At 37.2% G+C, this 141575-nt stretch overlaps 10 protein-coding genes and 1 long non-coding RNA gene across 21 annotated transcripts; 4 read left to right on the forward strand and 7 right to left on the reverse strand.

Annotated features, from left to right (window-relative positions):
* Window positions 1–5600: 5600 nt before the first annotated feature.
* Window positions 5601–9957, reverse strand: LOC132205291 (ribosomal protein S6 kinase delta-1). Its single transcript, XM_059634258.1, has 14 exons — window positions 9670–9957; window positions 9362–9519; window positions 9162–9273; window positions 8962–9107; window positions 8657–8903; window positions 8404–8566; window positions 7855–7973; window positions 7672–7800; window positions 7490–7617; window positions 6897–7437; window positions 6678–6841; window positions 6416–6626; window positions 6260–6355; window positions 5601–6195 (listed from the first exon to the last, which is right to left on the reverse strand). Exons 1-14 carry the CDS (start codon window positions 9763–9765, stop codon window positions 6055–6057), a joined length of 2451 nt encoding a protein of 816 aa, XP_059490241.1. The 5' UTR covers window positions 9766–9957; the 3' UTR covers window positions 5601–6054.
* Window positions 9958–10485: 528 nt separating this feature from the next.
* On the reverse strand, window positions 10486–24831 carry LOC132199603 (RNA-binding protein Pasilla). 5 transcript variants are annotated; one of them, XM_059624461.1, is made up of 5 exons: window positions 24633–24831; window positions 17074–17220; window positions 16640–16948; window positions 16177–16422; window positions 10486–15874 (listed from the first exon to the last, which is right to left on the reverse strand). In XM_059624461.1, exons 1-5 carry the CDS (start codon window positions 24769–24771, stop codon window positions 14991–14993), a joined length of 1725 nt encoding a protein of 574 aa, XP_059480444.1. In that variant the 5' UTR covers window positions 24772–24831; the 3' UTR covers window positions 10486–14990. The 5 variants fall into 5 exon arrangements, with proteins under 5 accessions (XP_059480444.1, XP_059480436.1, XP_059480453.1 ...); XM_059624453.1 differs by having other exon boundaries at window positions 16637–16948; window positions 24633–24829; XM_059624470.1 differs by having other exon boundaries at window positions 16183–16422; window positions 16637–16948; window positions 24633–24828.
* On the forward strand, window positions 24314–30375 carry LOC132199636 (uncharacterized). Its single transcript, XR_009442116.1, has 3 exons — window positions 24314–24853; window positions 24983–25035; window positions 29227–30375. It is a non-coding gene; the product is annotated as an uncharacterized LOC132199636 (long non-coding RNA).
* LOC132199630 (glutamate-gated chloride channel-like) lies at window positions 29854–32521 on the reverse strand. The gene is made up of 8 exons (XM_059624502.1): window positions 32297–32521; window positions 32122–32234; window positions 31964–32067; window positions 31584–31653; window positions 31133–31286; window positions 30982–31064; window positions 30444–30892; window positions 29854–30340 (listed from the first exon to the last, which is right to left on the reverse strand). The coding sequence occupies exons 1-8, from the start codon at window positions 32353–32355 to the stop codon at window positions 30143–30145; spliced, it is 1230 nt and encodes a 409-aa protein (XP_059480485.1). The 5' UTR covers window positions 32356–32521; the 3' UTR covers window positions 29854–30142.
* Window positions 32522–33801: 1280 nt separating this feature from the next.
* LOC132193174 (protein SCAI) lies at window positions 33802–38237 on the forward strand. The gene is made up of 12 exons (XM_059613639.1): window positions 33802–33945; window positions 34627–34809; window positions 34867–34965; window positions 35057–35153; window positions 35439–35596; window positions 35653–35884; window positions 35943–36177; window positions 36236–36326; window positions 36388–36542; window positions 36661–36831; window positions 36886–36986; window positions 37048–38237. Exons 1-12 carry the CDS (start codon window positions 33848–33850, stop codon window positions 37195–37197), a joined length of 1770 nt encoding a protein of 589 aa, XP_059469622.1. The 5' UTR covers window positions 33802–33847; the 3' UTR covers window positions 37198–38237.
* Window positions 38238–39069: 832 nt separating this feature from the next.
* On the reverse strand, window positions 39070–41544 carry LOC132193182 (zinc finger protein 239-like). Of its 2 annotated transcripts, none has more exons than XM_059613662.1 (5): window positions 41388–41544; window positions 40523–40665; window positions 40271–40464; window positions 39733–40213; window positions 39070–39676 (listed from the first exon to the last, which is right to left on the reverse strand). In XM_059613662.1, the coding sequence occupies exons 2-5, from the start codon at window positions 40661–40663 to the stop codon at window positions 39332–39334; spliced, it is 1161 nt and encodes a 386-aa protein (XP_059469645.1). In that variant the 5' UTR covers window positions 40664–40665; window positions 41388–41544; the 3' UTR covers window positions 39070–39331. The 2 variants fall into 2 exon arrangements, with proteins under 2 accessions (XP_059469645.1, XP_059469634.1); XM_059613651.1 differs by having other exon boundaries at window positions 41325–41507.
* A 97-nt stretch (window positions 41545–41641) lies between these two features.
* On the forward strand, window positions 41642–88292 carry LOC132198709 (ring canal kelch homolog). 4 transcript variants are annotated; one of them, XM_059622899.1, is made up of 14 exons: window positions 41642–41794; window positions 42006–42121; window positions 83475–83800; window positions 84318–84467; window positions 84725–84950; window positions 85033–85208; window positions 85264–85360; window positions 85408–85564; window positions 85618–85727; window positions 85786–85898; window positions 85958–86276; window positions 86330–86444; window positions 86586–86726; window positions 87759–88292. In XM_059622899.1, exons 3-14 carry the CDS (start codon window positions 83724–83726, stop codon window positions 87929–87931), a joined length of 1854 nt encoding a protein of 617 aa, XP_059478882.1. In that variant the 5' UTR covers window positions 41642–41794; window positions 42006–42121; window positions 83475–83723; the 3' UTR covers window positions 87932–88292. The 4 variants fall into 4 exon arrangements, with proteins under 4 accessions (XP_059478882.1, XP_059478888.1, XP_059478875.1 ...); XM_059622905.1 differs by lacking the exons at window positions 41642–41794; window positions 42006–42121 and adding an exon at window positions 81349–81495; XM_059622892.1 differs by lacking the exons at window positions 41642–41794; window positions 42006–42121; window positions 83475–83800 and adding an exon at window positions 83946–84106.
* On the reverse strand, window positions 42222–45220 carry LOC132198729 (apyrase-like). 2 transcript variants are annotated; one of them, XM_059622927.1, is made up of 10 exons: window positions 44845–45220; window positions 44562–44737; window positions 44303–44500; window positions 44041–44242; window positions 43786–43983; window positions 43219–43376; window positions 43066–43159; window positions 42835–43005; window positions 42590–42787; window positions 42222–42521 (listed from the first exon to the last, which is right to left on the reverse strand). In XM_059622927.1, exons 1-10 carry the CDS (start codon window positions 45050–45052, stop codon window positions 42433–42435), a joined length of 1692 nt encoding a protein of 563 aa, XP_059478910.1. In that variant the 5' UTR covers window positions 45053–45220; the 3' UTR covers window positions 42222–42432. The 2 variants fall into 2 exon arrangements, with proteins under 2 accessions (XP_059478910.1, XP_059478918.1); XM_059622935.1 differs by having other exon boundaries at window positions 44581–44737; window positions 44845–44985.
* LOC132198742 (apyrase-like) lies at window positions 45472–48140 on the reverse strand. Its single transcript, XM_059622948.1, has 10 exons — window positions 47845–48140; window positions 47308–47483; window positions 47049–47246; window positions 46794–46995; window positions 46532–46729; window positions 46306–46463; window positions 46160–46253; window positions 45921–46094; window positions 45672–45869; window positions 45472–45613 (listed from the first exon to the last, which is right to left on the reverse strand). The coding sequence occupies exons 1-10, from the start codon at window positions 47999–48001 to the stop codon at window positions 45525–45527; spliced, it is 1644 nt and encodes a 547-aa protein (XP_059478931.1). The 5' UTR covers window positions 48002–48140; the 3' UTR covers window positions 45472–45524.
* Window positions 49902–63067, reverse strand: LOC132198700 (dual 3',5'-cyclic-AMP and -GMP phosphodiesterase 11-like). The gene is made up of 20 exons (XM_059622879.1): window positions 62692–63067; window positions 57724–57943; window positions 56429–57089; window positions 54334–54441; window positions 53721–53858; window positions 52594–52704; window positions 52429–52529; window positions 52311–52374; window positions 52123–52257; window positions 51965–52065; window positions 51814–51913; window positions 51669–51755; window positions 51419–51586; window positions 51256–51365; window positions 51115–51202; window positions 50961–51061; window positions 50748–50889; window positions 50562–50636; window positions 50412–50495; window positions 49902–50327 (listed from the first exon to the last, which is right to left on the reverse strand). The coding sequence occupies exons 1-20, from the start codon at window positions 63050–63052 to the stop codon at window positions 50190–50192; spliced, it is 3093 nt and encodes a 1030-aa protein (XP_059478862.1). The 5' UTR covers window positions 63053–63067; the 3' UTR covers window positions 49902–50189.
* A 9712-nt stretch (window positions 88293–98004) lies between the features above and the next one.
* LOC132198751 (runt-related transcription factor 3-like) lies at window positions 98005–113308 on the forward strand. 2 transcript variants are annotated; one of them, XM_059622960.1, is made up of 5 exons: window positions 98005–98457; window positions 107034–107147; window positions 108134–108253; window positions 111298–111576; window positions 112254–113308. In XM_059622960.1, exons 1-5 carry the CDS (start codon window positions 98049–98051, stop codon window positions 112847–112849), a joined length of 1518 nt encoding a protein of 505 aa, XP_059478943.1. In that variant the 5' UTR covers window positions 98005–98048; the 3' UTR covers window positions 112850–113308. The 2 variants fall into 2 exon arrangements, with proteins under 2 accessions (XP_059478943.1, XP_059478952.1); XM_059622969.1 differs by having other exon boundaries at window positions 107034–107138.
* Window positions 113309–141575: the final 28267 nt, after the last annotated feature.

Genomic DNA, 141575 nt, shown 5'->3' on the forward strand with positions numbered 1-141575 from the left:
TAAATTAATTTGCTTCAAGTAACTTCAAGTAAGAATTGATATCCCCTGGCGGGCTTTGGTTTATCCTGATTTTAATTAAAAGATATTTTTGTCCGAAACAGTTGTAGGATATTTTTTTGAAGGTCAGCATAACTGTGTGCAATATCAATATGTGAAACGAATTTAATAATCAATGTAAAGAAAATTAAATACTGACTGCCGTTCAATTATACTAGATTCCGATACCAAAGTAAAATCGAATCAAGAGCGAATATTATTATTACATTTTTATTTTTATATATCTCATTCCATTCCTTTTTATTATTTCCTCAAAAGAGTTTTCCAAAGTTGTTGTAAACTTTGCAGAAGTAGAGAGGACAAATATACCAACGGCACACTGGCAGCTTGGTGCTGTATATATATAGAAATATTTTATTTTGAGACAAACCAACAGGAGCGGCGACGGCAGCAGCTATACAAAAGGCTGAGTTCATTCGAGTTATACTTCTTGGGTTTCAAACTTTGTTACATTTCCCCACAGACGAAGTGGTGGGCCTGAGCTGCACGCAGCACTCCCCATAGTCAACGAACGCGCTTCGCCAATTTCACTCCTTGGCGACAAATTATTGTTTCTAGACCTATATGTGATGTAAAAACTAATCCTTTCGAAATGCAATTCCCATCACGCTCGTGGATAAAATAATATTTTGAATTCAGCGGCAGGCAATTCTATTTGAAACGTATCTCGAACTCAAGTGGAGGCCATAAACACAATGCGCGATTGCAGAACCATTGCAATAAATCTTTTGAGCACAAGAAAAGGAATTCTTGATAGCGTCATGCAAGTCACAAAGCATCCCTACAGGCGTCAGAAAACAAGGACAGCTAGCACATAAAGTGCCGACGGCTATAGGATGGCCCGTTCTCGCATTCTTGCATGATGCTTTAATGCGTGTCTCGCAATAAGTGACAGGTGTAATATATCAGCAGATGTGTATAGTTGTTGCCTGCTTGGTTCGCCTGCCTCTGGCGCTGCATACAACACTGAGCCCTAATGCATATTTTGTGTAAAACCAAAAATGTGGCCTAAGGCCATCACATAAAAATTATGATGGAAAAAATAAGTGGTGGAACTTTTCATATTTTTATTTGAGGAAGCAAAAAAGTGAAAAAAATTATCAAGTTTAATTTGCATGAAACCTTAGATAGATATTTCAGTGTTTGCTGACCATGATGGAATGCACATCATTGCAATGGTTCAAAGCTTTTCAGCAAAGATGGAGAGCAGGATTATTGTGTGTTTGGGTGCGCATTTCTTGGGCGCATTTCACGATTCATCATTGTCATCCTGTCTTGCAGTGGGATGAGGGTTGGCAAACACATAAAGAAAACGTTTCAATTTAAACACATAGTTACTTGAATGAGTCGTGAGTCGTGACATATATTAACTTTTTTTGTAGCCCACGCCATGAGCCTACGCTTTAAGTTCCTTCTTTATGTGGTGAATGACGATTTACCTTCTACTTGAATGGTGCAGCACCTTTTAAATATAAATAGTGCTCTTTTCCAGGAAAACGTGGAGGATGTCATGTAGAAAGCGTGTTTTTTAAAATTCAATAGTATATTGAAAAGTTGGAAAAGTGGGATGGTTGAAGAAACTTTCGATTTATTTAGGGGTTATTGAAAGTTTAAGCCTATTCGTTGTAAGGTGTAAGTGGGTTAGAAAATGACGCTGTGAGTTTGAGAAGTTCGTCAGACAAAAGTAAACGTGTACATGCCTTCCAAAGCTCTGAGTGCGTTCCTGGCCGCGGGCTTGTAATTGATCTGACTCTCAACAACTCCCTCGCTTGCAGGAGAGAGTCGGAAAGGATTAGTTAACAAATAGGATTGGGCGAACGAGCCGACGAGGAAAGCTCGGCAACGGGCGAGTGGAGAGAGGGAATCCGCGAAATTCATCTTACGCATCTGCACCGTGGATTGAATTATTTAAAATGCGGTGAGGCGGAAACTTTGCGGGCCGTGCGACTCCTACTTAAAAAGTTGGCCGGTTGGTTTTCGTAGGTAGCTTAAAGCCAGTCGGGGAGGAAAGTGCTCGGTGCACTTTAAAAAACGCATTATTCTTAAGTAGGAAAAGACATTATGCAGACAGTCATATTATTATGCGTCATGCAAAATATATAAAGTGAACGTGTGTGCGTCTCTCGTGCAGCAGTTGTTTAAACACGGAGAGAAAGAGCGCCGCTCTTCATAATCTTGGCATTTTACGACTCTCGTCCCCGCGCGTTCAAGACGTCTCTTCTGCTGGGTTTGCAACTCACAATTTGCGCAAAACTATTTCAGCAGCTGGAGCAATTGCAGCAGTGGAAAAGCAGGCAGGCGTCGTTGCAAATTGCAACCGGCCATTATACTTTTCTGCACAGTTTCCGATTTTTGTTTAGCTCTGCAGAATGCGCAACTCTTGCATGAGTCGCATCTGAGACGGAAGGTTTTCCAGAAGTTTGGTTTGCTCGGCATTTAAGCGAGTCCATTCCAAGTAAATATGTATACGAAAGAGGAGCGATGAAACTTCAAGAAAGTCAGACTCAGCGCTTTAGTCTCAACGTAAATCATTTTCAAAGCGTGAAAGATATGAATGGAGGCTGGGCAGTATGCAAGCAGATCGTGAATTAGAATAGTTTATTTATAATGATCAATGTCAATTTTGGGAATGTTAGAAAAATTTTAATTGTGAAGCAATATAAGAAATTTAACTTACAACTTGAAAGTGATTAAATTGTAATATTTACACTTTTTGGATTACAAAACACAATCCCATTAAGTTAATAATAAGATCATTACATTGTAATGAATTATCTCCAAAATTAATTGATTAAAAATATTTTTTAGTTAATCCCGGACTTTTATTTTAATGTCTAATTAATCCGTTTCACAATATATGTGAATTCACGCTCAGACTTTTTGATTATTACACATTCGATTCACATTCGTCATTATTAATTTTGATCCTCTGCGCTGAAAATCAAACCCAACAAGTGATGTCTGGCTATGTGTTAAGCGGGCTCTTCAATCAAAGCGAGCCGCGTGAGTTATAGAGAGTCTTCTATTCTTCACCATGTATGCAGCGTGTACATACGTATGTGGAGAAGTGAACCAGCCCAGCTGGATTAATCTCACTTTTGCCACAAGCCGCAACCTGCTCCGCACAGAAGCTTGGCACATTGCATAACCACTGATCGAGGCGCAAACTAATTTCGCAATCTCGCCTATCGCAGTTCGTCTTAACAACGGCATTTGAGTTGTATCGGCAAGAGCTCGGATAATTGGAAAACGGCACCCGCATTGCTCCGAGTCTCTTCATTTGGTATACATTAAATTGAATTAACAATCAATTTCGCTGTCAGAGATCAACGAATGAAGCAGTAAGTAAAGTAATAAACTTAATTAGCAGACATTAGAAGGCTGTAAATCGTACTGGAAAGTAATATAAATTGTACGATATTTTTACTTTTATAAATAAACCAAAAGAGCCTTGGTTGGGGGAGAAAGCACGATCGAGTGCAATTCGCGATTATTAGTGCAAGGCAGGGGAACCAAAATATAAAAAAGCGTTTAATCTACCATAAAGTTGATATAAAAGATATTTCATTTATATATATAACCTGGCCTGCAAGTTCCCCTCGTTGTTGATATTGGTGCAGTACATCACCGTGAGAGGTTCTTTTTGATCATCAGTAAGCCCTAGATTGCTTGGTGCAATCTCGAGGGGAGCAATGATCGACTTAAAGCGGCAGGCAGTCCACCGTCATTCAAGTGAAGTGAGTCATTTCGCGGCAACCAGCGATAAGTCATGAGGGGTGCATGACAAATTTGGCAGAAAAAGCGAGAGAATTACATGGATGGTGCTGATAATTCAACTCTCTGGCTGCTTCATTATTTATTTCCGGAGCAATCAGCATTTTTTATGCCACTTGCTTGTAAAAAAAAAACTTGCCAGGAAATTACATGCTGCTGGTGCGTTGTTACAAAGAAAAACGGGACCAGAATTATTGTTTTCGAAATGGAATAAAAGCCATCATATGACAGCACTAATTATGGCTCGTCGACATATCAACATGGAACGCCGCACACTCATTACCCGCTGACGGGACTTGCTCGTGACAATTTTTCTGCCTCCAAAAAGCACGCGGCTTCACACAAAGCGCGCACAAAAATGTCAAAACATGTTATTTTGTAGTTTGGTTGAGCGATGCGCCATTTGAAGTTGTCGACTGCCGCAGACAGGACGCTGCACATTTACATGCGAATTGAATTATATTTCACATTTTTCGCATTGTGCGTGTGTGTACGCAAAAGAGGCAAAGGGGAATGAAACACGCGGTTCTGTGGCTTTTTGCTGCCGCGCAATTATTGCAATTGCAATATGGAAGTTTAAACATGTTCAACTTTTTACAGCCCACAATGATAAAAATCATTGCAATTATAATAATAAAAATTTATGAAAAATATATACCATATATTCTACTGCTGTATAAAGTTAATTAAAAAACTTCTTTTAACATTATGATAATATTATTCAAAATTATGCATGCGTCATATTTATTTATTATAAATAATTGCGTTCAAAACGGGAAAGTTATTTTGTTGTTGCGTATTGTAAGTACAAAGAAAATTACAAGTTCCGAGACAACGAGTCACGAGGCCTCCTTTTCTTTTCTATATTCCCTGAACAGTGTTACAAACACAACATTTCGCTTCTCTGCCTCTCTCCCAGATGAAGTGAAAACTGAAAGATGAATTATGTGAAAAGCAGTGCGTGCTCCTTTCGCACCTCGTTTTCGTTGCTCCGCCGCCGAAACTTGGGTGAGTTGGGTTTCTTAGTTACAAGCTTGTGTGGCTTGTCTTTAATCATTCTTCTCACCGTGTATATTTTGTTGTTTTTGACCTGCAAAGTAAGCAACGATGAAGAAGAAAATTCTCTCTGCTTCTCCCGGGCTCTTTGCAAGAGAGAGAGAGAAAGAGCTGAGTGTGAGCTCGCTCTTACGACCACGAAAGAACTTGCGCCATACACGTAGCAACAGATGTTGGGATTTGAAATTTTTCACAGCATATTAAAATGAGCTACAAAAGCACAAAAACAGAAACTGAGCTTCCAAATGTTGAAGGAGAATGTGTCGTAATGAGAGCTCCAGGCACCCAAAATGCGGCCTCTCGGGCCGTTCTCTCTGCTTCTCTTGGAAACTCTTGCTACAGCTACTGATTGTCTACAACGACGGAGTTTTCCTTCCCACAAAATATCAATTCTTATTTAAGCTTATGTTTCTCTGACAAATTCCATCGACCAAGTAAAGATAGTTGCCCTAAATTCGAACCCAATAAATATTTTCTTGAAACTAAAGATTGTATTTTGTACCAAAAATTATTCCCTTATTTTGCAAAGAATTTGATTAACATTTATCTATTTACTTACAATGAGATAGTCAAATAATTTTATTTCGTGAGCATTTCAATATTTATGAAAACAAAATCATATTGAAGAATTATAAAAACTAAGCTTAATTAAACTGATAAGAGATTAACACTAAAATTGATGAAACAGGGCGAGTGAAAGTAAAAAACTTCGATTGTTTTTTTCATGAAAACAAAGACAATTTTATTATTACAGTGACACTGCTCGTGACTAGACCATTCGTGATAAAAAATATATCTATAGAAGGAAATTAATAAATTATATCAAAACTCGGGAATGATCGCTAGACCTAATTGGAAGATGCTATTTGCGTTGCTATTTGGCAAATGACGTTAAAAAATTATGATGCTACAACATGCATCGCATGATCAAAGTCATGTTGATATAGATATGGAAGGATTTTCAGTATTTGACCATTAATTTAAAAAAAAAAAAAAAAAAAAAAAAATTTATCATTGAATATATATAAGGTTGACATTGACTAGGCTATACTTGTAAAACATGGAATAATATAAATAAATATAATAATACATGGAATGGTATTTATGAATGGATTTCATCAATGGCGCTTTTCAAATAAATGCTACTTGATTTAAACTCGGATTTGACTAGCGTTTAAAACTTAATTTACGCACCCCGTATTGCATCACGGCATCCCAGTCTATGTTGTTGAAGAATAGATGAGCTTTTATATTGTCGATGCCGTGACTTCCGCAACCAAGTCTTTCAAATTGGTCTGCCTTCAAAAGCTGAAATTTGATATGCCATTGAAAAAATAGGAAGTCAGTTAAAATTTATGTCACTTTCTCTAACCTCCGTGAGAAGCGATTTAGCATCTGCAGAGATCCAGTCAGGGAAATTCAAAATAGTATGACTGTGTATTCCTCCAGGGTGGCTAGCAACTAAAGTCTGTATAAGAAATGTGAAAAATTAGAAATTAAAAAATGAATAAAGACTACATTTCCTTACTTTTCCAGTAAGAAGCTCAAAAATGATTGCACCGAGACTCCACCAATCCGAAACACTAGTCACATTTTGAATGCTGCCGATTTCGGGCGCTGCGTACATGTTTTCAACAGCTTTCCAGTCAACACGCTGTTCAACGCAAGGCCATTTTCCAATGAAAGTGAGTATAATGTTGCCTTCATTATCCAGAAGTAAGTTGTCAGGATTGAGATCACTACGAGAATGAGAAAAATTTTAAGAAAACCTTAAAAAAAGTTAAATTTACCCGTAAAAAATCCCTTGCTCATGTAGAGCTTCTAAAGCAAGAACTAATTGCGAGGCAAGAACTCGTACAGAATCTTCAGATAGCCTTTGTTTTATTAGCATATCAAGTGCCTTAGAACTTCGCCTCCCACTTGTGTCCAAACTGCTTCTGCCATCCAGTAAATCCTAATTTTCAAAACGTTACTATGAACAATTCAAATTATATTAAAGAGCATATTACGTCATAACTGAATCGTCTTTCAATCACCCTCCCTGACTTTGGCAAGTGAGTAGTCGATGATCGGCTTCTGCTCGAGGATCTTCGAAGTCGTTCCCTTGACCTTTCTTCGGCTTCCTTTTTCAGCTCAATGGAATTTTCTAGCTTGGGAAAATATTGGACCACAGTTGGCTTTTCTGATCTAGCTGTGCTTTCCTCGCCCTCTACGTCACTTTTCTGCAGTGTGGCGCTGACAGAGTGAAGGAGTTTCTGGGCATTTTGGACCAGTGAGGAAGTATCCATATCAAGCCAAGGAAATTTGATCGAATTTCGAGAAACCCCACTTGCCTCCGTGTTGTTGCAGTTTTCGTCATTCTGCTCGGTGAGGTCACAAGCCATAGGAGGAAGACCCTCACTGTTGTCAGGAGAAAGTGGAGAAAGAGGATTTTGTTGAATTTCTTGAGTGTTTGAAGAGTTTTGTTGGGTGCTATAGTTTGTTTTAAAAAACGCTTGCTGATTGGGGCACACGTTTGAGTCACCAAGCTGGTCCCACAATTTAATATAGCTGCAAAACAATGATTATGCAACAATGCAAAAAAATTTTGTGCAAAAAATACCTGACAAATTCCAGAACTGTAAAAATTGTTGATTCAGTCTCAAAATAATTTAGGCACTGCACAAAATACGGAACCTCCTGAGGTATGATGACTGCAGTCTTCGTAAGAAGAGGAGACTTCCAAAATGTCTAAAAAAGCACTTCCTCAATTATACAAAAAAAAAGTCAAATAGCATTACATACTTTGATAACAGAAGTATTATCTGAAGAAAGTGTCTCATCTCTGACCAGCATGCACTTCCCTATAACTCCAATAACTTTAAATTTATTCAGCTCTGCTATAGGTCTCAATAGTTTGTAGGTAGTCTGCGCCTGTACAAAAAATAATTTCTAAATCTTAATTAATAATGGATGGGAGTTCCTTACTATTCGGCGTGCTTTGTCTTCTTTGTTCAAAAGGTAAGAGTTGTATATCTTCTCAGCCCGAATTAAATATTTGGCCGTTTTTTCTCGAACTACTTGACGGCGTACAGAATCACTGTCAGCTGTTCAAAAAGATGAACATCAAGCAGTTATAAATAACAATTACAGGTACATTTTTCAGCAAAATTACTCCACAGTCAATCAGCTAACTATTCACAATAACACATGAAATAGCAGGTAAATATAGCAAGATCGAAGGTGGATAAATGGAATTAAGCAATCATTATTTTTACAATTTTTCTTTGATCCATGCACCTTCTGGTGGCCCTAAAGGTGGTTCAGATTCCATTGGAAACGGTCGGGCTTGATTCAAAATTGGAGATTTTTTGCAAATAATATAAGCCATATAAATTTTGAGGATTTAAAACATACAAAATATGCATTCCTCCACATTATGCTTATAGGAATAGTTAGCCAATCGGCTATGGAACAATTTATCGAGGAACAATGTAGGGTACGCTGTAATTAACATAAATCTTATAATCAACAAACCTTGAACTCCACTCAAAAGAATGCCAATTCCAAGTTTATAAGACTCGAAAGCTCCGTCAAAATGACCATTCGCTTCATGTTGCTGAGCTTGGCTCACTTGACAAGCTGCTTCAAAAATATAGCCAGCTCCATGGCAAGAGCCATCATCAACTGGCGTTTGTTGCTGCAAGCATATTAAATGAAGCAATGCATACATTTAAACATGGTTGATTAAAGCATAATATAAAAAATTTAATCTTAGCTTAAATAGTACCTCATTGATTTGTAAGGATGAGAGCAGCTGCTGGTTGTTTTCATTCCTGCCAGTAAACTTAGCAGCAACCGCTTGTTTTAATGGGTCAAAAAACGACAAGAGATCTTTTGAACTTTCACTTCTCCCTGGTGAACTCACAGTGCTGGGTGATTCGGTGTCCGAAGTCTTTCCGCCCTCATCAGAGCTAAAAGAGCTACTGATGCTAGCATTGTCATCGAGTTGTCCAGTCCAGACGGTGGTTTCATTTCTAAATATTAAACCAAATATTATTATTAGACTTTCTGATTTTTCATTAATTTTTTTACCGCGATTCCGCTGAATCAAAAGATGACATTCTTGGAAGGGGCTTTGCAATTGAATCTGGTAAAATAGGGTCACTTAAAATCTCCGCTTCGTCCATGAAAGATGGCGAGCCTTTATGATGTACTCTGCTATTCATTGAGTAGCCAGACTAAAGGAGAATTATGATTAACAGATGAAAACAATTGTATGTAAGACAAATTACCTCAAAAAATTTTACAAATACTTGACTGGTAAAGAGAGCAACATGTTCTGCTGCAAATTCCAAAATGCTTAAAGCAGCAAGCCGTCGCTCATCGACCACTTCCTCTTCAAAACTGTTGAAAATTTTAAATTTAATTTACGCACTTATTGTTTAGCAAGTTATGTAACTATAGTTATGTAAACTATGTAATATAAACTCACCGTCCAAAGAGACTGGGCTTCGAGAACGGAGGGAAGGTGCCTTTGAGGTAGAGTTTTTCGTGTCTGCTCTGCAATTCTCTGTGTAGTTTTTTAAAATCATTGTACCTCTTCCAAACAACAACTTTTGTGACCGCTTCAGGTGACGATACAGGATAAACCTGTGGCAAAAAGATAGGAAAGCACAATGACGTAATGTAATTAATGACAATTTTATTACAAATACATATAGTGTTCCTAAAACATTGATTAAAATTTAAACGAGTGCCTGAAACAGGAACGTAAATCCAGTTATGTATTAATCAACTTACGACAGATGTGACTTTATAAACTGTGAAACCACGACGATGCCTCTGCGGGTCAGTGACCAAAAACCTCCTGACCCAGCCGTCGTTGTTCTGAGCCATTTGTGAAAATCGGGTGGAAAAGTGAATTTTTATCGATTCATGGTAAATATAATTACGCCTTATTCATAGAGGTATCTGAGGCCGAAACCGCATCATACATGTATTCAACGGTGACGTTATTTGCCTGTAATTTAATTGAATTACTGAAACGATTGATGATTCTCATCTGTCCAATTTTTATCACTGGTTGTGGGCGCGGCCGTATTGACTTCTTGAATTAAAGTGACGCCCCCTTTTTGTACAAACAAAACCGCGAAAACCTGGTACGGCCAGGAGTCGAAGAACCCCCTGTAAAATGCGTAAACATTGATTTATCCTAATAAATCATTAATGGGCGTGATTGGGTGTAAACGCGTAAAAGATTCGAAAATTATGTGTGGCCAAAATGAGGTTTTATTAAAAGTTCTGCAATCGTGAGCAAATTGCGACAAAATTCTTATAATGCACAATTCATTGACCCATATCTGACCAACATTTTGAAATTTTTTTTAATTTTTGTAAATTTTGATTTTTATAAATTATATATTATTTCACAGAAAAAAAACTAGATAGATTAACTCTTTTTACCATCCCAAAATTTTATGAACAATGAAATAGTATTACGTTTTCACAAAAGAAATATAAAATCATTTAAATAATGGTTTAAGTTATTTTGACAAGATTAAGAGCTTATTTTTTTCAATAAGGAGGCATTTTTAAAAGGAAAAAAAAACACATCAATTATGCATTTTAATGTTTATTAAGTGAGATTTATGTCATCGTACATACACATAAAATTTACCTAATAAAAGTAACAAGTTTCTTGTCAAGTCAAAACACTTCAATTTCTCATCATTAGCACTTCTCAATCTGCTTATCATGAATCTTATTGTGTCTTGTGTATATGCATTACTTAAACAGAGATTATAGAATTATAGTAACAGCTAAATAATGAAAATATTACGGTACAATCCGATTAGGCGGCTCATGCAGTTACAAAAAGTCTAGAAATCAAAACTGAAAACCAACTCCCACTCAAAATCTTAAATGTGATGTTTGTGTATAACTTCGCAATAATAACTTTTGTGTGCCTAATTACATTTTTTGTTATCAGTGTAATTATCTCATTAAGGGTTTTGCCTGCTAGCAAACCATCTTTGCTTCCCAAGTCCTGTTGAAATTTGGCTGAACCATTGAATTTTTACAACAATTCAGGCGGTCACTGCTACAGCTACATTATGTAATTAATGTAATTAATCATGCGCGACTGGTTACAATCAATAAATGAGTGGCTGATATTCTCATTTAAAGGAGAGAATTTTTATAATTACAGTACAAATTGAATTACACAATTGAAGAGGATTGAATTCATATCATACACATTTCACTTATTCATTTGATTACTATGCAATGTAATTATGTTATACACATTGTTGTTATGCAATCACGATTTTTAATGACTCCAGTCTTTTTCTTTAAAGGTGCATTTTTTTATTATAATTACGTAAGAGAAGATGCTTTTCTTTAGTAACGCTTTTTAGGCCTAAATTTATTATTGAGAAGAGAAATTATGTGCATTGCATTCAGTATTGTTTTACTAAATCTCTGTTGTGTTATCTAAAGGGACGATTGACAAAAAAAAACATCAACAATCATAGCATGAACCCAACGAAGTTTGTGTAAAAAGTTGTTTGTTGCTTAATAATTATGGCTCACAGACTCCTTCTAGGAGCTTTTGATGCAGCAAATGTAACAGAGCTACATTTTTTATTTTACATTTTTTCGTGGATTTGGAAGGATCCTTTCTAATAATTAACAATGTCAGGGTTCAAAGTCCAAGGCTACTTCTCATGCTTTTAATGGTAAGTCGCTGCTAACATTTTATTTTTTGTCCATAAGTAACAATTAAACTAATTTTCATCAGATTATGCACACAAATTATTATTAGTCCAGTGTGTCAGCTATACTCAAAAACAGTAAGAGTGTTGCAAGTTTGTGTTTTTATCTCATTCATAGGAACAGCTACAGGATCAACTAATTTTGAGAAAAGATTTTATTGTGTAAGTGTAAGTTATGTGATGACGCGATTGGGGATCATGTTACAAAATTTGTTGTTCTATAAATGACGGAACAGGCAGTACAAGTGGCGTGTAATTTTCGTGTATTACAACAATTTTTCATCGCAACACTTAAGTCGACTGTACAAAACACCTTAAGACAAAGTCAACAAACAATAAATCTATGCAAAAAAATCAAAATTCATTAAGTCAGACCTATTTCGCAACATTGGTAAAGATAAAATCTACACAGAACTGCTACCAGTGCTATTCCAACATTTTGTGGAAAATTTGCTAATTATTTCCAACTTTCTCCTAATATGTATTTTACGGTGGATGGTGGAAAACAAACAAACAAAATTCAATTTGGCTTGACTAATTTCTCTTTGCGTCAGTAATTATGTAGCAACTGATACAACCAAGGATGACTGGTGTGTTCTCAAAGCTATGCATGAACAAATATTATATATTCTACAAAAATTGGAGATGAAGACGTGGATCAATTTTAGCTATATAAGTCAAAGGTGACAATTGGGAAGTATACTATTTTTTGTAACTTTAATCTACACTGCCTTCAATCCTTTTCAATGTCTAATAAAAAAAAAAAAAAAAAATGACGGCCTTCTTGCAAGCCTGGAAAGTTGAAAAAAAAAACAATGCCCATACACCAACCTCACAACGTAGAATTCAGTTACATGCATTGCTTTTATTTTATGCGTAGTATGTTGGATATGCCCATATATAGCAAATTTGCTATGGTCAGCAGCGTCAATGGTAACATTTTTCGATTCGCTTTTGCTCAACAGCAAAACGCGTAGATCAAAACTTTAAAAAATTGGGTCATTAGCTGGATGCAATAAATTGAATAAACAAAGCGACACAACTAAATAAAAATACCAAGCTTTATATAGAGATGAATGAAATATCACATGTCACTGATGGGAAAAAAAGAGAAAAATAATATATATGTCACACTAATTGTAATTTAACAGTTGTAAATATATATTTAGATGCATCTATTCATATTCATATATGAAAAATCTTACCTATAACTCTATCATGAATGGACGTTATTAAAATGTAATTAGTTGATTTTGAAAAAGTTTACCTACCGGTTAATTATTCAATTGAATAAAATTTTAATTCCAATTTTACGTAAGAAGCATGATTTATATTAGTAAGATAATTATAATGCAAAAATTTAAATAATCAATAATGATTAGATGCAATTCAAAGCCTAGTAGAATGTAGTAATTAAAATTTGCTATATAACAAGATAGCCGTCTTGTCTGTAATAGTCAGCAGAGGACCGTCACCAAAAGGAAAACGCGATTTGAAGCTCGTGAAAAGCCTTCAGAGTTGCGCAGAGCACACATCTCTGGTAGACCCATCGCAGTGGCTCATTTTTCTATTTCAACAACATATTAACAAACATCTCGCTTCACTGGATAAATTTCTGCCGGTTTTATACGCTATTACTATTTCTTACTTTTCCTTTTAATGAGTGAATTGATGGATATTACTTTCGATTTGCCTCAATTATCACACACTGTGCATGCTGTTTTTATTGAAAGACTAGTTCCTCTTTTTTTACAAGTATTATATGATTTTCATGAAAAACCACCATTCCCCCACGCACATGCAGTGTTGTCTAAAAATGTCTAATAATTTTCAAAATTGAATATGGGAATTTAACTATCTTTCTATCAATCAGAGCATTAAGCAATTCCAACTTCGCATTTTTCCTCCATTCATGGTTGGTAAAAACTAACATCAACAAAAAAATATGTTTCTCCAGAGTGTCAACAAGCATAGAATTGTGCTTCAGCTTTAAAAAATAATCAAACACAAAAATCACACAAGTTTGTGTTTCGCTACATTATCTCATCACTTATCACAGTGCTAATCAATTAACAATGAGGTCAAAATCATTGCAATTTATACTCAAAAAACACTTGTGATCTGCAGAAAATATTAATAACACATTATCTTTTTTGAAATCCATAATCAATTGTGCTTTGCTGTTCCTCTGCTCACAAACATTACTCAATGAAAATTTAGTGCACCGCAAGTGATGCTTTTCGCCAATCCGACCCAATGCCCAAGTGATGATTCCTTCATTGGAAAATTAGAAACTCGCAAAATGGAATGACAATTTTAAGGCAAAAACCTGTTACCCTAATTACAGGTATAAAACCAGTCTGCTAATTTCCTGCTGAGATTTTAGGCCGGGCAATCCTGAACGCTATTTCAGGGTAGGTGAAAAGGAACAGAATAAGTCCGGGAGGGCCCTGACAACTCTAGCAGGTTTCGTGAGTCCGTCTTAAACCTAACCACCATGTTAATCAGTCGTTACAAGATTGTTTATCAAGAAGTCCTTTGCCCCATTTTGTTACATATTAAAAACCTACGAATTATTGGCTGGACAATTCAATGTCTCACTCTCCAGAATTATTTATAAAACGTCAAGGACTGGAGGCGAATTTGTCAAAACTTTGAAAATCCAAACCGAAATTAACTTTAGAATCAATATTTGTTTTGCTTTTGCTTCAACTAATCAAATTTCATTATACGCAGGAGTACACTTTTCTAAAAAATAAATTGGATATTTTACAACTAAATAAAAAATGGAATACCAATATTAGTGGCCACACAGCCAAAAGCAAGTTTCCAGTCCTTGCCATCATGGGGAGGGTTCTTGTCTTCTGTTGTCAGATGTGATCACATTATCATTGGAAAATGAATCGCTCACGAGTTAAGCAGGCTTTTTGAAAAATGCGACTTCGGGGGAATATGGCCGGTGTTCTATATACATATGCGCGCGTAATTGGTTGATAATGGCTGGTATATAATAATGTTTATGTGAGTGTCTATGTCATATGTAATGTATAAATATTCATGCAAAGTTACCTTGATCTTTTTGATTAATTAGCGTGTCCCAAGTACCTAAAATTCGCAGTGGCAACATAGTAAATATATATAGAATAGAAGATAATGTAACAAAAGACTTTGCTATAAGGTAAATAAGGAATCTACACACAAGAGCAGTTTCCTTCAGAGTAAGGGATAAAAAAATGAAGAGCAGGCGATACGTCACACGGTAAATATGACAAGGAATTCAACAAAATTGATTCATTCTATCACTGTGACAGCGAGAAGGGCTGTTGTTTCCCGAGGGCGCCCCCTTCATTATTGCAGCACGCCGAGTACATTGTTACGGGCTCGTTTAGTTTCTTCCTCATTGATTCGTTGCTCTATAAGATACTGAGCCGTGGCAATCGCGTTCGGGATTCCCGATATTGACACTATGCGGTTTCTCGTGCCAGGTGCGAATGTGCCCTTCTTCGATATCTGAATGTTAGCACCACTGAGATGTTGAATCTCCACTAACGACCTGCCCCCGGGCCCCAAAATAGCACCTACAATATTCTCGCCTACTTCCAAGTCTACCTTTTTAATATCCTTGAGCTCACCCGGCGTGGGACTCTTGCACATGGCATTGATTGCCTGCTGAGTGCCCAGGCCAAATGAATTATTATTGAGCGATAGAGTGGCATTGATGGGAGAGCCCATGCTTGTTGGGCTTGGCTGGTGCCTGAACGGATCAAATGTCTGGCCTTCGGCCGCTGCTAACTGGCCAAAGTTCTCTCGCTGCTGAGTTGGAGACATTTTTCCGAGTCCAGCGCCAATTGTGCCGATCGGGCCAAAGACTCCGTTGTTGCCAACACCGTTGGTTGGCTGTGAGGGAGCTGCGTCCATGGGGGTCACTCCTGGTGGTAGAAAGGCAGTAGCTTGTGGCGCGCCGGTCAACCCGGACGGGCCGGCCAGGCCCAGCCCCATGCCCAAGATGCCGTAGGTGGCCAGGGTACTCATGGCCGAAGTAATCTCCATGGTGGCCTGGTCAGAGTAGCCACTGGATCGCAGAGTAACCTTGATGTGCTCCAGCAATTGGGCAGTGAGGGAAGGGTTGCTGGCAGCTGCTGGGGCATTCAGGTTAAGGCTGAGGTTGAGACTGGGACCGCCGTTGAGCGGATTAGATCCCGTGTGACTGACTATGCCACTCATTGCATTGACTGTGGAAAAGAAACGAAATTAAAATTTAAAAATTATATAATTTATGTTATAGAAAAACTTTCAAGCTTCCCCTTCCACTTTCCCATGAGAAACAATGTGAACGATTGGTACGACCCCTTCATAAATTGGAAAATTCAAAATTCCCGTAATACAGACAATGTGGAAAAATTATACCTGATGCTACTTTTTATCAATTTCTATTAAGTATTTCTTTTTTTACAAAATATAAATTATAACTCAAAGAACAGTAAATTTATTTTCATTAAAAAAATTAATAGAATATCCAGACAATTTAACTCACACACACCTGAGGTTATAGCAGAATTGAGACTGCAAGTTGAGCTGAAAGTGGCACTGTTGTGCATAGTTGGTTGACCGGTAGTGCTTCCAGCCACTATGTTAGCATATGGAGACCCAGTTGGGTTGAAATTTGCAACTGGCCCGGTGACATCAGCGTAGCTAACATTAAGACAGCTTCCACTCTGAGGATCTTCCACCACTTTTTGCAAGATTAAATGACAAGCTACCTTGTTGCTCTCTATATCTCCTGCAAAAAATTTAATAATCAATGAGATGCATTTTCTGAATAAAATGTTTAGCGGAAAAATTAATTAGAAAAATAAAAGTATTCAGCAATGCAAAATGAAAGTAAAACAATATTGATTAATGACATGCTGATACAAATCTTTATTGTAATGGAATTATGACGTTTTTCCGCTAGATTGAAAAGTAAGTAAAATACGCAAGTGGTTGAAACTTACTACCTATCACAGTAATGCAACGCTCCTGCAGGGACTGGTCCTTGGCCTTCTGCGAGATCTGTACATAAGATCCACTCTCTTCTTTAATTTGCTTGATGAAGTTGCCGCCTTTGCCGATCACCATTCCTGCAGTGCTGTTGGGCACCAAGATCTTGACCTGCTTCTCTCTTTCTGCTGCCGTTTTATTGTCAAAATCAATTGCTGGCTTCGCATTTGGGTCTGGTTTTTCTTTTATTTTCTCCATAATAAAAATAAGCACAGCCATTATGGCGTCAATACTACCAGAAATTAGGCACACACGTTCAGACGTTCCTGCAACAATAGAAGTAATCAGAATATTGGAAAATACCTCATGATAGCCGGAGTGTAATTTCGTGTACGGAGAACATTAAAGAGTGATTTAAATACATTCTTATTTTTATTACTGGGTCACTTACCAGGGTAAAAGTCATTGGCTTTAGACATTTTGACTCTGGCTCCCGCATCTTTCTGCAGATGAGCTATTGTTTCGCCTCCCTTGCCTATGATGGCACCCGCTGCTATACTAGGAACCAGCACTTTAAAATGGAATGTGCCTTCAGTACCTGAAACAAGGAGAAAATTTTTTGGTTAAGTTTAATATATGACTTTGAAAAAATCTCATTCTATAGCAAAGAATATTCTTTGGGCCATCAATAACTGCCACGGCTCGTAAAAAAGAAAGAAAAAATATGCCTAGCCCATGACGCCAGGCAAAGCGGCTCGCCGGCATGTCATCATCTCCCTATCGACTGCTGCTGGCGCTTTAGCATAATGCACCATTGACATTGAGCGCGACACGGACCCACCGCTAGAATCTCTAGGGGAGCAGCCAAGAAAAATTAATTTCACACCCTCCAATGAGGCATGCTTGGTTGAGTGATAAAATTTCAAATGTCAAATAGCACAGTGCCGTGTGCAGGTGACGTTGATATCGCTGTCCTCTTTTATCTTGCATTTAATTTATTGTTTGCTTTTAAATGTCACTATAGGCGCGACTTCCAGGAGAGATGGAGCTTAGCGTATGAGATTATTTTGGCAAAGGCAGTTTATGGAGTATCAAATCACTTTAAACTGTATAAAAAAAACATTTTTGTTTTAAAATTGCTCATTTGAATATAAAAATAAATAAAAAGATACCTCCAATGCCTGTAAACTATTCAGTATCAAACTTATTCTTACAATTAAATAATGCATTTAAATTCTTATTTTCAAGCAATAAATTTAAAAAATAAATAATAAAGTAAATTTTTAATTTGTAAAATTACACAGCATAAAGGTGCGGTAGGATTCCACAGAATTTACATATTGGCGCAAATAAGACAATGTTGATTTTTTACATTTATTTATCCAAGAAAAATTTAATTAAAATTTCCATTTTTTTTCCATTTGAATGTTAATTTGTATTAAGATACAAAAACTTGATTGAGAATGCGTATGTACATCGTACATCAAGCGTCAAGTTTAAATTTAGCATGGAGCAATCATGGGCTTTGGCAAGAGTTGGGCAATCGGATTGCACAAAATGCTCATTGTTTACCACACAGAACAAAGAGCAGCGTTGTGTCGGAAGTGCTAACTAACAAAACCAAGCGCCGCGCTCCTCACAACACTGCACGGCGCTCTTCCCATTACCATGCGTAACGGTATAACGCGTCTCTAAATATTTGAACTTGGGATTCATTGACTGGTCGACCTTCACCCACCGACGGCACTTTATCTCGCCAGCGCGGAGAGATAGTCAAACAGCCGCGCAACTCTCCATATACCACAATAATAAATAATGAGTAATGCATTCGTTTCAAAAACTCTCAATTGCAAAGTCGGCAACCAGAGGCGCGACCTTTGACCCCGATCGACCGGCGCGTAGTTTTTGGCAGCTGCGGGACTTCTTGGCAGCGGTCGCGTGTGCAGGCAGGTCGCGGCAATGCAGTCCGCCTGCGGATGTCAGGGCTTAAATGTAGCACAGGCTGCGTGAAAACGCACTTCGGCCGCAGCCAGCTGAGCCACGCGCCTTGGAAAATAATATACACTCAGCGCGTGGGTGCATTTCCATGAAAAGCCGACAGGGAAATTTGCGAGCTGAAATAGAAGCGAACGACGTCGTTTTTTAGGGGGCGCCAGATCTCGCGCGCGGAAAGAATGAAAAAAAGAAAAGGCTTTTTGTTGCGACAAAATCACCCAGTGACGTAGAAAATAAAATTTTATGTTTTTCTTTGCAGTTGCTTATAAAAGAAGTGAATTTTCAAAATAAGTCTTTCAGTGAAAAGGCGATGTAGCTTTCCTTGTAGAAAAACAAGTTCACTCTTTTTTTTTGCCAATTCTGCTAATTACAAGTTGAAGTGCCGAGGTCTTTAGAAATGATAATTATGTACTTAATATGCAAATTAAAAAAGAAATCTATATTGTGACGACTGCTGACTACGAGAGAGCGCGAGTCTTGTTATCATCTTGACGTGACTCGCCATAGTTAGGAGGTTGTGAGCGCAGCTATAACTCTTGTAAAGAATTTTATAATTATTTTAAATGGCGACTATTAAGAAAATCAAAGCTTTGAACTTTCGATCATTGTGTTTGAATTTCATTTTTTTCAATGTTAATATGTCGTCTCGTCAAGTTTTCAAAAATCTGAAGAAGTACAAAATCAATGATTAAAAATGGTCATTTAATATTATACTTTTAATAGTAAATCATTATAATCCTTTGATTAAATTAACTATTTTAAAAATAAATTATTAAATTGTATTAATTTTCCAAATTTACTTTCATTGGTACTAAACTTTACATAATTTTTTTTTAAACCTCAGAATTTTTTTAAATTAATAGATTTTCTTGAAACTTGATCAGTTAAGACCAAAACCGAAATAAAAAGCAAATAAATTTGAGAAATAAATTTGATTACCTCTCGTTCGTCATCAAGTAAAAACAAAATCAAAATATAAACTCTGTTAATTAATTTCTTGATTTGAATACGCTTGACGATATTCAGATGAAGAGTTTCACTGAATGGTTAAGCGTTGAGGAGTTTCGCGCATATATTATTATCAGCCTGGCGGCGTTCAACTCGGTGTTCTTTATGCATTTGCAAAACATTGAGACAAATGGCAGGCGAACCGGTTCAGTTCCTTCCCTGCAAAAGCAGGAAAATCTCAACGAAAGCGAGCACTGCAGAAATGGAGCGTTGAATGTAAAAGCAGTGCAAAAAGTCCTTGGTTCTAGAGAGTGGTTGAGCTGATCTTGTGCGCCTTTTCTCCCCCAAAAGTTAAATTTGATGACAAGCCACGCCATTTATGTTCCCGTCCCTACCAATCCCCTGGCTAAGCAGTGAAATAAGCACAAACAAAGCCACGATAATTTCATCGTAAAAAAAGTGTTTCTGCCGTTGTGCGGCAAAAGCAAAAGGCCAACCAACCAACCCACTCATGTCACGTTAAAGAGTTTTGGCAGTGCAGGTGCGGATCAAATGCACACCGAAATTGCTCCGACGCGATGCCTTTTATTGGATTATACTAATTATCGTTCGCTCGATGGTCGGACCGACTCCTCGCGCCGAGCCATTCTTTCTTTCTTTAAAAACTTCAAGCCGGCCAGAGTGGCAGCCAGAAAACGCTTTTTATTTTCTTTCTCTCCGCGAGAGCCAATCAATAACATCAGTCAAAACACATGCACGACTCCAACAGTCTCTGCTGCAAAATCAACGATAAAAAATTCATGCTCGCAGCCAATTGTCTATTGCAGAAAAAAGTTTTTGCGGCACTAAAAAAAGCACAACAAAGCACACGACGCATGTGCGCCGCCGTTGTTTGGTTTACGCATATACGAGACCAAAACGAGAATTTTCGGCGACAGGCCACGCGAATTAATGGCGCGACCGTTTTTGCGTTAATTACTCCATTTACGGCGGCGCTCGCCGTTTTCTTTCGCCAGCGAGACATTAATTTATGCGCAGAGTTGCAACTCTTGTGTCTCAATGTCAACTGCTTATATGTAGATATTCAATTTATTATGGTCGTCGCCTTGCGCGTTGATTTCTCAATCAATTTATTTATAATGCATTTATGACGTTTACCAAGTAAAAAAAAACTTGCATAGAAAAACAAGAAGGCTTCGTTATCGCGCGAGAAAAGCGCGCGCGCGTGCGTGTCTTTATTGCGGATAAATAGTCTGCGAGGAAAATCGCATTGCTGCTGACTGTGCGTGCATAGTGGTGGCACAAAAGCGATAATTTATGCGTTCTTCGTGTGCTAATGCACGCGTCAATTGAAGTTTTCTGCCTAATTAAACTCATTTGATGCGGTAATTTCTTGTGGGATATATGAAGCGGCACAAATCTGTGTGTACACGTAAATGCGGCGCGACGTGTTTATATAATTTTGTAATTTTTGGCTTGCAAAAGTTTTCAAGGCGAACTTGCGCTCAAGCAGTGGTGTTTCTTGTTTGGAAAACTTGACGGACTGAGCGTCTCCAGCCTTTGTGATTTATTATACCGTTGTTTGAATTTGCATGCAAATATATTATGAGAGACAAGCAGCGTATAAAAATGCACAATTCCGAGTATCTCCAGAGTTTAAACTGCAAATCTCCAGCTCTTTAAAGTTCTGATAATTTCTCGGAAAAGTTTCTATTGAATAAGTTTCCTTATTCCCAAAATTTAATCAATCACAAAGATTTATTTTTTTTATTTATAAATTGAAATTTGTCATTTCTATTCAGATATCATATATAGGGGATGTCTGATAATTAATTGTAGCACAAATATTAAATAAAATTGGTCGCATAAAAAAAATCATCATTAAAATTTCATGTTATAGGAAAAGTTATTAATCATCAATTTTTGGGCGAACAAATTTATCAATTTATTTATTTAGAGTTTCTGAGATGTGTAATAAAAAGCTTGAATAAATGAAATTTTTAATCACGGAAATTAAAATATTTTCATTTTATATTAATACTAAACAAAAATTAATAAAATAGCGAAAATAAGCCCCATTTTAAACGGTTTTTTATGTACAAATTCAGTAAACTTTGTCGAAAAACTGTCTGGATCGATCATAATAGAATGACACGATAGTTATAAAAACTTGAGAAGTTCAATCTAAAAATATCACGCGAATGTGAATCGAAAACGATTTCCAAAGGGCATTGCCAAACTGGTTCTTGATTTTCCAACAATAAAAGGGCTCAAGTGTTACAGACCAGACAGGCTGTGCGGTGAAATAAAAATTATATTCATTGATAAACGATCAATCAAGTGCCACCTCAATCACAGCAGCCTCACGCGAAGCCTCACGCGAAAAACCAAATTTGATAAAATCAATAAAACGAGGAGCAAACGGCGCGCACTATTATAAAGTATCTAGGTGAAGCTCAATTGCGAGAGAGGCCGTCTGCATAATGAAATAAAGTGAAAATATGCAATGGCGAGTGAATTTGAACAGAAACTGACAGCGTTTTCATAGAAAAAGGTTTCCCCAAATCGAGTTATAAAAAACCCGAATGGTGCTGAACTTGCAGAAAAAGAAACTCAAGGAGAACGCGCGTGCTAACAAAGGGGGAATTTATATGTTTAGTTATTCAGTTTTTGTGCACCAAAAAATTTATGATCATTTTTCCCCAGTGGTAATTCGAGGGCTGATATCAATCTGCCTGGCACCGCGCCTCGCACAAACGACCTAGCAAACCAACATCCCTCGAACCAAAAATCTTTTCTAATAAAAAAAGAAAGAAGAAAAATACAATTGGGCTTTGCAGAGGGATGGCTGTGTTTAGTAATAAATGATAAGCAAGCTGTCATCGATTTCCTTTCAGAGGGAAGAATAAATATAGAATATTTAAGCAGTACACAAACGCTCGCCGGCCAGATTGTTATTTTAGTTGGAGTTGAACGATTTATCGCGTTGTGCCCACGCACAAATGCGGACAAAAATAAATCTTGGTCTCTAATACGACCGGGGAGAGGTCAATTATCGTTAATGGTGAAATGTGGAAGTGCCGCTGGTGAAATAATATTGGAATAGGAGGCTCGCTTGTGACACCTCACTTGTCAGGGTGGAATTTCACCGAAAGAATGTTTCATGTGCTTGGACGCTCAGCTGGGAGGACGTGTCAGAAAATTCCTTTGCCCAGCTTTACAAGCCATTAAAAAAAAAAAAAACATTTGAGCGGAAAAGGCTAATTGCATGAAAAGGGCTCTTCAAACTGTGCTTTCCTCATAGACGTCACATTTTGTCCAGGCTCAGAAAGATTGTTCATCCTAAATTAGTATGGTATTGCCCAGTATTGCCTTTGTTTACTGTTATTATTTTTAGAAAGTAAAATTAATATTTTTATTCTTAATGAACTTAATAATAACTCTGCAATTTCTACCACATTATACTGGTTTTTAATAATATTCATTTCATCATGCCGTAAAATTTTAATTTAAAAAATTTTTCCGTTCATTATAAAAATCTTAAAATTTTATTTTTTTTTCTGTATCTCTGGCTCGGATAAATTGTATAAACTTTGACAACGGTTTTTCCGTTTTTTTCCAGGATTTTTCTCCAACATACATACGACTTTTATCCAACTTGATCTATCGAAAGTAAGTAATTATTAAATAATTGAAAAGTAAAAATATAAACAAAGTTAAATGCATCAGTCTAACAATAAGTTATAAATGATAAAAATATTCAGACTAAAATATAATTCAGAATGGAATTAATAAAAAATTTAAAAATTCATAATAACTCGTTTCCACCCTTTCTTTTCTAGCGCCAATCGATCTGCCCTCAGTCAGCACTCCTTGCCGATTCGAGCGGGAGCGCATCTCGGTTAAATTGGCACAAAGGGACGCGTGGCCCGAACCATTTGCAACCCTCCACCGACCGCAATACAAAATTTATCATCGTCATCACCCTAGCAAGTGCAAAGGGCTTTCAACCTTCGGAGCGGTCCCCCCATTCATTGACCTATAAAATAAAACACAAAATTACTGCCAGATAAATACACAATGGTGACTAACCGGCTCATCATCGATTACTCTAGAGCAAGAGCGAGCGAGCGGCCGAATGCCTGAGCATGCATTGAGATAGACAGAAACACACGACAGCAGGCACGGCGACCCATTTTTATCTCTGCCACACTCGGAACGGCATGCAAATTTTTCCGTTTTAGTTCCAGCTCAAGTGGCCAACGAATCCAATTCGGCTCGGCTTAATTTGATTACCGAAAGAAATGCTGGAGATAATCAAATTTTGATTTAAATTAAAAAATAAGTACAACAATAAATTTATTATTAATTATTTTTTAAATATTTCTATAAAATTTAGGTTTCTAGAATATTTTTAATTTTTTTTTCGATACAGCCGGGTGGAAAATTCGGCCACCGAGCGAGCGATTAAGAGCGTGAGCCTCGATTAATAAGGTCATTAAGGCAGTCTCGGGTGGCGCGAAACAAAAAGAAGTGTCGCAATGTACTTAGGCTATGCATGCATCGCCACTGTGCCCTCCCTCCGCCTCCCCTATCCTTCTTCTTCTTTTTGCCGCACTGGCCTGCATGTCATTGATCATTTCAACCCTCAACTTGCGGCCCCGAAATCCCGAAAAAACCGCATGACGTCCCGAGGGCCGGCCGCCGCCGCCGAGCCGGCACTGCCAGCGCAAATTGAGCAAATAAACGTTCCGCAATTAGGCACCGAGAGTCGGTGGTTTACTTAAACACACTGATCAGCTGACGAGTTGGACCTACCTCTCTAAACTATATTTCGCAACTCTCGGGCCCGAAAGTCAACGCCCGTGGTGGGCCCTCCGGCGGCCGCGGCCGCGAGTCGGCAGCGGCCGCCGACCGGTCGGGCCCGGTGACAAAGTCCAGGTACCCGGGGGCGGCCCCGAGGGCCGATCGCTCCGAGCCGAGACACCGATTCGTGGCACCAATACGTATGTGATTGTGAGATCGGCGCCCAGGGCGCCGATTTCAGCCGTTCGGCCGGGTATTTACCTCCTCCGTAGTGTGACCTCTTCGTGGTGCCATTTTCCGTTTCACTGTCCAGCGGCCTCTTTCTGGAATCGGGCATTTCTGGGGACGGACACGTCTCCATACCCGAGTCAGCCGCCATCTTTGACTGCTGCCACTGCATTCCAGTCGGGCGGAGTGCGGCGCGGTAGACGGGGAGAGCACATTGCCTACTTTACAGGCGGCACCGACTCTGCTTATTATAAGTACGTATATCGCGCGCGCGGGCATTACTACACACCAACTACTGCTCCACCACCACCCCACTTATACTGTGCTATTTTTCATTCCAATACATATTTATTTATTTTATTTTTCCCATTATTTTGTTTCAGACCTTGAGCCACGCAACTTGGAAATTAAGAAAGTTGTGTTATCTTTATAACAGGTCGGGATAAAAATCACTTTGCAATTAATCGCCGAAAAAAAACAGCAAAAATTGCCAGAGATTTTTTTTTATTATTTTGATCAATCTCCGTTTTAAAAATGAAATACGAATTTAGCATTACTTCATAAATATTATTTTTTACTACCTTTATTAATATATCCTTTGGTGATTAATAATTGTTGCTTCATCGTATTGAATGGATGAATGAACGATTTTTACATAGTTGTGCGCTAAACAGGTTATTTTAAAACAAAAAAGAGCATCTTGTGACTTTTTATTTATTAGTCTAAAGCAATTTTATATGATTTGAAATCTAATTTTTTTCATCATTCAGGCATAGCAAATTCTGCGTAATCGACAGAAATTTGTATTTAATTGCTACAAAATAAAAATACATAATATATAATATATTTTTTTTGACACAGGACAAAAAATGTTGTTTGTTTAGGTCAGCCAGATATTTTAGCAAGCAATGTTTCATTAATGTTGTGGCCAGCCGTGAACTTGTCCTGATAATAGCTTTTAGGTTATTGAGTGTCACAGCCCTCTGCGAGAGAATGTATAGGCGCGATCGGGAGTGTGAGTAAGAGGACTTAAGATTTTGCGAAAAGCGGCACGCTGGCAGGCCAGAGCGCCGAAAAACTAGTTGAGTACGGTCATTGCGAAATGGCATTTGAATATATTTAGCCGCGCGCGCGTCGGGTGTGTTTCCTAACTTTGAAATGAACTACGCGTGTGTATGTTTGGTTTGTGCGCTGCGGTCCCTTCACGGGCGAGGCACATGCAGCTTTACACATATAAACATTATTCACTTATAGTATCCTGCGTGCCCGAGCGTTCGGGCCTCGCTTTGTGCTAATTGCTTTTCGCGCGCGGTGCTTTTTCCACGATGAGTTGCGCTTCTGGCTGTATGTACGAAAAGGTCATTGTCAGTGTTTATAATACAAAGAATTACTTATGTGGCTTATTTTTAGTTTGCTCTCGAGCGCAGATTGCGTCAAAGAGAATTTAGAACGGGATGCAAAAAAGTTCAATAGAGTGAGAGCGAGGTAAAATAATAATACCTGAATGAATTTACCTGATTTCTTTGAAAATATTTTATAAATAAATAAATTTAATACAGAATTTAACCTCCACACGTGCGTCCAACTAAGTATTTTCAGCTCGTTGACGTATTTTTAGAATTTCGATGAAATATAATCCACAGCAAAGTCAGCAGCTTTTGCATTCACACTCGAAACAACGCTACAAGTGCAATATTTGCGTCGCCGCACGGTAACTACTGCTGTCAGAGAAAATAATCCGATTAATTTTTGCCTGGCTTTGTGAATAGCCAAAGACTTTTACGTGTCTCGCAACTGCTTTCGTTGAATGGCAATACTGCTAATGTGTTAAATAAAAAAGAAGCTACTTTATTTTGTTACAGTATTTTTGCCTTTTGTGCACGGCGGGTTGCTAACCTCGGGCAGTAGCAGCGCTCGCCGAATAGTTAAAGGGAAGCAAACCAAGTGCCGCATGCTGCTGCCTTTGACTGCGGAAATGCTATTAAAGTATGGATAATGATGTGCTAAAAAAGTTGCACACATGCCACATTTCAAAATAAAAATATCTTTTTTGGACAAAAGTTAAGCATATTTAAAATAATTATATTTTACTCAAATTTCTTCAAAAGATTGTTTGAAAAGAAAATGGCATAATTACTGGAAAAATATTAAAAACAAAAAGCAAATTAACCTTGATATTTTGTAATAAAATGCTAAAGATACTGTAATCGCGGAACGATTGATTCTAAATTTCACAAGGAATTAAAATCAGTAGGTAAAGAGTTAAGTTTAAAAATTACAGCTTGCACTGATTTCTGACATTGCCTCAAATTAAATTTTGCAATGCTTGTCCGTACATCTGCTGGCGAAACCCAAATCCATCATCTCCGCTCTGCAGCAATGATATCACAACTTATTTTAGCCGGCCAACTTTTATGAACTGCGCCAGAAAATAGCAATGACTGGCAAAATCTGTTTTTGTTGTTCGGACTCGCCTTGCGGTTTTGCGCCACTATTTTTTTCGCCCATTAAAGAGTTAGCGTTGTTTAATCAATGTTGTTTCTATTTCAATTTGTTTATATTTCAAAGACAAGTCAGAACAATCAATTGTGGAAAAAATTGTTGTGGAATTAATGATTTTGGATTGAATAGTGTTTCTCGTATACAAAATATGCAAAATAATTTTTTTTTAAGCGCATGCTTTATAAATGAAGAAAGAATCAATATACTTTCAACCAGAAAAGCATGCATGGCGGACGTGAGTTTTTAAAATAATGCAGAACACTTTGAATATGTATCGCGAAATTGCAGAGACGTGTAGAATGTAGTGTTCTGACGACAAGCATGATGCAGATGAGTTATGAATTGTGGCGAGAGAGAGCGAAAAAACGAGAGAGACGGAGATGAGTCCGCCCGCCGCGTCCCTGAAGGAGCACATGACACATTCTTTGAAGATATGCCTGGTGCATGTTATGACGATGGTAACAATGTGCATGCTGACTTGCAGTAGCTTAAAATCAACAAAGCACAAGCAGCAACCCAGAAAAAATATGCACCGCATGATCAAAGGAGAAAAATGAGCCCATTTTCAAAGAGCGAGTGAGAGGAGCGCGCGCGCGTCTGCTGAACGCCACATGAAAAAGACGCAGTGATTCGAGCTCGATGGGTCATTCAGTGATCTTGAAAGTCTCTATGCAAAACAATGCTTTTTTTATCCTCAGAATCCAATGACCAGACAACGGAGACTGCAGTTAAAAAAGGTCTGGAGAAATTTTAGTTTGCAATAAATATTTTAGATTAAAAAAATGTTTAAAAAATACATGTTATGGAAACACTCGCTTTTAAAGAAACTTGATTATCAGAGGTCTTGCCGCGTAATTCTACACAGTTACACACAAATAATTTATATTCAAATAATCCTATGACTCCCATATTTAATTTGTATGCGGAGATTAAGCAACAATATTTAATTTTTGGATATTTTAGAGCACAAGCACATAATACTTTTTGCCTGATTTTCAATCAGGTTTTTAATACTTTTCAATCTTTGATGGCAGCACAGCAGCGCACACGTGTCTCAAGAGAGGCTCTTCGCTTGATTCAAGTTTTTTCATAAAGGGCGAGGACCCTTTTTCAACGAGACACCGCCCTTCAATGATAGCTCGAATGATATCACTTTGCGGTGGCATACATAATTAAACGCAAGCACACACCTCATAGACGAGATATTGATATTCTCTTATTTCACAAGCGGCTAGAAAATGTCACCCGAGCGGGCACCGAAGCGTCAGTGCGTACTATGGGTAAGCATAAAAGTGTCGCTGTGCCCGTGATTCTTTTTCTTCCTGGATGAAATACTATCGCTCGTCACAGAGAGAGTAGGAAAAAAGTGTGCTGCTCACACGTAGTCACACGAGGCGCATCCAGTTCAATAAGGCGATCGAGCGCAAGTGATGTAATTACAAATGAGATCAATCCCTGAGATTGCAATGCCAGCCAGCAAGCCGAGTGTATTTATGCATTTATATTGCAGTAACTAGCACTGCTCGCCGCAATAACAATTACAAGGCCGCGAGTAGTGTGATGAGATGGAGAAGTCGCGGCCTGAGAAAAACTATTTGAAATAGCATGTAGTGCATCCAGACGGGAACAACCTGCGCTTATTGTTTCCCACACGCTATTAATAGTTTAACTCTTTCGAAGCAAAAAGTGTTTTACAACATCAATTAAGGCTCTAAAGAGAATTAGATAAGAGATACGTTTAATCAAATGAAAGCTGCCTCAAAGCTCAAACTCAATTAATGCTTAATCGATTGAAAATTTTATTTTAGAAAGTGCAGACAGTGTATGCAGTGAAGATAATTATATTTAATATAAAGTAATTTCTATATTTGCTATTTAAGCTATCGATAAAGATTAAAATTTTTGATATCAAAAACAATTACACTGTTTAAAAGGATAGAGAGTTGTTTGCATTAATATTTTGCGTCATTAAGATACATAATCCTAGCTGAAAGCTGAAATTAAATTAAAGTTCGTTAATTAAATTGTCATTGAAAAGCTGAGATAGTAAAAACATTTATTGATGGGAAATCATAGTTTTTCTTATCCGTTTTATATTCTTCTCATCAAAAAATTTAAATTGCAGTTAAACCGCACAACATCCCCGGCATCATTGACGTTGGCGTGTCGCCTTGTTTTGCTTGCGACAAGAAGTCCTTTCTCCTCTGGGCAAGTTTTGCGCAATACAGGCACGTATGCGCGCTTCAGTAATGGCGCGCTTGGCCCAGCTTGGCGCCTGTCGCTAGCTCTCTGCGAAATCATCGCTGCGCTCAAAGAGTTTTCTGCAGAGGCAGCACTGATCAACCAGAAGCTGGGCGCATAGGCCGCAGCACACAGTTGTCCACACCTCGTGCGACGCCTGCGGATTTGCTCTGCCGCAACCACACGCGCTATACTGACGAGGCAAATTAATTTTAACTCTCATTATGCTCCATAATGCAGATAAAATGCGTTCGGTGCAATTTAAAACGGTTTCTTCCTAAAGCATCTAATGCTTTTGCGTTTTTTTTTTTGTTACAATGAAATTAATTATATACATTTTAATGAAAATATTTAAAGCCTTAGAATTTATAAATATTGTAATTATAATAAATTGAAAATAATAATTTCTTTTGGATAAAAAATAAAAGAAAAGTTTGAAAATATATTATATTATTAAGTTATTTTTTGTTTCGATAAAATAAAATTGTAAGTTGAATAGGAAAACTGCAAATTATGTTTTCGCCTTTACATTGAATTTATTGATTATGGATGTAGGTACATTACCCTATGACATAAAGTGTTTTTAATTTTTGTATTTTAACGTCTAGATAGACTTTTCATTAATTAAGGAGTGCAACTTTTACAAGATTCACCTAGACACCTATGTGAGTTTTAACTTTGAAGAAATAAATAAACTTAAGGGAACTCAAAAGCGTGCGTAATTAAAAGGTGCTTGCCTTAATAGAATGGTACATTTTTTTAAGGTGCGTTTAAATTTGATTATTTAGAGGATTGTAATTTCAATCCAAACCGAAATCAAATTTCTTTTCAGTGCTAAGACCATCAATGCCCTGGTTACTGTAGTAATAGAACCAGTAGACTAGGTTAAACACAATGTAGAAGATCGGCAAAAAGACGACAAAAGCAGACTCGAAGAGAGAGTTGGCTGGAAAATTCATGAAACCAACTACCTTGGCAGCATCGTCGTCAATGTCCATCTAAAATTTTATACAGAAATATTTAAATAAATTAAATTTTTTAAGTCCTATATTTTCATTTCAAAATATTTAAAACATTTATGAAAATACATTTATTTTGTACCTGGCCACATCCAGTGACTAAAATGGCGAGGATCGGAATGAATGCGAATAGCACAGACCACTTGGACCAACAGTCGAGTGCAGTGGCGTCGCTGGTAGTAGGGTCCAAGGTAGTGACCAATGCAGCGGTAAGAGCGGTCACGGCGAAAGCCGACAGGGCGCAAATAAGGCGAGGACCCCTTCGTTCAGGTACCCACAGCGTCAGGTAGGAAACGATTACGAGAGCAGCAACTGGAAGATATGCCTGCACGAGGAATTGCTCCAAAGCGGATCTGGCAAAGCTCAACTCGATTTCCAAGCAGCTGTACTCTCCGCTGGTGGTGTTAGATATGCAGTGGTCGTAGCCGTAGGCCTGAAGTTCAAAAGGCTCCAGGGTTAGCTTGTTGTTAATAAGCACCGGTTCAATGTCTTCATTCCAAATAAAGACCAACTCGTCAGTTTTGTGGGCATCTAAAAATTTTTAATTATATAAAACTCAGTTTAATGAATACATTTTAGTTATTAAAAATCTTCTATCTACAGATAAATTTGTCACTCACAGCTTTCCATACTGATTTTGCAAATTTGCTCATCCATGGGGAATTCTGAATGGTCCATGGGACATGAAAGAGCAACAGTCAATCTAATAAAGAACAAAACGGCCTAACTCTCAATGGCCTTTGATGGTAAGTTATAAAATATTTGCCAAACCTGGTGCTATAAAAGACCTCTCCATGCTTTTGAATGCGGATGAAAGCATTCCCCTTGGTAATGTCGTGAATGCGACCCTCTTTTTCATTGAGAAAGATCAAATCAGGGATCCAAATTTTGCTAGGATCGGTGATCAACAAACTTGTCAATTTAGCTGCAAATTTGAAAATATAAATCCTTATTAAACTGTGTTTCATTTAATCTTGCTAGCGTTTGAGGCATTGAGTAAAAAATACAACGAGGCCATGCTCTTCTCTCTGAAGAACAAGCCTCGACTTTATTTATGCTACTTGAAACGCTGGTGAGGATGCGAGCGGTCTCGTGAATTTTGAGAGGCTTGAGCTAGCGCCCCTTGCGTTCCGAGGCCGGCGACCCGCTCGACAGGCGAGAGTGGCAAAATGCCTAACTCCGTAAGAGCAGGGGCACTACAATAGGTGGCTCTGCGACTTACCGTCTTGGTTGCTGTATGCAAGACGGGGATCCCTCCATTGCTGGCGGAGGTACATGGTCACGCTAAAGTCCTGGAAACGGTCCAAATTAGCATTTTAAAAACCACGCTGTCCATTGTTTGCCAATTAGTGTGGCAAAAATAAATCCTTGTTCTCCGAGAGCAGCAGTATTTAGTTAACTTGGCTCTTGTTTGCGTTTCATTTAACAACAAAGGAACTATACTTTTATAGACTTTATTCAAATCATTGATAACAAATATAATTTGAAATTAATGTGGAAAGTAAAAAAAAATAAATTAAAATTGCATTGAAATATTTTTTGTAATTGAAATGACATTCTTGGGATTTTTAATCAAATTAGTTTTACTTATATTGCACTTACTTGCTTGTCGTCGTCGACGTGTGTGATATCCAAAATCTGGATGTGTACGGTCACTACGACCGGCTCCCCGCTAATATTAGCCAGGGTGTCAAAAAATTTAATTTCTGCAATATATTAAAAATTAGTGATAAATAATAAAATAAATTAGAAAATCTTACTTCCATTTTTGATTCCTGGAGGACGGATTTCAACGTTCTGGTGGATGTTGGGGTCCTGCAGAAGGGCCTTTGTCAGTTTATCGGCAGTTGCTTTGGTATCAGCAAAGGAAGTGCTACAGATCACGAAGCATGAATGAAATTATTGATGTGATGGGAAAATAGTAATAACACGTACCTGACGCAGAAATGCATCAAAACTGCCAATAGGGCAAGAAAACGCGGAGGTTTGCCCATTTCGTGATGCAGGTGAGGCGAGCGCTTATATAATTTTGCCTGCGAGTTGAAAATTTTGCGCAGAGAGGAGGCGAAAACTAACCGGTACTGCTGCTGCTGCTCTGTATGTGTGCTGCTGACCCCCTGAGATTTTTGCTTCCTAAAGGAAAGGATACAATTAGATCGCCCTCCCTTCTGCCTCCGATGTCAAGAGGCTGTTTTTCGTTAAAGCGCGCTTGGACCGGCGCCAAGTTTATTTGAATCTGAGTGAGCGAGCCGAGCGCGAATCGAGTGAGTGCGCGGCTGTAGAGAGCCGAGTTAATAATCTACATGTCTGTCTGCTTATTCGCGATAAAACCATCTCTTGGAATGCTACTAATTTGCATTAAAAAAGAAAAAAAAAATCGCCGCGCGCGTCGCATCCGCTCTTTTGCTGACAATAAGACTTTTATGACCGTGCGCTCTTGGGCTACATAATATACTTCAAGTCTTCTCAAAACATATATATGCTGCTGCTCATTTTTTTTCCTGCTCTCATCTCTTTTATGTGGCGAGCACAAGGGAGACTCTGTTCTTTGTTCCTTATAAAGTTCATATACCACAAAATAAATTTACTTTGAAAATTACTTACATATAAAATTAGCTAAAAAAGAAAAACGGATATCTTTAATTAAATTTTTATGAACTTGGACCATGCGCGAGGCTTTGATTATTTTTTTTAAAAGATCATATATTCCGAATCATGACTTTCGGAGAAATGATCCTCTGAACCCTGTCCGTGTAGCTGTCTAAAAATATTTTATGGCTCACATGTGTGTTTACATTTACGTAGGTTTGGTAGAATTGGTAGATAAAACACAACATGCTTGGTAGCGTGTGAGAGAGAACATTCCTCTCGCCGACATTATAGAGGACAAGATTAAGTTTTAAATGTTAAGTAAAATATTACTCAAAAAGAATTATTACCCATGGCCAAAATTTTCAACAAAATTTTTTTTTCAATTTGTAATATTACTATTTAGTTAAATTTTTCTTTTTATCCCTTTAAAAACGGTAAAAAAAATATATTATGGAGCTTGAAATACCCATATTTTGCATTAATACAGATACGTGAATAAAGTTAGTTCTTTTTTTAAACGCTTTTGCCTTATGCGTACATAACAAGGTGATTTTGCGAGCTTTTGCGTTTGGCGGGGGTTTGTACGTGTTCAATGAGCGAGAGCTTTAAATGCCCATTCATTTGTCCCTTTAAACACGTTACAAACCTTTAAGAATAAAAGTAAAATAAGCAATTATAGTTAAAATAGTTTTATATTTTTGAACTTCATATTTTCAATAATATTTTTATAAAATTTTTGTATAAGATAATATTTCAAATTTCAAAATGAAATTCCGTGAGCAGATTGGGCATTCCAAGTTTTGCTAAAACTTTGGACGGTTGGTAGAGAAAAGCGAAATGCAGACGCCTACTTTTTATGCTGATTGCAGTAAAGGCAAAGATCTCCCAGAAGAAATGGTCATCACAGCAAGCATGGATGAACATGAGAGGAAGATAGTGATCGAATTTTGTCATTTGCTCGAAAAATCCAAGCAATTATTCAATGGCTTGAGGTGAGCTTCCGTTTGCGCGGTGCAATGGGGCGCGCACCCGAGGGGTTGGCCCAGAAAATGGGGCTCGGAAATCGGTACTTCGAGTGGGCAGGGCCGTTTTCGTTCGCAAATTGCAATGTTTTGTTTGAATTCCGTATAAATTGATAATAATCTGCTCGTCGTTCGCGTCTTTGTGCTGTGGAATGATGGATTTTTAAGCGAGTTTCACTTTTTAGGCGCTCTTACATCAACCCCAATGGTTTATTGCTTCAAAACATTGCCTCCCCGTATGTTGTGTTTTTAAACTTTTCAATTTAATTGCTTACACGTAGTGCTAACTTTGTGACAGTTACATAAATTTGCGATCGTTATACTTGCTTTATGTTTTTTACAAAATTAGATTAAAACTAGGCTGCTTAGTTTGAATGATTGTGAGCGACACATTTTTTATAGCCAATTATAATTGGTATCAACTAAATAATTATACAAAGGAAATTTAAATTTTTGAACAATTGTGAGGAAAACTGGTTTAATTATCATTTACTTGAATCAATGATAACAATGTAAACATTGATTTAATTAATAGATTATTCAGTTCAATACAAAATTGGTTTAATACTTCATTAAAGATTTAAAGTATCCATATTTAAAGGTTCTGTCTCTGTTGTATGTACTATTTGAGTGCTCATTTTAATTTTCCAGAGATTTACCTCAGTACGGTCACAAACAGTGGCAAGCATACTTTGGTCGGACGTTTGATATTTACACGAAACTTTGGAAATTTCAACAGCAGCACAGGCAAGTCCTTGATTCAAAATATGGACTAAAGAGGTGGCAAATAGGAGAAATTGCGTCGAAGATTGGCCAGCTGTATTACCATTACTAGTGAGTTTCATTAAACTAAAAAATATGTAAGTTACTAATTAATTTGTTCAAAAACAGCTTACGAACGAGCGAAACCAATTACTTGAATGAAGCGTATTCTTTTTACGCTGCCATTAGGGGCAGAGCTTATTACTCTAGAGCAGCTAAAGAGGACAGGTGATTTTTTTTTATTTTTTATTTTTATTTTTCAATGGGCTTCATGTTCTAACTCAAAACTTTGGTCTTGTTCGCAAACTAAAATACACAGGTCTGATCTTATGGTGAAAAAGCTGCGCTACTATGCCCGTTTCATAGTGGTGTGTCTTCTATTAAAAAAGATGAAACTTGTTCGGGAATTGGTGGTGGTGAGTCTTTCTTGGTCAAGCATGAGGAATATTTACATATTTATAATTCCATACTATTTTTCCTTTTTTGTTTCCAAGTAAACAATATATGCTTTTCACGGTGGTGTGAATCAGTTTATTGGCTTCTGCTTGCACTTCAGTATGCGCTTGTTGGAGTTAATTTGCTCTGATTTGCTGAATTCAATTTGCTTTTCAGCTTTACAGGCTTTACATTTTGTTGTGTGTTGACTTTTGAATTTAGCAAAAAAAGCATGAATTTAAAACTAAATCATATTTTTTTTTCAGGAATTGGACAAACAGATAGTTGACTACACCAGTACTTATGAGCCGGATGATCAATTAGAATGGTCTTTAGTCCTTGAGGAAATCAAATCCTTCATCAAGTCGGACAGCGTTATCAGCGTCCTTCATGCAGACAGCAGTCCCATAATACTCTCTCACAGGTAAAATTTAATTCTAATATTTTTATTTAATCATTAAATGATCTGTGCTCCCTTAGGCTAAGTCCACTGACCACGCCTCCAGTTGAAAAAGCACCCATCATGAACTTGTCCCTGCAAGAAATTCTCATCATCGGAAACTGCAGCGACCAAGTCAAGTTTAGCGAGCTGACCATGGACATGTTCAGGATGCTGCAAACCTTGGAGCGTGAGCCTCAGGAGGACTTTAACCACATTTACGATGCATCGCCTGCACCTGGAAGGCCTCCCTTTTCTTCATTAACTGTTTCAGTATGTGAAATTTGTTTTGAATTTTTGTATTAAGAAAGTTAATTTAAAAAATTTTTAGTTTAAGGACAAACCGAGTTTTAAAGGCGGCTACCCAATGGTTTCTGGTTGCCAAGAGAATGGTGATAGACCATTGAAAAGAGAGAATCCTCACAAGTACTTGCTCTACAAGCCAACCCTGAGTCAAGTCCTTGTGTTCCTTGCGTCTGGTTTTAAAGAACTTCCACCAAATGGGGCACTAATGCTCTACATCTCTGCTGACGGATGTTTCTGCAACTCAAAGCACCCCGAAGACAGTATGATAAATTTATTTCAAAATGAAGTAAATGTTTAAAATATGCTAAATACTTTCAGTGGGCTATGATTTGGGTGGAGTTCACACGAGCAGCAAGAGGGAATTAGACGCACCAAACAAAAAGTCCACCCAATTGAAAGAAATGCACTGGTAATATTTTAAAACTATGCCTTTCTTTGCTTGTCGGACTCAATAAATTTTGGGTTTTCAGTTTGTACCCTGGTGACTTGTACCCTTTTACAAGACGGCCACTCTTCCTCGTCATTGATTCTGATAACTCATTTGTTTTCCAACATATGCCTAGATATTTTGGGCAACCTCTAGTAATCCTCATGTCTCCTCAAGATATTCCAGCATCATTCATTGGTAATATATGTATTTTTTTTTAACTTTTTTTTTTTTTTTTGGTCAGGCCAAGACAAAGTGTCTTACGGTCTGTGCCCTTATATTATCTTTTTTTCATCTTGAATATTTAAAATTTCAGACCACCAACACAACGGAAACTTGTTTACACTATTCCTGCACAGCCCTCTTACCGCTTTCTGCTATATTTGCAACATAATGACTGTACCTATTCATCTCTGGGAAAGATGTCAAACTTTTATTGATAGATTTGTGACGGAAGCAAGTCGTCTCTTCACAAGATGCAGAATTGGTTATTAAGAGTCTTTAAAATTTCTTAATGGAACTAAATGTCCACCTTTTCCAGATCCTGCATACTTGCAGTTCTTTGGAGACGATTTTCTGCGCCTGTTGTTGCTACGCTACGTCTTTTGCGATGTTGTGCTTAATCTGCACAGGTCTTTTAAGGCAAGTTTTTACAGAGTTTAATTAAAACCATTTAAAATTGTTTTTTTTTTCACAACTTTAGGGCCGTCACTTCCGACCACGCAGTCAACCTCCACTCCCGGAGATGGAATTGCTGGAGCACCCAGCTCTGAAACACTTGGTGTTTGACCTGGCTGCCCATCTGGAGGTGCGAACGCACTTCTCTGATCCGGCGGTAGAGCTGATGGACTGATGTGACAGAGGGAATAGTAGACTCACAATGCAGCAGTGTCCTCCCGGCAGCTAACAGTTTCCAGGTGCGTGTGGCACATGGGACGCACACCACCATGAGTTGACGTATGTGAAACTCTTAAATGTACAGCACTTGTGATATCATCTAATTACTATGTATGTACTGTGCTAAAATCACTGCAAAATTGTTTCATGTTCAGTGTCAAAATTTATGGTTTAACCATTTTGAAATTTTTTCCCTTTTTGAAGCCACGAGCAAACTGTCAAAAGTATAGACAACATCTATGCTATATATGAATATAAAGAATGCGTGGGTGTAAATCTATATCACTGCAGCTAATTTAATAATCTGAAACTTTTATCGGTCCAAACCATGCAACCAATAATAAAATAAACAAATTGTCTGCATTTTACAATTATCTCAAATAATATAATGCGTAATATACCTTGCGAATACCTTATACATTTCATCTTCAAGAAGCTAAAAATGATAAAATTATTGTTTCATTCCCATAAATTTATGTGAATTCTGTCTACAAAGTCAAATATAAATACATATTATAATTATTATCATCAAATTGGTGTGTTAAGTGATATCATGAGACTTTATTCTTGCCACAAATGAAAATTAAGTTTAGTACTCCATCAGTTAAGATAAATTTAACTATGATTTAGAAATTTATCATCAAGTTAGCGTATTATACCAAACTAAATCTGCATTCTATTTAAGTGGTACAAAACGGATGCAACATAATATCAAGGATTTTAATTTGAAAATATCTGTATAAACAATGTAAATGACGATGCAGATTATTCACATAACTAACTTGGTGGATATGTAAAAAATATATTTCAATCGCTTTATATTAGCTGTGCAAATTAAGAATAAATCTTGCAACTCACTTTGATTGGATTTTTGACATTCATTCATGGATCTCATTTTATGTGCTGTTTCTTCTGTGGGTAATGCATTGTGAATTACACTCCTTTCTGTATAATTATCATGTATAAATAAAACTATTTATTGAAATTATTCCCGAGCATATGATTGCAATTATAAACATATATAAATGGTTTTAAAAAATTACGTTATCAGAGATGTTATTCATACACTTGATCATTGCACCATAGTCTTTCGCACTTGCCATTGCAGTCACTTGCTAAGTTAGCAGCATCAGATATTTAAAGAACTTCAGCGAGGTTATCACAAGACCGAGGCAATTCTCATTGGACACAAAGCTGCTGCGGACTTTTAATTATTTTAGATACAATGCTAGAATAAATTCTACTCCTTTTTCGGAAAAGACTATATTTGGATTTCATTGCAAAATACAGGAGTTATAGTTAATGTTTTTCCACAAAGTTATGTTGAAATTTGATTTTAAAGCCATTATTAACTGATAAGTTGGAGGAAGCTTTTGCCAAGGGTAATATGTAATATTATTAGATTATTTTTTACAACTCGCATGCAAAGTCAGAGGGGCTAATTTTAGTACCCTGCTTGAAATACACTTATATTGAGGGGTAATGCGCTTTACTTCAATAGTATTAACTTGTTGACAGCTGTGGAAGGAAGCTTGAAAGCTGACTTGATATGTTGCACACAATGCACAAGCTTTGTTTAATTCAAAATCAGTTGATTTCAAACAAACTTTGCAAAGCAACCAGTTGATGAAAGACAACTTCTTAAATTAAATATTGAATTGAACACCTTATGATTCACTTTTCTCACAGAGAAACTAAATAATACTTTACACTGCAACACGAACTAAATCTTAGTTCAAAGTCTTTTAGTATCAAAATGGCTGTCAACCACCAAATGAAACAAGGCATTGGGGATGAAGTAATTTGCGCAGTACAATATCAAAGTAAATTTAAAGTAGACCAATTGTAATAAGGCTTAAATTAAAATGACAACAAACAAAGAAAAAAGCCACATTGTCACATAGTAAAATTGCAAAAACAGATGGATAAAACGAGACTCTAGGAACAACGTGAAAATCCAATCCTCGTCGATGAACTCACAGCCAAACTAAGCAGAATAAAAGAAATCTCAATACAAAAGAAGCGTCCTTTAAATTTCAGCAGATAATGGTTCAGCAGCCAAATTTGGCACAAGGATTGGCTCAGATGGACTACTCAAAGTGGCTCTTCATATGAACAGTAAGATGGCCCTTGAGCTTGTAACTTTTGCCACAGGTAGTGCACTGGAAGGGCCGGTCATCTCTGTGCAGCTGCTTGTGCTTGTAAAGTGTGCCTGTGTGCGAAAAGGTTTTGCCACACACACTGCACATGTACGGCTTTTCGCCGGTGTGGCATCTGAGATGTTCCCGTAGGATTTTGGCATCTTTGAAGCCTTTGCCGCACTCGCTGCAGGCAAACGGCTTTTCATCGGTGTGCGTCAACTTGTGATTGCGGAGGCTGCTATCAAAACCATAACTTTTCCCACAAATATCACAAAGGTAACGCTTTTCAGGAACCTAAATGAGTTAAGATTTTTTTAATAAAATACATCATTCTCTAGATAAAAATTTACCTCTCCAGTGTGTATCCGCATGTGATTTCGGAGTGACCGGTTGCAGCTAAAACCCCGTCCGCACTGCATGCAAATATAGGGTCTTTCACCGGTATGGCACCTCATGTGACAGACCAGACCCATTTTCTGCCTAAACTTGCGAAAGCAGATGTCGCATGAGTAAGGCATTTCCCCGCTGTGGATGGTTTTGTGCAAGTAGAGACCGGAGTGTTGTCGGAAACACTTTCCACAATGGTTGCACTGGAAAGGTGACTCTTTGGTGTGCTTCCGTTGGTGGATCTTTAGCTCGTGTTGTGAGTAAAAAGATTTGTCACACATTTCACACTTGTGGTTGCGATCACCAACATGCCGCTGCAAATGCTTGTTCAGGTACTTGATCTTGGCGAATTCCTTTCCGCAAAACTCGCATTTGCAAGGTTTCCGTAGGCCCGATTTCTCACCAACAAACTTAGTGCCATCTAATAGTTTCTTATCGTTTTGCCTGTAAACAAATTTATTTATTAAAAATAATAATCACTCTCGATCTTGAAAATTTTACGTTTTAATCTGATCCATTTTGCCGTTCAGCAAGGTTTTTTCATCTTCATTGCTGGTAGTAGGCTGTGACAAAAGGACATTGCTGTGGCTGTTGGCCATCCCTCCAAAAAGTTGCTCAGTCAACGTCGGGTGATCCCCAACACTCTCGTCTCCAACGTACATTGAAATGTCCTCAGCGTCAACAAAGTCCACTTCCTATTAATGAGAAAAATATTTTTAAGGTTCAATTTAAACGTAGATTTATGGCATGTACTTTAAGGAGAATGTCATCGTCATCCTCTTCCGATCCCATTGAACTGCTGCAGCTCGACAGGGCCTGTTGTAAAGAGACTGGCGAAGCCGAGTTTGCCAACTCTGTGGTGATGCCCATCACAGCCATCTCATTAGCATTCATTTCTGGAAAAAAAATTATAATTAAAAATAAAATTTTGAAAGGGTGAAAACTGCAATTTATTTAAAGAATAATTAAATTATCATAATTTAATCAAACACAATCTGAACCTTCTTTTTATAATAATTTGTGCGAATTTATGTATTAATTTTCTAGCGATTTTATTTATAAGGATTTATATATTTATTTTAAAGTTTATATTATTGAAGTCAAATATTAAATCAAAGTGTTTCTAATTAAATGTTTTATTTTAAGACAGATTTTTAATAATAATTACATACAAACATGGATCAAACTAATTTAATATGACACTTTGCTCCATCAAAGTTTTTGACACTCACTTAAAATTAAATAAAAAGACTTAAATTGTGGTTATTAAATTTTTTGCTGTGCGTGCTTCCTGACACGCTGAGGTATGTGAGCCAAAATGGTCATCCTTGCTTTCAAACGAAATCGAGAGTGTGACCTCCAGTACGAGCAAAGAAACTTGATACCTTTGCAAAATCTACTGTCGCAGCCTCAAGTCATACTGATAAACGGATGCAACGAGAATTGCAGAATCTGATTTCAGGGTAAAAATTAAAAACCACGGTCGCAAGAACGAGAAAATCTCTGAAAAGGGTGCAACGAAAGAGAAAGGGCTCTTGGACTAGGGTGAATGCACCTCTCCGAAAAGCGGTTCCAGCGTCGACAGAGCGGCTCTCCCGCATCGCAGGGGCTAACTTACTGATTAAGTGCACGACTAATGGGCCGATGATGCATGGAATCAGTTCGCCGATCAAATTAAGGTCCGATAAATAAAAAATGTGATCATTTTGAATGAGCGAAGGCTGTAGTTTCTAATTTTAACTTCAGCCTTTTGCTGTCGCTGCGGAGCCAAAGGCAGAGCGAGAAACCGAGCAGTTGAGCATTGCGATCATAGATGGCACCCCGTCGCCCGCGAAAAACCACCACCCATGTGTTTTGTCAACCTGCTGATGCTGATCAAAACAAAAAAGTTTTGGTGTTTGGTCAGTTTGGTGTCGCAAAATAGTTTTGTTTGGTCTCCTCCTGGGGTGTGTGTGTGCATCGGGGTATTATACAATTTTGATGTGATGATCCATTGTCGTCCAATACATTTCTGGATATAAACAGGTTTGTCACATGAAAAATCTATTATTTGTATTGATCCGATTTTCGATAAAATTAATAAAGATTTTTTATCATACTCGGTGATACAAAGAAAATGTGCAACATTTATGTATTACGGAGTATGTAATAATAATTTATTAATAATGTCTTAAACTGGCCTTAAAATGATAACATCCACTTTGCTGTGTATTTAAATATGTGCCCGTCTTTGCAGCTTGCCTACGGTCACTTGAAGAGGACATTCGGCAATCGGGTTGGTGTCATGACACCAACCCGACCCTGACACCTGGCGTGATTTTCGAGTTCTTGAAACGATCTACTGAATTTTATGTGAGTACCTTTTCATTTATTTTTTCCATGGTTAAAGTTCAAAGCCTGAATTTGAAGCTTCAAATGAAAAATAGTTACGAAAAAGTGGTAACTAGATAAATGAATAATTAAAACTATTTTATTGTTTTTAAGGGATCCATAGTTTAGTAATGTTATTGAAAAAACAAGGCAAATATGTACTCAGTGGAATCGCACACGCCTATACACACATTCAAGTTTACATTCATAATTATTCAGGACAGCTCAGGACCATAGTGAGTGCGTTTTTTACTGACTTAAATTAAACAACAAAAGTTGAATGGTAACAAAAACTACAAAACTGTGATTCGGTGCTCAATTCCTGTCATAATAGGATTTTTCGTCTTAATGTAATCTACGTAAACATCCGTGTCAAGGCGACCTGTTTTTGGAAAATTATTATTTTAGAAATGAATATTATCGAGAAATATTCATTTGCAAAAAACTCACCTATTGTTCGATTCCGACCCCTTTCGGTTATAAGGGGAAAACTGTTTCCAGAGGCGAGGAAAGACGGCATTGCTACCGTGTACCATTCTTCTGAGTTTACTGGCAGGAACTCTGGCGTGACACATTTTGAGCATTTCAACGCAATGTCCACCAACCTAGACCCCTCGGCTTGGCTCATGTCATATTTGGCTCTAATGCCTGAATAAACGTAAAGTTTTTAATTGCTTTAAATTAGACTAACAAACCTGACACTTGGAAGCACCCTGCACCATCTGCAAAGTCCTTTGCCCTTATTTTGTTTAAAGGAGGACTGGCCGCCAGTTCCATTAATTCAACAATGTCCTTGCCCTGAAGCTCAACAGTGTCGATGGTGTTTTGAAATGGTTGAGCCGTAATCAGGTCATTAAATGTTACATCTAAAGATAAATAATTTTCCATCAGGAACAGAAATTATAATTTAATTTAAATTATCTCACTTGCTGACTCTCCCATCGGTGCTCGGATGCCTCCAGGATTCATTATTGCAATTGCTACGGTAGTCCAAGCATCATCGTTTATTAGTTCAGTGTACTGAATTTTTAATTTGCAGGGATGAATTTATAAAAAAGTATAAGAAATTTGCCAAAAACCTCGTGTACTATTGCGTCAGTCAGGAAGTTGCCCAAATTACATTCTTTGCTGTAACAGGTGCTCGAGTCCAAGAGCACAGCACTTGTGCCCAAAGTTTGTCCACCGATCACGTCTGCTTCCTCCCTATATGGTGAGAGCAGCTCCGTGGTCGACTCGTCTACGTTTTATTGGAATTAAATTTCTTGCTCATCTCTGGCATAATTTAACTAAACTTTATTTCTTTGTCATAAAAGTAAATTAAATGATAAGATAAGAATTAAGCTAATGAAGCAATAAAAAAGTTTGTATTACTTTATTTAAATTTCAGAAAAAAAGTCTCTAAAATTTTTGGTAGAAAATTAACAGTAATTATCTCCCAAAATCTCTGTGATTAGATTTTCTAGCGTTTAATCAAGGAAAAAAAATCAAATTAGTTTATAGAAATGATGAAAGCATTCAAATTATTTTGTCAAATTTACACCACAATTATTACGAAGTAGCCACTATTGAAGGAGGAAAATCGTTGCTTAGCTTGTCGGGAATTGTAATTTTTTTATAAAAAAAAATAACTTTAAAAAATTTATTACCTTCAGGGACGCTGCTGTCAAGCAAAATTGGGTTCCCGGACCAAGATTCCACCTCACCAGCCTTGTCAAATTTCAACTCCAGGATTCCCAAATATTTACCAAAAGCCATTGCCTGAACAATCAATGTTTTTCCTCCATTTCTGTGCGTCACTACCTTTGGGTATTCATCTACAGGTTCATCAGTTGTAGGTGGTGTCCCTATTTATTTATGCACTTTTATAAGTTTGAGTTGAAATTAAAAAATTTAAAAAATACCAGAGTAAAGGAATGTATGTGAGTGGCCACCGACAATCACATCTAATTCTGGAATTTGTTCAGCTATAATGAGATCAACGTCGTACCCACTGTGACTTAGCAAAATAATAATTTTCACTCCGTCAGCCTTAAGCTTTTTAACCTCGGCACTCACAGATTCAATTTCGTCATTGAATATCAGGTTCTCTGGGCTTGACAATGCCTAGAAATTTAAATTGAGAAACAAGCACTAAAAAAAATTGAATCGAGAATTTAAACTTACTGGTGTTTCCTTACTAATGCATCCTATTATTCCAATTTTTGTTTTGTCCCTGTAAATTGTGACAGAGGGTACGAATTTTCCATCCAGTGTCGGTTCGAGGGATGCGTCCATGTTGGCCGCCACCATTGGACTTTTAAGGCCGTCCACGAAAGGCACAATTCCAGCCACTTTGTCGTCAAACTCGTGGTTTCCAAATGCCTAGTTCCAATTTTTAAATAAGACAAAATGAAAGAATCGACAAATAAGAGCTTTTTATTACAGTTGCATCAAAATTTAACCTTTGCATGAATTCCAAGGTAATATTCCATTTGAACAGAGAATACATGAGAGTGCCTTGGTAATTGTCTCCTGCATTCAAAACTACTGGATTTACTCGCAATTGGCGTTGCTCTGTGATCGCAGAATATACTCGAGCGATTCCTCCAAAGCACAAACCTACAAAAAGTCAAAATATTGTGCAATTTTATACTTGCCAAGGAAAAATTTTCCAATGATAATAAAAAATAATAATAAAACTTCCTAATTTAAGTTCCAGAGCTTACCCTGTTCATTGTTGCCTGCTTGGCAAGTACTTCCACTCGCACTGATCGGCTCAAAACGCGCGTGGAAATCGTTGATATGCAAAATAGTGAAACTAATTTCTTTTTCCAATGACTCTTGCTCTACTGGCCCTAGCAGAACAATCGCTACTGTCAATCCAATGGCGACAATGACTGCTGTCGCGATACCCGCGATCGCGAAAACCTTCATTGTTGCAATTGTTGCTTCCGAAGCACCGCGTTCAGATCTTCACAATGACGAATCAATCCTACTTTTTGCCTTCAGACGCATTTTTATTAGATTGATTATTTACACTCATCATTTTCGTGATCAGCGATAAAGCAATAAAAAACAAGGCTGAAAAGCTATTGCCGAAAAAGTGGATGCGAAACACGTGAAGAACCTTACCTTGAGATAATTAGTGTTTAATCTTAAGCACGTTGATAAGTTACGCGCTATTTTGCCACAAAAATCGCTTCTGTTGTTGCGTTTGGATACAAATTCATATCTAATCATTTCACAGTTTAACCGAGCTTAAAGTTTATGGACATGAGAACCAAAAACAATGGTTTTCTAGTGAAAAGGTCAAGGGGTACGTTATTAAAATCAAAACACAATTAAAATTTTCTTTCACCTTGAATTTTATTTTAGACTAATCTTGATCTTTAAGACCATAAATCAATTAAACTACAGTAACTCGTCCTTCAACTGCAGTCACAATTGGGCTTGATTTTGCAATGAAATTGGCAAAGACGTCCAAATCGACTCGTCCTGTTAAAACAGATATATGAGACAAAACTAATAGTTTTTTTTCTCATAAAACATTTACCAACTGTTTTATTCCTGCCTCTCTCCGAAATCAAAGGAAAACTACTGCCACCCGATAGGAAGGAAGGCATTGCAACGGTGTACCATTCCTCCGAGTTGACTGGAAAATATTCGGGAATCTTGCAACGCGCGCATCGCAGTGAAAGACTTTTAAGGCGAGAGCCAGCAGGTTGATTTAAATCGTAAACAGCATGCATCCCTAAATATTAATTTATAATTAAAAAATAAAAATATAAGAATTTAAAATTACCAGAAACTTGGAAGCAACCACGGCCTTCTGCAAAACGGGGTACATGTCTTCTATAATATGCAGGTGGACTGGCTGCCAATTCCATAAGTTCAACAATATCTTTTCCTTGCAGCTCAATTGTATCAATTGTATTTTGGAATGGTTGACAAGTATACAAATCATTAACAGTGATGTCTTGATTCGAGAAAAGCAATTAATTTAACAAAATTAACCAGAAAATATTATTTTTTTTATCATACTTGGTGACTCTCCCATGGGAGCTCGAAGACCTCCAGGATTCATGATTGCAATCGCAGCAAAGGTCCAGCCATCATCGTCGTTCAGCTCAGTGTACTTCACAAAAATTTATATTTATACAATTTAAAACAAAACTACAAATAATAACCTCATGGACCATTCCGTCGGCAAGAAAACTGCCAAGATTGCACTCGCCATTATAACAATTGGCCTTGTCCAAGTACACCGCCGATGTACCGATCGTTTGCAAACCAGTTTTATCAGCCTCCTCTTTCCAGGGAGCCAACATACTGACTATTCCAGGATCTACGTCATTAAAAAAATGAAATCCGTATTCGGTAATCTGTGTGACCTTAATTAATTTGGAAAATTACCTTCGATAACCGTATTATCCAGAAGAACAGGGTTTCCTGTCCAGGTAGTCACCTCTCCGTTAGCGTCAAAATTTACCTCCAAAACTCCTAAGTACTTGCTGAACGCATAGGCTTGGACGATCAAGCAATTGTGACCATTAGTTTGACTTATCACTGTGGGATAATCGGCGACCGGCAAGTCATTTGAAGGTGGAGTACCTTTTTGAAATTAAATCATTAAATGCTTAAGAAACTGAGGTCCAATAGAAATATAAATTAGTACCAGTATAAAGGAAAGTGTGGGAATGAGACCCAACAATAATATCCAAATCTGGAATCTGTCGCGCCATTTCTAGGTCATAAGTATATCCGCTGTGACTGAGCAAAATGATGATTTTAACTCCTTGGGCTTTAAGACGTTCGACCTCTGCTGTAACTGCGGGAATCTCATCCAAGAATTGGACATTCTCAGGGCTAGACTGTGACTATAAAACGATTCCTATTTAGTACAAAATTATTTCAGAGCCAATTTTAATACGGGAGTGAACTTTGTGATGCATCCCACAATGCCTATCGGTGTCCCCTGTCTTGTGATTGTAATTGATGCGGTAAATTTTCCGTCCAGAGTTGGCTCCTGTGAAGCATCCATGTTAGCTGCCACATGTGGGCTTCCAAGGCCCTCAACGTAAGGAACGAGGCCAGCTATTCTATCGTCAAACTCGTGATTCCCGAAAGCCTTATTTTTTTTGGAAATATCTAGTTATATAGTGAACCATATTTAAATTGAAAAATTTTACCGAAGCGTCAAAATTGAATTGCTTCATGAACTGTAAAGTAATATTCCATCTGAACAGTGAATACATTAGCGAGCCTTGATAGTTATCGCCAGCGTTGAGGACAATAGGATTAGGCAGTGTATTTCGCCTTTCCTGAATGGCTGTGTACAATCTGGCGATTCCTCCGTAACAAATTCCTTTGGATAAAAATTGTAATTTATCAGTTCTAATAACTAAATTTTCATTTTTAATATTCAAATCTTTCTCAATAAATATACTTCATTTTTTAATTCACTATCTCGTGTTTTTTTTTTTTTTTTTTACCTAAAATTAGTAAAAGAAAAAAAAACATAAGTGCATTAGTAGCAAATAATGACATAACTATTATGAATTTAATTCAAAGGTAATGAGCCTTTGCAAAAAAAATTATAATTTACATGTTATAAGTTGTTACTTTTGCACATTTCTCTCTTGCAACTGTAAGCATACTTCAAGATATTTTTTTCTGAGTGCAGTCATTTTTTTTCTTTTTACAAATTAAATAATTTAATTTCGTACCTTGCTCATTTTCTCCTGGTTGGCACACTCCTGTTTGGATACTTACTGGCTCAAATCTTCCGTGAAAATCGTTGAAGTGCAGAAGGGACAAAGATATCTGCGCTTTAGATACAGATATCGCCCCTATGAGCACCAAAATTGCCAACGCAACTCTCATTTTAAACAGAAAAAAACCTACGTTTAAATAAGTAAAATCGCGTTAAAAAGCTGAAATTCTTAATCTCTCAAAGAAGCTTGCGACGGGAGCTCTTTATGAAAAGTAGACGCAACCGCGACTGGTGGCAGATTGAGGAGCAAGTGGCGTGCGCCTGACAATATATAGATGTCCCTCAGCTTGGGCTGCCACCATTAACTTCTTTTTGTCGGTGTGGAGAAGAGGTGCGCTTTATCGGCTTCAGACTAAATCTACCTGTTAAAAATTGTAAGCAAAATATGGTACAAACCCAGATAACAATTTGATGGAATGAAATAAGGTTGACATTATAGAGAAAATTCGCGGAAATTTGCATTTCTTTTCAATCTCCTGACAAAAACTTTGACAATGATAAATGCTTGCCTCATAGTTAGGAGACGTTTGATTGAAACGACAGGCATTTATTTGCCGCATGCTGAAGACATTATTATCTTATTATTATCAAGTAGACCCATGCGTTAATACCTGTTTGATGTTTGACATTGGGAAGAGGCGTGAACTGTACTTCCTGCCTGCTTCCTGCAATTTTGGAACGTCTGTAGGGAATTGTTTTTTAATGAGCTTCCAACAATATTATGTTATTGTGAATTCTTGAACTTGATATTGGAGCAGTTCTGTGAGCAGTAAAAGAGAATTTTCTGTATAAGCATATCTAAATTTTCTTAATTAGTCTCTATTGACCTGGAAAATATAGCCACCACTATTAAAATTAGTTTTCGCCAGCTTTTTATTAAATTGTTAACCCATATTCCTTGGTTAAAATTTATTTCTGCGGGATTCACGTCTGTTGCTAAAATAATTTGTCCTGGAAAATATAGCCGCCACCATTAAATCGAGTGTTTGAAAACTTTTTATTAATATTCTAACCGATAGTTCTCGGTTTACATTCATTTTCACAGAATTTACATTTCTTTAATGGAAGATAAAAGATTTTTTACACAAAAATAATTATTTGTGTAAAATTATTAACAAAATTCTTCTAAATTTATAAAAATTTTTATACATAAATGAATAAGCGTTGGTCTTCAGGCTGGAGACTATTTTTGAAGAATAAATTTTATTTCAAAATTTTAATTCAATTTAAAATTGTGAAATATTGAAACGGTGAAAACCCCTTTTTGCAACGAAAAATAAAAATAAAGGACAATAAAGGGCAACAAAAGGCTACCTGCAGTCTGCTAGTACTTTAAAAACCTAGGGTTTGTCTTGTCCAAGCTAAAACTAATAAGGGGGAATTCCTCCCACGACAAGGCCCTATGTTTTTAAAGTACCAGCAGACCAGTAGCCCTTGAGGTCAGTGTTGTCCTTTTTTTATTCTTTCTTCGCAACGAGGTTCGCCTGGTTACAATTTTTCATGAAACCACCACGAGCCTCGAGTGTTAGCATTCAATTTATTTCAGATTGATTTTATTTTTATTGTGAGTAAAAATGATGCTTCAATTTAAAATCAGCTTTACTTGATGGAATTCAAGTTGCTTATTGTTTAGGAAAAAATGTTCTGCTCTACATTTATTGACTTCGGCTTGCAGTCATAACTTATGAGATTTTTTGGCTGAGATCAAATGAATGCATTTTATTATGCACTAATTTCATTCAAAATAATATTTAATTTTGCACAAACTATTTTTGAAGTTAAAATATATAAATGAATTTACAGTGGCATCCAGTTATTTGCATTTAATTTCAATTTAAGCTGGTAAACGTTATCTAATAAAATAAAAGAAACAAAAAATGTTTTTGCTTTGTACAAAACAGTCTTAATGCATAGAAAAATTAATCATAATGGTATATTTTTAAAAAATTATAAAATAAAACTTATAATTAAAGAGATGAACTATTTTAACACACAAGGGGCCTTAAATGAATCAACAAGAGATTTTCTTCAAGTATTATCATATTTTAAAGCACAAAAATACATTTAAAATGTATCCACAGAACTTCTCTATATGAAACAAAGAGAATTGGAGATTGAATGGTACACATCAAATAATTTCACAAATCTGCTCACTAACACTGCAGATAAAAGTACACAATGGGGTTTTGTCTCTTACACAAAATCATTGCACTCTTTCTCCTTTTAGGTGAGAGTTTTCTTTAACATGTCGCCAACAGTTGTAGTAAATTTTTTTAAATAAATATAAGCACTGTAGTGTCACTGGCGGCTGTCTTCACCATCTATCACTTTACGTTTTTGAGTCATATTTAACTCTGACATTTCTAACCAATGCATCTTGTTTTCTCTGACTCTCTCTACAAGAGGCCGTAGCTCTGGGGAAAGGTCAGCAAACGCCTGTTTCAAAAATTGTGTTCATATTTGAATGATGTAAAAAAGTAGATTTTTTTTATCATTTAAAAATTAAAATAAAATATTTACCTCGTAAATTGGCATACAAATGGAATCAATGAAAGCAACCTGCATGAGTGGAAGTTGGTCTTCTTTCTCTCTATTCATCATATCCTGCAGCAATGAAATTTTTGTTTGGATGTATAAACTGTTCACATTGAAAAAATGATAATCACTCACTATTGGTGTAATATTCAGTTCCTGCCTTTCAATGTCGCCTTGCTCAAAGAACTCACTGGATACTAAGTCTGCGACCTAAAAATTAGATTGATTCGAATTAGCAAATATTCATATTATTACCAATGTTTTTACCTAAACCAACCATATTGAAAACGTCCACGCATAATTTCATCAATTATTACTCACCCTTTTTTCAACTTCCCACGGCTTGGTGATGGCTGCCAAATCACAAACTGTCATGGTCATTCCTCGCAACAGCTCTCGTTGATCTTCGTGCACCCAGTTCTTGTCTCGTCCTCGAACAACGTTGAAAAATAGGCCTCGTTTTCTAAAATTTAAAGTTGATTAAATAATAATTTAATTAAATAATAATATAATTTTGTTTGCCACAGCACTTACCTAAAGTATACGGCTAGATCTGTGGAAAGAATGGCATCTTCTAATACCTTAACGACCCTTGAGTATTCTTCTGACGAAAGATTTGACAAAATTTGATTGCCCTGAAATTTTCTCATCAAAGATTAAACTTTAATTCTATTGAGTGAAAACATACTGGACTATTTAAAATCATTATGCACTGGTCAAAGTGGTGGTGCTCCATGGTAGAGGTAGAGTAAAGTTGCGCCAAAGGCGATGAGGCTCTAATAAAATTTATTCCATCAAAATTGACAAAAATTTTACTAAATGAACATACTTAATTTGAAAGGAATTATTGGTCCCTCTGTGGTCTAGGTCATGACAAAGGCAGGCAATGACGAGAGCCAGACATTCAATTTCGCCAAATATTTTCCACCATTGAGTAGTCTGTAAAAATAATTTAATTGCATACTCTTAAAAGAGGTGATTTTGTCACTCACAGAGATTATGGAAAACATCATTTGAGCAACATTGAATGCGTGCCTCCAGTTGTGGTACGTGACATTTCTGTAGTTCTTCTTTACAGAGGAAAGCCACCTGCACAGTACCTCATAATCAATGTGAAACCTTTCGATAAGGTCGAGATCCATGAACATGCGCAAACACGCCTGCAAAACAAGATTGAAATGTTGAAAAATAAAATTTAATAAAACAGCTTCATGAATTAAACACTTGAAATTATGAAATCACCTTAAGAGTATCATCGTCCGACATATCAATGTCGTCGAATGTAAAATCGAGCAGGTGTAATTTTTTACTGGAAGGTACAACGTAGCTCTGCAAAGAAACCAACAGAAATTCAATATTTGGAGTCATGGTAAACCATATTCTTTACTTTAAGTCTGATTGCCTCTTCAAGAGATGCTGATGCGTGATAACTTAGGACTTCTAGGGTAACGCTCTGCTTGGCCATAGCAACCACAGCCTTTTCATACCTATGGCAAAAAATTTCCATTTAAATCGCGTTTCTGTTTGATTGCACTTACATGTGTGTGTTGTGAATACCCATTCCACAAAATATCGAGAAGGCTTCAACAAAGTTTTCATCATTCCTGGTAAATGCTAAGTCATCAAACTTATTTACGAGCTGGAAATTTATTTAAATTAAAAGTAAATGTGCATTATTTAAAAGACAGTAGACTACCTGTATGACTCCTATTATTTGTCCTGATGAATTTTTTATAGGCATGCAGAGAATGCTTTTGTGCTTGAAATTGGTCCCTTCATCAACAGATCTGTCGAAGCGCTCGTTATTGTAGACATCTGCTATATTTAAAATCTAGAAAATTCGCATTAGTTATATTGATTAAAATGATGCCTTGAAATTTCCACCTCTCCAGTTGTTGCTACAAATCCAGTCACACCAATATTTATTGGAAATCTGCTTTCAAATGGACTGCAATGCAAACAAAAATCGCAATTGTCTCTCTTTGTTAAAGAAAGTTCCAACCTCGTCCTTGAGTCGACGTCCTCGCACTCCATATCACCAGCTTCGAGATCAAACACGCGGGAAAAACTGCTGCCTTTAGAGGCTTGGTGGAGTAACAGTACCTGCGAGTGCCATAAATAAAACAATTTGTTTAGTTAGCAATAAAGGTGAGCGCATTTTTTGTACCTGAACTCGCTGGCACTGGATTAGAGACTGTGTGTGGGTGAGGATGCGATAGACCATGTGCTCAATTGTACTCTGCTCCTCGAAGATCATGCGAGCCAAGTCTAGCAAAACCTGGAATAAATAAAAAGTAAATGAGGGTCAAAGTAAATTTAGAGAAAAGGCTACAAAATAAAAATTCAACATTTTATAAAATTTTTATTGGGAAAAATGTTAAAATGTTTGTGTTTGCTAAACAAAGAAAAATATTTTATTAAACATGAAATAATATCATTCTTGCTTTCAAATTTTTGGTGAAGTACTCAAAGTTGAATAGATGAAAGTTTTATGAAATGGTTAATTAAATTTTTTATCTTAATTTATTTGAAACCAATATTTATCTTCTCACTGATCTCTGAAACTTTTAAGCATGGAGATGAAAGTTCTGAGCTCAAATTGCGACTTGAGCAGCCTATGGTACCTGTCATCATCTTCTGAGTTTGGAGAGATAAAATATGGTTTAGCACAGTGTGCGTGTGTAATAGACAGCTAATAAAAGTTGAGCAAACGCCTGTCAACCTCTATCACCCTTATCCCATGTGCGCCTGAGCGAGCCGCAACAAAAGGCCTGTGCATATATAGTATTGAAAAGTGACAGAGGCTGAGTGGTTAAACGTGAAGCGTACGTGATTTTTGATTACAGCCCTGAATAGAATATTATCAACTTGAGCAAAATCAGTAAAGCTTTATCTTATAATACACGTAATACGTTCATCATGCCAATCAGAACGTTTTATTTCAATAATATAAAAGTTCCAAAATCCCATTATAAATCAAATATTTTTGAGAAATTTCAATTTTGTGTTACGCGGGTTGCATAATTTAACGAGGCGATTTCTCAATAAAAGGGCAAAAACAAAATTTAAACGTTGATCGTTGGCAAACAGTCCTATTTTCACATTTTATCGCAAATTTCATGAATTGCAAATAATAAAAAAAAGTTGCCTAATAATGCCACTTAGCACAGGCGTGTGTAGACGGGTAAACATTTCTGCACAAATAAGACGACCGGTTGCGAATTGGCATCGGTACGCCCAGGCAGAACAAATAGGACCGCAAAACGCATAACAGGGTGTATATTATGTACTTGCCTGATTGCGCTTGACTTCCAGTTGACTCGTTTCATACAGCTGAGCGTTCCTGAGCCCGATGCCGCAGAACTGGAGGTAGCTGGCGAAAATTTTCTCGTCGTTGGCAGTGAAACAGGAGTCGGTTTGCTTGTTTATGACCTGCCGGCGGGAAAATCACATTTTTTATTTGCCATGTGTGTGTCAACGAGTGCGGGACAAGAGAAATGGACTTTGTTGGGCGTTGAGTTTCACTTATTTCGGGCCTGACACTTTGACGACAGGGAGAAAGAACTGAGCAGAGAATATATAGAGTGTGCCAACGTGTGTCTCGTAAAATAAGCGAGACGGGAAATAAAAATAAACTGTGCTTTACTATTAGGATTTGTTCCAGATTTGTTCTGTAATGTATAAGCATCAAATATACAAAGGAACAATTACATTAAATAAATAATAATTGCTGCAGATAATTAGCAGAGATTATAGAAATTAAAATATATTTTTCAAATCGAAGATAAAAACAGCAGAACTAAATTTTAAATTATTAACTTTTTAATTATTTTAATATTTTTAATCTTCAAAATCAATATTAAAGTTAGTTAAAAATACAAATTTACGTATATTATTTTTTCCTCACCTGCGCAACTCCAATAACCTCGCCGTTACAGTCTTTTATCGGCATACACAGAAGGGTTCGTGTTCTGTAGCCAGTCATTAGGTCTATGTCATGGTTGAATCTGTTATCCTGAGACGAAAAAAGAGTAAAAAAAATCAGTTGATATTTTCAGAGGCAAGCATCGGAGTCTGATTGAAATAGAGGAATTTGTCTGCGTCCTTCACCATATTATTTATCTTTTTGAGAGCGAAAAAAGCTTTTCAGAACGCGCAGCGTCAGCAAAAACGGCTCAATGGGGAGGAGGAGGAAACCATTTTTCTCACTTGATCGCAGAAGTGACGGAGTAAAGTTGAGAAAAAAGCAATCTACAAAGGCTTGACGCCAGAGAGACTATTGTTTGGTACAGATTCATGTTAATGGAGAGGAAAATGACATCGACGATCGATCTTTTTTGGTATAGTGCTAAATAATCCGCGTTTCGGAAATGGGTTTGTTGAACAGGCGCCAGAAGAGCACTTTCAAAGTGTGACGCAATATGTAACGATAAAGGAACAGGGCCAATTGAAAAATTTCCCCCAAAAATCTTAATAACAATATCATAGAAAATGCCATGAAAATATTTTGGTACTTTTGATTGTATAAAATTATTGCATCTGGCAATAAAATAGAATGACGAAAGTGTATAGCTGAAAATAGTTAACATGGAATAAATGTGCCTCTCAATTTATCCGCGATATTGGCACAAGTCAATGGGATTGCAGTGAGCTGACAAGTTTGCACACGAAACGATCCTCACACATTTACATAGCGTCCTGGGTCAGGGTCGACTGAGGCAGATAAAAATAGCATAGCACACACTGGCCATCAAGGAAAACCAACGGCCGTGCCTAGAATTTGTTATCCCAGCGCCTTCGAATACTTGAAAAAGGGTTAACCACTTTCATTTGACAATGAGCGGTACTCCGTAAAATATATATCTGTTGAAGAATTTACGGGCTATAAATTTCCTGTTTTGCCTCCTGCTGATTAAAAAAAAAAATCACAAGGACGAACCGTGCAAAAAATTGTGGATTCTCTGGTCATTAGGTAGGCGGAATAATTAATGATGTTCTTGGCGCAAAGAGGACCAAGCAGTGCCTCACCAGCGGAAGACAGGGTAATAGTCCCTTGGAGTGCAGAGCTATATATTTTAGCGGGCATGTGGCAAGCATACACACATAAAAAATCAATAAAGCGAATAATCTCTCAAGACACTCCTTAGTCACGTCTGCTGGAAACCACCAAATGAATCATTCCAGAAAATTGTAATCATGGCAAGACATTATTAATATACTGCCTCCAACGCCCACTGAAATTGCTTATTTAAAGGAGAACGCGCCCCGCGTTGTTCAACGAACGTACAAACGGCTCGTAAAAGTGGGTTTTTACTAAATATTATTTTATGGCTACCCTTGGAATGGAAGTATAAATAATTATACTGTCAGCATCAGCAACTCCAATTATCATTATGTGTCAAATATTGTAAATCAAGAAGAAAAGTAATTAAATTATTTTAATGATATTAAAATTAAATATAACATTTATCCTCTCCAGAAACATGAAAATCTTGTAAAAATTAAATAGTTATTTTCAGTGACTTTTCCACTGATTTTTTGTCAGTGTCATATTAAAATTCAATATTTGTTTGTATTTTTAACTTGATAATACATTAGGCACATTGAGATTAGAAAACCAAGGAATGTAGTTTTGCAACAGTTTTGTTGTTACCCGGATTATAAATCATCATTATCCCACATTATCCAATTAGCAAAATTGTATGCATCTCTCATAATTATCCAGGGCACAATAATGCATTTTCATGGCAAATCCCATCAATATGAAAGAATATTAATTTATTATAAGCCAAAAATTAAAATATTGGGGATGGGCGGGAAAAGAAAAAAGCTTTTTTATAAGGAAATAAAAAGAAAATTAGCCCTCTATCAACACAAAGGTTCAGGGAAAATTGTCAAAATTTATATAAACAACCATAACCATTACAAGGCCCAAAAAATAATATCCTTAAGACGCACCCCGTGTGCAATAAATCTCTATAAAGAGCGTTTTATGAGTTTACCTTGTACGCGTCTGGGATGTTGACAGGCTCTCCACTTTCAGCGACAAAACCCACGATCCCATGACCCCACTGAATCTTGATCTCGTCCTTCTTTTCCATTTCCTCGAGCGTGGAGCGCGAGCACACATCAAACAGTTTTGACACGAGGCACCTTGTGCCGCAACTGGCGTTGCCCTGCACCAGGAACAGGGAACCCCTGTCCGCCCTCAGCAGCATGCTCACGTTCTGCAGGATTTTGTGGCACAGGCTGCGCACGTCCAGTTCGTTGCAGATGTCTTTGACCAGCTCGAAGATGATTTCCTTCTCGTCCAGGTGGCGTAGTTCGAAGCGCGACCGTCGCTGCCCTGCCGGTGCGACGTTCGAGTTGTGCAGGTTGTTGTTGGTGGCGATGTGGTGCGTCGACGAGCAGTTGCTCGTGCTGTCGGCATTCGGCGTCACCAGAAAGGTCGGCGTGCCGTCGATTGTGGTCACGATCGGCTTCAGCAGGCCGCCGCGCTCAAACTCGTGCGCTGAGATTTTGCGCACAGGTGTGGTGGCGCCACTGCCACCGCGCGACCCCGTCGGCTGCGTTGGCGAGTCGGCTGCGTTTGCCTGCGTCATGGAAGACGTTGATGTCGCGTGCGTCACAAGCCATGAATCGACAACTTGTCGCGTCGCTTTCCTACAAAGAAGAAATAAAATTATTTCTTTATCATAATTTTAATAATCGGAGGAAGTAAAATTGCTAACAATTTTCCTATAGATTGGTTTTGTAGGCCTTTATTTTTACTTAGAACCAGTAGCATTGAGAAAAAGACCCATTTAGGTTTAAAATAAACATGAATCAATCCTTGTTATTATAGTGCAATAGTTGGAAAAATTTAAAAAGATATGAAGTAGTTTTATGTTCAGCGAAAGAGAGATATAATATTTACAACAAGTTAATATTTATTTTAGATCTTAAACCCTCAACCTCAAACCCTTTATTAGAAATTTACATTGTCAGACCAGCAAATTTATGTCCTAAAATTGGCCGAAACCAATGTTTGCTATTAAATAAAAAAAGTTCCCTATCGTGCGAAAACTTTAATTTAATTTTGAACACTAAATACACCTAAAGTCAGCAACCACCAACAACATTTCAAAAGTTTTAGCCAGATTATAAGCTTTTAATTTTTAACTTCCTCATGACTATAACTGTAATTGGCATTAATGTATAATTTATATAAGAACATAAGAGGAATAAATGCATTATTTTCTTTTTTAAATAAAAATTTTTGGACTTTTATGTTTTAAATTAAAAAAATTTGTCTTACCTAATGAAGTAATCCTGCATGAATTCTGGATGCTCATCAAGCCAAGCCTCGACCCTTGCACATTCTGGGTCGTAATAGAGAAGCGGCGTCTTGGAGGTGGCATGTTGGTGTGCTCCACCTCCGCCACCCTCTGCCCCCGCCACCACAGCGTTGGGGGCCGTTTCCGCCGTCATCCTCCCTGTAGGACGGTCGGCCTCGACCTCCACACGTAAGTGCGGACCTGCAACAAAAAAATAGGGATATAATTTAAATTAAATAATAGTAAAAGCGTAAGTATTCAATATAATTTAGGAGAGGAATGTTATAATTATAAATATCTTTTTGGGGTTTTTTTCAACGACTGTAAATGTCATCACAAAAATAAATTCCTTTCAAGGAGTAACTACAAAATGGTAAATATAAAAATATATCCCCCATGATATTTTTATTTAATCACAACTTTCCTAGCTTTTTCTCTTTCTCAAATTTCGATGAACTCTACATATTGATATAATTAATTTTCTGTGTTTGTGTAGTGAGCATGGGTTGCCTAAATGTTAAAAATACGGAAAGTTCAGTGCTGTGGAGAAACGTGTGCGCCGCAAGCACTCAACTGTGCAAAGCAATTTGGCGTACGCGTGTATTTTTGGAGTCATTTTCCAGCCCTCAAAACAAAGGTCAGAAATCTGATCGCTTTTGCGAGGGTGCTGCGCTGCAACCAGCCGACGCAGCTTCAAATTTCCGCATCATCTGCGAATAGCAAATGGGCTGAAACGGACGAAGCAGAAGCAGGTTTCATGAATTTTTCAAATACATTCGGCAAGCTCTGCAGGAGATGAATAGACGGGGCTCATCACTCGCAGCCAAGCGCAGCCAGCTGGCATGAGATATACGAGTTGCGCACTTTCTCAATTTATTCACATTTGCGAATACATTATGCCGACGGAGCAGTGCGTTATATGTTTTCGCAACAAAATATGGGCAAGGTTGGCTCACGCCGGGCGGGGTAATGGAGTGACACTTTGAATTTACGAGGCAAATATTAAAATTTGGGCTCCGGAGCCGGGCAACTGGAAAAGCGTGAGATGAGAATGCGGAATAGGCTTGGAACCGAGATCTTTGTTTCTATTCTGTTCTATAAAGAAGTTGTATAGAAAAATTTTAAACTATTATTGTTATAAAAAGAAAATTGAAATTTTTGCTACACTAACACATATTAACCCAGCCAAAAGTTTGTAGACCTTACAAGTTAAAAAATTACATTTTTTTTTACAAAAATTATGATGCGCTGATTTTATGAAAATGGAAACCATCACCGGAAATTTTTAGAGCGGGAATTAAAAAATAATGGCGGGTCAAGCTGAGTTTCATTATAAAAGTTTTCACCATGGTCGTGTGCGATTCATTCAGCAATATACCTTGTGCAACAATATTCCTGAAAAAATTCCGGCCGTTTGCTTATGAGCCGCAGTTTATAATGATTATCCAGCTCTAAATCCCTTTGAGGCCGTAAACTGAGCGCAGCCGCTCGTCGGGCGTTTAACGAGAAAAGTCTAAATTGCAAATTAGATGTTTATAAGCGCGTAATAGTGTAGGTTGGACTGGATCCTCGACTGCAATTTCGCCCTAAACGCCCTTTTCACAAACTCTCGCACCGGTTGCCTTTCATTGAGATTTGTATTCGGTGGAAAAAAAGGTAGTGCGTGCGTACGACCGCAGCCTGTGCCATTATCCACCTGCCTGTTGCAAAATTGAGCCCTTATACTGCCGCCGTGTCGGATGTGTGCGTAGCTCCTCTTTTTGTTCCTCGGCAAAGTTGCCTTTCTGCTCTGCTTTTAGTCTATCAACTTCTCGCAAAGGGGGTAAAAAAGCTCTGCAGGTCGGAGCGCATATACAGCGTTTTCACTCATTTATTCGTAATTTTATTCCAACCCTTTGTGTGGGGATCTCACTCGCAAAAAAACGCCTGAACGCTCAAAGTTATCTGCGTATATTTTATTTTTGAATATATGCCCTTGATAAAAACAGAAAGGAGAATATAATCCAGATTATTATGCAGAAATATTTTTTCCACGCCACAAATGTAAAAATAAATAGCGTTAAGAAAAGTAGATAAACTTGTGAGGACGAAAAAAGTATTTAACAAATTCATAAATTGCAATTTAAAAAAATTTTATTTCAATATTTATTTTGCAGAAGAATTTCACGATCGTGATTTGATTCGCGGTGTTTGAATTTGTATTTAACCTTTCCTCTAGGATTTTGTGAGTCATTTATTGCTTCATATGCACATTTTTCTACAAAACAATTAACAATTCAAAATATCCCATCAAGGAAAAGGGAAATATAAATTCAACACCATATTTTTCATTGCTATTTTTCCCTCCTCTTCCTTTATTCTCTAAATATTTATAAATCACTAATTGTAATTATGAATCATTTGTACTTTATGCATCAATTTTAATTTTTGTGACACTCAATCGACTCATCTGACTGACAGAGAGATTAAATGCTTAAAAATTATCTCTTGGCGATTGATTAACTTGATTGATCTGATTGACGAATTAGATTGTCGGTCACAAGAACGAATTGCAATCTAGTACCGAATCGACAGACTGCGAGCAAGCACCAAGTGTGTAGCACGCACGCGGATCGGCGAGCAGCAGACATTGGATCTCGCATGCACATCAATCGTGCGTGTGTCGCCACAACCTGCGAGAGCAACAGACTGAGTAGCCCCTGCCTGCGTATGCAGCGCGGCCAGCACAGCTAGCGTCACGGGGCCGGCTAATAAGGTTAAATGGAGCTGACTGCATGGGCACTCTGTCCACACGGCTTTTGTAATGCGAAGGTTGTTATTCAATTCATTGAAAGAAAAAGTTGCGCTGCTTACTTAAAGGCCTATCTCACGTCCGTCTGGGTGAGCCTCAAATCATTTTCACTCACAATGAGTGCCAAAAATAGATCGGCACAACAACCAACTTGTGAATGAGTCGCTGCCTTGCTTGCACCGCCAGAATTCAATGAATGAGCAAACTGTTAATTTTGCACGGCTTTTTTGTTCCACCGGTGCGCTGCACTTTCATTGATGGAGTCGTTTGCAACAGGACCTCGTCGCCATTCAATGTTTCTTTTCAACGCCCACTGATTTCGCCTTGGGGTCGACACCAGAAAATCGATGCGTTAATAATCCCCTTTGTGCTTGCACATATAATTTCTGCACTATGGCTTTTGGCTGCCGGATTTTTTCTCATTCTGTAATAACTCCCGCAGAGCTCATTAAGTCTGCTGAAACGAGATGAATTATTATTTGCTAGCGCTTTTTATTTCTCCATCTTTGCCAAAAATATAATTATGAATTTGCAATGAGCACAAGTTCATAAAGCGCTGAAAAAAAATACCTGACCTCTGATTTTTTAATGCTTGAATCATTTAAATAATGATTCCTTTGAGCAAGAAATTTCGTTTGTAAAAGAATTTAATAATAAAAACAAATGAATCATGTAAATAATTGAGGAATTCAATTCAATTTTATTTATTTATTTCTTTTTTATTTCATTGTTAAAGAAAATAATGAAATGCAATTGTATTTAATTGTTTTTGCAGACAAAGATAAAATTTCAAAATAAATATCTCGGAAAAGCAATAAAAGTAAAAGCAGTTAATAGATTTGGCACGGAAACATTATTATCTACTTTCTTGAAATGATTTTTAACCAAACACGCGCATTCAAATTTACAGAAGAATAGTATTATATATGTGTTTATGCCAAGCGCAGCGAGCATGTGTCTTATCTCAGTATACACTCGTAACTGTAAACACACCAAGTGTGCCTGCATTCTGCTCTCTTCGTCTCTACAAACAAATCCGCCATGCGCTGCATTACCCTCCATTGTTTTAAAATCGACCCTGCGTCTTTCATGATGACTGCTAATTCTGTAATTCAAATTTGGCACAAATCCAGAGAATAATTTTTATATATTAAAATATTAATGACAGTGTGAGATCATAGCCATAATTTAAAATCCTTTAATTATTAATTTCCTCGGAAAAAAATCAAAGCGATAAATCAATTTATATTGAATTTCATTTTTACCGAGATTAAAAACTTCCTTTTGAATTTGAAATTGAATTACAACATTAATTTTTTACACGTTTTCTGGTAGCTATGCGGAATTGGTTATTGGATAATATAAAGGGGGAAAGGATTATAATTATGTAGTATGCGTGTGTACGGTAGGATGCAGAAAAGCTCTGGATGCTGAAAGGTTTCATTTTAACGCTTCGCACTAAGCCCCAACAAACGCATTTATACTCGCAACAAACACTCAACAAGAGCTAAAAATAAAAATAAAATTATTTGCTAAGCTATAAATTCCTGATGCATTCTGAAGTTCAGTGAACTTTGTCAATATTGTTGACAGAACTCGACTCTGCAACGAATCACAATTGTGGGGACTTAATGGCGTTAAAGTTGCGGTTTAAAATATAGATTCAAAATCATTGAGATTTAATTATTAAAAAATATTGCTCAACTTGAAAACCAATCGAATAGTTTATTAATTTTGGCTATGATTTGATGTAAGATGTTATGCAATTTTAATTATTTAAATGGAGAACAAAAAAATAAATGAAAATAAAACAATTATAAATTCAAATGAAATTTATAGAGAGGGAGACTAAGGAGATCCATATTTATAAAAAAAAACTTATGCTGACTTTCCGATCTTGGCTTGTTCATCAATTGGATATCATAAGATATAAGCTAACGAGTGCAAAAGCAACTTATCTAAAAAGTGTAAATAAAAAGCAAGAGAGTTGAAAGGAAGGAAATTAATTATCAGGAGGAAATTCCGAAACGTTGCGTGACGCATTTGGAACAATTTAATTTGATAACGATTTTGAACCCGAGTCGAAAACACAATTCGCGTGCAAAAATGACAATAAATTAATAAAACGGCGATAAAAACACTTGGCGTTGTGGCCTACTTTTGCGTTGTCCGAGATGGAGGCGCGCATGGTGTCGGGCGGGCCCCTTGGGCCGCACCTTGGAGCCGCCGGTCCCCACAGCGATTCGCGGCCGTTGCTGAAGGGCCACGGCCGGCGGCGACACCGCGGACAGGAGGCCGTCCCCGGTTTCCGCAGAATTGTTGCTGCCACAGCCGCGGTAGCAGCAGTTGCCGAGACAGCAGTATGGCACCGTGGTTGCCGATAAGCCGAGGGGACCGCGCGCGGGTCGCCCGCTCGTCAACCAGACTGCTTGCTGATAGTCCGGCGCGGCTCTCGCGGTTTCTCCATTCAGCTGCGAGAGCATGCGCCTCCAACCTTGATGGCCACACTCTTTTGACATGCACCATGCGTTTTGCGCTCCTTTAGGCAGCGCCAGCGCCACAGTTGACGCCGCCGCACCGCCTACCTAATTAAAACTTTGTGCAAATATTTCATTCCAGTTTCGTTCTACCAAACATTTGTAAATTAATTTTGTAACCCAAAACACGCGTGTTATTTGTTTCCTTTTGCAAACCTCAAGCAAAATAAAAAATGTCATATTATTTCAATAGTTTTAATTCAAGATTAATTTTAAAATTATTTTTTGCTTTTATTTAGTTAAATTTATTTATTTATTTGTGGAAACTTCTGCTGGAATTATATACATGAATTGCTTCTTTGTTATTTAACAGAATGAGTGAGAAAATGAACAACATTAGCCAAAATCACATTATATAATTAAATTGCTCAAGTTTATGCCTTAAATTACTATCTAAATTTCAATAAGTCAAAGTAAATAGGTATTTAATTTGTAATAAATGGACATATAATGAATAATTCAGTTTTTCTTAAGAACAATTAACGATAAATTCCTTAATTAATTTGCAAGATGTTTAAAGAAGGTTATAATGACCAATATAAAATAACGTTGCAACATTTTTTGGTTTTCTTTTTTTTAAAATTATTCCAGCGTACTTTGCCTTTTTGCTATCAAGAATCTAATCTAAATCAATTACATTATTGGGCAACTTAAGGGAAAACATCAGATAACCACTTAAATCAGTTCAGAGCACTTTTTTTTAATTAAAAAAAGCTGTTTGTATTTAAGTTTGATCTCCATTAGAACATATTGGCACAATCAATAACGGCGCGTTCAAGAGCTCCAATTAGATAATGCAGGTTTCTTGTGGAGCAATACACCCTTGATCTGCGGCGATGCTAATATGACATCATCATTTTTGCACGGTCAGTGATGTCAGCGGACGAAAGCAAGTGAGTGCGCATTTCATTTTCCACAGCAAATGACGCACGTTTTCTGCATTAGAGTTCTTCTGTGGCATGCTGGAAAGTGAGAGCTTAGTTTTGAAGTGAGAAATATGTGCAGCGTTATCCTGTTTTTTGGACCAAAATTTAAAATTAATTTGAACATTCCATGCACGAGCCTACAGTCTGGGATGTACAAAATGAGTCTCCACGAGCAAAAATTTCCATTTAGGGAAAATTTATGCCAATATTTTCAGTATTGAGTATTCAGTTTTTTCCCGAATTTTTCAAATCCAAGCGTATGTAACAAATACGGATAATATCAATGTAACGATATTGGAGATGTGACCAAATATACTTTTGGTGTCACGCCGTCTGTTCGCTTTGCTGAAAAGTAACTATTTGCATTTCCACTTATGTAACCAAAGTGGCAGTCAGCTATACCAGCAGAATAGGAAAGTATCAGCAGGTGGTGTCAGTCGACATATCCAAAAATTTATAAAAAAAATAACCACTGTGAAAACAGCAAGAAACTGTTTGTAGCTCTGTTACTTTTAAGACTAAAATTCGCTCCAAATAAAATTTCCACATATTCATGGAGGATATTAAATATTTTTATTGAAAAGACGAGAAATATGCGGATATCCTTTAAGCAGTTTTTTCTTTTGCAAAATTAAGTCCACCAGTTTGGTTAATCGAGTATTATCAATCAGAACAATAGCTTGTCAAGTGAGTAGAATGCAGACATCAACTAATCGCGACGGCCAATTTTCTCTGCCCGTGGTATAGGTAGAGGCTCATGCTCAACTACCGAGGCATATAATTGAAAATTAGAGCCACACTTTTCGACAATGATGGAGCAGCGGCAGACATTGATTTATAACGACAAGTAAAAACTCACTGTGAGCTGCAGCGGCAACAGCCATTATATTATGCCGGAGCAATGTTGCGGTATTAGCTTACACCAAACGCCAAGATAAGCCAATTAGTAAAAGCCGCTGAATGGTGCGTGCGTACACAGGCGAGAGAGCCTCGGATCAAATTTTCTCGCAAGACCAAGAATGGCTGAACTCGCCCCGGAATAACAACCGCACCAAGTGAGTAACAGAGAGGAAGACATAAAAATCGCTAAGCCCTTGGTGGCGCCTGAAGGAGTATTTCATGTGCAATGCTCTTTATATGTAGCGCAATCCCTCAGCTAAGTAAAATCCAATTTGTGATTTGCCTTGTACTCTTTCGTTTTCAAAACAAGCACGAAACGCGCAGTTTCAATATGAATGATATGCAATTAAGACAATCTTTATTTATTAATAATAAAAAATTCTACTTCTGCAATTTACCATATTATATTTAAAAAGAACTGCAGTATCTTTTCTCTCGCTTCTAGAGGTGTTTTTCTACTCGGAATGTGCTCATAATTTATGTTACCAGCAGCAAGACCTTTTACGTTTGGAGCGAACAGCAAAGTGTCTCATCTAAACAAGCGGCCAAACGGGTAGCAAACAGAAGTCAAACTGAGCTAAGTGGTGTGTGAGTGTGCTGGTTAATTAATAAGCAGACACAAATTGCGGGTACAACCGCAGGCTCGGCACTGGTTAGTAAGTCACAAACAAAAAACTTATTGTACTAGTATTCTCACAGGAAAATTAAATTTTTTTTTTTTTTCAATTTTAGACGACTTAAAAAATGATTTTTTTAAGTTTCAAATGATATGTAAAAAATAATAATAATAAAATGACAGTGGTTATTTTAAACACAAACCAAATATATGAGGAATTCAAACAAACTCTAGCCGCAAGGCAAACACATACTTTGGGTTCAAAGAAAGCGATTGGACTCTTATTTATTCCCCTTTCACAGCGCTAGACGCAACCCGAGCGCCGCGCATATGTATTTATACTCGACGGGGCAGATTTTCACGCATGACATTCTCACTGGGTCCTTTGTGCGAATTCACGCTGGCGTGTGTGCAGCAAAGAAACATTCAATAATCGTGGTTCAGGCCGAGTGCCAAAGCAAAAATCTCAACGCTTTGGCAACGGATTCGCCGCGAGGGAATGATGCGAAATGCGAGCGCAGCACTTTGATCCGAGAATTACAAAAGCCTTATTCCAGTCCATGGTAACCGTTTCAATTGTTTTCCAGTCTGCGTCGCTCTGGCATCAAAAGGTGTAAAAAACTGCGTGCCAGTTCAATGGCTGGGCTGGTTTCAATACATGATGGTGATTAAAATCGGTTTGAAACTCAGTTTCAGGTTTCCCTCAATTCATTTTGATTGCATGATTACTTTGATTTAAAAGTTAATTTTGTGAATTGTTCGTTTGATCATTTGGATATATATTTTAATATAATAACAGATTCAACAAAGCTTATCTTTGAAGCGTTATTCTCAATTTTCGTGAAATTGAACTCTGAAGTTTCCAAAAATGCTTTTATGTACAACATTTTCTAATCAGTCTCAAAATCTAATCGAGTCGACAATTTCAACAATTTGATTCATAATTTGTAATACTCGTGCTTTTGCATATTTAAAGCAATAATCGGCGTGCTTTTAAAACTAATTTAATAAATAATATTTATTAAATAATACTTGAAATTTTATTAAGCCAATATATCATAACCTTAGTAAAAATTTAATTTGATCTGTATACAGAAATGCAATTTGTATCCTTACAAGGAATTGTGCTGGATAATTTGAAATTGATGCATGACCACTCACATCTTTGTACTCATTTAATTTGATGTCGGTAGCTGCCTAAAAAGGTCAAGGCAACAAAGTCTCTGCCTGAGTCGCAGTAAGCGGAACCGCGTCTTAGTGGATCATTATTATTTTAGAGGGTCAAATCTGGCGCAGTGTCTGGGGTGTTTTGCTAACAAGAAAAGAGGAGTGGATGGGTGGGTGGATCAGTGGACGGTGTCGTGACTTGTTCGAGAGAGGAGCACCGGCCCCCTGGGACTCGTTGGTTATAGCACCTACATGCACCTGTCATTCATAAGGGCTAATCAATTAGGCCGCACGAGAACAGGCCATCAGCCTTTGGGACCAACGTTTGCAATTATATTTCGACCGGGAGCGATTCCAGCATTAGAGTGGCCCTTTTTCTGCGCACAACTTTCCAATTTCAATATTGTTTAATAATTCGAGTAAAAATATTTGATATTGGTTTATTTTAATGATTTCCATTCAAATTGTCATTGACATAAGAAAACACTCACCTTTAAATCTGTTTCTGTTAAATTTTGGAGAAAATAAAATTGAAAATCCTAAGATGAGGCAAAAGAGCTGATATTTAAAGTAATACAAAAAAAATAATAATAATAGATGATCAGGTGCAAACTCATATGTCAGAGTTTGACTATCGAAGTAAGGGTGAGATACATAAGGCTATATGACTCCACTTGCAAAGAGCATCCGCAACATCTGCCAATAGACGCCCATCTCATTTGCCGGCTTGCTCATTACTCTTTTCATTTTCCGTCTCACGGCCGTACATATATGGTTAAATTTGAGTGCACTTGAACAGCCAGCACAGGTGACCTAAATTTTGCTCATTCACCGCGGCGTATGGCACGGCAGCAGCCCCAGCTTTCAGCCCAAATTGTCTGCACACAGCGGCGGGCAGGGGCGCCTTTGTTTCTCTCCAGCGCAGCAGACGTAGGTTCAAAATTGGCACAGTACTTGTTAAAAGACGGGCCTACCTTTTTGCTTTCGTCTCAGACTCCACAGCACCGGAGGGGCTGGATTATTTGGAGAGGATGCCAGCTTGAACCCGCGACCAGAACCTGCAACAAAAACACGTTTTTGAAATGTATATCCCCATTTCAAAGAAATAAAAAAAAAACATGATAAAATGTCGCATATATTTAGCAAGTCGCGGTGCGTATATTCTGCGGTGAATCCATTGTGGCGTCTTTGGCATTCTCAAATAATGAGCGCAGAGAGTTATTTCTGTGTTTCTCTTTCTCGTTTCTAACGCGAAATTTATTTGCTAGAAAAGCACGCGCGACCGGAATACAAGATAAATGTAGCATTGGGTCTAGGAACAAGTCTTTAAATCACTCAAAGGCGCCAATTTCAGAAGTTTTTTCACTTCAAGCAAGAGAGAATCTATTTTAAGAAATTTATCAGCTTCTCCTTCATTTTTTTATGCTCGTGAAATTTTCTACAAATATTCATCAGAAATAACCAATTTGCTATAAAACGAGATGATGGAAAATGCTTTCAAATTTCTGCTCTCTGGCGTGTCTTCCATTTCGTCAGAGGAGTTTTGGCAAGTGGATAATAGAATCTGTTATCTTATGAGATTTACTCTTCTTAAAAGGGGCGCCTCCGCACCAAATACATAATATAAAAGTTGCCTTTTGAGCCAAACCGGACGGAGGAGAAAGAGACGAAACAGCATCACCGCACTGTGTGATGCTGGGCGCCTCTTCAGGCCATGAAAGTGGATTCTTCTTCCATTATCAGTGATTTTCTTTCATTTTCTGCAAACATGCCGAAAAATGTGGCCCTATTGAAGCCAAAGATGGAAAATAAAAGACACTTTTGGCTTAAAGTTCCCAGAAGCATAGAAATGGGTAGTGGAATTTCTTCATGCAATATGTACAGGTGATGTGATGGGACAAATAAATAATATTACTGTAGCTCATTTATATACATATTATTTATGATTTAATTTTTTTTATTTACAGGGGATGTATTTTATTTGGAAACTAAGGGAATGCCGCTTTTATTTTGAATTCATGATACTTTAAACAAGTCAAGAAAAAGAATTGCTAAAATAAAAAATGATTAAGATAATTATGTCAATTGCAAATGAAGAAGATAAATCTGCGTTTATCTACTGTTTGTAATTAACCTAATGTCTGTCGAAACATTAAGGGCAAAATTGATAATTTCAAATGCTTCAATAGGTCTTTTAATATTCATAATTTTGAATTACATGATAATTTACCCAAAACTTGAATATGACTTGATATGAGTAAAATTTCTCCTAATTTCACCAATTCAAAGTTATAAAACCTACATGAAAAAAAACACGTTGTTTGGCCCAATAAGCTCATGGCTAACGTTGTGTCACTCTTTGGTTTCCGGGTGGATACCTGATGAGACGCCACAATGCACCTTTTTGTATCCCTTGCAGATTGTGTGTTTTAATGCTGGCGGCTCTTGAAAGGAAACAATGAGCATTCCGTAACAAGCTGACAAAAAGAATGGTACATTGTGCCAATATGTGAAATGTCTGGAAGCGCGTGTTGCCATAGAAACACAGACGGTAAACATGTAGTGCGTCACACATCCACCAAGATGAATGAGTTGTAGTGGCGAGGGTGGAGCGCTGGAGGCCAGTCCGGCAATCATTTAATCAGTTTAAGCGCTCCTTCGCCATGCATGCACTCTTCACCGAGTACGGACGGTTGTCCCCGTACGTGTGTATTTTGCGATCGAAGCGCACCCAGCTGCCGAGCCTATTTTAATGACGCTTAAGTAATGAAGTTTTTATTGCGATTTAAGGCCTCCCATCACATTTATAACCATCGGCCAACCACCAAGGACGTTTTAATTTGATTAAATTGCATTCGGGCGCCATTCAATACAAAAACATTGACAGGCCTCTCTCATTCATTATATGTGTCTGGCGGCCCAATTTTTGAGAAAGAGGTAAAAGAGCTGGTGACACATTTTATTTTATGAGCTTAATATTGCTGGTTATGCAAATTTTTACGTCAGAATTCAAAAATGAACGTAAAATTGAGCTTGGGTTTTACGTAAAGATTTTTTTAGACATTGACCAATTGGCCCAGTTTTATGCATCTTTTAAGTGAAACATGCGTGATAAACTAGCTAAATCTTCATATTAGATCATGAAATTTTGTGATCAGTACAAAGTTGAAGAGTAATTTTTTTCACTTTTTGATAGCGAAATTCATCAGAAACATTATATAAAAGATAATAGTGACGATAATTAACATGAATTTTATTTTTAATGATATAATATGTATTATGGACGCAAAGTTCTTGTAGAAAAAATGCATATATGTATTTCATTTCTTGGCAGATAATATGACGGAAACGTTTTAGTTGCAAATTTTTTTAGGACAAGAAATTTAAATGACAGACCAGCTTTCTTGATGAACTCCTCGGTAACTTTTTAGTCTTTAACTTCCGTGGCACTAAAATATTTGGCTGCAGCAGTTTTCTGACGGCAAAGACGACAAAAATATTTCCTAACTGCTCTCACATTGGATGTACGCAGTTGGAAGCGAATAAGAACAATAGCATTATCTAAGTTTATCGTCCTAACAAACAAGTACGGCATTTTGCACACTTAAAATATATACGAATGGCTCATTGTTCAGAGGATTTGTTGTTTTGCAACGCTAGGCACACTTCTAGTATGTCTATTTGAACTTAAAAAATGTGATTGGAAAAGTGCCCTAAACATTTCCAACTGTTTACGTGAGACGCGTCACGCCGAAGTGGAGGATACGGTCTGCATTAATAAATATGTTATTTATTTTTTTATGGCTTGATATTCCAAGCAAGATCTGGTATTTGGAAGTGAGAAACGCAAAGCGGTTTACTTGTACTGGGTGATTTTACATTTCTTCGCCAAATGCTTGCTTTTATGTAATCTAGATTTGAAATCTTACATAACATTGAAAAGGGGATTTTTTTTTCGTAAAATTAAAATGCAGCTTTCCTTGGTCACGCAAATTTATGCAACCTTTTTATGCGGTTAGGTTAGGGTAGAAGCTTAAGAGGTTCGTTTTTTTATCATACAAGTTTTAGTATAATCAAGCTGAAAAGGACTAAATTTTACTTTTATGGAGCAGGTATTTAATTAATGAACGTTATTTCGCAATAATTTGTGAGCAAGAGATTTTGCTGACAATGGTCTTGTTATCGGTGAACTTTGCGTGATAAGATAAAAGACCGCGACGAGGAGTACATTAGAATAATGATTTGTTGCTGTGAGAAAGATCGCAAGGCGAGATAGAGAGACCTGTAATTCATTCAAATATATGATAATGATTTGCAACGTGGTGATTGTTTTTCCATAAATTATTCAGACTTTGGAATAATTGTGGCTGATTATTGCTTATTGATTACTTTGTGACGCACTTCTTGTAGAGATTAAAATCCAGCATCAAGATGAAGAGCAGTTACTGATCTGAAGAAGCACCATTTTGCAGGACAGAATCTTATCTTGATGGCAGCAGCGAGATTATCAATATTGCAGTAGGTCACGTGGTCACGTTATTTGACATGTGAAAGACAGTGAACCGTCTTTATTTGCAAATTTGAATATACACAGGGAGTTATCGAATTTTCAATTATATTTATATCAAATGGATTCATTCGTCAATTTTTTTTATATTATTAAATTCTGGAAATCCTTCATTAAATTTACTTTTCTAATAAATACATTTTAAGATGTGTGCAGTTTTTTCTCTTAGTTAGAGAAATGAATAAAAGTGTAAATAGCAAAATTAAAATGATAAATTTGATTAAATTCAGCTTCCACGATAAATTCAATGCAAATCCAGAAAATCTGAGACCAAGGCACTATAATTCTATATCAATGAAGATCACATTTTAATGAAATAATTCTTTGATTTTAGTGTCTTCACAACCAATTTAAATTTAATAAAGGCCAAGATTACTATAAAATAATTTAATTTAAACGGAAAGATATAGCAAATCGAGTAAACTAAATGTACTTAGAAAATACTTCATAAAAATATGTAATTTATTTCATAAGCATAAAAATAATTTTATTTAGATGGAAACTTTCTAATAATTTAACACAAATTCCTTGCTATTTTGGCGAATTGTTTTTTGTATGTTGTAATTAAAAGAACATTCTTTCCAATATTTAAAAATAACGCACGGTTGTTAGTTATTCAGATTTAAAGAGTTATATAATATAAGTTTTACTAGCAAAATCAGATCAGAAACAGAGGTGAAATTTTCCCGGCATTGGTCTGCCATATCTTTAAAGGCCATCTCTGGATTACGAAAATTTGCATCTCCGAGGCAAAAACAAAAGCTGCTCTTATTTATTCGCAATGGGCCAAAAAATTTTGCCAACTGGCCCCAGGTGCCATTAGTAAATAATGCGTTTGGACATTACACATATCAAGGTGTAAATAATATATCAAAATCACATTAGCGAACACACCAGGCTCTTTTTTTTAGTTCATGGACGATTTGATTATGGAAGCGTGCGTATATTTTACTAAAAGCAAAAGTGGTGTACCCAGACAACACTGACTGTAAATCATAGCGCGCGGTGCGAGCACTCTCGCGCGCAATTTGATTTCTCGTTCTCGTTTGCTTTCAATTATTTATAAATTTTTATTTGAACTAAAAATTAATTTTAAATAATTAAATTCAAAATAAAAATTAGTTTTATATTTATTGATTCTTATAACTATTTTATATTATTAAAATAAATTTTTATTTTGCTGTCAGCTGAAATCATCTTGCATAGGATGTGTGAGCGCGGCACTGACTGCAAACCAAGGACCACAAGACGCTGCTGGTGAATACACGGAGGGCCTTTTTATTACAACTCGTTGAAAGGAATATTGCCAGTAAATCTGGACGGAGAATTAATAACAGAAGCATATCTTGCTTTTTTGCGTGTATGCGCGTGGGTATGGCTGTAAGTATTTGGCTCAATTCTGGCTGGATGCCTATTCTGCGGCAAGATATTAGAACCCATTATTTTTGGCTCGCGATGGTGTTTGTTTATCTTGAGTAGCGCCATTTAGTAAATTTGGATTTGTAATAAATTTCTACGCAAATAAACAATCTTCAAAATAATTTGGTTAATAAAAAAAATTTCACCCCATATCGATTGTTGATAGTGTGGTTGTTGAACCCATTAAATAACCGTGATTGTTCCGCATGTACACTATCACTTCTGAATCTTGGTCCGGTTCAAAATATAAACAAAATGTGGCGCGACTTTTGACCGCAATCAATCATGCCCTAGATAAGCAGAATTCGTCTTGAGCGTGATTTTTATTTTTTTGATATGTTTATTTCTCGTAAATGCGGCTCACAATTCGTCAGGAGGTAAATTATAGGGGGCTGACTGTTTCGGGGCCGAGGGCAATAAATTAAAACTAAACGATAGAGCAAGAGAGGACTCACATTGTTTTGGCCTTTTCGGAGACGTCACAATTAGCGGTCTCGCCAGGCAGAACCACACTAAACTGCTGCCTCTTTTTTCGAGCCCAATTTAAGGTCAGCGAGCAAGAGACGTGTGTGCAAATCGCTGAGGCGCGGTGCAACACCTCTTCAGTTTCGCTCATCTCCGAAGGCGTGCCAGCAGCAGCCAGCACTTGGCGGCGGCATAACGAAAGGTCATTCTAGGGCAGCAGCAGGTCAGGCCAAGCTCCGAAATGGCCGTGTGTGGTGCCACGTCCAAGCTCACACTGCGGCCCAGTGCATCGACTCGCACTCGCGAAAATATGCGTCGAGCGAAAAGCATAAAAACACACACACGGCTCGCACTCACTCGCCAGCGTGATGCTCCGGGTCCATATATAGACACGTGACTGCGTGCCTGTCGTGTGTTTGGGTCCTGGCGCCGCTGCTCTTTATCGCAGAAGGAAACCGAGAGGGGTTTTCGTTCGAGCGAGAGAGTGAGTGAGTTGTGCGAGTTGCCTCTAAGGAGGTGGCCCCTGCCGCCTTTTTCTCTCTCTCTCTTTCGACGTAGGGGGATTTGCGTTTGTATTAATTAGCCGATTAATTAAGCCGCCCGTAAAGTAAATATTTAGAAGCAATTTCTGATCAAAGCGCTCGGCTCGCAGGACAATTGTTTTTCGTGGCGTGGGTGGGACTCATTGTTTATTCCGAGGGACCGTTTTTCACGCGTTTAATTTGATCATCGGCACGATGGTGATTTCATGGTTTCGAGCCGCTCGCTCGCTCTCCACAACATACACACGCTGCTCGATGGTGCTCAACTTTGCTTAGTGCCGGGCACTTCCACCAGAGTCACGTGTGTGCCCATTCAAAGCTGGAAGTTGTGCCATCTCTGAGTTGGAGAACAAAACGTTTGTGCACAATCAAAATCGGCAAAAATTTATTCCTGAATTAATCAAACTAATTTTTTTTATATAATAAAATCTTAACTTCAAACATTTTTAAACATTCAATTTTAAGCTCTTAAAAAAAACCATGACACAAAAACACCAAATAATCTCTCTCATTAAATAGCAAATGGGTCGTGAGGGAAATAATAAACGTGAAAAACGCTATCGCTCTGTCAGCTCTTATTATTGTTAAACCTTTTATCATTCTCCACGGCAATTCAGACAAGCTACTTTGAAAAAGCATTGATAAAAGCATAAAAGAGTGACACAGTTTTACCGCAAAGAGGCTTTGAAGCTCAATGTAAAATACTTTTATCAGCCCGCCGTACACATCGAGCGTTTTAATTGCTATCATACAGCGCCCTCATACATGTATTTATTCGCGTCAATATCAATTAGCTCTGACTGGAAACATTACGCACGGATAATGACATACTCTTATTATTTACAATAGTGCCGACCGTGCGTACTCCAGTGACAAGTTGGCAATAAAAAGCATGCATACGAGTGCACGAGAAAGATATAGGGTTACGAGTCGCACCTGCTTGCACCGAGAGAGCAGTGAAATAAGCCGACGCCGCTTTTCCGTTGCGTTTCGTGTTATCTTGACTCGTCAGTGCCGCTTGCTGTGCGGGCGAAAAATTCAAATTAGGTTCTCCGGGCTCAAGTTTAATTTATCAAACATGTGGGCTTATTTACTATATATTTTCAAAAATAATCAACCGTAAAGTCCACTAAGAGGTTTTTTGTGTTACTACCGCATTTTTTGATGGGAAATCCAATGAAAATGCAAATCAAAAAATGCAAAACTGAAATAATTTCTTTGTGCCTTTCCTGGAAGCTGGGAAAAACAACCGACTAAATGGCAGTGCAATTGCGAAAGCTTTTTTTTTCAATATTTAAAAAAAAATCCTTCGTCTAAGCACTGCTTCGTGACGTCCACGTGTTTTCTAATCAACTGATATCACGCCACAAAGGAAACGTTCCTGGTTTTCTCCAAAAAAGGGCCAGAAATTAAGTGTTCTTTCTATAAGCAGCTAGGGTTTGCAATTAAGTGCATTCAATTTTTGTCGTTAAACTATTGCGATTTCTCGTCACAGCACGTTGGCGCACTTTTTTCAGACGGATATGGATAAATACCATTCAATTAATGGGCCCAACTTGCAAAGTCAACGCTGGTGATCCTGAGCAAACTGCTCTGTGTATGGACTCGATGTGAATTATGCATTCAGCAAGCGCAGCGTTTTAAATACTAATTTGTATTCGCCGGATGGGTTCATGGGCACGCAAAGCATCAGCGAACCTAATTTTAATGCGACAGCAGAGTTGCTTTGGAAATTCATTTGGGGCTTTTCGATAAGTGCTGATGACGCATTAAATTTATTTATGTATAGCATTCAACTTGTTAAAAATTTTTAATGTCAAAATTCACACAAGCTAAAGAAATAGAGACATCCATCGTCTTATCTCCTACTTGTCTAGAAACATGCTAATGGCAAAATGTTTTGACAACTAGTGCGATATTGCGAGAGTGTCAAAACAAGTTTAAAAAAAATCACGTCTCAAATTTTTAGGACGGCTTGTTCAAGTAATTGAAACTGACTTTAGAGCATATTTTACCATTTGTATAGCTGAGATAATGGAAAGAGGAGTGAGGTCTAAAATTCTTCAACGGGTGATCCAAAAATTTGAAGGATGCATTCCAAAGCGTTCGTACACCCACTTTAAAACCAAGCAGAATTTTTTCGCACGTGCTATCAGAAACAAATTCAATTTGCGGCTTGGAACAAGAGACTGACAGTGCTCATAATTTATGAAATTATCGTGCCAAATCGCTACAAAACCATAATTAGCACGCGACTGGAAGTGGGATGGGGGCAAACCATAAAAGTGGCATGCGCCGATCTCCATAAAACAGCCAGCCAAGCAAAACAATGAAAATCGCATGGCTGGTTAGATTTTTTAACTCTAAGAAGAACAATAACGGGCCAGCAATGAAAAATAGATTGCTTCCAAAATAAGCTAACACAAAAAGAACAGAACAAATTTGAGTGGCATTTATTTTCGTCCCTCAAGCACCGGGCATAAAATGTGATCCTTATTAATTTTGCACCATACTTGTTATTTCTCATCTCACAATGAAGCACATACAAGAGTGACGCAAAGCCCTGCTTGTTTCCATGGAGATGGAACAAGTACACGTGCTGCAATATTTTCATCTTGGCTGGGCAAATGATGTATCGAACACCATAATATGCGTTCAGCCACCGAGAATCTCATTATTTTGCACTTAGCCGAGCCGTGTGTCAAAAGTGCGCGGCCTGGTGCTGGGCGTTTTTTACTCTGGCGAGACCTACAAACTGTGGAATCGTTGCCGAGCAGGCTCTGCGGCGGCATTGGTGTGTGACACATTTCACGAAAAATGTGCTGCATTTACAAGGCAGATAAAGTTTGCTCGACGGGGAAATGCGATATATCACCATGGCTCAGCCCGTGAGTCTCGTTTGCCCCAATGGAAAAAGATGTGTCGCACACGTCACATATGTAAATACGTAGAAAAATGTTGGAAAAGTTTCGCAAATCGATCCGAAGGGCTGTGTCCTTTAATATTAGGGTCACCTGTTCTATTTTATGTGTGCACAAAAATTTGCTCCGCGTGTATTATAATCACTCATAACAAGATATCGTTTCATTGTTTTTTTCTGTATTTCTTTGTTTTGAATTTTTTCAAATAAAAAAAGTACAATTTTGTGAAAGGCATTGTTATACTGTTTTTTTTTCGTTATTAATAAAAGTTATTTTAATTAATTTAACAAAAATTACACAAATATATTCTTTCTTTTGGATATATGATATGTATTCATTATTGTGCCCTGTATTCACCACAATGAACTTCAACCCTTATTTCAATTCAAAATAAATAAATGGGATCTCCTTGGATATTTATTCTGAGAAATCATTATTTATAATTGTAGCACGACGAAAAAAAGAACTAAATTATTCTTGTTGAAAATAGAACCCAAATCTTGGAGGATTCAATTCCATCATTAAAAATATCCAAGATACCGATACTTTTGGCGATACACTGTAGTCAGGATGATACAATTTATTTCAGGAAATTTTTATAACATTGCAAAAAAGCTTGTGTATTATATTATACGAATAATAACGCTCACTTACTTGTGCCTTGAAAATTGAACCTCGCTCTTGCAATACCATTCAGGATACAATTTGTGAAGCACGCAACGTCTCTCTAAATCGAATTTTTGTTTTTCAGTCTTGAAAATGCACTAGATTCTTTTCCAGCGCTGCATTTTGTTGTTTTTCCAGTTAATAGTGCGCGTAACGCCCTGCCAGTCACCAAAATGACCACGTGTTAATTTTTTAAAACGGAAGCACCGTGACAACACGCTGCGTGCGACTGACGGAAAGGCGATTTTTTTGCCGCTGCACTAAAAGAATAATTTTGTATCTCCCCTACACAACAATGTGAATGAGTTATACTCTACCGTGTTTTACTGATGGCATTGCACAGGCGTTTTGCAAGGTCATGAAATAAAGAAAACACTTTCACGCCGATTACCTTTTCCATGAACCAGACAATAACACTGGAAAATGTAGAAATTTGTAAAAAAAAAAATAATATAAAATCATCTTGGGAAAAAAATGTGGTCTATTACCAGCATATATGTTCTTTCTTGATCCAGATTAAATTAAAAGTGACCCTAAAACTATCATTTGTAAAAATAATATTACACTAGGAAATGATATTTAACGCTAAATTAATAATTTTGGGGGAAGGAAAAGGGATTATTTTTTTAAAAAGGCAGCTGAAATATTTCATCACAAATTGCGTGGTGCCACAGAAATATATTTATGCCAAGGGACGATTGCAATAATTCTCCGAATGCATTTCCTCCTCTGTGCCATATCCGGCCGGCAGATAGAATTTCGCAGCTCTTAGCGCTTCTGCTTTCCTAAAGGAAAAAGAGAGGAAACGAAGCTCCTCGTCGTGCTTTCAAGCTGGGATTCGCCCGATAAAATATGCCGCAACCCTATTGCTGCTTTTGCTGTCTGGTCATGAAAGGGCAAAGAAAGCAAACCTCTAGTTTGCTAGTCGAGTACTGGTCATCGCAGTTTATTCTCGCTGCGAAGAAAAATAAAGCTTTTCATATTTTTCCACCTCAATCTGGAGGCAGATGTGTTTATGGTGGCCTATATAAATTTTTGTATCTCTCGCAAGCTGGTATACAATATTATAAATAGCTTCAGCAGTTACGGCATTTCGTGGGGCGAAAGAATGAAGGGCTGCTTCACAGGAATTCGAAGTCGGGATGGAGCGTGCTTCGGAATTACTGAAGCTGGAGAAATTCATTTGCAAAGAACCTGGTTAGCATAACCATTATTCCGAATGACGTCACTCGGGCGCCATGATAAAGGTCGGGCGCCAGGAGAAGAAGCGCCTTGTGTTTTATTGAGGGCAAAGACTGAACAAACTGCTTTCTGCTCTGCTTCAATTTTTACTTAAAGTCACTGCTATGAGGAGAAACGGGTAACACATTGTCTTTGTCAAACTAAACAAACTGCAAAAAGTGAAAATTGATACACGCAGCGAATCTAGGATCAGAAGTAGGTTAAAATTTATTGCACTGGACGTTTATGGGTGACTGCTTGAAAAGACACAACCATTATGCGATCTTCACACTCTCACTTGGAAGACAACTTTTTACTTATTACTTTGTCAAAAAAAAATTATTTTTCATTTCATTTTTTGAATTTTTCTAAAAAAACTTTCAGAGCGAGTTAAATGTTTGAATCTCAAGGAAAAAGTGATGTAATCTGTCACAAGAGTTATCAAAGTTTTTAAAAATAAATAAAAATACAGAAAATGTAACATTTATATATTAATTTTTAAGAAGTTTTTATAGTATTATCCATTAATAGAAATTCTCCAAAAGATAATGATTTAAATAAATTGTCAAAAACTTATTTACGTGCACACCAATTTCGTTACCCTTGCACCCCCACCCTCCAATAAAAAGATAGTTTTGCGGTTTTAGCAGCTGCAAGCAGTGAAATCGGCAGACAGGTGTTCGCTGTGATAATGGCCTATGTGAATGACCTATAAAATTGGCAAACATCTCATCCGATGGCGTGCGCGCATCGTCATTATGAGGAAAAGAGCGGCGTCCTGCTTTTGCAGCCAAGTCGCTCATTTTACACGCAGGAATGACCACTTGTTGTTTCCTTCATTTGTGACATGACGTGTCAAGAATGAAAATTGCTCCTGTACCTAACGAGTGTTTACATGTTGCGTAAATTATTGTGAACGCATTATTGTGTGTGGGTTTTGAATGTGATAAGTGATAAGATAAACAAAAACCACAATGCCATCATACTCTGTGTGAACATATTAATGCGGGGAATGAGCGCACGGCTTCTAATTTGTCCATCTTGCTTGTCTTTAATTTTTAATTTATAAGCCGAAATAAATTCTTCATCTTCTTGAATTAAAAAAAACCGAGATGAAATAAAATCAAATTTATCGCTGGTGCTGATTGCAAATCATTTAGTAAAAGTGGCCTTTCGTGTTGATAGTTTTTGAAAAGGCACTGTCGTTGGAAAGTGACGCGATTGGGCAGATGTGTGCTGCTGAGCGATGACGTTATTTTCTGCAGGTCTGTCCAACGTCTCCGTTGACATGTGCCGTTGCTTCACGCAATATAAATCAAACGCACTCCGCGCCCTAATACTCCGAAAGACTCTCAAATGTATCAAAGTAAATGGATCATCTAAAGTATATTTCCGCACGCCAAGGCTACATTGTATTTGTTTGAAGAAGATCAGAAACGAAAATTTAGCGCTGACAGCAAAATGACCTGAATTTGCAAAACTTGCTGATGAATAAGAAAAGCGTTGAATGTGAAATTGCATGCCAACGATTATCCGCAGTTTTAAAATTTTTTAAATAATCGGGAAAAATATACAAAAATTTGGGCTAATATTTTGGGACAGAAAATATTTAATCAACAAAGAATGCTTAAAGCAAATTTAATTTGGTTTCAAAAAATTACAATAACCTTATTCGAAATTGATCCTAATTTTCCCTGAAAATAGAATGAAAACTTGAACTAAATCAAATTATATTCAAATTAAATACAAACATTCCACAGCCATAAGATACCAACTACTTCCGTATAAACTCACTCCAATAACTGGTATGAAAGGACCTTCAAAAACGACAACAAGATTCTGTATCGTTATATTTTGCAAATGCGCCAATCCGCAAATAGTAAATACGCACAGTCGCACAAAAGGCCGCCCCAAGCGATTCAGCGCTATAAAACTGACTTACATACTGGTACTTTATAATGTCACTCTGGTAAAAGGCGTCCGCTCAAGCAAGAAGAGAAGTCAAGCATGGCCATACTGGATTTTAAAACGTGCATCCAACTCATAAAATAAATACAAACTATGTAGAAAGAACTATACTGTATAAGCTCAAAATAATTGAACCAAATTGAACATGGACTGCATAAATGACCCAGATACATCGTTCATTATTTTAATAAATAAATTTAATTACTCCGAGAGCTGGGATTTTTTTCAATCTGTAATCGCGACAAATTAAAGCTACCTACAAGAAAGAGAACTGGTAAGAAAGAAAAGGAAAAGCTTGGAGCTTTCGTTTAACTGCTTTGAGAGGAGTGAAGTCACTATTCTCAGTGACGCAAATAAATCAAACGTAAACGGGCGTCTCGTGAGATCACGCGTTCCTCTCGATTGCAGATTGTTCAGCTTTGTGCTAATTGCAAAAAGGAAAAGGAGAGCGGTCGGCGCGCCAGGCAGGTGTGTAACCCTTTAGCCCGACGACGCTTGATTTGTGGAGTGACGCAACGAGAGCGAACCCCTGCTTCAAGTAAAGTATATAGGGGACGCGATACCATTGTGAACACGAGCGGCCTTTCTTTTCTTGCACGCCGAGTTGGTAAAATGAATAAAAAAAAAAAAAATGCACAAGCCGGTTTGTTGAACTCGGGTGTGCAGCGAATAAAATGGAAATGCCGAAACAAACCGTTATTCCGCGTTTTATATACCATCGCGGGTGACATCGCAGGAAATGATGTAATGAAAAAGGTGTTCAATTCGGTGCCTACCTTGGGCGAAATCCAACTCGCGGGTCGCAGAGACTGGTGAGTGAGCGAGTGCGGCAGCTGATTTAAATCCCGCAGTGCATCCAAACTGGCTGGGGAATGCACGGCAAAAAGAGGACGCGCGCGAGTCGCGGCGGCTGCGGAGAAACTGGCTTTGCCGGCGCGCGGAGAACAAGGAAGGTCTGTCCCGGCGCCCGGTGGAGGCGCATCTGGTGAGCGTGGTGCTCAATCAGCGCCCGCTCAATTGGAAAACTTCCCTGCCCACCGCCAAGAGGTATACATTTTTTTTTTCACTTTGGAGTGTTTCCACAACGGCTGACCGCAAACACTTCCGAAACTTAAAAAGGAAATTAAATTTTGTTTTTGATAAAAGTTGTGACGTGAGTTTTTTTTATTAAAAGTGAAAATAATTGTTTTAGGGCTATTTTTCTCGGAATGAACTCATGCAAATTAAAACTAAGCAAAGATGGAATTTATCGACGGCTTTACAGACGAATTGTTCTTTCTAATCAGAAAAAAAATGTAACACTGATGCGCAATTATTGGTATTTCACGGGATGATCATTGCTATATCTCATTATCAGTCTTTTATCTGCTTTTGTTTTGGCTAAGTCTAAGTGTTTGTGACCATTCATGATATCTTTTCTTTTTCTACAAACGTTTTGTTGTAATCGCAAATCTATATCATTATCCTTATCATATTTTTTCCTACAATCGGCACTAAAAGTGTCACGTCAATTTTATTGATCTGTGTCCTGTGTCACTCAGGAAGTCCCAACAAGTTTTTCGGGATGGCATTTTTTTTAATTCTTTCTGTTTACTCGGAATAAAAAATATTTCTTCTTCGTATCTATTAGATAAAATTTTAGAGGTTTTGGATAAAAAGCTGTTCGTAAAGTAATTCTTCAAGTTTTGTTTGTAATATACAGTCTTAACTGTGATATAAATGAAAAAAAAACTCATGTCCCTTTGGACCTAAAGAAAGTAGTTTAAATCATTTTTATTCAAAAATGAATGATATTATTAAGGTAATTAAATCATTTAAATCTTAAAAAATGGGAGGCGGATTATTGTTTTAAATATTGTTTACTAATGAATGTTTTAAAATAAATTAATGTTAACAATTATCCTTTAAATATTGAAACTTGAACAATGTATTCTTTAACTTACCTTTCCTATAATTAATTCATTAATTGCTTGCTCTTACAATTAGAATTGATTAAATCAAGATCATCTATAGTTCGATTATTGAAGCTTTTTAATTATTGGTGCTTACTCTCAATGCATATAGATGGAGCATATTTGCATACTGCTTACAACTGCAAACATTTATTTAAATGTCTTTCTCAAGTTTTCCTATACGCTTAAAAGTCACTTTTCTATAAGTAGTAGGTAAAAAAATATTTTTTTTCTGACCATCTAGATCTAGATAATAAATGAAATTTATTATTATTTATTTTTCTTTTCTTTACCTGGCCATGTTCTAGTTAAAGCATCACATTACTGTTGTCCTTATTTTACCACAATCTGATTTTTATTTAATTTTATTTCCTAATATGTGTTAAGAGCTTTGATATATTTCATTAACTTTGGCATGAGAGAAACTGTTTCATAAAACTAGTGTTAGGCGTAAAGTGTGCCAACTAATGGCAAGAAGTGCAGTGGCACAAACAACGCACACTAATCAACACATAAATTATAGTGTGCATAAACCAACATTAGATTAATAATTTATTAATAACTAATTTTGAGGATATATCATAAAATTGAGAGGTGAAAATATTTAACTAAAAATTTAATTTTCTTCTTGATTTGTAACTTTGCAGCATCAGAACATTCAGAATGTCTTTTTGATTTGACTGTCTAGGGAAGTTTCTTTCTATTGATCGGGTGACTTTATAATCTTGAACATTGGTTATCTCCAATTTCCTGTAAATATTTTCTTTTTTCCATGTTATATTTAAAAAAAATGCAAATAAATATATAAATTCATAAATAATCAATAAAAGATATACGGCTCAATATTTAAAGAATTAAAGAAATAAATATGTTATCACAATTTTAATTTTTTTTTCTATAATGATGAAATCTTATTTTATAGATCTATTAAACAATAATAAATGTAGGGAAGAATAAATACAATTCATCATTTAAATTTGGATTAGGTTCAAGGTCCTTTTGACCTCAAATTGTCGTCATACTGTGAGTCAATTTTAATTGCATATCCTTTTATAAATTTGGTGGCACACACAGGAAGGATTCGGACGGACGGAGTTGATTGTCCTGGCAACAACACTTTCGGTCGCGTGGCTTTGGCAGCAAAATTCAAAACAAATGAGCGACACTGCAGCTGCGCGCTCGGATCGATTCTCAGCCGCCCAAGGTCGACCGCCTGCTCCGACAACACAAACATCTGCCCTTCTTCGGCTGCCAAAATCAACACAAGCGATGCCTGGCAAACAGTGAGACGGTCGGCGCGGGACACTGGCCGAGCTGGACAACATGATGGACGAGGCGAGCGGGGCGCCGCAGTCGCCGCACAGCGAGTCCAGCGGCGCCGATTCGGCGCTGCAAGGCAGGTGAGAGAGAGAAAACTCGCGAAGGTGAAACCTCGAAGCGTGACTAGAGTTGTTGTGACTGCCTTTGTTTGGTGTCGTTCATTGATTGAGTCGAACACGCAGTCAAAGGGCTTCTTCGTCCGTCTCGTGTCGTGGGGATTCAAGCTTGGCCTGGATTCTTCCCCTTTGGCCGAGCGGTCACTCGCCAAGTTGGTGCTCGGTGTTTGCCTTGCTAGCCATGAAATGCATTGAACTTTGGAGTTCCCCCTCGAATATTAATCACGCCGACTGCGACCTTCAGTGGCCACCCGACCGAAATGCTGAAAGGTCCGAATTTTCTTTTGCTCTCTCGCGACACGACGACGGATCTTTGCAAATTTTAAACTCCTTTTTAGATGGTTTATTTTGAGGGGTCGCAGCCGCAGCGGTTGAGCCCGTGCCAAATTGCGCTCCGATTTAGAATCAACTCGTGTGTTTTTATACTCTTTGCACTGTTTGTTAAGTTTGTGCCGATTTCAATCTGGCTCTCTTGTTACAGTTGCCTGCTGCTGCGGTATGCCAGCCAGAATTCGCTGGACGAAAGCTCGCAAAAGCCCATGCCCAGGGGCAGCATCAGTAAGGACAAACCGCCCTACCGGAACATGCACCACACTCAGAGGGCCTTTGACGCCATGGATAAGATGAGAAAGTGAGATTTCTTATTTATTCATTAAATTATCAATTTCATAAAATTGAAATTTTTTCATAGTTAAATTACAAATTGTTGAAGCTCTTTATATCAAATTACGTAATTAGAACAAATAATGCATAAAGATGATGCATTCAAAACTCTGAATTTTTTTTCTAGTTAATATTATTTTATGGGTACAAAAAGAGATATTTTATAGGGAATTTTTAAAATTATTTTCTTTCAAAATAAATTATTTTAAATACATTTTTTTCTAGGGAGCATTTGCTCTGCGATGTTGTTCTGATTGCTGAGAACATCGAGGTGCCGGCTCACAAAATGGTACTGGCCTCATGCAGCCCCTACTTCAATGCAATGTTCACCAGTTTTGAAGAGAGCAGGCAAGATAGAATCACTCTGCAGGGCATGGACTCGCAAGCACTCCAGCTTTTGATTGAGTATATTTACTCGGCCGAGATTCAAGTGACTGAAGAAAATGTGCAGGTCAGCATCGTTTTGCAACAACAACCATTATTCTTCTCAATTAAAAATAGAGTATATTAATTGCATTTTATTCTGTCTACAGGTGCTGCTTCCGGCAGCAAATATCCTCCAATTGACTGATGTTCGAGATGCATGCTGTGAGTTTTTACAGACGCAGTTGCATCCAAGCAACTGCCTGGGAATCAGAGCTTTTGCAGATTTGCACGGGTGTTCGGAACTTCTGAGCCACGCTGACACCTATATTGAGCAACATTTTACGTGAGAGCGGTTTAATCAAATTAACTTTGCCGCCAATTGAAATATTTGTTTTCAGCGAGGTGGTGGAGAGTGAAGAATTTCTCAGCCTAAACCCCACGCAAGTGGCGAAGCTGATTTGTAGTGATAGACTGACTGTTCCTTCTGAAGAGAAGGTGGAAATAAATTTTAAATGAGGCATTAAATTATTGAAAAATTTTAGGTTTTTGAATGTGTTGTGAGCTGGGTACAGCACGATCTGGAAGCTCGTCAAAATAACTTGGCAGAATTGATGGAGTACGTACGACTGCCGCTCCTATCACAAGAGTACTTGGTTCAAAGAGTGGAGGAAGAGCCTTTGTTGAAGGCCAATCTACAATGTAATATTTTCATTGAGACAATTGTGCGCCTTCTGTAACAAGACCTATTGCAGGCAAAGACTTTCTTATTGAGGCTCTAAAATATCATCTCTTAAAGGGAGAACAAAAAATTATGTTCAAATCGCCAAGGACAAAACCACGACAGCCAGTCGGGCTGCCAAAAGTAAGATTAGAAATTATTTTTTTTTTAGAAATTTAATCATTTCTTTGACTTTCTCTAGGTAATGTTGGTTGTGGGAGGTCAAGCACCAAAAGCCATAAGAAGTGTTGAGTGTTATGATTTCAAAGAAGAGAGGTGGTATCAAGTCGCTGAAATGCCTTCCAGGAGATGCAGGTATTATTCTAGAATTTCCAAGTTCACTGCTGGAGAAATCTAATATTTCAAACTTTCAGGGCCGGACTGTCTGTGATTGGGGGCAAAGTTTATGCCGTCGGTGGATTTAATGGTTCCTTGAGGGTTCGGACGGTCGACGTCTATGATGCAATTGCAGACCAGTGGAATCCTTGCGCAAATATGGAAGCTCGGAGGTCAACTTTGGGAGTGGCCGTCATGAATGGATGTATATTTGCTGTTGGAGGATTTGATGGCTCCACTGGTCTCAACACAGCTGAGGTTTACGACCCGAAAACACAAGAATGGAAACAGATTGCGCCGATGTCCACACGAAGGAGCAGCGTTGGAGTCGGCGTCGTAAATGGAATACTCTACGCCGTAAGCTGAATTCTTAATTGGATAGTATTGGTTTTTTATTGAGTCCATAACAGGTTGGTGGATATGATGGAGCATCAAGGCAATGCTTGAGCACAGTCGAAAATTATAACCCCGAGACTGATACCTGGCAATCAGTGTGTGACATGTCAGCAAGAAGAAGTGGAGCTGGTAAGGAAATTTATTATTATTATGATTTTTTTTAGTTACTTATGGTAAAATTGTTATTGGAAAATTTGAATTTAAAAAAAAAAATACCAAAGCTTACAAAATTAAATCTGAATTAAAATAAAATATTTTATGATTTTTAAGGAGTTGGAGTTTTGGACAACATATTGTATGCCGTTGGAGGCCACGATGGACCCCTTGTTCGCAAGAGCGTAGAGGCCTATAATCCCGACACATGCAGGTGGTCTCCAGTTGCTGATATGGCGTTTTGCAGAAGAAATGCTGGTAAATTAAAAAAAAATATTCATGTGTTCTATTGAAGAAGGGATTTATTAAGCCATAAATTATTATTGTTACTTTGTTATTACAAAAAAACGGTCACATATCTAGCATGCACTGTTCCAAGTCCAAACTGGCCCTGTCTTATCTAGAGTGAATTAGGTTTTGAGCTTCAAACAATGAAATAACAATCTAATTAAATCATAAACTTGCAAACGCCAAGCAAAATAATAATTCCAGCAATTTTATTATTTTTGCCCTTTTTAAAAGCCAGCAAACCGTAATCATGTCACTAAACCTAAAAGCTCATGCAATTAACAATTCACAGAAAATTGTAACAGAAATTATCCATGAAGTGATTACTGGCCCAGAAAATGCATTGCAGTTTGCAAAATGCACGTTATGCATACATTTTTCATAAGTAATCTAAATATAATCTTGGATAAATGTATGCTCTTATGCCGCTCCACTTTTAGCATGGGGCAAAATTCGTATACAACGATAAAATTAAAAGAGCGGTGGAGTATAACTCAGTATAATTTCTTACATTTTGATTTGTAAGCCATTACTCAGAATATTATGAATATGTAAACTGCGGTGCGTTTTCAGCACCAGTAATCACGTCTGGGATAATTTCTGTTATAAATTCTAGTTTCATGCATGAACTTTTAATTGCAGTGGATATTATTTACACCTTCTTGTTAGTTTATTGACACGATTACTTTTCTCTGAATTTTGGAGAGGGTGAAGCAATTAAAAAAATTGTTGGAATTATTATTTTGTGTTGGTGTTTGTGAGTTATGATTAAGTTAAATTGGGAGATTGTTTGCTCAAATTTTTATTTCTTTCTAGATTTAACCAGTTTTAACTTAGAACAGAGATATGGGACCTTTAGACTAAAAAATACTATATATTGTAATAATAAAGAAAGAAAAAATAGAAATACATTATCCCAAGTACTACTGAAAAAATACATCATGTTATTTAAGTTATTTTAAAAGGTTATAAATTATATTAATCGAGTGTTTGTTTTTAAAGGCGTTGTGGCTTTAGCTGGCCAACTGTATGTGGTTGGTGGAGACGATGGATCATGCAATTTGGCGTCAGTGGAAGTATACAACCCGAAAGCAGACACCTGGACCATGTTGCCATCTTGTATGAGCATTGGAAGAAGTTACGCTGGAGTGGCTATTATTGATAAGCCAATGTAGAATCATTAAACTTCACTGTATTGCCTCTATAAAAGATCTGATTCCTTTTTAAAGTAGAAGAATAATTTTTTTATCGTCAATTATTGCTATGTTGTAGCGAATCATGTTTCTGGATATTGTGATATGGAATTTATTCTATTTCCACTTGCAACTTCATGTCGGATAATAATGTTATTGTGGTCATGTACATGCTTTCCTCTATATATTACAGGAAATTCCTAAATCTAATGGAAAGCTTGGCTAAAAATAATTGTATTTTAGAAATTCTCTTTTTAATTTAAACCTAAAACGCCTTTCAATTTAGACTTTAGATTCTACTGCTTTGGTAAATAAATTTGCATCAAGAAATTTTCCTTAAGTAGTTTATTGATTTTTATTTGCACATCACCAGATGGAATGGAGAAAATTCTTTTATTTGTTAAAATAAAAAAAACTTCCAAATTTCCAATCCTTATTTTTTCATCTTGAAAATATTGGTTGGCTTTTCAATTTCGGTATAATATTAGAAGCAACTGAAGGCAGTATTAGCTTTCAAAAGTTGCTGCCATGGGAACTGGGAAGGGTCCAAAGAATATGGATTCAGTACTTTGATATTCTCATATATTCCAGTGCACATATTTTTGAGTTTTCATATTTCATGGAGCTCTCCTGTTGAAATGCACTCTCCACATGGGAATGTCTCCCTTTGAAGCAAACAGAAGTTGCTAAAATATTTAAGCTCACTCTCAGTCTGCCAATATCACACACTCTCGCATGCATAAATACTTTGTTGAGAATGCATGCATGTGTGTGGCCTTTAAAAGATTGTGTGTAGTCTCACTCACACAAAATTGAACTTAAATATTAATTCAGTTACTTCATGAAAATTTTTCTGGGCAACATTCGCATATGAAAATTTGAAACAGTCGGGTTTTTTTAGCAAGAAATAAAAATTATGTTTTTTACTTAAAAATAAAAAACGCGTTTTTTTAAAACAAAAGTTTGATAAAATTAATTAAGTAGCTATAATTTTTGAAGAAAATTTGCATTGATATTTATGTTTTAATTATGATCATATTTTATTTTTTGAAATACTGAAAATTAAAACATTATTAATTTCTTTCAATGATTTTTCAAAAAAACATATTATAATAGATCTCTATGCATTTAATCTTAGTTATGAATCTTTATATTGATGCTGTTTATTTGTGCACATTGTAACAACAAATAAGGTGAAAGCCGCAAAAAATGATAGTGAAACTCAAAATCATATATAAGAGAGTAAAATTAACAATTATATAAAATGGAAAAATAATTTAAAATGCAAAGAGGGCAATTTTAGCCGGTTTATTTTTGACCAAGTTCCATTGAAGTCTCGCCAATGTACCTTTTACGCTTTGTGGCTCCCTGTACTGGCCTAACTCATGGTCAGTTTAGTATGTTTTGTATTCAGATGAGAGCGCAGAGGGTTACAAAAAAAGAAGTAATAAAATAATGAGCGGGAGATGAAGCGAGAAAGGAAAAGATTTGGTCAAACACACATATGAGAAACAAAAGCTGGGAAGCTGCCATGAACCAAGTGCGACAATGAGAAAGCAAACATAAAGCGCGCCCCTTGTACATCTGCAACCCCATCATTTGGCAAAACACACAAAGCCTTCATACAAAATTCTTTTCCAAGCAAACCAAAATCGGCGGGGAAAATTTCTCTTTCACATCTCAAATGAGAGATGGATGAAGGAAAATAAAGAGTCTCATTTCCATTAAATTTGTACGTATATTTTTTAAAGAGATCTAAAGGTTAAAACAGAATTAATTGCAGGATACTTTAATATTATTAGTTTTTTGGAAAATTTGCCTGGCAAGAAATGAGAGTTCACAAAGTTCAGCTTTCATCCATTCGGCGGGTTTCTATGGCAATTTTGATTCGGGGCGCGCTAATAGGATTAGCGAGAGCGGAGGACTGACTCCACCACACAAGTTACCATATTAGCCATCTGCTTGTTGGAGATTAGAGAGTCAGACAATGACTCTTCCAGATTATGACGGCAGAGCCTGGATATGTGTATTTTACTGATTGCCGCGCGACTATATTCCATCAAGCCGGGCTAACCACGCAGGCCTTTGAATTTAATTCAAAGGATGGTTAGATTTTTGCAATTATTTTCCACAAAATTCTTAGAACTTCACAAGGAAAGGCAAGTTTTGCTGTTGTGCTTTGTTTTATTTTTGACATTTTCTTCCTGCGTTTTGCAATTTACAGCCCCTGCTGTAATAAAGTGCAGACCGTCATCCCTCATTCATGGCGAGGCACTCTTTCCATGCGATTAAGACCCACGGCACTGGATAATATTGCAATGAAGCCAGCAGCGAAATATAGTTTCACCCCTAACCAGTGTATTGTACGGCAGGCACCAGATGCAAGTTATAGACTTGACTCCACCATTGCATAAAGCCAAATAAAATTTAGAGTATATTTGTGTGAAAGGTGAGAAAAGACATTTTATTATTATACATAAAATAATTAGGAAAAAAAAGAATTCAAATTATTTATATTGTTTATTTAAATCAGTCCACAGCAAAAACAATCTCTAACACTTTTTTCGTGGTAGAATTTCACGATCGAGGGTTGATGCATGGTGATTTGAATTAAAAATCGGCCTTTCCTCTAACACTATGAAATTGATTGGAAATTTTAATTTATTTGCAAATAATGACAGCTGTTAGAATTTTGAAAACAAGCACATAACAATTTAAATTAATTGTTTGGTTTGGATGAATTTTAAAATCAATTTCTTGTATTTTTTTTAAAAATTGAAAAATTTTATTATTTATGTAATTTAATTTATAGTTAAAAATATTTTTTATATTTTACCATATATTATTAAATAACTTTCAATTTCTTGTTGAAATAGGCGTTTTTTTATGAAGTATTTCTTTTAATATGATAGTATTAATATCAGCATAGCATTTCTTGACTGTATTAATGCAATATAGCGTTTTACCAAATAATTAACAAAATATTCCTTTTTTTTTTTGCACAAGAAAGTTGAATTTTAATGAACTATAAAATAGTTAAAATGAAAATCATTTCTTGTCACAGCACTCCTGCAGCGCTTGAAATTAGTGCGATCAAAGGTGAATTCAAGCAAGGGCGCCGAGTGGCGAAAATGAATGATTTTTCCTGTTAGTTAAGCACAAAACTTATTGGATGAAAGCAGCGATGCAGCCCATCTTTTTAAATGACGCCTCCAATCAAATTTTCCTCCCGTGCACGCTGCTACTGATGAAGAGAGAAAAAAACGCATTGCACATCTCACCGTCACAATCAACCATCATCGATTCAAATGAAATAAAAGGAACCCTAGCTTAAGCAAACACAATTAAAATATACACACGCGCGCGCGCGTCAAATAAGAAGAAGTTTGGAGAGTGCGCTCGCGAAAGAGAGAGAATTATGATGATTATTATTTGGAATAACAAACACGCAAGCAGCAGGCGTATTTCATTAGCTAAATCTGGCAGCCGAGTTCACGTTAATGGTATTTGCTGTGCTCGAGTGGCTGAGAGTTAAAAGATAGAGAGATGAAGCGAGAGGGAAATTGCCGCCGCGCTTTTTGAGATATTATTTGGCCTGGCGGATACACACGGTGCTTTTCTCCTTTCGCTCCCTTGCTCGCTCTTCTTGTTGGAGAAGAGAAGAAAATAAGAGTCGCGCCTGAATAATGACTTGCACGCTCTCTGCGCACTCCTTTTCGCTTTAATTTTATATTGCTGCTGTGCCGCGCCTGTAATATTATTAAAAGACGCTCCTTTCTCACTCCTGCCTCCTCAAAAATGAGCCTCAGCCCTAACAAGGGAGCCGCCACCGCTGCACCACTGCCAACTTGTGTTTCCTGCTGGCGCTGTTTTGGTAATGAGAGTTAGCAGCTCAACACCCCGCCTGCAGCTTTCAAAAGCCTTATACCCTTTAAGTTTTGCTGCTTTTTCTGGAGTAAAAAAATGGAGTTATATTGGTCAAAGAATTATTATTAAAAAATATGCCACTTTGGTTTCAAAATCATTTGGCTGAAATCATAATTTTAAGGAAACTAAATAATTAAATAATCTTTTTTTTTTAGTTTTCGGCTTCCTAATTGTACCGATTTCTTTTTAAAATTATGATCCAGTTTTCTTTGTATTTTAATGATAGTAGTAAGCAAGCAAAATTATAATTTATCATTATGTTAAAAGTTCAGTTTTAATAATAATTGCAAAAATTTACACCTCTTTAATAATTGTTTACTTTGATTTTGACATAATTAAAGTTAAGCACTCAATTTATATCATTGAATTTTCAGTGCGATTGATTAGATTTCTTCTACACTAAAAGTCAGCTTTAATTCAGATCAAAGCTTCTTTTAAATTGAGCAAATTATTTTGCCTATAGATAATATCGCATGATAAAACCTTATATAAGACTTATATATTAAGCTTGTATAAGCGTAAATATAAGAAGCTAAAAAAAATCATTTAAAAAAACTAAATCTGCAATACTTTTTATAACTATTTATATATAACAAACTTATTTGTTATTGATTTTTTAAATTATTAATATTATTGTCGTAAATTTTTAATAATTTGATCAATTTGATGTCATTCATGAATTCTCTTCACTTGATTTTTATCTAGTTTTTAAAAAACAAACTACCTTTTTTTAAATTTTAATTTTATATAATTAGGCTGATTTGCTGAATGTCTATATTGAATAAAAATTATATCATTGTCTTCTAAGGCTGATTCTTTTGTTCTTTTCATTTTAGCTGCAGATATATGTACGGAAATGCTGAATGAATTTTGTTAAATGTTTGTCTAGAAAGAACACCATTTGAAGCAGTAAAATTTAAACACTATCTGTTTTATAACAAATTACAAAGGAAGTAAAAATATTCAGATAAATCCGAACAATTGTTCTAGATTTCTAGGATTCTACCTGTCAAATTTTAATATTTTTTTTCCAATAGAATTAATTATTTATCTTTGGGACCTATTTGAGGTAAAAAATAAACAAGTTGGCTTGCAAAATTTATATGACTACAAAAGCTAACGAGTTACAAAGCAAGTCATCAAAATCCCAGCACTCAAGCTAATCAGCAAAGTGGACGAGTGCGACGACAAGGGTCAGCGTATTTAAGTAAGTATGCATCATCGCAAATCCCTCTTCTCGGACAGGCCGGTATAATAAATTTGGCCAGCACCCTCAGCACGGAATTCCTTTTCCCACTTGACACGTTTTATCTCTTTTTTCGCGAATCGCGCGCGGCCATAATCATCATCGCAGCAGTGCGAACAGTAGAGGAGTAATTTCTCCCCAGCGATGCTTGCTCTGGTGGACACATTTAAGGAGGGCAATAAAAGAAAATATTCACAAAAGAGAGGAAAGAAGAACGTGGTTTCCTATTACTGGAGGAATGTGGCTCGCCGAGGCGTCTTGCTCGCACCCCATGCATCTCTCGTTCAGATCAATCTTTCTTTTCACCCTCTCGCCAAATCTTTTGTAAATTGGGTAGGTGGCCGCTTTTATTGCCCGGCATAAAAAACGCAGGAATGCTGATGAAAATGTATCTCATTGTGCGAGCGAGCTCCGAAAGGGACACAAACATTTGTACCCTCGGAGAAATTTTCCGCCCTCGTGGCCAATCGTTCGCAGTCACCGATCATTGTCGGAGAATTCCACTCGCGCAATAAGAGAATTAATATTTCGTCTGTCCAAAAGCCCCCGGCGTTTCGGCTGATTGATTTGGATTCTCAATCGCATGGAAATTTCTCGTCAAGGGAGAGCGAGCGAAATTGGATTGGGAACTTCCGAAGCTGGGATTCTAAAAATTATTATTTTCCGCGTTCTCTAAAATAAAGTGCCAATTTGAACAATCATAACACTTTCAGTTTATCGCAAAAGGTATTGAGTGTGCTATAATTTATAATTGTTAATTCATATTTAGATTTAAATTAAATTTAAATCAATAGACATATTTATTAAATATCGTTTTGTTTGCTTGTGAAAAAAGGTACTTAATTAACTTAATTATAAAGTTTAGTTTTATATCCAGGATACACAAATATTCCTAATTAAAATAAATTAATTGGGTTCAGTAAAAGATCTGCTTCTGTTTGTAAGTTAAGCCTGGGGGTTTTCCTAATGCTGTTCAAATCCTTCAAATCATTAGAACAGGAATGATAAAATGTTTTTTTTTTTAAATGCAAAAATTTATTGTTTTTTTTTTTATAAATAAATAAACTGATGTTTGTTGATTAAACGCTACAAGCGTGCAACTGCTTACCCCTAAAATAAACTCAATAAATTAAAAGCCGAAATTGATAAAATGCATGATGCGTGCATTATAATTAACAAAAATAAGCATTTTTTTTTATATAATGTTTTTAATATTTTGCTTTTTTGTTGCTATAAAAGAGTATAAAATTCAAGTGTCTCCATAATTAACCCACTGCGAAAAGAGCTATGATGTATCATTTCTAAACTTACAATTTTTTTTGCCATTCAATGATTCCTAATTAATTAAAATGTCACCAATTCAATAACATTAACACTAACCTTTTGTTTGGACATTTTTGCTCTTTGCATATTCATAAATTATTATTTTAATGATCAGACCTTAAGCTAAATTTTGTCGGATTCACAATTGTCAGTCAGAGTTAAATTTTATTAAGTTTTATGCAAAGAAAAAAAAATGTTTATTTTAAGTTACTATAGAATTTAGAGTTGAATTTGACGCAAGCTAACAAAATTTTGTTACATTTTGCATGTAAATTCAAAATCAGCACAGACAAGTTCTGACTGAAGTACCGAGGTCAACCAGAAACACGGGTACTGCCGAGTAAGACCACCGCTCTTCTTGTAGGACGAGGGTTAAATGAAAGAGACACGCTTGCACGCATGTAGCGAACTTACCTGATTTACATACCGATAGGGCGACCCTTTAAAGTGGTTCAAAGACCATGCAGTGGAGGTTTTGTGTGCGAGCGGCGACTCCCTTGAGACTGCCACTGTGTGTCTCCGGTGCTGCAAGTTGTCTGGCGAAATTGAGCTGATGTGTCCGCCGCTGCATACCAAAGATAGCGAGAGACCCTTGCCTATGTCCCTAAGGGACTAAATTTAATGGATATGTGATGATCTACCCGGGAATACAGATAGACTCGGAGCACCTCTACGCGCCCGCCGAAATGGACTTGTCATACTGGAAGCGTTGCTGCCACACACGAAACCTCATTCTCAATGGACGTGTTCGGTTATCCAACATGTGATTAATCTTGTGACGCTTCCTGCAAAGATGCCCATAGATGTTAACACATGTTCCCTCCACTTATTACGCTCTTAATTCCTGTTGAAAATGCTTAAAATTTACTATTTTTTTGGTATATATATGCTTGTAAATTAACATTTAATTGATTCAATTTAGTAAGGTTTTTTATTAGTCATCAGACTATTATTAAGTTCATCTATTTTTAAGATTATTATTAATTTTCTTAATTAATTATTAAATTATGTAGTTTCATATTTTTTGTCGAAAAAATCAATAACACCTATTTTTTCTCAATCCAAACATCGCAATGAAAATTTTCAAAGCGTATTTCAATCAATCGAGAAACTAAAAATTTGCGGAATCTTCTCAAGAAAAATTAAAAAATTGCACAGACAATGTTTTCTTATAAAACGACCAAGTTCTGATGAGATTTTAATTACAAATTATTGAAAAACAGCGCAGTAAACGTCAATTCTATGTACACGTTTATTAAATGAGGTCAAAATGTTGACACTTTTAAACGTGCATTGCATAAGACCTGCACTATTAAAAATTTATGCATGGTGGGAGATATTACGCAAGAGTGATTCTTGAAGAGTTTCCCTTGTAAAAATCCTTTTATCTCAAAAGGCGTATTGCGGTTTCCACGTTTCGCGTAATGCGATTTATTATTTTAAGTAAGGGTACACGGTAAAACGCTTTTGGTGTCAAGTGCCTGCTTCTCTAAATCGTGCTTGAGACTTCATTATCAAGTTTCGAGGTATACTTTGCAGTCCTAATCTGATTATTATTTTTTTTTAATTTTTTATATGGACAATAAAAATTAAATATTTTGTGTAGATGAATTTTTTTTTTGACCGAATTTAAACATTTAATCTCTTAATTAAGAGCCTATGAAGAAAATAAAATCTTGAATGATTTTTATTCACATTGTGTAATAAAATAGATTAAATTAGATTAGAAGTTTAATATCTTCAGTAATTTTTTTTTTGCTTCGAACTTTAAAATTAATTCACTGAGAGCAAAATAAAGATCAATTTCTTGTGTTCGTTAACATATCATGTGATTGATAATAAGTAAAAAATTATTAATATATTTGATAAAAAATCTATTAATAGATTTTTTCGTCCTGCTTTGAAATTTGAAAAATAATTACGGCATATATAATCATTAAGTTACTAATTAGCAAGAATGAGACAAAGAAGCCGCCAGGTGTTCTCTCGTAACTGGAGATTCTGTTTAAATTTGGGGAAGGGTGAAACTAATATTGCGTAGGCCAGGTAGGCAACGTGCGTGACACATCTGTTCAGCAGTTAGTCTACCCTATTTGCGCTTGGCAAGAAGTGATGAAGGGAAGATAATCTGGCCGGAGCTCATAAATAATTGTTCGCTTGTATAGCTTAATGATGTTATTTTCAATTCTGTTAAAAAAGGAAAAGGAATTTTCATGTTGAGCACGGGCAAATCTCTCTTTGAGAGAGAACTTATTATATTCAATTCCATCATATGCATTGTTAGTGTAGTGCAGTCGTGCAATTGTGTAACGCCCATGCAAATAACTCGGAAAAGTACTAAATTATTCACTGTGCAGATCAACCAAAGAATGAGGCGCCCCACATCATTGTGCGATCACAAGTGTTTGCTTTTTTGCAAGCGGAGCGCGCGCGAGAGGAAAAATCGGAGAGCTTTTTTCAAGTGGATCTAAAAAAGGAGAGTTAGTTGTGCGTGGGGGACGAACGAGTGTTTAGCAACGCGAAGGGTCGTATTTAATTTTATAATTGTTTGTTGCGATAAGAGAATATTGATGATAAAAAACGCCGCGCTTATTTTAAACTATAGTGTACAGTTTCGGATGTACTTCTCATTTCACACAAACGCACGGACGAACAACACCACTTGGAATCGCAATTCAGATTTCAAAGCAATGCAAAGTCCGCTCGAGTTTCAATTAGCAAGTGGTCGTGTGCCATGAGCCGCGCTGTCCGCCGTTAACGGTGTGCGGTGCGGAGAGCGATTGTCGCGATTCTGCACCACCGAGGAGCGCGGTCGGTGTCTTGGCTTGAAGAAAAGAAGCCTTTCTTCGTCGCCTCGAGTCAAAGCATGCGCACACCTATTTTTTCCGCGACCCGGCGGTGATTTTTCTCGGTGGAAAAGAAGACAGCTCCTCCCTCGTCGTTGGCTTTCTCCGCCCATCGGCGAGCGCTAGCCGCCGCCCTCAAGAAGGAAATCTTAAGACGAGGGAGTGAGGGTGCCGGTGTGGGGGGATGGCAAACTTTTCGGCATATCCACATGTTGAGTTTTTCCACGGCGTGTTTATCACCGAAGGGCGCCGGTGAAATACGAACTGCGCTATTTTGGCTTGTAAAACGAGAACGAGGAGCGCGTTTCTGGTGCACCAAAGAGGTGTGGAAGGTACGGTAGGCCAGCGCGTGGAGGTAGTGGTGGTAAGCCCCATATCCCACCAGCGGCGGCGGCGCTCTGCACCCACCCTGTGTGTACGAAAGAAGTCGTCTCTGTAAAAATATAGCCCTACCCTCATTTTTACCCCTCCCGTCGCCGCCCGCCACTGCCGCCGCCGCCAAAAAGAAGAAAAGCTGCCGCGCTGTGCGAGCATGTGTGTTAGTGTGAGTGAGTGCAATTTCTCTTCTTTTTATGTCCCACTGAGGTAGGGTTGGCAAGTTTGGCCGCCGCCGCCGGTAGTGGGGAGGATCTACACCCACAGAAAAGGCCGCGATATGATTCTCTAATTGGGCGAGTGTGGCAAACCTCAGTGGTGCACCCAACAATCCACAACTGCACACCGCATGCTGCTGCTGCTGTAGCCGCCGCTGACAGCCATGACCAAGACCAGCGTCCGCAAGATGCACGCAGAGTCGACGGCCGCGGCGGCCACCAAGGCCAGTAACGGCTCGTCGACGGCCTCGGCGGCCAACGAGCCGCTCACCGTTGAGAACTTTGCCGAGAGGGCGCTCAGCGAGATCCTGGCCGAGCGCCCTGGCGAACTCGTTCGGACCGGAAGTCCGCACTTTGTGTGCACCGTGTTGCCACCCCACTGGCGCTCCAACAAGACTCTGCCCGTGGCCTTCAAGGTGGTGGCCCTCGGCGACGTGCTGGACGGCACCCTGGTCACCGTGCGCGCTGGCAATGACGAGAACTATTGTGCCGAGTTGAGAAACTGTTCGGCGATCATGAAGAACCAAGTGGCCAAATTCAACGACCTCAGGTTCGTCGGAAGAAGTGGCAGAGGTGAGTGTGATCTGTTTTCGTATCTCTGAGCCTGGGTTGGTTACACGCAATAATTTGGTCGTTAAAATCTCTCAATTAAGCGCTCACCGCAATGCATGCATACGTCGAGGCGGCGGCGGGTCGGTGGCGCGGTGGGCTTGAAGAAAACCACCAACCGCTCTTGGGATGTTTAATGGAGCCGTCGTTTTCATGTTTTGAGGAAAGGTTGGATTTAATGTGGTGGAAAATTATTATTATTAATCATTCATGAGGAGTCATACAAAGCTAAAAGATTTCTGCTGTAACAATAAAAACGGAAAAATTTGAATTAAAGACAACTTTGTTGAGGAAGTGAAGAATTTGCAGAAGTTATTCCACATATTTATCATCAATTCTGAAACACGCAGAATTATTTTAATAGTTTTAGTGACGGAGAGAGTGAAAAAACAGTTTGCTTGGTAGACTGGCCCATATAAACTGTTGACAGAAAATTATTTAATTTAGTTAATAAAGTAAAAAAAAAAAAATATATTCAAATTTGAAATATTAACTTTAAAAGTAATATTAATATTAATAGCTATTTATTGAAACTTAAAAGCGTATATTGAATATAAATTTAAAAAAATTTAAATTTTATTCATCATGATATTTAATTTATTTAAAAGTAATATGAAATCTAATTATTAAAAAAAGTACTAGATAAACTTTGCGTACAAATTTTACTATTTCTCTTAAAAGTCCTGCTGTCAGCTAATACTTATTTTCTATGTGCTTAAACTTAATTTTCACGCTACGCTCATGAATGATTTACAGTACATTAAAAATAATTATCGCACTGTGCCGTATCGCAACCCTTGTCACTCCCCAGAACCCATTCTCAAATTTGCATATTCGCAGCTTATTCGTAATTAAAGAATTAATAATCTGGCTCGCGATGCAACCCCTTTTGTACCGTTTTACGCTGATGCGATGAACACCCCTTTTGCACTCTCTCTATTTGAAAACATTATTGCGTTGCGAGAAGCTGTCGAATGTTGAGCGCACGCGACCCTCTTTTGCGCTCCTGTGTTTTTTACTCTTTAATCTTATCCATCCCCATGTACGCGGAGCTAGAAGAAAATATGCTTCGCCCGCTCCCTCCCCAGCGGAAAAGTAAATCTTTGAGAAAACTTTCTCATCCCCCGTCCGCACGCTCGGAAAATAAGGCGAGTGAATTCTTCTCTCGGCGACGGTGGGCGACCCTTGGGAAAAAAGCTCCCAACAAACTTGCTGGCCATTAGCACGGCTTAATTAACGCTGCTTTGCAAGAAGACAAATTAAATATGTATGGAAGAGCGGGCCGAAAAGAGCATCTCTTTCCGCTGCCGATTTCTGACATTATCGCAGCAGCGGTAGACAAGGGCGCCTTTTTTAATGAGCTGCATCAAAAGGTTATCTGAGGGCATAGTTTTTATTTAAGGAGGTCTCAAATGTCGGCAAGACCTTTACCAGCAGGTGGCCGACACTCAAAATGAAGAGGGGCTAGAATGCCTTTTTGTTTTTATCAGCGCTTTCTACAACTATGTTTTTAAAATAGGTTATTTGAAATTTTTAACTTTTAATTTTTGGTAAACAAAAATTCAGAATTTAAAATAAAAAATTCGAATTATTATAATATCAATGTATGTTTTCATTAAATTTGATCATTCCAATAAATAAAAGTATTTTTTTATAGTTTCAAATAGAAAATTATTATCGTTATTATTAAATTAATAATAATATTAATATTGTTGTTAATTTATGTTAATTTATGTTAATTTTTACATCACATTGTTGCAAACCATTTTTTAAAATTAAAAAGTTTTAAACTTATTTTAATGCAATTTTTCAATCAACTAAACAAAGCATTGTTAAATAATTGATTTAAAATGCCTACTGTTAAAATTTGTCTTAAAAAGCAGCTATTTTTTATATATATATATATAAATGCACTCTCAAAAAAAAATTATATACTTAAATTATAAACTTTTTGCTAATTTGCAGTGCAGTATTTTGGAATTCGGAGAAGATTCTGCCGAGGCGTAAGCTCATAATAAAATCTCTCTATGCAGAATGCAATAGCCTTGTATAAAAAGGGGGAAGAATCCGGTTTATCCTTTCTTAAGCTTTATTACACCGTGTTTATTAAAGAGATTCTGTGCAGCATAACTCGAGGCAAAAAACAATTTGTTCTACTCAAGTTTAATTACAATGCTGCCGTTGGAGCCAAGACTTGCGAGTGCGGAGCTGCTGTTTTTACTCCAAACACGCTCGGGGGCTACCGACGAGCTCTCGCATTGATGCTGACAATATTAAAATCTCATATAATACCCCTCGCCCCCGCGCCTTACACTGAATTCCTGATGAGCTTTGTTAAACGCACTATCCTGACCCGCCAACGCAAATAAGACCCTAATGAAAATAATGAAAAGCCAAAAGTCGTTCGATTTTTTCAAAAGAGGTTTTCATATTTTTTTGATAAACTGCAGAATCGACGCAAAAACGGGTCCCTTTGTTGTGCTAAAACGTCACAGCTGCTTTTAACGCGCGTACGTCATTTTTAATATGTGGACAGTGTGTGAGAAGTGAAACGTGCGTGGCCCTCTCTCTTTTTACGCTTTTTCGGCGCTCTTGCTCTTTAAGTATGTGCAGAGAAGCAGGAGCTCGGGGGTCCAAGTTCAAATGGTGACAAATTGATCGATTGTTGTGGATGATGTCACCCTTGCTCCTTTTATACATTATTATATTCCTTATTCGCCGGGGGAGAAAAATCAACCCTCCGCGTGCCGACCTCCCTCGTCGTCGCTACTGTTTCCGTATTATGTTCGCTCACACCCTCTCCTTTTGTGCGAGTATCATACGCGATTCCTGTCTAGGACAGCTAGCATGACAGACTTTTTGAGATCACGCAGAAAATACGTTTGAGAGGAGGAGAGAGTTTAAAAAATGACAACATTGCATTATTAGTGACAAGGTTTTATAAACAGATTTTGACGAAGAAGCGGCAATAAAATAATAATAGATTTGAACAGTTTAAAAAAATAAAAGCTTAAAATTATTTCTCGTGCTTCATTGAGAATATTGCATCTATCAATGTGCATTAATTGTTATTCTTTGTGTTCGAAGATAAAATAGAAAAAAATCAATTGTAATGGCCAAGTTTATGTAACTGAACTGACCGTATCTCTACAAAATACGAAGTGAAAATGATCATGTCATCGATAAACGCATGTATTTTTTTGTCAGAGGAATAAAAGATTTATTAAGTAAATTTTTTTGGCGATATTCAATTAATTTAAAAAATGAAATGCACCATAGATGGATCTTCTACATTCAAATTTCTTTAATGATAAGAATATCTAATTTGCTATAACGCTTGAAAATTCTTATCAATTGTATATTTTGTTATTATTTTTATGGGTTTCAAATTATATAAAATAGTAAAAACAAAAATAACTGAATACCTACATTGAATAAAAATAAAATATGTTAAAATAATTTTTAGATTTATATGTTTAAAAAAAATATGTTACTAAATGCTTCAATAATTGTTTATTTATTGCGTCATTTAATTTATAAATTGAAATTTTTAAGTAACCATTATTGAACTTGACATTCTTCCAGCCTAATGAATGGTAGTTTTTCCCCACACCTTGCGAACTCGGTTGCGCGCGGAGACTTCTGTGGTCCATCGCAAACACAACCCTCTTTATCTTGTTACCCGAGACGCGCCTCTGCACTCTATGTGGTTCTCACATCAAACATGGCCCGGTGTGATTCTTTTGCTGGAAGTCTTTCTAACGAATCTGTTGGTCGGGACGCCAGTTTTTTCTCTTCTTTTTTTGCGCCACGGTAGTTTGCGTGTTTGATTCTGTGTGTGTGTCGATGATGAAAGAGAGGAAGCCCGAAAGCCGCCGAGGTTTCCTTTGTGCACCACGCCTAGCACAGAGAGAGCAAAGAAGAAAAGATGCATGTGACAACTCACATGCATGCTTTGTTTTTTATTCTATTTCACGGTGCGCCACACTTTATGGTTTGTTAGGGTGATATCGATTTTTATGCGGAAGACGTTCTGTTCTTCATATTTCAAGAGGTTTTTGCTAAAGGGAAGGTTTGAATTTTAAAACTTTATACAATAATAATCACAAAAAAGAATCTGATCCACTTTAAAAATTATTTGTATTTCTCCAATTCAATTTTTTTTAGCATTTTTAAAATTAGATAATTTTACAAACATTTTTTTAGATAAAAATTCTATTTGTTTTTTTTTCTTAATTTGAAAATAACTTCAAACTTCTAAATTTATTTTTCATCGTCAACTTAAAGTTTCTTCCATTTACCAATTATCTCTCAAATTTGACTTCAAAAAGCATAAAATTCCCATGTGTATCTTTATACTTGGATTGGAAAAGTCTCCCTCACACGAGCTGGCTGAGCAGAGGTTATGAAGCTCTTTGGAGCGTGAATTGTTTGTCTCTCTAGCGTAAGTTGCTCGAGTTTTGTCTGCGTGGTCCTTGTTGGATTGCGGCGGATAGAGACGTGGTGGGTGTGTAATGAGATAAACGCTATCCGCCGCCGACGACGACGCAACCACCGCACCACGGCGTTTTTGTCGTTTCGTCCCTCTCCAAGTATTGCCAGTGATGAAGAAGACACGCGAAAACACACTGCCAAATTTCACGCTGGTTAAGAACGAGCCGAGCGTGATGTGCGAGCGCCCACTCTGCTAGAAAATAAAAGTGGCTGCCCAACGGCAGTTGCGAGGAAGCAAAATGCGGTTTTGTAGAAAAGATAAACTGAGGAATGTTTCAAAATGTTTATTTTTTCTTAAAATTTTTTCACAATTATTGAGCTGTTTCAACTATAGATGTTTAAAATCCTGATTCAAAATTCTTTTAAGGAAGAATTTTTATGTATTTTAAAATCCTTTTTTTAAATTTTAAAGAAATTAAAAAAAAATCTTTAGAAATCTTGAATGTAATAATTTAATTAAATTGTGTGTATTGAAATAACCCTGTCAGGACTCCACCACTTTTTGCGCGCACGCTATTGAGCAAATGTCTCAATCCAAGCACTGGCATCTCGCTCTGCTTTCCAACTCCGCAGAACTTTACAGCCACGCATTGAAGCATTCTGTTTGCGGGTGATAGTCTGCGGTAATCCTCGTTGGCTTACACAGCGACGTGTTCGTTTGTACCAATTTATGCATGGTGCACAGCCCCAATCGAGTTATATTGAGGCTATATATTTTGCAGTTCCCATGCCAGAATAATAACGTCTTTATATATCGAATCAATATGGGTGTGTGTGTTCTTTTTATGAAGGTTCAATGTGCGGAGAGAGGGAAAACAAGCAAAACAGAGAGATGCCATTTGGCTCGGAAAATAGCTGACTTGGCGACCCAATTCGATTCTCGTCTTATTTTGTGGGGTTTAAATTGAAACGCGTGGCGACATGAAAGCCGAGCAACCTCGGTTTTATTGTTGGACTTTTTCCAGAGCAATCAAGCAGTAGATTTTTTTTGCGGATTTTCATTTTATTTTTAATTTACTCCTCCAGTAAATAAGAAGTAAATTGATAATAATTTCCCCCTTTGTTTCATTCTCCAAGCAAATTAAGAGAGAATTCTGCCGGAATTCATTTATTGTAATTTATTATTCAAAGCTTGACTGAATCGCTGACGTTTATAGTAGGTTGCATGTCTGTCAGGGGCGTTTAGACGCAAATCATCCCTCTCTTGCTCGCACTCCACGGTGGCAGTGTTTGCTTTGTTGACTGCCTACTTCATAACAAAACCACGCAGGCAGGGTTGTATTTTGGGGTTGCATCCGTGTTCCCGCCCTTTATAATAATAATTATTATTGTTGGCCGCCGACTCGCGCGTCTTGCCTCTTCTCTTCGCCTAACACGCAAGAAGTCTCATAAATATTTCACGCTTATTCCAAAAGTGAGAATGGTACCGAGCTGCACAAGTCGGATGTGTGTGTGAGACTGCCACATTATTCCGTTTCAACCGCCTGTCAGCGCTAATTTATAATTAAACACACACACACACTTGGAAATCTGAAACTTGCAAGGAGACAATTTGTACGAGTGCATGAGCTGGAAAATGTAAATTGTATTTAAAATAGCTATAGTTGCTTCAATGCAAAAATGTTTTTGAATTATTATTATTAAAAATCTGCAAATTAAGTCACAATTCAAAGGTTTTCTATAAATTTTGCACATGTATTAAAGAATAGTAAATAAATATTTTTTAAGTGTAGCATAGTAAATAATTATAACACACTATTTTGTTATTTGAATCTAGGGTATTGAGACAAGTGAGACTAATATTTTATAAAAATATTTATAATAAGAATTAAATTTATTAATTTTTAAAAAAAATTTAAATACGAAAATTTTTAAAGTTTTTTTTTGACATATTAAATACATAATAAAATTTATTAATTTTTATTTTTATTTAATTTTAATGATTTACAAATTTAACATTTGTTAAGTTTTAAAGAGATGCCGATGGTAAATTGTTATTGATTATACTTAATTTAACCTAAAAAGTATTTTTATTTTCGAAGTGTGTCTTATTAAGAACGTGTTTTCGTCAGAAACCTCAGTTAAGTTCTCAACTCTTGTTTTGTGAAGTTTATATTGATAATAATTATAATACGATTAATTCAAATTTATTTGTTTCAAAAATCTCATGTACGTTACTCATATTTTTTTCTTAAATTGAACAAAATGCATCAACTCTGCTAGAATTGTAAATGAATGCTTTGTTTTTTTTTCATTTAGAAAATAAAAAGTATAAAATTGCCACTTTTCGTTAAAGAGAAAAGAGAATCTAGCCAGAGATATCCCCTCCAAAAATGAGTTTTTGCACCTTGGCCGCTGATATAAATATTTTATTTTTAATTTCATTTAAGGCAAGCCATATTTCCGTGGGTGCGTCGGTCGGTTTCTCAAATTAGTCTAGCTCTCTGCCGCTGTACAACTCCCAGGCCGGGGCTGCGAAATGTTTTATGATTGCGAGCTGCGTTATTGGCTGGCAAGACCGCATGCTAAGAACAATGCGAGAGAACGAGAAAAGCGGCGCATTAACTATTCAACCGAGCCATCTTGAGGTGCGCCTCAATTATTTAACCATTTTTCATTGCTATGGTAACCCGAGAATTATTATCATCTCGCAGCTTTTTTATGCACGCGCGCGCGTTTTCTTTTATTCCCTTTTTCGCCGGCCGCTCTCCACAGCAATAAAAGCAGAGAGAAAGAGAAAAAAAGTTAGAATAAAGAACCCCGGCGAGATTGAAGCAGGCCGCGTTTTATTGTCTCTGGTCGGACTGAAAGAGTGAGTGGCGGTCAAGGTAAGATGTGCCCATCAGGGTCAAACGCGGCCAAGGTGGGAAACAATGAGCCGCAGTTTGAGGCCTCCAATTAGCAAAACGGCCTCTCGAGCGCCCGCCAGTGTATCACAAAAACCCTCACGTGGTACCCCGAAGCGACTACCACGCAGTTTGCTTGACCACTCACGGTCTTTATTTAGGGCTAAGCTCGTGTGAGTTAATCTAAAAAGGTCTTTCTGAATACAATTATTATTAAAATTCAAATAAATTTTAATTTTTTGTATTTTGCTCCATTCCTTACTTAAATTTTGTAAATACAAAAACATCTCACTTTAGTTTAAATTAGAAACATTAAAAAAAATCCTATTTAAAAATTTTTATGAAATTTATTTGTATTGCATAATTTTTGTAATGGCTTTTCTTGGGTGGTTAATCAAAATTTCCCTGGAAATAAAAAATTAACTTGAAGTTAACTTTATATTATTAGAAAATTCTTAATGCACTTTTAAATTTAAGATTTGTAAAAAAATATTTCCCCTTACTCGCTGCTGGAAATGAGAAAAGTTCCCACCTACTTTTTGGCGCTCGGTCTTTTGCAGTCAGCAAATTTATTTCTCTTTCTAGCTGCAGCTGTTACCGCGTGCTGCTGTGATCACTGACTGATGAAAAACTCTGCCACTTCATCATCGTGCATTAAAAAGGGTCGCGCCCCCAGTCGCTGCACCGTCATTTTCCGCATTTAATCTCAGCTTTAAAAATTCTACTTCATCTCCTTACATTGCATTATAAAAACTGAAAATTGTTCGGTCATCTTTCAAATTGCTTGTTTTGCTCCGTTTTTTATTCTTTCTGTCAAATTAAAAGCAAGAAGGATGGAAAAATCCTAGTTTTCTTCAAATTGACGCACACACTGCTTTACATGTGCGCGCCTACTGCAAATATGAAAAGCGCAGTAAAACAGCCGTCATTAGTGTTATTCACGTGTCACTCCAATGCACTTGCGACCTTAATTTAAAAATTAACGCCTACCATGAAAATGGAAGAGCTGTCTCGGTTATATTTAACATGTTAAGACTGAACAAAATTGTTCAATCAAAAAATCTGAACCATGCCATGAACTTTAAATTGGTGTTTTAATTATTGCCACATTATTATTATTTTTTAATTACACTTTTACATAAAATTTCCATGAATTAATCCGTATGAAATTTATAATTTTTTTTGTCTTGATTGTTTCAGGAAAGAGCTTCACGTTAACCATAATTGTGAGCACGTCGCCGCCTCAGATCACCACCTACACAAAAGCCATAAAAGTGACGGTTGATGGGCCTCGGGAGCCTAGAAGTAAGACAAGTAAGTGCGTTTTCAATGCACTACATCCATACGTTATTAATTAGCCCTCATCTCGGCCAGGCGCACACACATTGAAATTTGTAGCCTCTCCTTTCGTTCCAATTACACCCCTGATCCTTGAGTAGGGTATCGATCCACTCTTGTCACTCCAGGTCACAATCTCTTTCTTGTTTAAATCGTAGCAGTTTTTAATTAAAGCTGATATCTTCAATTTATTCCATCGGCAAAATCCATCAAAGGGAATTTCAATATTTGCCATTGAGTATTTTATTTTCCATTCAGCCGGCGTTGTTGCGAGGCACCATAAATAAAATAGAAATAGAAGGCAATAAAAAAGTAGGAGTCAATAAAAGTCAAACGGGCAGACCAAATAACACAACACTAATTGATCTGATATGCGTTTGCGTTTTTGAAACACCTCCAATCTGCTTGCCAAGCATGTAAAATCCGACGTGTGTGTGCCCCGTATAACCGTCAATTTATTTTATTGACCCAAAAACTATGGACGTTGTTTTATTGCATTGCTGCGCACGATTAATTAATTGGTTTGCCAAACACTCATAAAGTGATTGTGGGGTGGAAACAGCAACGCTTTACAACTACCAATAAATTTCACAAGTAATATGGAGTTTAGAAGAAATTATCTCTCAAAAATTAATTTTATAATTTTTAGCTCTAAATAATTTCAATTAGTAACCAAACAAAATCTAAAATATTTGAAAAATTATTTTGTTTTAATTTCCCCTATCACGTGTTGCTGTTTTGATGTCACAACTACTTACAATTATTAAGTCGGTCAGAGGGCATCGGAGATGAAAATCTCCCTTCTCTCTGTCGTTGGCCGGAAATAATTCTCAGGTACTACAAGTAAGTTGTGTGCGTACCAATGCCGTTAAGAGGGTGCCAAGCTGCCTTGACCCAAGGGGGAGCAGCTCTCCAACTGGCTTTATTACCGGCAGATAAAGAGGCAATTACTGATGTTGCAGGGCACCAGGCGTTCCACCCCTTCCACTTTGGTCATCGAACACACTTCCACTTCGGCAACCCCCTTGACCAGCCTCGAATACCTGACCCTTTGGCTGGATCGTTACCCTTCAAACTATCAGGTAAGTTTGTATAGAACCTGACTGACTTTGGGAATTTCCGTTGGTGATTTAATATTTTTATCGATGGAGAGTCCAGTTTAGATGGGGGAGATTTTCTTACCAGGGGTCAAGAAAAGTGTTATTGTTGTTCCAGCAAGCACTAAAGCGATGATGTTATGGCTGGCAATAAATTGCAAACTATTCCTTTTAAGAGCTGGGGGTCAGTCCTCTTCTAGACTGCACTCACCAGAATAAAGTATAAGAATAATCTTCAAAAGTAGAATAAAATAGTTCATTGTCCAAAGAGTTTTATTTATATTCTTGTTTGGAAAAAAAGTTTTGTTTAAGAGTTCAAAGTTTTCAAATAAAAAAAGTGCATTTAAAAAAACAAGCTTAAAATTCTAGAATTCAAAATTATTATTCATTAAAGGTTATTTTTATTTCTCTTTATAATGAAATCGGGCTGATTTTTTCCTTTTCAATCTAAGCCGTGAAATTCGGTCCCCTCTAATGCTGATTAAGAAGCAAGTCACATTTCACACACTTTCGGTCGGTGTCAAATCCAACACGGACCCGCAGGTCAATCGCAGTGAGGCGATCTCTGTCGTGCGAAACGCGCTCCACGAAATGCAAAATTAATGGAGTAGGTTTTGGCGGGGGATGCGCGCCGATGATAAACTATCTGCCCCGGCTCTCAAGAATCGGAAACAGTATCATCCCAAGACACCGGCAAACGTCTGCTCGCCTTTGCATTCGCAAGGGCGTCGCTCTCGCATTGAGATGCAAAACCAGCAGCAACCCTCTCGCATTTGACAATTAATCTTATCCGGCGATGACAGCCGGCAGGGAGCGGAATGTGATTTTTTTTGTTCGTCTCACAAGAAGAGTGCGATTTATTTTTCTCTTTGTCTGTTTTCTTTCTTTTCTTTTCTGCCTTCTGCTTATCAACTCCCGGCACGTTCCTGAGCGATGCGGTGTCACACTTGGCGCCGCAGACTTACTTTCTTCTCTCTCTTCCCTCTTTGAGGGACGCGTTTTCGCACCTTCCCTATTTGTGTTCCTTCCGGGCGCATTAATTAAATAGACTCGCAAGGAACGAGGTGTAAAGTAAAGAGACGTGCTGCACGACTTGCGTGTTTCCCTTCCGATCCAAATCTATTAAGTCCAATTAGTGTTGGTTACAAATTCTTAACCAGAAAATGGGGAAAATTCTCAAAGGGAGATTACTTTGAGAAAAAAAGTAAAGAAATCTCTTGGAATTGACTTAAGAAATATTCTTTTTACTTATATCAATAAATTCAGAGTAAAATAAATTTACTAAAAGGAGATCCGTGTAAAATCCATTTACTTCAATTAATTTGACTTTGTGTAACTAGCAATGATCATCAACTCTTGCCTGCTCGAATCCTCAAAATTTATGCAGTACATTCTAATTTAAATACTATGATTAATAAAGAACTAGTTACAGTTTTAATAATTTTCACTTACTAATGCCAAGTAAAAAATAAATATAAATTTGTACAAATTTTTAGTCCTAGAAAAGATAAAAAAAACTGGTCCAGTTTAACTGGATTTATTAGCAACGTAGAATTTCAGAAAATCTAATAATTAAAGAAAAATATTATAAAATTTTTTTATGAAAAGTGTTTGTTAAAAAGTATATTTTAAAACATTGTAATTCAATAATATTCTTAACTTAAAAATATTTATTCATTTCTATGAAAGAAAAAAATTTCTTGTAATGGAATATGCAAATTTTATTATGGATCTTGTCGAGTGATTCCGGCGTTTCAACAGAGAGAGCTCTCGCTCTGTGCAAAATCGTCGAAAACGGCGGTACCCACAGCGTGAGCACCACTGGCGAGTCGCTCGGGGGTTGAAAGGGTTAGCGCGAGATGGCAGAGATATTCAGCGCGGCAGAGGGTGCCGCAGTCCGACGCGAGGCGCCACCCTCTGCTTCTAATTTGCATGGCAACATTGCTGAATTGTTAATTGCGCGAAAATCCGGGCTGCCGATAAAATCGCTTCGCAATTATTTCGCGAAAAGGGTGAAGGCACTTTCGGTGAAAGTATGTATAGTACAAGTGTGGCGTCGGAAAAAGTCGGGAGAGTGCCCGCTTCTTCTTTTCATAAAGTAGAAAAGAAGAGGGAAGAAGATGTGCAGGGAAGGGGAGTTGGAAGGCGACGTCCTTCTTCTGGAAATCAAGAGCTCGGTGCTAAAAAGAGTGGCAGCTTTGTTTTTTTCCTTAATGAAAGAAAGACGGATTCGCCCTTTTTCCTCTCTCCTAGTCGCTATAAAGCTGAGCGTTAATTTTGCTTAAGCTGCAGGCAGACGTGTCCTCCTCTCCTAAAAAATAAAAGCAGCCAAGGGAGAGTGGAAGAGAGAGAGGAACGCGCTGAATTTTCTTATTTTTCCCAGCAGCAGCTCATAATTAAGAAAGAATGTCAAGCCTCCAGGCTGCAATCTTGTAAAGTAGACGATTGACAAAGTAATTAAGAAAAAAGCTGCTGAGCGTAGAGAAAACACAAAGTTTTGCTTCACGCGCGCGGGGTTGGCTGCCGAGAGTGCGACACGCGAGCCCCCCCGTCTAAAGCAGAGGGTGGCTTTGCTGTCTTTGGCAGCGAGCGAGCGGAGCGGCGACCGCCTGCTCATTTGCAGCACCAAGGCGGCGGCGGCCAAATTTAATTACCCATCCCTCCTAATTTCGAACCCTTATACTTGACTCGCCCGCGCCAACCGGCGTTCTCGCCACCCTTTTAACATTTGCACCCCCGCGGGGCAATCTGTAAAAATTGCTGACATTTTTAATGCGCTAGGCAGATTATTTCGAATTGCTTCTCCAAGAAAGGAATAATGAGCCGTCGCGAAAGTGCCAACCACCGAGGCCGTAAATTTTATAGTTCACACGCAGTGAAAGGGGAAAGATAGACCTTTCCATAACTAAATCTTTTTATGATAATCAAAGATATAGATGCCTAATTACATTTTTTTTTACATCAAAATTTTTCATTTTAATTTTTGTAATTTTACTATAAATGTAAAATTTTGTCATCTTTCTTCTTAGGAATCGTCCAGCACCTTGGTATGAACGCTGGTGAGCATCCGTGGAGTGCGTTCAGGGCGTCGCACCCCTATCCGCACCAATACTCTTTGCAACAGCCCACCGGATTACACGGTCCACATTTCCCGGCGACGGCAGCTGCAGTAGCCGCCGCTCACGCACTCGCCTTTCCCGGTAGAGCAGCGGCCGCGGCGACGGCGGTCCATGATGAGCAGTCCGCGCTGCAAAACCTTAGCACAAACGAAGCACTACCAAGACCAAATTCTCCAGTTAGAGCAACATGTGAGTTCAAATACTTCTTAATGTGTATTTTCTTTCTTTTTATAATCATTTAATATAATTGGAATGAAGGAAATGCTTTGCGTAATATCACGTATTTTGGCTGATTTAATTTCAATATTCAGAATTATTATATTTTAATTTACCAAGTTGCCTACAATTTTAAACAATAGTATTTTAATTATTCTACTAGTAATGTGGTTGCTAATTTTTTAGGCAGAAGATTACAAAAAAAACTTCATTAATTTCACTATTAGAAACCCGTAGTCCTATTTCAGCACTAACGCACCATGATTTCATATCTTAAATTACCAAATTTGGCCAAATAGCTGCTATAATTATAGAATAAAATTGATCAAATTTTTTTGTTATTAAATTAACATAAAGCTAAAATGATAATAGATATTACAAAAAATATAAAAGTCTTATTTTGTGCATTAAATATAAGAATATGTAATGTCATAAACTATAAAACTATTTAACAAAATTTCTTAAATAATTAAAATTAAGAAATTAATTGATTAAGTAAATTTTTTGCGTTACATACATGAGGCATTATTTTGTTTGTTTTAATTTTGCAAATCTTGGATATTTAATTTCATTCAAACAAATTTTTTACCCAATCAATTTATAAACATGGCTATAAAAAATTAAATTGATTTAATTTCGTTTCTTTGCAGGCGCCGAAAGCATCACAAGTCGTCCAAAGCTGCTCGCCCCCAGCCCTAAAGCAGCGACAGTTTCAAACGACACCCCTACCTCCAGTTCGTCTGCATCCCGCCACCGCAGCACACCCTGTTCGACCACCCTGAGCCCCAGGTCTCCTGAGACGGCCGGTTCGGCGACCACCGAGTCCTCAGCTACCCCCGTCCCCAGCTCCCGACCAACCCTTCCCCTGATGCACCTGCCCTCGTTGCTTGGCGGCCACAGCTACTACAGCAGCATGTTTCTGCACAACCCTCTGCTACCCCCCAGCCTCCTCTACTCGCACCTCTACCCCAACCACTTCCCTGGCCACGAACAACTGATGGCCGCCGCGCACCTGCGGCCGCCGCTCGAGTCTCCGGCCGATTCTTCCGAGGACAAAACGCACCCTGAGGACTGCAGCATGAAGGGAAGGGCTGAGACGACTTCGCCACCCCCCTCCTCATCTTCACCACCCTTGAAGGCTTCAACGCCACCGGCTGACGTGACGCAACCGGCGCGGTCAAATGTGTCCAGCCCTGGAAGGGCGATGGCGCGTAAACCCACCACAGATGTGTGGCGGCCGTATTAAAAATTATTAAAAAAAAAAAACGATTAGTCATTTCAAGTCAATTTTTTATTGAAATACTTTATGTGATCCCTCTGTGTTTAAAATATATATTAATTAAATAAAATGTGAATAGAGTTAATTTACTTAGAAGGAAGCATTTCTGTTTCTGTAAATTTGTTAATTGTATTTGTTGATATAAACCTTTTAAAATGTATCTGAATTTCCCTCCGTTGTAGCACCCAGTGTAAAGAGCACCCTGACAAATCAAAACTTCCGTTCGCAGATGTCGTTGAGTTTCCGCGTGTGAAATGTAAAAAATAAATAATCAGTCTGTACAAATGGAAATAAAAAAATTAAACTGTTATTCCCAATTCACACTGGTTCTGACAACGAGAGAGTGCGATTGTAAAATCACCGAGTATGGACGATTCATTTGAGCAAATGCAATGTATGATGTACGTTAAATGGAAGGAAAATAAAATTCACCACTCTTTAAAGTACACAAAAGCGAGAGCTCATTTCTAACTTTCTGAAATATATCACCATAGGGGTTGGTTTTTCCGTCGCAAGAGGAAGAAGTAACATGACACGTGTAATGGGCCCGATGCCTCCAATAAAAATTTAAATAACCTCTTGGCTGCGTGACTGCCTTTTATTTTTTAATCTCGGGTAAACAAAAAATTACTCGCCTTGAAAAGTCATCTCGATCCCCAGCAGCATTAAGAGTGGCTGTCGAGTGCCTTTTTCATCCCCCCTGTATAATGCCGCCAATAATAAGGCGCAGGGGTGCGCACCTCTTCTTAATGAACCATCGCAAACTAGCTCCTTTCATTCCAAATTTAAAAATGTCTATCTTGTCCCTTCGGCTGCACCCCTCGATCTCTCGCACCTTTTGGCTGCTCTTGATAGGCATTAAGGAGGAAAAATTACTTTGCTTCCGAGTTTGATTTATTCAACAACTGATAAGTGAAACTTTTTATACGCCCCCGAGGGGGAGAAGACGCAAGCCAGCGAGCGGAGAGAGAAAAAAGAGAGCAAGCGGGCACGACACAGCCGAAATAAAAATACATAAAAAGAGCGAGGCAGTGAGGAAATTGAAACCCTCGACGGGATAAAAAGCAGCGCTCCGCTCTCAGCGTGGGTGTCTTTTAAAAATAATTACATTGGAAACAAACTTTATGCTCCTTTATTCATATTTTATGGCTTGAATATTTTAGACTCTTTTTCGAGTTGTGCGCAGTGGCGCGAGTTATCAAAATAAAATATATGACACTGGGGAAAAAGGCAGAAAACCATAGTGTGCTGCCAAGGGTGATTGAAAATGAATTTGTTTTATTCTGTTTGAAAAGGAGGAAATTATTCTCACTTCAAATTAATGAATGAACTTTTTTTGGCCTGTTCTTCGAGAATATAACGAATTGAACTGGATGAACACGATCTTTGATATTTTTCTTCTTCTGTTCTTACAATAAAAATTCTCACCTAATTTTAATAAAAAAAAAGATGAAACTTTTTTCCATTATGAATTCTCGACATGTTAATTATTGTGAAATCACTTACCTCAAGTTTAATGCGATGACAGATGTGAGATGATCCTCGTCAGCAAATTGCAATTTCATCTTTCAACTTCTGCATGCTTGAAAGTCGAGATAAGATGAGCAGTGATCTGATCGATTATCATTTCTAGATGCAGTAACAACTAGTGCTGTATTTCAAGCCACTTTGATGCACATATTCAATGAATTACATAAATTATTAGCACAGAAATTTTAAACAATACATTATGTGACCCGAGAACATTGAAAAAATCAACGCAGTACGTAACAGTGCTTTTATCGCAACGTCCTGGCTTTCATACACTAAACATCGAACAGCTGGATGGCCTGGATGGATTATAGTTCAGCTGTTAGGAGGGGGAGTGTCACCCAAAATCCAGTCTGGCTAAGTCAGCATCCATTTAATTTGGCATTGGTTGCCAATGATATACCAATCTGAAAAATTTTTGCCCATCTTGAATCGTATTTATCAAATTTCAATTATCTATGATTTTCTGGGCATCAACTGATTGTTGGACTGCAGCTGTAAACTTTATTGTGAAGAATTGGCAGTGTTTGTCATTTGTGCTGTTATTGAAAGACCCAATTTGTTTGGGTTACTTCCTGATGATAGATGACACTACTTCCTAGACTCGCAGACGTGACACGAATTCAACGATCTCTTCGACGAAACGACCATCACCAAGTGTAAAAACTAAGAACAACGCAAAAAAGCAGAAAAGGTAAGGATTTATTTTTTCTACCCTAGTAAACTAATTCATTTTAATGGAATTTTTGTCAAAATTTCATTATTATTTTCTTATTAACTCATCAAATGAATTTAATATTCTTTTTCGTGGAATTTAGCATAAATATGATGGTCACTTTTTTCCAGCAACTTTAAGAACGTATAAGCAGAATTTATTTCATATTTTTTTATCCTTTATGTGTTAGAAAACACCGGGAACCGTTTTTTTCTAGAAAGTAAACTTAATTTACCCTACATACTTTTTACTTTTTGCTCAACTGGTCTCGCCTTCCTAACTTTAAAAAACACATACGACAATAGTAACACTAACTTTTAGTTTATTTGATTCTTATGATTTTATTGGTTCAGAACATTGTGTTGATTTTTGTTTTATTACTTGTTTGTAGCAACAACATGATCATTTAATATCTATTTCAAATCAAAACACTTGTGATTAATGAGGCCTACCCTCCAGTCTCTAATATATAATATGATTGTATAATCGGAGACTCAATTGTCTAAAACTAATCCTCTCACAGTGGAACTGAGCAGCACGCATATCAAATCAAAACTATGTGTACACCACATTATGCTGGTGTACGGATAATGAAGCGTCTAGCCGCGTTTCGCCGAAATGATGCAGCGCCGCGTGCATGCGCGCATCCTCAGTCGGCGAGATACAATTATTCGGGCGACTCATTTGCATCAGAGGCGAGGCCACCGAGGGCAGGTACTGTAGTAGTACAAATGGCATCATCAGCAGATCAAAGCATGGCAAACAATCCGCTTATAAACCGGCGGTATGAGCTCGGCGGTGAGGCCGCGGTGAGTGATCGGCCGGCGTGCATGTGAGCATCACTGATCGCATAATGGACTGCCATTCACTAACTAAGCCCGCGCCTAATAAACACATACGGCTAATGCAGCCCCTAATGATGTTAAACCTTTTTCCATCTGCTAATGAACGAAAATGTCGCCGCTGCTGCCGTCGGTGCGCAGACCGTTTTTTATTCTCCCTCACTCGCAGCGCTGGATTTGCAGGCCGTGATTTTGAGCCGCTCTTTTCTGCGGTCGGGATTTATGTTTTGGTCGCCGCTTTGTTCCCTTTCTGTTTATGGCATTCGTCATCAACACCGTTAATAATGGGAAAATGCGTGAAAACTGTTCGTGAAAATGCAGAAAAATAATTTAAAATAGAGTGCAATTAAAAGTAAAAAATTTATTTATTTTATAATTATTATTTCTAATTAGAAAATTTATCATTCATACAAAGCTTGTAAAGACCTCATTGGTAGTGTTTTTCACTTATTTTATAAATAACTTTTTTAGAAAATCAAATGAAAAATTTTGAATCAATTTCAAAAAATTTTCAACGCTTTAAGTATCAGGTAGTATAAAAATACTCGTTTCCTTTTTTCCTCTTTTCATGTTTATTTAACCTTTTCCCTTCTACATAAATGTTCAGAAACTAAGCAGTATAATGGCGGCTGCTGAACAGTTTGATAACAGTTATCAATGCGCACCTTGAAAAAAGAGGGGAATTTTTTTGAACCTCGCCGGAACATTTAGTAAACAATGAGACGAACAAGAGCACGCAATGGAATACTTCTCATTTTAACTGGCTGCATGTACATGTATTTTACTAGATCATCTGAAGAGTACGGAATTTTACGAGAATAATGTATTCGCTTTAAACAAATTTGTAAATTTTTTCAGTGACGTTTCCTTTATGGAAGATCCTGTGGCCGTCAATTCAAATTCGACGTGTAATGCTACACGCCATTTGTATTTTCTAAAAAATCACAAATGCGGAAGCACCACTGTCCACAACATTCTGGTCAGGAATGGCCTCCGAAAAGGCCTTAACATAGTTCTTCCAAAATCAGGTTTTTTTGCATCAAATGAGACTTTTTCAGAAGTAATCAAATTTTGTACTTATTGTTAGGAAATAATGTGGGATATCCAAAGCTTTTCCACAAACGTCACATCACTGATTATTTGGCTAATAAGAATCAGACTTATGATTTACTTGTGCACCACAGTCGCTTCCATCTGAAAAACATCAGAAAAATTCTGGCTCCTGACGCCAAAATGGTGACCATCGTTCGAGACCCTGTCTCGCATTTTGAGTCACTCTTTCAGTTTTATGAATTAGAAAAACGTTGGTTATGGCCTGGAGCTACGATAAAAGATCTGTTAAAAATGGAAACTCCTGCCATATTAAAGCTCTTCGAGTCTAAAAAGAGAAATAGAAATGGGTTATTTGCCCACAATACGGTAAATAGTTCTACACATTTTTTCTCACGGTCAAAATTATATATGATACACAACTCAATTATTATTTAGATAGCATTCAATCTAGGAATGGAGCCTAAATATTTTGCAAGTGAGCCAAAAGTGAAAAATTTGATGAGCATGGTGGACAGAGAGTTTGATTTGGTGATGATATCTGAGCATATGGAAGCATCCATAGTTTTGCTTGCAGACCTTCTCTGCTGGCCGTTAGAGGACATGGCCTATTTTTCGTTAAATGTTCGCACAAAATCCCTCACTGAAGAACTTACGATCGAAGAAAAAGAAAAAATTCGAGAAATCAACAAGCTTGATGATGTACTTTACACGCACCTCAGGTTTCTAACTAAGATAGAAAGATTTTCATAGAAGAATTTCGCGATTAAAAAGTATTAAATATATCGATCTTGCAGGACAAAGTTTTTGAAAAAAGTCGAAGAGTATGGTGAGCAGAGAATGAAGAACGAGATTGAAAAATTAAAAAAGCTTAACAACAAAGTTTTGGCAACATGTTTTGATACGACCGCCGAGGATGACTTAATGAAATCTGAACATCTACGGGATGGTGCTCCTGAAAGTTGCAAACTATTTACTTTACGTGGTGGAAGCGTTAAAAAACTCATCTTGGATAAAAAAAAAAATTATTTTAACAAATTTAATTAAATAAAAATTTAAAAATTATTAACTTTCATAGATTTTTCTATTTATTGTTAGTCGGCCTATTTCATTTCACATTCAACGTGCTACAGTCAGAAAAACAAGCAGTATAATATAATGGCTAGTGGACTGCACGATAACAGTTATCACCAACCACCTTAAAAGCAGTTGAATGTTCGAGCTCCACGCATTCTACTCGGACGATGAGACCAACGCGAACGTTCTTTGTAGTTTTCCTAATTTTGATTAGCTGTATGTTCATAGTCATAACTAGACATTCAGAGAAGTACAGAAGTGCATAAGATATTCATAATGTTTATATTTTTTATTGTTTTCCAGTGACATTTCTCTAATATATCCAGTTACCGCTAGCTTCAATTTTACATGCAATCCTAAACGGCATCTGTACTTTCTAAAGAATCACAAATGTGGAAGTACAACAGTTCACAATGTCCTGGTCAGAAATGGAATCCGTATGGGCCTGAATTTTGTTCTTCCTTTAAAAGGTACACTTAAATTAAAAATCAGGGAATACATTTTCAATTCTCGATTTAGGAAACAATTTTGGATATCCTGCGCGGTTCCAGAAGTCGCACATTCTCGATTATTTGGCTGCCAAGAATCAGTCTTACGATTTGCTTGTGCACCACAGTCGCTTCCACCTGAAAAACATCAGAGAAGTTTTAGGACCTGAAGCCAAACTAGTGACCATAATTAGGGACCCCGTATCGCATTTCGAGTCTCTCTTTCAGATGTTTAAATTAGGGAAAAAATTTCTGTGGCGCAGCGCTACGATCAATGATTTATTGAAAATGAGCACTTCTTCTATATTGAAACGATTAAAGTCTGCGTCCAGGGCTGGAGGAGTTTTTTCACATAATACGGTAAATCCAATTTATTTTTTAAGCTAAACCAATTTGCAATTAGATACTTATAAATTCAGATCGCATTCAATATGGGAATGGCAGAAAAAGCCTTTATTTACGAGACAAAGGTACAAAATTGGATTAGAATGGTGGACAGAGAGTTTGATTTGGTGATGATATCTGAGCACATGGAAGCGTCCATAGTTTTGCTTGCAGACCTTCTCTGCTGGCCTTTGGAGGAAATGGCTTATTTTGCGTTAAACACCCGCATGAAGCCTCTCTTCGACGCATTCACTACCGAGGAAAAGGAAAAAATCAGGGAAATAAACCACGTGGACAATCTAATATATGCACACTTCAGGTTTCTAAGAACATAATGATTTTGAAAATTAATATACGCATGAATATTGTGCAGGGGAAAATTTATGCAAAAAGTCCAAGAGTATGGCGAGGAAAGAATGAAGAATGCAATTCAAAAATTAAAGAAGCTAAATGACGAAGTGGTGGAAACGTGTTTTGACCTTAACGGAGAGGCCCGCAGTCGTTTATTGAAAACTGAACAATTACGTCAGGGTGCGCCCGAACGTTGTGATCTCTACACATTACGTGGTGGGGGCGTCAAGAATTATATCATGCGTAAAACTGAAAATGATGTATTGAAATCAATTTTATTAAAGAAAAACATTACGTTCCTTTGATCGCACTAAAGAATTTAAATAAAGCAGAAATTTATTAAAATAATGTCACGGAAAACCACACCTTTTTGTAGGTAGCAACGTGTTACGACGATAGGAAGTCGCTGAAGAGGTCGGCCGAAGATAACACTCATGGCATACACTAATTGTATAAAATAAAATTGCCGCCTTTCAAGCTATCACAACTTTAATGAAAACTCACTTGCCCGTGTATTAAATTGTCCCACTTCAACAATTAAGAACAATTTAAGATACATGCATGAATTGCATGTATTTAATTTTTTTGTCACTCTATCACACACATAATTCACATTTTATTACCCGTTCTAATTGCTTAGTAGTATTTTCTTTTACTGGGAAAAAACCTATTTTTATCGCCTGATCGCTTTTGATTTAAATAAGGAAAACATGTGAATTAGAAGTAAGCTAGGGAATTTTTAAGTTCAGAAATGACAGGTCAATTAAACATGTTGAAATTGGTAAACTAGAATAAATCAGAGGGTAGAAAATGACCTCCGGCTTTTCAAAAGCCACATTTTTCTTCCTCATCAATAAATTCGAGATCTTAAAATAATTCTGTATACTTATTTTAAATTAAATATTATAGTACCCTACAAAAATTTATTTCATCAAAATTAGAACGTTTGTTTATTTAATTTGATAATTTAAAAAAATATTGTTGCATGCAAATAAAATTATAATCGTCTCATCGCCGCTCTGCGTGCAAAGACTTTATTTTTTTGGAGAAAGGTAGTTTCTCCACAACGCGACCACCCACTCACGTATCACCGAGGGTGGCATTCTACGCTTATTACAAACCACCCATGCGGAGTGAAAGGAGGAATCAAGACAGTGTAAAATCGCGGTAATGGTTGCCACGGAGCCGGGTGCGTCACCTGTTATCTCGCCGCTTTGAACTTCACCCCCCGACGGCAGTTGCACAATTAAATATCTCGGCTGCCGCCGCGATTTCTTCCCTCACTCGGGCGGATTTGGCTGACGGGTGGCGAATTTTTGCACGTCCTTCCGTCGGCGTGCGAAAGCGGCGATTCGCGAACAAAGGCCGAATAAATGGCTCAATTAGTTTTTACTCCTTGCGATGCATTAAACGTCGAGACGCCGCCTGCTTGATGAGCGTGTATGTGCCCTTTTTTGCGTTCGTGTGTCATTAGAGTCAATTAGCTACTATGCTCGCAGCCCTTTGACGCCGCGCACACACACACACGCACGAGAAACATAATGATACTTAATGGTGCGTTTCGTCAAAAGGAAACTACATTTCAATTGAACTCTAGATGCTCTCGTGAAATCTTGATTTTTGGCAATTAAATAATAGAGGAGGGAGTTAATTTATTTCGAAAATTTAGGATCTCCAAAAAAATTAGATCCTTAGGATAATGAATATTCAGTTATCATCTGTGGTTGGTAATTTTTAATTTATTGTCTATTTAAAGTTAACTTGAAAACTGCCTTCCTACTCGAATACAAATATTAAATTCACACCCAATTTTTATTTTTAAATTTTTATTGTCTTTCTTTTAGGAATAAATAATTTAACATGAACAAAAAGCAGTTAATTTGCAACAATTTTATATTATAAAAACTCCCCCTTTTTTTCTCAAATTAAGGGAGAAAAAGTTTTGTTTGTAAAAACATTCCGAATATTAAATACAATTATTGTTGGAGATGTATTAAAAATTTCCACATGGATATAAATGATTTAAATTTAAGTAATTCGTATTGATATTTCACCCCAAAGAGCATTCCGTGAAAGAAATTGTCGATAAAATTAAATTGGTTAAAATAGAGGGACAGATAAAATCTCAAACCTATGTGAAATATTTTAAATATTAAATGCTTGCAAAATATTATAAAGTTTGTTATATCAACTAAAAACTTGCAATAGATTCCATCAAAACGTGTTATGTTTGATATTTTTACAATTCAATCCAAATCTCGCTTCATCTACTTCCTATATTTTATTGTTTTAAAGAGAGATGTTTTTTAATATGGTTTACCTCAATTTTATGTTCCTTTCAATCTGTTTTCCCTTTACATTTTCCGTCCCCTGTTGCTCGCAATTGTGCGGCATTATTTTGCTTCTTTCAGAGGCTTAGAGAAAAGTGGCTTGGCAAAGCGGCTTTTGTCAAAGCCCTTGTCTATAACTAGGGATATTCTTTTTTGCACAGTTATGGGCGGTTGTTGACAGAGTGCGACACCGATATGGCGTGTGTGTGTGAGCACGACGCACCCACGACCTCCCTCCACGCGCATATTTTTCCGAGCAGCGACTTCATTTCCATAAAACGGAGCGCGAGGGCAGGAAACGCAAGAATGTCTTTGTTTTTATGGGTGCGTGACAAGAGAGAAAGAGGCAGGAAGCATAGCTTCGGGGGTTGACGGAGGGAAAAAAACACACACGTCGCCTGCAGGGATGCTGCACACGAGAAAAGAGGGAACTGCTTTTTCTTATGGCACACCCGTCTTATATTTCGCGCATTTTTCCTCCTCTCCGGGAGCAAATTACGAAATAAGAAGCCAATCCCGAGCGAAACACAAGACGCAGGCACGCCACGCGCGAGACGCACATTTTTTTAATGACTGCCAAGCATGTGTCCCACTTGACTGGTTTAATAACGCGTGATTGCCAGCAGCGTGGCGGCGGCGGCTGAACCGAGAGAGGTTTTCTTCCCTTTCTCTAAAGGCCCCATTTAAATGCTTAAAACACGAGTGACAATGATTTCCTCGCTCTCCTTTCAATCTAATCTTCTTTTCGCGCCCTGTGAGCAGCAGTGTTGCGACACATTAAAGGATAAAAAGTGGAAATTCTCAACCCTTTTCGCCGAATTAAGCGCGAATTCCGACCCCGGTCGCTCTGTCACAGCCCTCGCTTCTTTCATCCGTTCTCGCGCAGTAATTTCCTTGATTAAAAAAGGGGCTTTTGTTTCAATTTTTGTCTCTGTCGCTGTGCCCTTCTGCCGAACGTGATCCACAATTAAAAGGCGTTCCAATTCATTTTCTGTTGCTGGCGGAAAACGCTGCTGAGTAATAAATTGCAGCAGGAAATTCTCTTGTCATGTGCCGCAGTGTAGGTGTTGAATATAAAGTCGGCAGCCCGCGTGAAAGGCAAGACGACAGCCGCCTGCTGCAAGATAAAAAAAAAAAAAAACGCGTGACAGACGCGAAAAATGGCTGTTGGTGCTGAAATTTACAAACGTTTGTCACCTGTCAACACGCTGAACCTCAGCATAAAGCAGAGTGAGAGAGAAGTTCAAATCGCAGCTTCCTTCTCGCCTTCCACTTGACTGAAAACTTCACGGAGAATATAAAAAAGATTTGACTATCAGTTCTCAGCCACCTGCAACCTAAAATTAAAATTTTAACAGCAAAATATTTTAACTTGATAATTTATTAATTGCTACTTTTATTAAGTCAAACGTAACATAATGACATCACAGGAATCCTTAGAAACTATAAATTTAGAAACAGTTGTCGATGAAATATTTGTTATTTAAAAAATTAAAATTTTTGTAAATAAAAAATATACTATTGTCCATTGTCCAACACCAATCATAAAATAATTAAATTTGCAAAATATATAATACAAAACAATACAAAATATAAGTAAAAAAAAAAATAATATCTTGTTAAAAACTAAAAGTAATATTGAGTTTTAACTTTTCGTTAATTCGAATATAGTTTTTAATTTAAATATTTAGTACAAAACTTTTCCATTAAATCTATGATCACCATCATAAAATATTAGGACAATAATATTATTCTCCTGCGAAGCGTCCCTTTCTAGTGTTATGCAATACGCATTGCTAACGAGCCGTGCGAGTTGCCTGACTTGCTAAGCTGCAGGCGCTGAGGGTGATTTAGGCAGTGCGACGTTATTTATGAGGCGCGTTTAATTTTTATCCTGCAGCTCCTTGGCTGAGCGCGCCGGAGAGAAAGAGTTGGCCGGGCCTTGTTAAAGGGGTGTGTGGGTGGAGATAAGAGTTAAGGAGTGAGAATAAATGCGCCTCGCCATGGCTCATTTGCAATGCAGAGCAGCGTAGTTTGTGTACACAAGGGCCAACTAAGCGGATCCTTTCTTCGTCTTGCTTAACCCGCTCGCCCTCCTGCCCGTTTCTCCGCTCCAACTTTCTCTCCTTTACTAATGAAGATTACAACTGCTGCTGAGTGAGCATCGTATGTTTCAATAAAAACCAATTACCTTTAACAAAGGGCACCGCCGACCGGATAGGTGCTGTGAGGGTGGCCATCGTGGCAGAAACTCTGGCCTGCAATTGAGCTGTAATACGTTTAGTGAATGCAATAAAATTTTATTTTGGTTTTATTTATGCATGCAAGTGAGAAACAATTTAAGCAATTTTCAAAACTTGAATTGAATTTCAAATATTTTTTGTTCTAAAGTGGCATACTTCAATTAACAAACAAATGATAAATATTTGAAATTCCATATTTATTTTTAATCAATAATATATTTAATGATGAAAAAAGAAAAGAAATTAAATTTAAATACCTATTCTGTGATTGTGCATTGGAAAAATAAAATCAAACATCTCTCCTAATGAACGCGAGCGTATTTTCGATCTCAAAGTGAGACGGATAAACAGGCAAGTTAAGCTGCTGCAGCTTTGTGTTTGCTTCCACTTATCCCTTTCTGCAGAGCCTGGGACTCAAGCCAGCCGGTATTGCAGCAGTGAGTTGTGTAGTATTCTCGAGCCATGCATGAATATTCATTAGGAGCTAAGAGAGAAGCAAGTGGATAACGAGTGCATCTCACCTTTTAAATAAAAATGAATGAGCATTTTTACTCTTCATATTATATAATATGGGGTGTGTATCAATCTGCTTTCCCTAAAGCTAAGCGATGCGTGTAATTTATAGAATTAATTTATCAAAATGAAACCTTCTCAAGAGCTCTGAAATCCAAGCATTCCACTCATATCTGCTTAATGATGAAATTTGAGAGCCATAGGAGAGCTCTCAATTTCACCAATTAGTGCCGTGCATGATATGAGACAAGAGAGAAACAGGTTACAAAATTTATTATGAAATAATAGCCTTGCTATTTACAACCCAATGTTTCAAACAAATATCCAATTTTATTTTTACATTTTTTCTCAAACACGAGTGCTTTTTCTATGTACCCCATTTATTATTATTTTTCAAATATTTTCAATGCTAACTTTACTGTCACATATTTTAATTTAATAATGTGAATTTTTAAAAATTTGTAAGAAAAAATTACTACTGATTATTATCTCGTTCAAGTTTTATGGGCAGTTTCGCCTATATTTTGTTCTGATAGGATCTTCGTATTTTAAAAGTTCTGTGTTTTCAAGAAATCTTGGAGAGAGAAACGAGCCCGATAGGATTACGCTCAATTTGTAAAACAATAACAGGCAGAAAAGCTGCGTTAAGTGGCCCAAAGAGGATTACTTCTTTAGCCGGCTGAAGACGCGCGCTGCGAATATCATAAATGATGGCGCATTACACCGAGGGCGCGCACTGCTACTGCTGCTGCACCCCCTTATTATGATGAGGGTGGCACATGAAAGGGGACGCACAAAGGGAGTGCGAGAAATAAATAAGGGGGCAAAAGAAAAGGGTCAGGGGTCAAGATGATATACTGTACTCAAGCTGTTTAATGTAATAATAAAATTAATCTCCGTATTAATCTTATTACGCAGCGAGAGAGAAAGGGACGTGCGCGCGCGTGTCTCCCTAATTTGTTATGACAATCTGAAAATATTGCCGGCGGCGTGATTAAAACAATTCTCGACGTCATTAATTATGCTGGAGGATGTACACAAAAAGAAAAAGCAACACAGGCATGCAGTCGCAAGCTCGCGGCATTGATTAATGGAGAGATTACGTCGGGCGGTAAAGCCAAGCGGCTCCTGCGAGGAATAAATTTTACATCTTATATTCTCTCAGTAGCAATACTTTCCAACTGAAACTTTCAAGTATGATCAAAATTTAATTTTTTAATCAATGTAAGTTTCTATAAAATTTTTCCAATCAGAAGGCTGAAACATTTTGACAAAAGTGATCCGTGTTAAATTGGTTCTAAAATCCACCCAAATCGAATTTGATTGTTTCCGGAGCTTGCCAGTGCATTCGCTCGCTCCCTTTTCTTGTTTCGCCGATTGCCGAGAGCGAACGAGCGAGCGGCCTTTATCATGTGATAATGGTGAACCTCTCGCGTAATATGAACAAATGACTTCGACGGAGGAGAATACACGCGAAATTAGATTCGCTTTCCAATAAAGAGGCGGCTCGGCCGAGAGAGACAGAGGCGCAGGAGGTAGTAACTCAATAACTGCCCTCATTTTACAAATACTTCATGGGCCGGGTACGCCATGTGTGTTGCTCTTTTGCGCCGTGCAAATTGAAGCCAGCAACTCCCCGCACCCAATGAGAGAACGAACGCACCCCGCCAATTCTTTACGCCACTTTTCTCCCTCATTGCAACTGAGCCGACAATTAAATACAACAGCGAGTCAGAAATTTTCCGCACCGTTGATTCTTCTTTTTAAATTCTGAGTCAGTTTTTATAAAAAAAGAAGGTATGTTCATTAAATTAAAATTCCTCAATTGAGATTCCGATCGATATTTACATGACTGCTAATAATTTTTCGAAAAATTTGTTCTTTGACAAAATTAAAAGGAGAAAGTGGCTCTAAAAAATATTTACATTCTACTGAAATGATTTTAAAAAGGGCTCGCAATTGTGCAAGCCAATTTTTGCGACTAAATTGTGAACATTTTCAAAATTTAATTTTTGTTATTGTTTAAAATTAGCAAATAAACGGCTGACAATGAGAAGAAGATTGTGAAGTCTGATTAAAAGTATCAATCACTTCCTTTGAGTATTCCAGCCCTAACTTCGTTGATAATTCAATACGCTTTTCTCCCTGCTGGTTTCGTAATCAGAGGCACTTCATAATGTATCGTATTTCTGCCATTATTCCGACGAATCAATCTTGCTCTCGTGCAAGTGGCAGGAATTCCACCACCGCGGGCGAAACATACATTTCTGTTCGCTCTCTATTAAACACAAAACTCCTCGCAAGAGGAAAGTGCACGTCAAAATAATACCGTCACGACCCGGACGGGGGCGAACACGCTCAACTGTGCACAACATTATTCGCGTGCGACGCCCACCCCCCAGTGGCAAACAAAATAACAAGATCAAATTGCCCACCCTGCGGCGCTCCCTTTCCCTTGCAAACTTGTCAACACCTTATTTGACATTCTTCGAATTCGAGCTCCAATGAAAACTTTTTTAAAAGCCAATCTTGTTAAAAGAAACTTTTGATTATTTTTTCTTTTAACTTTGAAAACACTAAATTTAATTGAAATTATTGCAAATCAAAACTATTTTCACAAATTTAAAATTTTTATCGATTGTTACCAATTAAATTGTAAATTTAAGAAGGGTTTTTTAAACCTAATATTTATATTTTAAAGTGATGCGATTTTGAAAAAAAATGCAATATAACTTATTTTGGAAATCTGAATTTTGTAGATATTGCACCCTCACTTTGTACAACTAAGTAAGGGGTCCACTCTTCATAAATCAGTGGGCAGATTGTGGTATTCGAGCAGGACGATTTATCGAGTCGCCACTTGATTGCCACAAAAAATATTTTCGCCGATTAGATTGGCCGTTTGCCACCCGCCTTGAAGCCATTAGCCTAATGGAAGCATTTTTACGTCGCGACGTCCACTATCATGTAAATGAGACGCCGAGAAGGGTTCTTATTAGATTAGCGCCTTGCTAGGCAGAAAAATTTTATTACTCTCATCTCTGCCCCGGCGCAATAATGTTGAGGGTCGGTCGGCCGAAAAAGGCAAACGTTAGCAAAAGTTGGAGGTGACGGAGTCGAACATTGGCCCGGCGCAAAAGAGGGTTAGAGAGCAGGGCAGAGGTCGGCGTTGCAGCCGTCCGGGAATTGGTGGAACGGGGGTGGAGTTCAAGTAATTGGTAATGGACACTGACTAAGGGCTCGCTCCAAGTTGCTTGTCTCACAATCCATTAAAAAACAACACACTTCAAAACCAAATTAGAAAAAATAATGGAATAATTGTGAATGTTTTTAAATAGAAAAAAAATGGAATATCAAAATTAAAATATGGTTGCAAATTCCTTTCAAGAAATGAAAAACTGACTGAAAATTTTATTTTAAAGGTTGTAAAATCAACAGAAATCATTAATGTCATTGAATTTTATTAATAAAGGAAATCTACTTTATTTATAACAGAAAATATGAATTTTTGCCATATTAGTTTGTAAAAAAAGTTAAATTTTTAAAAGAGAGATTGGAATATAAATCCAACTAATTTCAAGGCCTGATAAGCTCGAAATCACCCCCACACTAAAACAAATAATACTGAAGGTGGCAGAGAGAGTCGAACGTCAGTCGGGCCGGGCGCGAAGAGGGTTGCAGAGCGGGCAGACGAGATCTTGTCCGCCTGCCTGGGGGAGGCGAGCGAGCGAGCGAGGCGCTTGAGTAATGGACAATCACGGAAATTGAATTGCAAGAGAAATGAGCCGAAGGTTGTTTCAATCGGGTTCCCTTGGGGGGCGCCACATTGCGTTAGAGGACGCGCGCGCGTGTGGCGCCGAGCCAAAATTAAAAAGAGGCCCTTCCTGCGTGGGATATTTTTTATCAAGCCCGCAGAGGCACGCCGCCGAGGCCGCGCTGCTGGGGAGATGAGCAATCTTATGTGAGGTCAACCATATGATCTCCCTGCTTAAGTCGTTACATTATCTCTCTGCTTTTCTGGCACACGATCTAATTCGATGCGCACAAAACCCGAATGTGGCGGTGTTTTATTGTTTCATGGTGGCTGCTGGTGTGGTTGGTGGAGGAGCTCGATTTACTTGCACGCCGCAATGTATTTTGGATTGAAATTTGCGTTTTTGTGTAAACATTTACATATAATACATATAATATTTAGATGAAAAATTGAAAGCTAAATTAAAGAATAATTTCCAATGTTTCTATTTATATCAATGAAATATTTTTATTATTATTATTGTGATGTTATAGCATCAAGTAATAAAAATAATTTTTTTAAATATAATAAATTATTGAATTTACAGTTTTTTTTAAAATTTCTTTTTACTATTTAATCAATTTTTGTTAATATTTGAGTTATATATGCAGATGCACTAAAAAGAAATTTTACATAATTTTCAATTCGCTGCAATCTTGTTAACTTCGGAAACAATTTACATTATTTTTTTTGTGTCCACTGGTTGCATCATTTCTATGAGAAATAAAATTTCAATTCTATTTAAAACCCAGCCGGCAATTCAAACATATTTGCGGAGGAGTGTTGTCGGGCAAAAACAGAATGGCCCCAATTCTGATTGGAATGGCAAATAAATCAATAGCGGCGTCATTATTTTACAAGGAGGGGCCCGACCTTTCATCTAATAAAAAAGAATGCTCCTTTTATATTTGAACGAATTTTTATTATTGAGCCAACTTCAGCGGCAATGGTGGTACTTTTGTTCCCCCATTCTGAAACTCGGCTCCTCTCACTCGCCTCGTCGCGTGTAATCAGGGAAAAAGAACCGAATTCTTTTTCCTGTTTTTTTATTCATCTTGTCTGCACACTAATTATATGCGCGCCGAGCACAATTATTTGCCAGAACAAGGAAAGAAAGTCTTTGGTGGCGAATGAGAGAAAGGAGGAAAAATCTCATCATCGTTCCCAACGCCGCTCTCTCATCAGATTTTTTCCATTATCTTCCGCTGCTTTGGCGGCGACAAGATTATATTCTCTATAGTGTAATATCAGAGCGATCTTCAAACAATGCAAAGACACAAGAGCCGGAAAAATATATTAAAAATGGCATGATCTTGTCAAGCATTTATTGTACAAAAATAAGTACTTTGTTTATTGTACAAAAAATAATAATAAATAATAAAATGCCTTTTTATTTAAACGCAATGGAGCAAAACTTTTATTGATTTAACCAATTTTGTTGAAGCAAATTTGGATTTCTATAGAAGAACGGGGCTTCAACTTCTTAAAATATTCATATTACAATTAGCTGCAGTTTAATTGGAAACTTTTTATAGAATTTAATGAAAATAATCAAACACATATATTGTACAGCTTTAAAGTAAAATAAAAGATTCCATTATTTATTAATTATGCAAGCAGCTTCAGAAAAACTTCATATTATTTAGGCAGCATTCATTACTATCAAACATAACAATTTTTTTTCTCCTTCACAAATCACTATTTACATTTTGATTGATATTTTTTTTTTATAAAAAATTATTGCAAACTGTTGAAATTTATTTTTTAAATTTGCAGGGGGTTAAATTTTATTAATTTTATATTTTCAATTAATTTTTTTTCAAAAAATAAAAATTGAGATGATTAAAGATAAAAAAAAAAAAAATGATTCTCTATGATGAAGCAAAATATTCGAACAATTTTTAATTGGTTTACATGTTAATTTAGAGATGGGAAATATTTATTCTTTTGTTTAATATTTAAATAAAACAAAGGTAATGAACATCAAAATTGTTATTTTACGACGTGTTTGAAACCAAAGTCGCTGAACCAAGATGCGTTTTCAAAGAAAAAGGCGGCATGTGAATAATTGAATTTTGCGAGGGCGTCGCTCCAATTAAAGATTCTAATTAGCGAGTGCATTGAGCGTCATTTGATACTCGCCCCTCTGCGAGGAGGCAAAAGCAGAGTGTGGTGTCGCGTCACTCGGGCGTCTGCGTCTCCAAGGTTACCTCTAATTACCTGCAGCGCGCCCAGAAATGAGTCGCTCTCGTCGGAGCTCACCGAGATTTAATTATTTTTGAGCGAAATTCGCTGCTCGGCTGCGAACCGTATAATCAGCCGCCTCTTTGATGCTAATGCAGTTAGAAAACCCGCCGGGTGTGTGTGTGTGTCTCCTTGGTGACAACAGAAAAACTAAAGAAGAGCGGGGCAGGGATGATATGCATGGGCTCACTTTCGAGGGTCCATGTCACATGCACGCGCCACTGGATCTCCTTTTTATCCCTCGGTCCTTTTCCTTTGGCCAGAAAGAGAGAAAGCATGCTTGCTCGGACCGTCTGTTGAAATACCCACGCATGGCCGGGAAATCAACTTGCTGTACTTTTTCGGCCGGGGTGGTAAGCAGGCGAGAGACACGAAAATTCAAGTGCATCATCCGGCAGGCATCAATTTTCAAATTCGCTATAATCCGATCGGCCCTCTTGAAAGCGAGTTTTATTGCCTCTTCGCGTCCAGAGTTTCGACCTTTTGCATTCTCTAACTTTTGATTTGAGATAGACTGCTTGGTGTCTATTCAGCAATTGAACTATTATACAAATGTAAAACTTAACTTTTCAAAATTTTGAAAAGACTGCTTATGTATCAAAATTCATTGTGATCTTATAAAAAATTGGTTAAATTTTTTAAAAGCTTAATAAATTTTAAATTACATAAATAATAACGCAAGTTAACGTTTTTTTTTAAAAGATTCTAATATATTAAGGATTTTGAAGTATTTTTTTTATTTAATATTATTATAATATTTTTAGTATATCCATGCATGAAATAAGTATTCTGAAAGAAATGATTAAACTTGGAAGTTTTTTGGTGCAAGGCCTGGTTGAGTGGATGTTATGAACACAGAAAATGTATGATATTCAATACAATTTATTCCCCGTGAAAGACAAGCATAGATATTAAAAAAAAATTAAAAAGAAAAATTGTACACTTCTTATAATGTTTAAATGTCAAACTTTTATAAGTTTATTTTTAGTAGGTATTACATAGATTTTCTCAAAGCTCTCATATAAGGCGAGGGAAAATTCACGGCAAAACGATCAGATCAGATATCAACAAATACGATCTGCTTTCGGTATCTTTGGCCTCATTTAAGTTTCCAGAAATACAGTTTTTTTTTAAATCTCAATTCAAGTGGGAAGTAAAAATTTAAATCTAGCGTTCCTTAATAAAGTCAATTTTCAAATTTGTACAGTACAAGGTCCTATATTACTATAGGAAAATGGATCTAGCAGATATTTAACTTTGTTTTTTACTGTTGAACAGAAGATTAATAACTAATAAGATTATTTACAGTTAATGTTAAATAATTTGCAGTGAATGTAAAAATACTGTCTATCAATGAACTCAATTCCATTATTTTGCATGCAAATAATTTACAAAAATTTTGCGTATAAAAGGTTGCTTCCGTTGCTAATTATCAACATTTGCTGACTGCCTCTCTTCAATGCTCTGACGCAGCCTCTCGTTGGAGAATCACGGCGGCTACAACTAGCCATTTAATGGGAGCGATCTGCACCGACAGGAAACTTTTAATAACGGCCTTGCTTGCTTGCGCGTCCCGTCGTAAAATAATAGAACACGTGCGCGCCGCTCTCCGTCCGTTCGGTAATATCGGCGAGGGCGGTGCGCTAAAGAGACGTGTCAAACAACAGAAGCGTGGGTTATTCTGGGGCCTAATGAAAATATTCGCCTCTCCTGGTGTAATAAAGTAAGCGCAATCTCCATTGAAATTGAAATTTGCATGAGAGCACCCAAGGGATGAGGCTTAAAAAAGCAGCAGCAGCAGGTTCTCCGGCGAGTCTCTCTCTCTCTCGCTCGCTTCTTTGACATTAAAAAGCCCCGTCGGTCCTTTTTCCCTTCAGCTCTTTTGTGTCCACTTGTCTCTCACATGCAAGGAGCACCGGCAACTCATTACAAAAACATTAAGTTGCCCTGCCGCCGCCGCCGCTGCTGTGCCGCTTGCAGGAGCAGGTGGGAATTTTTAATTGCTTTTCCGAGCGCAAGAGACTCCGACGCCCAGCAGCCCTCTTTGTCCCTCTTTTCGCAGCTAATGTAAGTGCTGCTGGGCGTGCGAAAAAGTTCCAATCTAGGGGAGAAATGGGGCTGACCGTGTCCCTTTTTGTCTCAAGGATGGGTTTCCCATGTAGCGCGTTATACACGAAGAGGGAAATTGGAGAGCAGCAAAATCTGCTAAGAGTCGTTTAAAATTTGAATGAAGTCTAATAAGAGCTTGATCATTGTTTGCATATTATCAATTTTAATTGTTATTTCAATATTTAATAATATTTATATCACAAATTAAATGAATTGAAGTTCAAACATATTATGGATCTATAAATAACAAATAAATAAAACATATAAAATTTTTAAAAACAAAAGTTTCTTATAAATGTAATATCTGTAGCATTGATACTTGTAAAATTTAAAATATTAAAATTATTCAAAATTTTAAAATTGTTTGATAATATTGTTTTAATTAACACTAATTCCTTCATCAAATCATCATACACCTTTTAAACAGTTGCAATTCAAATAAAAATACTAATTTTGGACATGTACATTTTGTAGGGTCAGCTTCTGGCCAATTAGAAAGATATTCAAATTCGCACAGGAATATTTCTTCGTGATGGTTAATTAAGAAAGAATTTTTCATACAAAAAAAAAATCAAATTTCAAGAAAGATAAGGAATAAGGAGATGAAACGTAAGTTCAAACAAGGAAATATAATTATCATTAATTTATCATTTTGAGCCATATAAAGCGGGGAAATATTGAAACAAAAATAATCCTCAACACTTATTTTATGGATAAAAGAACTTTGTAGTTAAAAAAAATACAGAATATCTATTTTTTATTGATTCTATGCATAATTATCTTTCTCTCTTAATAATTTAAAACCTTTAACCTTTATTTAAAGATATAATTAACTTCCAAAACTTGAGATCATGCGCTTGAAACTGTGCCTTTTGGAGCATGTAGGGCGAGCCATAAGTAGAGTAGAAGTTTTAGTTCCGATAATTGGCCAGGCTCAATTGTTCGTCAAACAGCACGGCTCGGCTTGTTCGAGAAGGGATGAGCGTCCGGGGTGTAATGTGGCTGCAATTAACCGAGTCGTGCTTGTATGGACGATCTACGATATAATGTGTAATGGGGTACCTGCTGGGCATTATTTCTCGCCAGCTCCGTGCAGTTTGTGTGCGTGTATTCGGGCGAATTGTGCCAATTGACATTAATACCGAGAGTGAGTGAGACGGCCTGCCCCCATCTCTCCAAGGAAGAGGAGATATTTAGGCGCCGGTCAGCAGAAGCGCGTTTTTGCTTTGGCAAGACGAAGCTAGAAAGACCACCCCCTGCCTGCGAGCTGACCAGCGAGCACACGGCACCATTCCTTTTGTGACGCGCCGTGTGGCTTTGACACGAAACAAGAGAGCTGTTATGACTCCCCTAAGGCCGACCATAACAATAACGAGATGAAAATGCTTTAGCAAACTTTGAGGAGCGCTGCTTGACGGAGTCAGCACATCTTTTGTGTCATGCTGAGACCCTGGCTGGATATTTTTTTTATTTTTACACCCAGCCTGCTGCTGCTGCTGATATTGAGCGCACGTACTGACCGCTGGCCATCCGACACCCTCTTCAGGCCTCGCTGAGTTTAATATTAATAAATTCCCCACTGCTCTCAGCACGAAGGTCAATAAACAAAAGAGGTCCGCTTGACCTTTGATGCTGCGATGAAAGCTGACGCTGCTGCTCAAGTCATGAATTTTATGCCAAGGTATGAAATTAAATTAAGGCGGAGGAAAGAAAAGAAAAAGTTTTTAGGAATGAATTTTTTTAGAAGCTGTGTATTTTATCCTGACATCTAAAATATTTCATCAATTTTTATTTTGTTTTTGTAACTATAGATTTATTCTGTATTGTCTTTGAAGATTCAGCAGTTGATGACAACACAAACTAACCCCTCTTGTGACAATACAATAAAATTATTAAAATTTTAACTGCTGATATTTTTATATATTTTAATATATATTTAATGAAGATCTGTTGTGACAAGTGGGAAATTAAAATTCATAGTTTTCAATCCAAGATTTTTGAAAAAATAAAACGTTGAATCCTAAATTTGTGTTAATTAGGTTAATTGAAGATAAATTGAAAATGAGCAGGTTATAAAATTTATGGCCTCAATTTTAAATTTTTACTTGTAAGAAAGAAATAAAACACAGCAAAAAAATTTGTACTGTTTTTTGGTTGCTCTTATGTATATTTTCGTTTTTCGTCGGTTAATTTACTTGAATTGCTAAGGGACAAAATAAATACCACCCAGCAGCAGCATTTGGTTTTGTCAAACTTTGAATGGCCCCTCCGACCAGCAGATCCATTACAAAACCGTGAAACCAGTAAATTTAGATGCTGGTGCGCCGATCGGACGTAAAACTCTTGTTTGGACGATAAATTTGGCGGGCGGCCTCTTTGAGGAGGAGCGCGAGCACCCTTTTGCCGAGACCGGATAAGAATTTATATCTGCAATATACGCGGCTGCAGGACATGCTGGTCGTTCTGAATGTAAATAGAAACAAAGTAGGGAGCGAAATGTAAAATGCAAAGGGAGGACAACTTTTCTTTCTCCTCCCTTTTTATTCCAGCCGTGGTCAGGCCCATATTAATGTCTTCCATTAAAAGGAAGAAGAAAAAGCTCCGCGCTGCATCCGGCGAGGAAATAACCTCTCTTTATCATCCCTCCAAGAAATATTTTACACGTTTGCGTACCGTGTAAGAGGAAACATAAAAATGCAACGGCAGAAACAATATTTAATGTATTCTCGCGCGACACTTAAAAAAGCGCTGGCATAAAAATAATAAATAATCCGCTTGTCTGCATTTCGCCAGGGGCACTCTGAATTTTCTCGTTTCCAGTCGATTTGAATAAAAATGTGTCACTGTTTGGATGATTTATACTTCAGATTCTCCCACATAGCTCTAAAAGGTCGCAGCGAAAATACAGAAGAAGTTATTAAATATAATAATCTTGCAATTATTTAAGATTTATATGACACTGAAAAATATTTTCAAGTTAAAATCACTAGACTTGTTCGTTTTACGTTTATTGGGTGCATTAAAATATTAATAATATTATTTTATTAGTTTAATTCATTATTGTGACCCAGTTTTTGCAGTTAAAGAACATATTATTAAAAAAAAAATTGTTGTGAGGGTTGCATAAGCTTTACATCAACTGAAAATTTCAAGAAATATTTGACATTGAACCGTTGAAGGTTTCAATAATCTATGATAAAAATTACAAAGTATTGAATTAAATCCATAAATATACTTTCTTATTCGAGGTTAACCTCTGAAGATTGAGTGATTCTGTGTTGGAATCCCTAAGTGCTCATCTCCTCTAGTTGCATCACAAAGTTGCTCAAAGCTTCAGATCAAACTAACAATAAGGAGAGAGAACCCACTCAAAATATTTATAAGGTCGAAAGAGAAGCTCAAGGTGACGTCACCTCGCGATGCATTGTGCCTAGGAAGGCTTTACATGTTGAAGTTTGCCTCCCATTAAGTGAACACACATGCCGGGTAATCCGCAGCTCTCAGTCAGCTTCAGCATCAAGTATGCACCTCATTATTATACATACACACACACGCCAGGAGAGAACTCATGCACGTGAGAGGTCTCTAGGCGGGCTCATCTTTAAGATCCATGCATTAGTCAGGATTAAAACTGCCGCTCGGCGAATAAAGTATGCATGATGCACACGCGGGATACGCGCGCGTGGGCTAATGTGTGCGAGGCGGCCGCGATCAATAAGATGCTTAGTGTCAGACTCAACTAGACCCTTTGCCTATTTGACGAAACAATCAACGTGCAAAATTTTGATTATATTGCTTTCTCCAACCATTCTAGTGAAAGTTAAAGCTGAAACTAACAATAAGTGGAAGTTTTTCATTATTTCTCCAAACCATTTTTCTTATTGTCGATTAAAAAAAATCCAGATAATAAAAAAAAAATGGGTGGTACCTTCTGTACAACCAATAAAGGGCACAGGCCGACAAGACTTTGTCTTGGCCTGACACTACAAAAAAAAAAAGAATTAAGTAAAGCCCAATTTTTTAAATAGGAAAAATTTAAAAAAAATTTGGAAAATGAATACAACTTACAATTAAAATTGGAATGTTGAATTTTTTTAATTAAATTCTCAAACATTTTATTTTCAAGAATTTCAGGATCAAGTTTGTTTTGAATTAATTGATGACACTATAAAAAGTATCACAAGAAGCTCAAGTTCTTTTCTAACTGGATTACGTTTCTGTCCATCGATTTCCCATTTCGCACCTGACGTGAGTGCTGCCCTAGCAGCAAAGCCGTGCAAGACCAGAGAAATGCAGTAATCAAATTAATCCTCCGCCAACAATTTGCCGCGCATTAATCATACTTCCTGCGCGCAAAGGAGACCCCCGCCATAAAAGCCATTTTCCTTTTTAATTAACAGCGATGCACTTAGAACAAGTTTGTAGGTCATTCATCATTGCAATAACTCCTCACCCCTTGGCGTAAATACTCCCCGAGTGTATATATCACCGCGAGATCCATTTTTTCTTGGAATGTTGTTTTCATTTAAGTGGCGGGCGCGGAATATATATGGAGGAGAGAGAGAGAGCGTCTTCTTGCAAGTTTGTGTTGCAAAGGGCCAAAGTAATTAAACAAACTGCTCTCCTCCGGCTGCTTTATTATTTTCGGGCAAACGCAAGCAAGACCCTTGCTCCTATCCTAGGGTCAAGATTCGATGAAAGATGGCTTACGCAAGAAGAAGCATGGCCGGGTTATTAAATTGCGGTTCCCACACTTACAACAATGCATCGCAAGAATGGATTCCAGCGTGGCAAGAAGGATTGCTTTAAGTACAATCGCTCCCTTGAGGAACACGGACCGACCGACCGAGGTCATACCAGTGGAGAGAGCGAGGGCGGCCAAGAAGAAGAAGAAGAAGGAGTACATACATATTACACCCAAGAAAGTTTATACCCAGCCAACTTGATGAATGGCCTGAAAACTCCCTCAAGAATTATATGTACGCTTGCAACCCCGTTGCAAAGCAGAAAAATATTGGACCCTATAAACGCACACACAAAACACTGTAGATTACTTTCTCTGCATGAAGAAACAATCAACAAATTCCTAGACAATCTTTCAACTTCAATTAAATTTAGAAGATTCAAAAATTAAATGTTCATTTCAATAATTTAAGTAGTTTCTATATACATGTTTTTTTTCACATCAAAAATAAATATTTCTTTATCCATCAAATTTGCAATGACAAATTATTATAGCGGACGAGATGATTGTGATTGCTTTCCCAATTCCCTGCTGATTGCAGGCTAAACCGAGCTAGTGAGAACACAAAGCAAATCAATTAGCCAGTTGGCCAGCAGGATAAATATACACGCCGCTCAGATCCAGCAGGTGCAAAATCCACAGGGTAAACCATCACAGAGAGCGAGGGATGCGTCATTGCGTCGGCCGGGCAAGATTAGAACACAGAGATTTCACCGATGGTGCGGTCAAATTTAATTAATAAATACCACCAAACAGTAATATCCAGCTGGTTTCAGCGAGCAGATTACTCGGATAATACTAATAACAAGCAGCAACTATCTGCCACCATAACAATTCACCGCGCAAAGGAAAGAAGCTGAGCTTTGTTGCGAGTCGAGGGCCAGCGTAATTAAAACTTAGCAGCTCTGGCCAAAGGAGAATAATAAAAAAGTATGGCCAAGAGGGCCGGCCGCGTTATGAGCGCTCATATTGCACCCCTATCCTTTTAGCTGGCTGCTTCTCATCCTTCTGCGGCTGCAAAAAAACCCTCGCTGCTCCTCCTCCGCTTTCTTGCGTTGATGAATAACTGAGGTTATGTAATTAAATTTCATCATAATCTGCTGGCTGCTTCATGGGGAATTTTTTTAATTAAGGCAGACAAGCGAAAGCCATGAGCGTCTTTTTCTGTAGTCTGTAGTCTTCTTTTAAAATTAAATTTTACTTTTAATTGTATTGTTTAGTTCAATAGCTAAAAATTAATTAGATAATCACACTTACCCTCAGTAGTTTTTGAAAATTAAAATTTGTACTTTATTTTTATTTTTCCAAAATTTTTCTTAAAGTGAAATTTTTTAATTAGGAAAAAATATTAAAACTTACTTAAATATCCTCAAAAGCTGATTTAAATAATATAATATAAGATAGAATAATATCCAATTTTTTTGCTACCCATATCATCGCGTTGACTTTTATAAGCTGCTTACTGAGCACGAGTTAATGGCGCCGAACAAATCCATCCCTTTTTGCTGTTAGTCTTTTCCACCATAAAATTAAGTTACATAAGGTTTTATGGATTTTTCGAGAGGGCAATTTGTTGTTCGCGATGCAGCAAGGGGAGGTCGACTGCCGTTGGCTGATTTTAATGCTGCACCATATTACACTCCACCCTGCCTATACACGTTGTTTGCAAAATAAGACCCTTTAGATGCCATAAATTTTAAATTTGGCCATCAAGGGACTATCACTCGGCTGCGCCTTTTTATGGATTTACTCTTGGGTATTTAACAAGATTGCTGCGCTCGGCAGCCACCGTTGTATGCACACAATACAGGATAGGAAAATTGATTTCAAATCTATATCGCGCTGCCGCCGGAGGGGAGAAGTGGTAAATAAAGGGAGAGCGGCGGCAGCAGGTACCGAGCAAGGGCGGCTCACTTTCTTGTTATTCTGCAAACAATGTCGCGCAAATCCATGAGCAAACATAACGAAGACAATCTGCTGCACTTAAACTCGGCAACCTGCGTCTGATCACTTAGCAAGCAGCTTTACTTTAAACATTATTTGCGTCTTGTTGACTCAGTCCGCGGGCGCTTCGCCTTGGCTTTGCGAAAAATTTCCAGGAACATCCAAAAACCTGCACAAACAATACAAAAGTTCTTTACTTGGAGCTATTTGTTGTAAGGATGAAATTGGGTATTCAAGGTAAAAAGTCGGATATTTTGTGTCATTTTATAATAATTTTTTTATTAAACGCAATTGCGTACATGTGCTGCGTACCTAAGCCGCATATGCATTTTAAGTTTTGTTATTTTTTATTCTTACAAGAGTTATTGCAGAGAATTAAAATTTTGGAGAGAAAAAAGGGCAAGCCAGGTTTTTTTAAAATATGAAAATTTCTGTTAATTTTATTTCATTGACCAACAATCAATTTACATAAAATTTGTAAATAAGTTTTTTTTTAAATTTCTTTAAACATGCAACTGAAGTACAAGAATATTGACACATTAGCATAATAAATAGCTCATATCTGTAATATTATTATTAATAAAGATTTTAATACATCTAATCAATTTTACATTTTTTTTATGATATTTTTAAAATATTTTTGTTTTAACATTTTTAAATTTAAAAAAAAATATATTAAAAATTATAATGTATACATAATAAAATTCATAAACTTTACCAACATTTAAAAAATTAAATCAGTTATTTTATTTCGTGATATTTTAAAATTTTTATAAATATTTCTTATTGCTAATTTTCTAAATAATTGTATAAAAATACAATAATCTCTTGTCCCTCAACATTCTAGACTAAAAGATGTTAGAAATTTATCCAGATTATGTGTAACTTCTTTTTCATTGAAAATATACTAATTAAATTATAATATTCAATGAATATTCTGATAATTTTGAAATTTGTTACCATATGAACTTAAAATTAAGAAACGCTTTTAGGAAAAAAAATATTATGATGATTTGGGAAATATTAAGCAATTTAAATAATTATACCTCTAAAACTGGCAAAACAGTTGCAAAGTAATATAACTTACTTGAATGAAATAAAAGAATTGGCAATTGTGCTTCACCCGGCGCTTTTTTCACCAAAAAAGAACTTAACGCTCGAAATGAGCGTTTTGCTGTTTTCGCCATATCAACTGCAGTACAAAGGCCACGCATCAGCTCTATTATGTTGGCCAAAAAAAAAGATGTCTTCCGCCCGAGCCATAAGGCCCCATGGCTCTGACGGCAGCCGTGTACCAACATAATTTTGGGATGCGCAGCCTTTGCTGCAGTAGTGGGGAATTGCTGGTGCTAAGGAGCTTTTGAATATGAAAAATTCAGTATTGATGATTTCTCGTGCATCTGCGACATTACAAATAGCGCTGCTGCATTTAGTATATAAGAAGAAAAGGGAACGCGGCGACGGCGCGCCAGCTGTTGCCTGCGCCAGAGAGCGGCGCTCGAGCGAAGGAGTTCTTTTGCCAAAGTTGACGACGATTTCTTGGTTCTCACTTAAGAGACCGCCCAGATGTCACCACCTAGGGTGACGGCTGGTTCGCCAATAACTGCCTGCAATGGCGGTGCGGTATATAACCCCGCAGTGGTAGTGGTACTGATATTATGTCTTCACACTACTACCATGCTTGGCACAAGTTGCGCTATTACGTTTTGAGTTATGTGCAAATGCCGCCCGCCAGCGCGCGCCTTTCCAGCTCCAAATGAGCTCCGGCGAAACTTTTCCTGCCATTTCGTCGTCCGCTTGCTCTTTTCTGCGACTCGCTGTGTGTGATTTGCTTTTTATTAAAAAGGAGGAGCACCAAGGGAGTTTTCGGGAGTAAAAAATTCCCTCTTTGGCTCCGAAGCTGAGATGCATTATTTATTCTCTAGTTCAAAATGATCCACATACACCTGAAAAGATGTTCACAATCATGCAAACAATTAATGACATCACGTTTATTTATTTCAATTTTTAATCAGTATAAAAGAATTGCTTCATATGAAATGACGTATTCTTAAATTATATTATTTGCAAATCCGTAACTTTACTTCAGGAATTAAAATGCATAATTTTTATTAAAGATTAGCATCATTCTTCACGTTGAAAACATTTTGGAAAAATAACATATGCATTTTAAATTTTTCCAAATTTATCTGAATGAATATTTGAGCCAAAGAGATTTTGTAGATATTATCCAAGTTTAGTTAAAAAAAGAATGGCCTTTTTCATAATAATAATAGCGTGAATAGCCAGAGCGAAATTCTAATCTACAAAAAATTGCATTTCTTTTTAAAATTTAA

The sequence above is a fragment of the Neocloeon triangulifer genome, unplaced genomic scaffold (genome assembly GCF_031216515.1).
Source record: "Neocloeon triangulifer isolate White Clay Creek 2 clone unplaced genomic scaffold, ASM3121651v1 ptg000001l, whole genome shotgun sequence".
Taxonomy (NCBI): Eukaryota; Metazoa; Arthropoda; class Insecta; order Ephemeroptera; family Baetidae; genus Neocloeon; species Neocloeon triangulifer.

Coding starts and splice junctions, on each gene's coding strand:
- LOC132205291 (XM_059634258.1), bottom strand. CDS start 9,765: ATGGCTCAGAACAACGACGGCTGGGTCAGGAGGTTTTTGGTCACTGAC. Junction 9,108..9,161: donor TATTTGTAAAATTTTTTGAG/GTAATTTGTCTT, acceptor ATTCTCCTTTAG/TCTGGCTACTCAATGAATAG. Junction 7,801..7,854: donor AAGACAAAGCACGCCGAATA/GTAAGGAACTCC, acceptor TTTTTTGTACAG/GCGCAGACTACCTACAAACT.
- LOC132199603 (XM_059624453.1), bottom strand. CDS start 24,771: ATGCAGTGGCAGCAGTCAAAGATGGCGGCTGACTCGGGTATGGAGACG. Junction 16,423..16,636: donor TTGCATTACTGTGATAGGTA/GTAAGTTTCAAC, acceptor AATTTTTTGCAG/GAGATATAGAGAGCAACAAG. Junction 15,875..16,176: donor TGCTATAACCTCAGGTGTGT/GTGAGTTAAATT, acceptor TCTTTTCCACAG/TCAATGCAATGAGTGGCATA.
- LOC132199630 (XM_059624502.1), bottom strand. CDS start 32,355: ATGGGCAAACCTCCGCGTTTTCTTGCCCTATTGGCAGTTTTGATGCAT. Junction 31,654..31,963: donor ACGTCGACGACGACAAGCAA/GTAAGTGCAATA, acceptor GACCGTTTCCAG/GACTTTAGCGTGACCATGTA. Junction 31,287..31,583: donor TGCATACAGCAACCAAGACG/GTAAGTCGCAGA, acceptor TCAAATTTGCAG/CTAAATTGACAAGTTTGTTG.
- LOC132193174 (XM_059613639.1), top strand. CDS start 33,848: ATGGTCATCACAGCAAGCATGGATGAACATGAGAGGAAGATAGTGATC. Junction 33,946..34,626: donor CAATTATTCAATGGCTTGAG/GTGAGCTTCCGT, acceptor TTAATTTTCCAG/AGATTTACCTCAGTACGGTC. Junction 35,597..35,652: donor CCCATAATACTCTCTCACAG/GTAAAATTTAAT, acceptor GTGCTCCCTTAG/GCTAAGTCCACTGACCACGC.
- LOC132193182 (XM_059613651.1), bottom strand. CDS start 41,370: ATGCGGGAGAGCCGCTCTGTCGACGCTGGAACCGCTTTTCGGAGAG. Junction 40,666..41,324: donor TGGAACCGCTTTTCGGAGAG/GTGCATTCACCC, acceptor TTTTTTTTCCAG/AAATGAATGCTAATGAGATG. Junction 40,465..40,522: donor ACGATGACATTCTCCTTAAA/GTACATGCCATA, acceptor TCTCATTAATAG/GAAGTGGACTTTGTTGACGC.
- LOC132198729 (XM_059622927.1), bottom strand. CDS start 45,052: ATGAAGGTTTTCGCGATCGCGGGTATCGCGACAGCAGTCATTGTCGCC. Junction 44,501..44,561: donor GGTTAAATTTTGATGCAACT/GTAATAAAAAGC, acceptor AATTGGAACTAG/GCATTTGGAAACCACGAGTT. Junction 43,006..43,065: donor ACCGATGGGAGAGTCAGCAA/GTGAGATAATTT, acceptor ATTTATCTTTAG/ATGTAACATTTAATGACCTG.
- LOC132198742 (XM_059622948.1), bottom strand. CDS start 48,001: ATGAGAGTTGCGTTGGCAATTTTGGTGCTCATAGGGGCGATATCTGTA. Junction 46,730..46,793: donor CCACACTTTCCTTTATACTG/GTACTAATTTAT, acceptor AATTTCAAAAAG/GTACTCCACCTTCAAATGAC. Junction 45,870..45,920: donor TGGTTGCTTCCAAGTTTCTG/GTAATTTTAAAT, acceptor ATTAATATTTAG/GGATGCATGCTGTTTACGAT.
- LOC132198700 (XM_059622879.1), bottom strand. CDS start 63,052: ATGTCAAAAGAGTGTGGCCATCAAGGTTGGAGGCGCATGCTCTCGCAG. Junction 52,066..52,122: donor AAATAATAGGAGTCATACAG/GTAGTCTACTGT, acceptor ATAAATTTCCAG/CTCGTAAATAAGTTTGATGA. Junction 51,756..51,813: donor AAGAGGCAATCAGACTTAAA/GTAAAGAATATG, acceptor GTTTCTTTGCAG/AGCTACGTTGTACCTTCCAG.
- LOC132198709 (XM_059622892.1), top strand. CDS start 84,018: ATGAAATGCATTGAACTTTGGAGTTCCCCCTCGAATATTAATCACGCC. Junction 85,361..85,407: donor CTGTTCCTTCTGAAGAGAAG/GTGGAAATAAAT, acceptor GAAAAATTTTAG/GTTTTTGAATGTGTTGTGAG. Junction 86,445..86,585: donor AGCAAGAAGAAGTGGAGCTG/GTAAGGAAATTT, acceptor ATGATTTTTAAG/GAGTTGGAGTTTTGGACAAC.
- LOC132198751 (XM_059622960.1), top strand. CDS start 98,049: ATGACCAAGACCAGCGTCCGCAAGATGCACGCAGAGTCGACGGCCGCG. Junction 98,458..107,033: donor CGTCGGAAGAAGTGGCAGAG/GTGAGTGTGATC, acceptor TGATTGTTTCAG/GAAAGAGCTTCACGTTAACC. Junction 111,577..112,253: donor TTCTCCAGTTAGAGCAACAT/GTGAGTTCAAAT, acceptor GTTTCTTTGCAG/GCGCCGAAAGCATCACAAGT.